This window comes from Lynx canadensis, chromosome X (assembly GCF_007474595.2).
Source record: "Lynx canadensis isolate LIC74 chromosome X, mLynCan4.pri.v2, whole genome shotgun sequence".
Classification (NCBI taxonomy): domain Eukaryota; kingdom Metazoa; phylum Chordata; class Mammalia; order Carnivora; family Felidae; genus Lynx; species Lynx canadensis.
The window spans coordinates 26027774-26171952 of NC_044321.2; the positions used below are offsets into that span (position 1 = coordinate 26027774).

General features: G+C 42.9%; 1 protein-coding gene and 2 pseudogenes across 7 annotated transcripts; 1 reads left to right on the top strand and 2 right to left on the bottom strand.

The window, feature by feature from the left end:
* Nucleotides 1-1188: 1188 nt before the first annotated feature.
* Nucleotides 1189-90279, bottom strand: TAB3 (TGF-beta activated kinase 1 (MAP3K7) binding protein 3). Of its 7 annotated transcripts, XM_030306423.1 has the most exons (12): nucleotides 67869-68055; nucleotides 59686-59796; nucleotides 54163-54239; nucleotides 53791-53919; nucleotides 49130-49230; nucleotides 31382-31573; nucleotides 26183-27644; nucleotides 24928-25088; nucleotides 19990-20083; nucleotides 17096-17179; nucleotides 10144-10245; nucleotides 1189-5387 (listed from the first exon to the last, which is right to left on the bottom strand). In XM_030306423.1, exons 6-12 carry the CDS (start codon nucleotides 31481-31483, stop codon nucleotides 5239-5241), a joined length of 2154 nt encoding a protein of 717 aa, XP_030162283.1. In that variant the 5' UTR covers nucleotides 31484-31573; nucleotides 49130-49230; nucleotides 53791-53919; nucleotides 54163-54239; nucleotides 59686-59796; nucleotides 67869-68055; the 3' UTR covers nucleotides 1189-5238. The 7 variants fall into 7 exon arrangements, 5 of the variants coding, with proteins under 5 accessions (XP_030162283.1, XP_030162282.1, XP_030162281.1 ...); XM_030306422.2 differs by lacking the exons at nucleotides 49130-49230; nucleotides 67869-68055 and adding an exon at nucleotides 89900-90279; XM_030306421.1 differs by lacking the exon at nucleotides 49130-49230.
* On the bottom strand, nucleotides 55801-57517 carry LOC115507902 (annotated as a pseudogene).
* On the top strand, nucleotides 58669-61130 carry LOC115506740 (annotated as a pseudogene).
* Nucleotides 90280-144179: the final 53900 nt, after the last annotated feature.

Below are 144179 nucleotides of genomic sequence, written 5' to 3' on the forward strand. Positions count from 1 at the left end.
TTTTGTCAGACATGATAGGAGTATATGGTGCTTCTGTTAAAAAAAAAAAAAAGTTTATTTACAGGGGTGCCTGGGTGGCTAAGTCAATTAAGCATCCGACTCTTGGCATTCTGCTCGGGTTATGATCTCGGAGTTGGTGGGATGGAGCCCTGGGTCAGGCTCCTCGCTGACAGCGTGCAGCCTGCTTGGGATTTTCTCCGTTCCTTGCTCTCTGACCTGCCCCCAATGTCTTCCTCAAAATCAATAAACTTAAAAAAAATAACGTGTATTTACAGATGAATTGCTACGATGCCTGGGATATGATTCAAAATAATCTGGGGTTAGAGGGATAAGAATACAGATGAAATAAAATTGCTTTTTATAGGGATAATTTTGGAAGCTGGGTAATGAGCAGAATGAAGGATGATGCTACAGTTCTTCTGTATTTGGGTAGGTTTACACATTTTCATATATTGAAAGAACGTAGTAGAAACTTTTTCAGATATGCTTACTGAAAAGATTAGAATTGATCCGTGATTTCTGTGTAGACGTTGGAAGGTTGACTACAGACTCTAGCACGAGGAGGGTCACGTCCTCTGTGACTGCTGACCTCTGAAAAGCTATCGCTGACCGTTGCACAACATGGGGGCATGGATGCCCTGCATGGTTGTAAATCTTGTGGGTAACCTTGGAGGCTCCCAAAACTTAAACTAATAGAGGATTGTTGACTGGAAACCTTACAGATGGTAAGTCATTTACTGCATCTTTTGCATATATATTATATACTATATTGTTAAAGTAAGCTAGACTAAAGGAAAAAACAGGAAAATCATAAGGAAGACAAAACACATGGGCAGTACTATGCTGGACGTAGGACACAAACCCACATGTAAGAGGACCTGTGCAGATCAAACCCCTAACGTTCAAGGGTCCACTGTAGCTATGGAATGATAAGTTTGTTTAATCTGGATCTTGCAAGTAATCTATTGAAGTAGAATGCAAAATGTAAGTTCCTAACATATTCCACTTTATTAAAATAAAGTTGGTTTTTATATACTTCTACCCAATTTCTAAAATTAACGAAATCTAACATTATTACAGGTATTAACGGAGGAATCGGAAGAGGAGGTTTTGCAACAGCCTATTTCAGTCGAGTGTGATACTGTATACTGTAAATCATTTCTAACTACACAGAAAAGAAGCAGAATGTAGTGTTTGCTTTTAGTTTATTAATTTATTTTGCAGGAATCTTTGACTTTCCGAATATGTACTGTTTGGAAGTACGATGCATGCATAGCCTTTTAAAATGCCTTTGTACAATTTCACCTCAAAATAATGATTCACAGCATACACGGAAACCTAAAAGAAACATGGTATTTACAAGATTTAATAGGTTCTTGCTGTTTCAATGAAGAAACTGATCAATTCTTTTACAGTAGGGAACCATGGACATTGGGTCTCATTATAAATAAGAATTCAGAATTGTTCAGTCTCAAAGCAACTTTTCATGGCTTTAGAAACTAACATCGTAGTCATCATCCTATTAATCTCTGAATGCCCAAGCCATGCAAAATTCTACTTGTATTAAATATTTGGGGATGCAAATAATAAAGAAAAAAAAGGCAGGTCTAGTGAATGTGAAAACATCATCAGAATTAACTTTCACACTAAGAAAATTCTGTCAATTCTTTCAAAAAGATACAGTAGTGGTGCAACAGACAGTGCCCAATTTATTGATTTTTTTTTTTTTTATAGTAACATTTCAGTGGTCATGGTTCTTGCTCGACTGATATACCAATATACCCTTTAACTACGAAGGGACATCTTCACATTCCAGGATACATGACTGATGTTTTCCAAGGACAATTTTTTTATGCCTTATATTCTTGCTTTTTTGTTTATACTGTCAAAGACATTACAGTTACCTTTTAAAATACTATAGAAAACTGAGTTGCCACAGAAAGTTGGATATGAACCCTAGATCATCGGGACAAGACGATGACAAAATTGAAGGAAACGATATTTTTTTTAATAATTAAAAAGTACTAAAACTGAGACCAGCTCCTTAAAAATTAAACTGCCTATCACACTTCCCACTTCATTCAGGGAAATAAACAAATGAGCAACACTTTGCCCCCCTCCTTTTCCTCGTCTAAAACTACCTTTCCTACGACGCAGTTCTTCTGTTTAAAACCCCCTGCCTCTTTGCTCTCCCATACAAGGTCATTATCAATGCAAACATTTTACAATGCTTAGGAAGTTTCTGGCTCCTCTATTACCACTTTAAACTCTTAAGACCTACTCCACACGTTAAGGGACAATGTACTTGGAACAAAACAGCACGTGTGCTTTCTAAAAACCCAGTTTACAAAACCATGAAATAGTGTAAAACGTATAGTCAGGTCTATGTGTTACCAGATACATCAAACTAGACACGTTTTAAGAAAAAAGACGTTTCGCCAGCAACCAGCCGCGCCCCGGCCTACGCGAAGAGCGGCGGGCCTAGGCGGACAGGTGCGGCCCGGCGTCCGCCGTCCTGCCGCCCTCCTGCCGCCGGCCGACTGGGCAAGCGCTTCAGTCTGACCGGGACGGCCTTTCCAAAAGGCACCTTGAAAGTTGACCGAGTCCTCCTTCAAAGTGGTCAGAGGCAGGAAGTCTAGAGAGCGGACACAGTTAAAGAGCTCAAACGTGTCCGTGGAAAACAATTTTGCTTCCTTTAAAAACTGAACGCAGCCTAACTTGGCCTACGAAACTCGGGCCCAACCAGAAATGAACACATACGGAACTTCTTGAAAAGCCATCTCTGATGCCTCCTACCCCACCGTCTACACCTATCCCAGAGACTGGTTTCTTCTCCTTTTTCCTGGCAGGGGCAAACAACGATCGACTAGATAGGTCACCAAAGGACTGGAACCATGCATCTACCGTATGACGACAGCTTATTAACCTGGATGTGTGTTCATGCAATAGTTGTAAAGTCACCTACGTGGTTTCAATACGGCATCCGACTGTCTCCAGACATGCTACTTTCATTCTGAACGGACAGGTGCCCAGTTAACTGCTGCCACTTGAGCGTATCTAAGAAAAGAATACTGGTAAACCTCGAGCTAGAACACCAAGCAGGATATAGATTTTCCCCCTAAATTGTTATTTAATACCAAGCAGGGTGGATCGTCACTGAAGAGCTAGGAAACCATACAAAGGCAAAGGCATTGGCATATTACACAAGAGTAGGACTGAGAGACGGCTGCTGGAGACGGACAGACACCAGTGTCACAGAAGCTTTTAAAGAAGGCGATTTTCAGGTCGACGCTTTTAAGCCCATCTGCTTTCTCTCCATTCTTTTCACAGTCTTGCCGCAGTCAAGTGAGGGATGTCTTAGCGGTGTAATCACAGAGCCACGGGTACTTGGCGAGACGAGTGGCTATTTTGGGAATTTTCCACATACGAGACGTTGGCAAAGCGGTAGGTAGAGGGTGAAACGATGATTTTGAGGGAGAATGGCGATGGGTTACGATGCCTTTGGTTTCATTGTGCATTTAGGGACAGCTGGTGTTTCCAAGTCTGCCCGACACCCCTGGTACCTTACAATACAATGACAGCTTCAAGAGTGTGGGTGTGTGTGCGCGTGCACGCGCGTGTGTACAGGGGGGCACGTGGCATGCGAGGGTGGCTACTCCTAAAATCTGAGCCTCAGGTAACATCCTGCGGGATTCAAAGCCCTACTGATCGTATTGCCGTTTACATTCACCCAAATGATGGGAAGATTCCAAAATCCAATTCTAAGCTAGGAAGGAAATTCGATGACGGAGATCTTAAAGAAACGTCCTATGAACAGTCTTCCAGTGGTGCACCCTAGGGGGCCACATGGTTTTCTCTCTCTTCAGTTACTCATACCCTAAAGTTTTGGCTTCACAAATAAGGAGTGCTTTAGTATCACCTGAGCTACCCGAACAAACTCATTATTACCTCTGAATACACCCTGTTAACTTTAAACAGTTCTGAGTTGTCAAGTCCTTTGCGCTCACCTCTCTCTAATCTCATTTCTTCACCAGCCTTCTCCTCCTCCCAAGTAACACAGTATGCAACTTGATGACATCAGCCAACTGTAATTTCCCTCACGCTGGTTTATTAACATGTGCAAATAAATCTGTACTGAACAGCTAATAGTGATTTTTTTTTTTCAGCTAAGTTAGGATTGTGGCACAAAACACTGTGCTGTAAACATCATGAATTCATCACAAAATTGGAAGGAGGAAAAAAAAAAGGCCCTATGGACTGCACACATTTCTTACAGAACCGCAGCTGAGCTCAAGATTTCCAAATGGATTCTGGAATGGATTTACATTTGGCATACATTCACTGTGCTATTGGCAAAGCGCAGTTTTATGAGAAGGTCATTCATAAAATTGTTCTTGGTAAGGACTTGTTATTTTTAAAGCCAATGGCCTAATAAAAGCATGCAGTAACATAAAAATTGTATCTATCGTGGCATAATTAGGTCTTAGTTACCAGTGTTGATTTAGCTTGATGAATTACTGTACAAGCAACAGGGATCTTCTCACCTCTGATTGTACTCTGGAACAAAGGGCATGATGTGCCTCATTCCTGACAGTTACAAATCACATTTTGAACTATCGTTGTGTGTTTGAAATTACCTCTGAAAAAAGCAGCAATTAAAAATACCCTTATTACTTAGCCCCCCCCCCCCAAAAAAAAGTTGTGGGTGCTTTTTCCTGTTCTTCTCTTTACTAGGAAACACCGGGAAGAAGCATGGGGAACCTGGGTTTTCCAGAGAGCTGTGACCAGGTGAGTCTGCTCTGGGAATTCACAGTTTGTCTGATAAACTGTAACAGGTCACACCATGACTGAAAGTTCTAGTTTATAAAGTAAGGGCTACTCAGCAGTAACTTTAACAATTGGGATTCCACAGAAGAGCGCTTGCCCTCTCTGTGTACATTCTTTCAGGAGTGAATCCTTTCCCGGTTTCAAGTATCCCTTTCTCTCTCACTCTGCAATGAGTTAAGAAAGGAAAAAAAAAAAAAAAAGAAAGAAAAAAAAACCCCACCAAAAAAAACCCCACCAAAGAGAACTCCCCATTTTTCCTTTAGTGAGCACAACCAGCTCCAGGGTCCTTCCTCTTCCCCCAGTGGAATCTGCCATGGAAAGGCTGGGCAGATGAACAGCTTCCCAAGGTTTTCTTTTCTTCGAGTGGGGGCTCCAAGTTTCACTCTCGAACTGACGCGGACCCATCGGAGTTCAAGTGTACCGCGGCATCTCGCACTGCTCACAGCGGTTGAGGGCAGGGTGGTTCAGGAAGGTGCAGCTGTCACAATTCCACGGAGCCCCTTCGTAGTCCTCGTCTCGGGGCTGTGTCCGAGGACTCTGCTTGGAGCCGGATGGATGCTCTGAGGGAAGTTAGGATGAAGAGAGAAAACAGACTGAACATTGCCAGGTATAATCCAAGCTGAAACACTACGAGAAGACAAGGGGGGGCAGGGCGCAGTTTGCTACTTGACCTCCTGTGAAAGCCAGCTGGTATACGGAGCAACTAGACACAGGCAGCTCAACGGGTTTATGAGACAAATTCTACTTTGTTCAACATAATTGACCTTTTTGCTTTCAGAAGAAGATAAACAGAAGCCCAGTACATATGACCTTCCTCATTCATGATCCTAACAGCAGTTACGCTACGTGGCAGCCAAATGAACCAAACGAGAAATCTCACAGAACATGGGAGATTCTTACCATCTCCTTCGGTTTGCCCTGACGTCCCCCAGTACTAGCCAAACTGTCATCAACCTCTGCTAGGCTGGCCTCCTCCCATGAGACCTTCAGCCTCACAGTATGCATGCAGAGTTTTAATCAGAATGGTAAAAAGAGAGACTCCACAGGTTTTCATAAAAGCTAAACTCATTCAAAATAAGATTATTTTTGATCCTTAGCTTCTTTCCTACCTCTCTGGCATTATAATTTCCTTCAGATATAGTTTTTCAAAATGGACATATCTGAGGGTGCCTGGGTGGCTCGGTCAGTTAAGCGTGAGACTCTTAATTCGGCTCAGGTCATGAGCTCACGATTCTTGAGTTCAAGCGCCCCCCCCCCCCACCCGGGCTCTGTACTGACAGTGTAGAGCCTGCTTGGGATTCTCTCCCCCCCCCTTCTCTCTGCCCCTCTCCCACTGGTGCGAGTGCTTGCTTTCTAAAAAAAAAAAAGGGGGGGGGGGGAGGGGGCAGTCTATGTGGCCATATAAAATGCTGGCAACCCTTGGTTGGTCCTCAGGATTTTCTTTATAAACACTTGAACCTTAGATTCCTCTTAGGGCCTCACTCCCTCTGGCCTTGTGTTCAAAACGGCTTTTGTCTTCTACAGTTACTTTGGAAATTCTGCTTGTTGAGGAACATCCCTACTGAACGTGGTATCTGGGAGCAGGAGGCTAGAGACCTCTAGACAGAACTGACCCTGGAATCCGGAGCAACTCAGGAGGCTGGGAAAAATCTACCTGTAAAAAACAGTCCAAATCCTCACTGTGAACTGGAAAGGAGGTGAAGATCTAAAGTCAGCAGCCTTCCTAAGCAGGTAACAAACTAAGATGAAAGGCTTTAATCAGCCACCATTTGGGGTTGAGTGTATATTCTTTTGGAAATTAATGACCTGACTTGGTGTTAGCAATGTGCCTTTCCTGACAAATGGCTGCAGTGAACATTCATTCCCCAACCGGTAGAGAGAACGGAGTTTCAGACCCGAACCTTCCAACGGTCATAGTAGGGCTCAGGTTCACCCAAGAAGGAGCTGTTAGCTTGACAAGAGAACAGAAAACCACTGGGTTCGTCAACTACTTGGGGCTTCTCTTGTTGAATACTATAGGAAAAGAAAAAATAACTTTCCCTTTATCTTTCTGAGTTCTTGACGGAGACCCCTCCACCCCAGGTAAAAAAAGACAAGCGAAAAAACAAAGTTCATCAACGTGTGTACCTCACATATCAGGGCAGAGACCTAGGAAAACTAACTCCCCAAAGGGGGCCAAGCGGCCGTTTAAATATCATCTTCAGCTTAAGACCCAGCAAAATGGTAGAGGGAGGGCAGGGGAAGCCTGTTAGAGGAGGTTATCTGACAAGCACGGGAAATAGGGGTCTATTCCCTAGGCGAAAGTCCCGTCCTTTCTCCACTGATAACCATTCTTTTGATTCAGTCATAAGGCTCTCTCTGGTACAGACAAGGAGACTCCTCTAAGTGGAGACTGCCTTTATAAAGGTCACCCTCATGCATGTGTGGAATTTGAGAAACAACAGATGAACAAAGGGGAAGAAAAAGAAAAATAAGATAAAAACAGAGAGGAGGCCAATGGTTAAGAGACTCTTAAATACAGAGAACAAGCTGAGGGTTGCGAGGGGGGGGGGGTGTAAATGGGTGAAGGGCACTAAGGAGGGCACTCTTCGACACGAGCAATGGGTGTTGTATGTAAGAGATGAAACACTAGGCTCTACCGAAGCCAAAACTACACTGTATGTTAACTAACTTGAGAATGAATCAATGAGTGGAATGAATGAATGAATGAACGAACGAGTGAGGGGGAGTGGTAAGTGTACATGTAACTGTTCCTGACAAAAGGGTAACTTCTATTCTGTCGTCAGAGCTTCTCCTGCCTTTGCAGTTTCTTACAATAAATCTTGACGCCAAAAATGGCCTATTTTATGGTGCCATATTCTCCCCTTCAGGACCACCATGACTGAATTTGGAATAAATCACTCTCAACTGACTTACCAAAATAGTTAAAAGGCACCTAATTTAGAATTACTATTGGTAAGACACTGTGCATTTCATCCCAAGGAAGTACTGCTGAAATAGAAGCATCTAAAACCCAAAAGACATTTTAGATGTCTGTTTTCATTTGATTTACAGTTGTGAAATCGTTTCTTGCTATGGCCTGTGTAAGAAGCAAAATCTTTCAAGACTCCTAGAAAATAAAAACTTAAAAAGAGAACTGAAGTAAATAGGCTTTTCCTTTAAGACTCATTGTTTTTAGGGGTGCCTGGCTGGCTCTGTCAGAAGAGCATGTGACTCGATCTCGGGGTCCTGAGTTCAAGCCCCACATTGCACGTAGAGATTAACCCATTTAGAAATGAGCAGGGTTTTTGGGGCGCCTGGGTGGCGCAGTCGGTTAAGCGTCCGACTTCAGCCAGGTCACGATCTCGCGGTCCGTGAGTTCGAGCCCCGCGTCAGGCTCTGGGCTGATGGCTCAGAGCCTGGAGCCTGTTTCCGATTCTGTGTCTCCCTCTCTCTCTGCCCCTCCCCCGTTCATGCTCTGTCTCTCTCTGTCCCAAAAATAAATAAACGTTGAAAAAAAAAAAAAATTAAAAAAAAAAAAAAAAAGGGGCGCCTGGGTGGCGCAGTCGGTTAAGCGTCCGACTTCAGCCAGGTCACGATCTCGCGGTCCGTGAGTTCGAGCCCCGCGTCGGGCTCTGGGCTGATGGCTCAGAGCCTGGAGCCTGTTTCCGATTCTGTGTCTCCCTCTCTCTCTGCCCCTCCCTCATTCATACTCTGTCTCTCTCTGTCCCAAAAATGAAAATAAACATTGAAAAAAAAAAAATTTAAAAAAAAAAGAAATGAGCAGGGTTTTTTTAAAGTTTAATTTGAAGAGGCCAAACTTCCATACAAATAACCATCTTCACAAATCACACAAATCGAAAGTTAAATCAATGTTTATAATATACTCATTAGAATATAGAAAACAAATTGCCTAAAAGGATGCTAGTAAATAACTTCTACCCAAAGACAAAAACTCATTTTTCCCTGATGGGAAATATGCCAATGGTAAAAGAGGATTTTTTTTTTTTTTTTTTTTTTTTTAGTACAATAAAGTACAAGGTACTTTCATGTTTGGTTGGTTCTTAGGCTGGGATTTTTCCCCTACTTCTGTAATAGTCAAGTAAAATACTTGCATCAACTCATATATATATACAATACTTTTAGAACCCTTATTTCAACTGAATCCCAAGGTAAAATTCAAGAAGCAGGAGAAAACTGCAGTGAGGGGTTATAAAAAAGTAATTAAAAAAAGCTTTTTTAAATGTTTATTTATGAGAGAGAGAGAGCACATGCATGTGAGCAACTGGGGGAGGGGCAGAGGATCCAAGGCAAGCTCCACACTGACAGCAGAAACTCACTCCAAAACTGTGACATCATGACCTGAGACAAAGTCAGACAAGTAACCGACAGAGCCGCTCAGGGGCCCTCAAAAAGTTATTTTTAAAAGAATCTTTTTAACCTTTATTTTTGAGAGAGACAGAATGAGAGGTGGGAAGGGGCCGAGACAGAGAGGGAGACACAGAATCCGAAGCAGGCTCCAGGCTCTGAGCGGTCAGCACAGAGCCCGACGTGGGGCTGGAACTCACGAACTGTGAGACCATGACCCGAGTAGAAGTCAGATGCTTAGCCAACTGTGAGCCACCCAGCAGCCCCAAGAAGTCAAGCAATCCGTCCAATGTGGTGGACTACTAGCCACTTAAAAAGCGGCCACTTCGATGCGCTCTTACTGCCAAACGTACGCCAGACGGCAGCACCTGGGTGGCTCAGTCGGTTAAGCATCCGACTCTGGATTTTGGCTCAGGTCACGAAGTCACAGTTTGTAAGTTCAAGCCCCGTGACGGGCTCAGGCTCCAAGCTCCGCAATGACGGTGTGGAGACCTGCTTGGGATCCTCTCTCTCTGCCCCTCCCCCACTCGTGCAGGCTCTCAAAATCAATAAAAAAAACACACCAGATTACAAAGACTGTTTGAGATAACATGAAATATTTCATAATTTATGTGGACTTGCTACTGAAATACTATGTTGTACATACTAAATAATCTAATGTCACTTTTTAACATAGGAAATTTAATATATCTAGCTTGTGTTGTATTTTTATTGGGCAGCGCAGCCTTAGAAACTCATCAGAGAAGATGAGTTTTAATTTTTTTATTAAGAATCTCTACATGCAATGTGGGGGTCACACTGCCAACCCTGAGGTCAAGAGTCACATGCTCCGTGGCCTGAGCCAGCCAGGCACTCGGAGAGAATAATTTTCTAAAAGGAAAAAAAAAGGCCTTTCCTTGTGGTAACTCTACGTGGGTGAACACGTGTGTTTGGACGTTGTGCACAAACTCCGGACACACAGGTACAAACCATCTGCAGCTGCTGCCTGGGTGTCATGGACGTCTGCCTGTACTTTGGAGGTCACGCTAATTCTCCGGGCTTTCCTCTCAATTGTGCAAGGGTCTGATGAGTCTGCATGAAAAGAAGCAAAGCCAGTAGGAAAGGGATTAAAGCCGTTCATGAGAAGAGTGGACAGGCTCCCAAGGATCTGTCATGGGACACGCACACTTGAATAGTTACCCTATGACTTCATGTCAGCGTCCGAGGTCAGGTCAGGGTGCGTGCCCGATTTCATACTGCTTCGACAACCTATGTAGAACCGTGGCTCTTTCGAGCTTTTCCAGCCTCTACAATTACTTGCAGTAAATGTCTCATTTCACCACTTTCCACTTTCCTGGTGTAAACTCGGTGAGAGTAATTAAAGGTCCACGTGAAGGCAAAATTTGGGAGGTGATACTTGAGCCAACAGCCTGATTAAGCAACAGTTCTTAGAAAATCATGGGTTGAAAGCACATGATCTGTAAGGCTAGCCGAAGAATCCATTACAGTAATAACAGTAAGCTACAGTACTTCATAATTAATAAGAAGAGCAGTGATTGAAAAATCAGCACCAACTGAGAGCAGTACGGACTGCAGTCATCCCTCGCTAGAACACTGTTTCTGTGAATGCCCACCTTATTCGGAAGCAGTCCTTTGTGTTATCTGCCCTTAGAAACCAAAGAAGGATCTTGGCATTTTCTGATTAGTTCTGAGCCCAGAGGCAATCCCCTAGTATGATCCACCTTTGGAAATTACTGCCCCTGAATCCTAAGCCTGGTGCCTAGGTCTTTACTCCACTATCAGCGTAAACAAAAGCAGACTAAATGGTCTCCTTAGGCTCCAAAGACTACTATAAACTTCTATTTCTTAAGCTTCTAAAGCACTTTTATAGTGTCATATGCTTACTACTCTCATAGACCCTTAGGACAGCCATGTAAAATACATAAACTAATGAGGATTTGGACTGATCGCCTCTCCGGTGCACAGACTAGACCTGAACAAGGTCAGGTGGCCGCAATAAGCAGGACCAGGGCTCAAATCATGGGATGACAAGGTCAGTGCTCTCACGGCTGTGTTACCAATGAAAGGTTGGGGAGGACTTTCTAAGGCAGCTGAGAAGCTTACATGTACATGGAATTGCTTCGCTACAAAGTTCAGTCCAAAAAGGGTTCTTGGTCTCCTTCTTTTTCCTTAGGTTTCTTTTTCTTCCTTCCCTTCCCGCCCCCCCCCCTCCTCGCCCCCCGAGAGAGACAGACTGTGACCAGGGCAGAGGCAGAGAGAGGGAGACACAGAATCCAAAGGCAGGCTCCAGGCCCCGAGCTGTCAGCACAGAGCCTGATGCTGGGCTCGAAGCCACGAACCGCAAGCTCATGACCTGAGCAGAAGTCGGATGCTTAACAGACTGAGACACCCAAGCGCCCCTCATTCTCTTTTTATTATCATACTTCCTATTCAGATAAACATCCATATTCCACTTGGATTTATACATGTAAGAATGCCAAGACATTTATTTTAGCCAATAAACCAGTTCTGTCAGTTATTTATATTTTATCTTAAGTGGCACTGCAGGAAAATCTACCTTAAAGTACATAATAAATGTTTTTGAGAAGAGGCCAATTTAGTTTTTGAAATGTGAACGCTTAGAAGACAACACACCTGACTTCAGAGAGAAAACCAAACAGCTTTTGATTTCAGCTTAGGTCATGATCTCATGGTTCCTGAGACCGAGCCCTGAGTCAGGCTCCGTGCTATCCATCACATTTCATTACAACTGTCTGCTCTCTCTGCCTCTCCCCCAGGTGTGCGTGTGTGTGCTCTCTCTCTCAAAATGAACACACGGTTCACCTTTTGTTTTTTTTAGTAAGTTTAAAAACTACAAGGTAGGGTACATAACAGGACACTATTATACTAGTGCCATTGTATGTTCTCACCAACAGTATATCTAATGAAAGCTCAATCGGATTTCTCAAGTAGAAATTCATTTCTAGTGAGGATGTTAGTTTTCTAGTCTACTTTGTATTAAAACTGTATGTAGGGGCGCCTGGATTTAAGCGTCCGACTTCGGCTCGGGTCATGATCTCACGGTCCGTGAGTTCGAGCCCCGCGTCGGGCTCTGCTGACAGCTCAGAGTCTGGAACCTGTTTTGGATTCTGTGTCTCCCTCTCTCTCTCTCTCTCTCTCTCTGCCCCTCCCCTATTCGCACTCTGTCCCTCTCTGTCTCAAAAATAAATAAACGTTAACAGAAAAAACAAACGTATGTAGACTAGGATAAGCCACTTGGGGTAAGCGTGAGGGAGCATCAAGCATCTATCCAAATGATCCATATACCTACTGACTATTGGATACATACTTTGAAGTTGACTGCAGTTGGAATTTAATTACAGCTCACTGTGAGGACTACTCAAAGCTGCAAGGAATACAGCCGCCTTAGTAAAGGTACTTAGAGTCACATGAAGCTGGATATTACGGCATCCTAACGATATTCCTAGCTGAGTAGTCCAGCAAAACAGGAGCTTCCCACCTCAAGTATATGCTGTTGGTCTCCAAGGCAGAGGCACAATGACCGGTCTGCAACACCGATATGACCACTGCTAGAACACTCTTCGGGCTCCTGGCAGCTGACCTACCACGTGACGTCAAGACATTTTCCTCATTTCTTTGTGAGTGTTTAAGGTAAAACTGAGTGCAATACACATACCGTAAGCGTGCCATCTGAGTACTTTTGAAAATTGCATATACACCTCAATAATCCGAATCCCTATCAAGACATTACCATTAGCCCATAAAATCCTCCCATGCCTTTTCCCAGGTAATCCCCAACCTCCACTCCCAGACACCAAAGCTGTTCTGTTTTTTAATATAAACTAATTTAGTGTATGAATTGCAGCATGTAAACAGAATCATACAGTATGTATTCTTTTGGATTTGCTTTATTTCTTTCAGCATTATGTCGCTTAGGTTCCTGCACGTCGTGTGTGAAGAGTTGATTTGTGTTGCTGACTGGTATTCCCTCATGTGAATACAGCACAGTCGGTTTATCCACTCACCTGCTGAGGGCCACTTGGGCTGTTCCCAGTGTTTGCTCAATTTGAACACATTCGCTATGAATCTTCTACTACAAGCCACATTGTGGACATGGTTTTAAATTCCGTTGGATAAATTTTTAGAAGTAGAGTTGATGGGCTACAGGGCAGGTGAATCAAGGTGTGCTTTTACAAGAAATGGTCACCCCATCTTTAACTTGTACCAGAAATGTAAGAATTCTGATCGCTCTACATTCTCATTAATGTTTTAGACCTCGTTCTTTGGGAATCTAAGGATTTGAATTTGCATTTTCTTAATGTCTATTCAAGTTGAGCGTTTTCATGTGTTTACTAGGCCATTTATATATGTTTGTGAAGTGTTGACTCAAATGTTTTGATCGTCGTAAAACTGGATTGCCTTTTAAGTTTTTTTTCCCCGTTTATTTTTGAGAAAGAGTATGTGCGCGTGTGCCCGAGCACGTGGGGGAGGAGAGAGACAGAGGATCCCAAGCAGGCTCTATGCTGACAGCAGAGAGCCGGATGCAGGGCTTGAACTCACAAACTGTGAGATCGTGACCTGAGCCAAAATCAGACGCTTAAGCAACTGAGCCACCCAGATAGATGCCCATGGCTTGTCTTGTTATTACTGTGCTATAGAGGTTCTCGATACATTCTAGATACCACTTTTTTTTTTAACCGGGTATGTTTTCAATATTTCGTCCCAGTCCATGGCTTGCCTTTTCACTTTCTTCACAGTGCGTCTTGACAAGCAGAAATGTTCAACTTGAACGAAGGCCAGTGTACCAACTATTCTTGCTGTGTTGCTCAAAATTCTTAGCTAAACCCAAGTTGCAAGTATATGTTAGGTTTTGTTCTGGAATCTCTGTAATTCAGCACTGACACTGACGTTATGTATGACCCATCTTACATTTCTGTGTATAGTAAGAGGTAAGGATCAAAACTGGGTTATTTTTCCATATGGTTAACCAGGTTCTGGAATTAGTTGCTGGAAAGACTTCCCTTTCTCCCTTCACTGCTTTGGTGCTTTTGTCAAAATCTGGCAGTGTAAGTGAGGGTCTCTATCTGGGCTCTCCGTTATTCTCTATCTACTTTTTATCCCTATGCCATTAACATACTACGATGACTGTAGCTTTATATTAAGTCCTGAAATTAGTTAGGGCTAAGACTTCCAATTACATTCTTTTTAGAGATTGTTTTGAGTATTCTATGTCTTAGGCAATAAGGTATGAATTTCAGAATCAGTTTGTTACTTTTGCCCAGTACAGTTAAAATGGGTATAAGTACAAATGACTAGGGGAAGAATAAGTTTCCCACTTGTGATTTAACTGCAGACATGGTGGATTACCCTAATTTCTTCTGGCAATGTTTTGTAGTTTTCAACATCTATCACTGGTGTTGAATTTATTTCTCATTTTTGACTTGTTTGCTGGTACATAAAAATAGGGTTCTTGTAGATTCACCTTCCATCCCAAGACCTTGTTAAAGGCACTTATTAGTTCTAATAGTTGTGTTTTAGTCTCCCTATAGCTGGAATAGGGGCTGACTTTTGTCAGATGCTTTTCCTATATCTAGTAAAAGGAGCATGAACTTTTTCTCCTTTACTGATAGCACATTCCTGAGCTAAAAGAAACTTGGTCATGATCCATTATCCTTTCTATGTATGGTGAAAATTACGAATTTTTTTTTTTTTTTTTTTTTTGCTTTAAATTCTGGAGGGGGTATTGATGTGTAATTCTGGTTTTTTTCTAGGGGTGTGGGGGGTGGTGAGTAGATAATACCTTTATCAGGTTTTGGAACCAAGGCTCTGCTGATGACACCCAAAACAAACAAAAAACTGAGAAACTATCTTTCCTCATCTAATCTTTTCCTTAAATGTTTGACAGAATTCAAGTACCAATGAAACCATCTGGGTATAGAGTTAATGGATTCAAATTCTTTAATAGACAGCTATTAATACAGCCTGTATCATCTTGTCAGTTTAGGTAGATGTGTCCATTTCATATAAAGTTCTGAGTTTACTGGCATAAAGATGTTGATCACATTCCCTTATTATGTTAATGGACAACCATTATTTCTCTTACTATTTTGATAATTTGTGTTCTTTCTATATTTACCTTTCAATCTCCTTGACTTTATTCTTTCCTAAAGGTGGAATTATAGGTAACTCATCATTAATCTTCATGGCTTGAGTGTGTCTTCACAAATGTCCTTCTAAACACTGCTCAAAGAATTTGGCCTTCCCTGGCATGCATGGGTGGCTCAGTGGGTTAAGCATCCGATTTTGGCTTAGGTCATGATCTCACAGTTCGTGGTTTGAGCCCCACATCTGGATCTGTGCTGACAGCTCAGAGCCTGCTTTGATTCTGTGTCTCCCTCTGCCCCTCGTCTGTCTCTTTCTTAAAAATAAATTCACATGAAAAAGTAAATTAAGGAAGGTAGGGGCGCCTGGGTGGCTCAGTCGGTTGAGCATCCAACTTCGGCTCCGCTCATGACATCACGGTTTATGAGTTCCAGCCGCGCGTCGGGCTCTGTGCTGACGGCTGGGAGCCTGCTCCCGATTCTGTGTCCGCCCACCCCGGCTTGTGCTGTCTCTCTTTCAAAAATGAATCAACATACATACCTAATTAATTAAGGAAGGCCAACTTCTTCTTGTTTTTTTTTTTTAAAGAGAGGTAGAGCTTTAATGCCCAGCTCCCGGGAGATAACCACTAAAATCTTGAAATTTCCCCAAGCGATAAGGAGTGTCTCTGTTATTTACCGTGGGCCCTTCAGACCATACCGGAGATGGCTCGTGGTGGACACACTGCTCACCAACTTGGTCGCTATTTCCAGATTAACAACTTGTCAATGCATTCTGTTACACAGGGTGATTATTTGGTAACAGCTCTTAAATCAATTAACTGAAGTCTGTTGGATTACCAATAGGTAAGACTTCTTTAGTAGATACTCAGGCAACACCGAGTTTAAAGAGACCCATATATATCATTGATGACTTTATCCATTTAGATTAAAAATGTAACTCAGTGACTTTCAACTTGAAACTGTATAGAATGTTGTCACAGTGCCAAACCTGATACTTGGTAGTCATCCACTACATACATACATAGAAAGCTATTCAACTAAAATCAAGGTAACGTTATTTAGCACAGAATTTATACATTACCTCCTGAGTAGGAAGTCTAACAAGATTTGTAAATATTCTACTGGTCATTTAAAAAAAGGCATTCTCAGGGTGCCCGGGGGGCTCAGTCAGTTGAGCGACGGATTGTGGGCCAGGTCATGATCTGACAGTTTGTGGGTGCAAGCCCCAGGTCGGGCTCTGCACTAACAGCACAGAGCCTGCTTCGGACTGGCTATCTCCCTCTCTCAAAAGTAAATATGGAAAAAAAAATTAGGGGCGCCTGCTTGGCTCAGTAGCTTGTGATCTGTGGCCTCAAGCCTGTCCGTGTGGAGTCTGCTTCAGCTCCTCTTTCTGCCTCTTCCTCACTCGAGCTCTCTCAAAAAAGAAACATTAAAAAATAAATAAATAAAACACCTCATCCCTAACTTAAGAGGCTTAGATCTACAACTCAAACTTTGCATTCTCAGGTAAGACCTTTCAAGTTCTCATTATTTTAGAAGAAGGATTACAGTTATGACAGAGGTTAAGTCATTTTACAATGTTAGCTATATATTGTTTCACTTAAAAAAATTAAATGGTATATCCCACTTAATTACCAACAATTCCAGGAGTCACGAATTGGTAGTGCCTTTGAGAAATTAAAATATGGGGGACACGTGGCACAGTAGTATCACTATGGTAACTTTTTTTGTGCTGAAAAGTTAATCTCGCTAACGGAAATTTCTTCAGCTAAACATTCTGATACTTATTTCTCTGTTTGTGGCATTTCCCTACTCACCTTTTTTAGATGGCTTGGGTGGTACAACTGGGCCAGGTTCTATGTTGTCATAAAAATTATTCATGGCTTTTGGATCAAAGTTTCCTATAAAGAAAATAAAATCACCATATGCATTTAGGGCTCTTGTTCCTATTTGGCTTTTTTGTTAAAGAATATATAGAAATAAAATATGTAAGAAGGGAAACTTTTCCAGGGTTCAAAACTCCTATCCTCTTTCCACTGAAAATGTTTTCCTGATCACTGTGAGAAAAGACCCAAGCAAACTACCCCATCAGTGTTGATCAACAAACCATCACCTGAAGGGATATTTTTCTAACTGCAAAGCTACTCTCTTGCAGGAGGATTATGTATGTGACACACGTAGGGGAGGTCAATGAGGAAAAAGGATGGCTGAACTATTTTGCGTTACTCTTGATTTTAATGAACAAACCGTGAGAAAGAAGGTATCTTTCATGCCATTCATGGTTTACCTTAACAAGTTACCCATGATAAAGTAAACTGTGGAAGAAGTGAAACAAATTTACAAAGAGGAATCAAGTTACCGTAGCAGCGGCTCACAGTTTTCTTATCTTGAAGAAAAGGAGAATACTGAATGGTGCCTACAGATTTATCCAAGATAATAAGGTGCCAATTTCAGAGCAATAAAGACGACAATCCCTGAGAATTTTGTCTTGCTACAAAATTTTCAACTCTCTCAGGATGTTCACTCCCTGGCCTAGTGTCTATTTCAGCCCCACCTCCTGCCGTGAGTCCTCCAAGGTAGGTTGTGATCCACTGTCAGCTTTGGGTCCCGCTTCGACTTCTGCAAACCTATCACCGTAATCTGCCTGTTCTGCGCAATTCCAATGAAGGTTCAAAACTACTCCTGCTTATGAGGTACAGAGAATGCTGTAGGGTACTGACAATTCAAATATATTGGATGTCTTGATGTCTAGACATTATTTTGCCCCCACGAAAGTTTGCCAACATTAAAGTTTTTCTGGAGTATGGAAGAGTAGCATTCAGTATAAAATGGGTATATTTGGACCCCTTATGAAAGGGGATTTAGAAACACTTCAGCACCAAAAAGAGCTGTGTGTGGCCCAATGAAGACCAAAAACCCAGCTCTCTGCTTCTAAAACCTTAATAGTGCTTTCCCTTGCAGGTTTTATCACAAATGCGTTTTTGCATTTGGAAGACAAATGAAAGCCACAATGCTGTAAGATGCTGCCTATGTATTTCCTCAATTAAGTTACAGCTGATGTTTTAATTTCTAGGTCTCATAAGGCTTACTACAAATGTCCCAACCAACCGTTTGAGTGTTCCTTGTTCTGCTTCAAAAAAACACCCCAGCAAAAAACATGGACGTAGTCTTTCAAAACAGTGACAATACTTAGTACCCACCCCCCACCCCCCAACACAGCAATTCTTCCAGTGCTTAAAGCAAGGAGTCTCTAGGATTACCTTGGGGGGAAAAGTGAAGGGTAGGGGACCAGACTGTGCACCTTTCACATTCAAATTTGCTTCTATTCAGACTGTTCCCTATCTTTTACATCTTGCCTAAACACGGCAACAGGGTACGTTATTATAATACTCTTAAAATATAGTAGAAGCTCTCTTAGCTGCCATAATTAAGAAAAGGAAGTGGTGGTAAAAGTGGAGGGGCTGAATCAGACGTCGTAAGAAAAATGACTTGTCACCTTCCATGTTGGCACAAGACTTTAGTGTGTGTTGACTAAAAAGTTTTCTATGGTCCTTCTTACATAAACTGTACACCTCTAAGGTCCCCCAGGGGAATGGGCCAACTCTTTCTCGTGTAAGGTCCGGGGAATAAACGTGTCAGGCTTGGGGGACCTGTGACAGTCTGGAGGCAGCCCTCACCTGTGCTGCAGAAGCCCAAAAGCAGCCCCAAACACCATGTCAACAACAGAGTGTGACCGTGTGCCACCAGAACCACCAAAAGAGGCGGCAGGCTACTGCGCCGAACGCTGAATCTACAATTTTGTCTTATTTTGAGTAACGGAAGAGAAGCCTCTGAGGTTTTTATGACTTATCCCCTTAACCCTGGGCAGTTCTCACCGGTAACTAGCTCGCAGACCTCCTCCTGCCTTTTTTCTTTTTTTAGTGATCTGCCTTTGGTTTTTTTATAGGAAGAGCAGATCCTCCTGCGTTCATGTGAGCTCAAGAAAGAATAGAGAAATACAGGAAATGGCATATACAGGCGAGGGAAAGGGCACGACTAACTCCCGCGGAGCAGACCGTTCAACTGCTACAAGCAACAGGACAGGCACAGGCCGGTGTGTGGCCTCCCGCTCAGGAGTGCGCAGCGGCTGCGGACTCGGAGCAGGTATCTCGTGGGGGGGAATGAACACCTCCGGCCCGGGGAGCTGGGTACACGAGAGTCAGTTAAGAGAGCTTCTACCGTAATACAATTCTATAAAACAGCCAAACCAGAAAAGAACCTCAAAATCCAGAAAGTATAAAACGTAGCTGGATGTTTTCATGTGATGGATACACAAAAAGGACATGGAATTTCTTTTAAAACTGAGGAATCAGATAGTCGGATACATGATTCCCGATTTTTACAGATACTTTCGATGAGTAACACATCAATCTAGTAAGTTTTATAATTAAGACCCATCAATATAAAATATTCACAGTAAAGGACTAAAACAGGAGAAACGCAGAGTAACAACACGGAACAGTCTAAACGATAAAAACTTAATGATGAAACTGCCCAAGTAAAACTATCTTGGATCCCCCAAAGGTATGGCCATGGAGCAGAGGGATCTCTTTACCAGGATTATAATGGATAAAAACTGTCTCTTAAATCTGTAAAACCAAAATGATGGCTATTTAAGCAGGTTAACACACCACACTATTACTTATGGTTTACCAAATAATCAAGTCTATACCTCTAGATTGAAGGAGGTCAACTTCTTTCAGTGTACAGTCAACATTTATCTGGAGTTGTCTGTTCATGCTTCTCAATCTTGTCATTTCCTCAGGCTAGTAAGAAAGGACCCAAAATAGCAATTGTGGGAAAGTCATTATCAAGCCCAACATTTAAGAACTGCTATTCACGTTAATCGTTCTGACTGGTTATTACCAAGAATATGGCCTTAGTCCAAAAGAGGGCACGCTGAAGAAGTCCTAAACGCTGAAAGGAACAGTCAGGTAAAATGGGGACATCAGTATGGCCACATAAACACAAAACGTGCATTGTAATCACAGAGCATGGTAAGGGAAGCTATGAGGACCAATCTGTAAAACAAGCAATGTCCGCGATTGTAGTCTCGTCCAGGCTTGTAGAAATGACAACAGTACTAAGTTAAATTAATGTGGAGTGTCAGACACTGTTCACCAGAGGTTTCTTACTCGTTCCTCACCCCCATCTTCCAGGGCAAGCATCGCCAGTTTATAAATGAGGAAGGCGATGCCCCAAGAAGACCTAAAACTTTTCCAAGGTTATCAAAGAAAGGAAGTGGTAGAACCAGGATTTAAACACACTTTTTCTCCTACATCAACCAAGTGGGCTCCACTCTGCCTCCAACTTCCTTTCCTTCTTCATTGACTTCCAGCCCAACCTACTCCCCCCTTAGGCGTTTCAGGGGCATACATGAGACAAATGTAAAGAATGCTCTATTCTTCAGTTCAAGTTTTCTGGAAGGCTTGACTTCCTCTGACCTTCTAAGGTTCTTTACATATATACAGGAAAAAAATAATTGAGGTTTTAAATTCCAGAGGCATAGGGACTAAAGCGTTCACCACAGCCCAGATAGTAACTCAGTTACTAATGTGCTTTGAGCTATATACGGTAAAAGATGAATATCTGTTAGGACAGAAGTTGTTAAAAACCTGTATTTTTCTACACACCATGTTAATATGAGAGTCAAGAAAAATGAGCAAAAAGGCTCTCCATTTACAATAATACAAGCTCTCACACTGGAGGTGTTCTCGGAATAACTGGGACTGCCCCTTAAATTCGCGAGTATGAAACCTTTAAAATAAGGGATAGAACACAATATAGTAAGAGCTACAATTCCTTACACCGCTGTGGGAACACGAAAGTCATTCAGAAATATTTATTAACGACTGCCTCTTTCCTATCTGCAAAACACAGGACATTACCACATAAAATGCTTATACCTTGTCTACCAGGCAATATCAAGAGTTTAAAATATACGTGGGCATTTTCACTAAAGATAAAGCCCTTGGATCAGTGCTAGGAGTATGTAAAAAAAAACTCATTCTTTGTAGAATCTTACCCGGAAAGTCAAGTACCTAAACGAGTTGAATCTTCCTATGAAGGTGCAGGAGGAAGGGGGGTGTTTCAGACACAATGGTCCTAAATAGTGAAGCTACATAAGTAAGTATGGAAATACTAGAATACACTTGATAGTCCAGAGGCTACGAGCACATTTCCTTGTAAGAATACCAGCAGCTCTAGTCAACAGGATCATTTCCAAAGACAGGAGAACCACCGGAATTCCCTAAAGAAATAACTTCCCTGTAAGATTCTTAGGTCCTTTTTCATAGCTTCTGATGAAACCAAGGGGTGGGGGAGCTATTTCTGAAAAGTCAGTACCATTTGTAAACAAGTGCACTGTATTTTCGAGGAGGACTTTCAAGATTGGCTGTGTGTAATTTAGAGTCGTTGTAAAAGATCTGACAAAGTCAAAAATTCTCAGCTTTTTTTCAGAAGGTGGCAGAAATACCTTAAGTCAACTGAGCACTTGAAGAAGTTGTTATCACAGAGAGCAAGGCTGACGACCACTGTTGTTTGGTGGCTTGGCCCTCATTATGCATCTGGGGCTGTAAAATGTCAGTTAGTCCAAAAACCCGCTTAGAACAAGATGAAGGAGAGGAAAAACTTGGGTGAGGGGGAACTGGCAGCTCTCTGCTTAATGAAACCTTATTTATCCTTCAAGGTTTAACTTGCATTTTCCCCTCCACCATGAAACTGTCTCATCTTTGAACCCTAACAGCAAAAAGCTAACATTTCTATCGCAAAACTCTCAAAGTACTTAATATCCCTACCATTTAGCTGGCCGACCCTTCCGATTCTCTTTTCTCTCACACAAAAACACAATGCTTTGCAAAGAACAGATTGAGGCCATCTTGCACTTGTGCCCTCCTTAGATCATTTCACTCTTTCTCTAAATTCTACAACTGCAACCTGTAGCTGGTAACCAATGTGCATTTCAGGCTCCCGAGGTACACACGTTTTTTTTTTTTTAATGCACTGCTTGTTAAGAAGTTGATTTGCAAACTTGAAGGTAGAGATAGGAGCTTAGCGCACACACACACACACACAAACCCCGCAAAACGATTCTCTTTTCTGGAATCCCACATGTGAGTGGGACAAAGACAGCCATTTACTGAGCACTTCACTCCATGCCAAACACTTTTACATATATTGTCTCTTTGTCTTGACAATATTAAAATGTAATTCCCTTTGACAGATAGGGAAAATCAAATGCACGGAAGAGCCAGTGGTTGCCAAAACTATTCTGCCTCCAGAGCCTACGTGAACACTCTGTGAACTATGTCCTGGTGCCTCAAGTGAGCCTCCATCAACAACAGGGAATTCTGACTACATGCTTTATTTCTGGATTAATTTCCTCTGTAACATACCCTTATGTTATACATGTTCCTAAAGCTACAGTTTTGCAAAATGGTTCTCATCTGTGTGGTTTTCCAGTGTTGTCCAACTAACACTTATAAGACTATTCACTATTTGCTGGGTACTACATAAATTCTTTACTATGTATTATTTAATCCTAACAAAAATCCCAAGAGATAGGTATTCACAGGTATCACAGATAAGAAAGATCACAGTGAAGAGAGAGCCACTGTCTGAACATCCAGCTAGAACTGTCCCTCGCCCATGCGTTGTTAATAGTCCCTCCTTTTACTCTAGGGCTGGCAGCACACACGGAAGGGGATCACACGCTTAAATTTCTCGTCTCTCAAATACTGTCAGTTACTTAGCAGGAATTATCCAACAGCCATAGGTCAGTAAACACAGGGCCCACGGTTAGGTTAGGGAAAATGCCTTTTATGCTAAGAAAATCTGTTTATGCTCCATAAGTACCTAATGGACTGCAAAGTGCCCAACCACCAGGGTAGATTCTCATGTGGGTTATATTCTTCAATACCTCCCTAGTCACAGAATTCAATGAAGGTTTTGAGTGGAGGAAAAAAATGAAGAATTTATCACCTTTTATTTAAAGACAGCTTTATAATTTTCTAAGCATTTGAAGTAAAATCCTCCCTTCTTACTTATAACACTATTCTTTGAAATTCTTTCTAACACTGACTGAATTCCTTTCAATTACTAAATATACCTGTTTATCAATAATTTCTTTCTGGCAAATTCCACCGGTTTCCCCAGGACCAGCAGAATAATCTTCAAACACCTCAGCCTCAACATCTATGCCCCACCAGACCGATGCACATTAACCTGTTAACACTCCAGAAACCTCACCTTACGAGTGAGACCTGGATGTGCTACCTCCTGAAAGTCTGCGTGTCTTAACTTCACCCCTTTGTTAGCTCAGTGCTCTCTTCCCTTAGCAAATGCCCTCCCTGAGGAGTGGGTCTTTGGCCTTTTCCCCTTCCCTCTATTCACCGTAGGAAAATCAGATGGAAACCAGGGACCTGCTTCCATATAAAAACACATTATGAAACTGCATATAATTTCCGGAGTTCCCAGATTTCCTGAGAAGCCACAATTCTCCATTAAAAACTTGTCTACAAAGGCAGAGCCGCATGCTGTCTGCAAGAGGCCCGACATGCCGGCTACTTCTCTAAACTTGGAAATGCTCAGAAACCTCCCTCAGTTTTGACACGTTGGCAAAAGAAGGAACGGCCCTATGGAAAGAAGCCAAGTTTAAGGTGAAGCCCTGAAGAAGACGCAGGACTTACCCATTTAGAGCTCCAGAAGAGGATACGGGAAGGCAGAAGTGCACAGAGTACACACACAGACGAGGGGCCGGGGGAGTTGTCTCATCACCCGCGAGCGTAAACAGCACTGACCCCACTGGGTTAGAATTATCTGTTGACAGATCTACTCGTCTCGCTGGCGGGTATGCGCTAGGCACCCGGCACAGGACCGCATTCATCAACTAAAAACGGCCTGCTGCACAGATGAATGTTCAAAGGTGAAGTGACAGATCGGATCACAGCAAGCTTGTGTTGTCACAAGATTTTAGGAGGCTGGTTTCAAAACTTTCCAGGTTGCTTAACATTTTTTAGAACTCAGCAGCAGTGCTAAACATGTTAAAAACATACCGTCTGACTCTTTGCGTGAGAGCAGTGACTGTTAGGACTGCGGTCAATACTGCTATCTTAGTTGCTACAATTATTTACACTTAACAACACTTCTCTGCCTGGAAATACTCTATAGTCAACACTTTCCCAGATTCATCTCGACAGCGTTCTAAGTCATTTGAATTAATGTGCTTAAATAAGTAACTTCTAAACCTTGGCAATTTATATGTGTATTACATGCTTCAAAGAAAAAATGGACACGTGAGAACAAATGACAAAATACTTAGTAGGGTGCACTTTCCTACTTTGACAAAAACTTACGGTTAATGAGATGCCATACCTTGATTAGAAATGTCAGTGATTTGAAAATACGGATGAATCTATGGAATTCATACAGGTGAAAAAAAAAAATACAAGCATCGCATTAGTTTGATGAGAGCTACTGAAGGCCACAGTCCCTTGTCCATCGTTTAAAAAGCACAAAGCCCCTGCAGGGAAGAGAACCTGCAAGAGAAACGAGTGACCTGGACAGCCACCATCCCCACCTTCCCATCCACATACCGCCACCGAGGACTTACCGTGGGAATCGCCGTGGTACAGCTGACCCTTCGGAGCCGTCTCTGCATCAGGTCATGCTCCATACCGTTAACTTCGGCCTTCAAGCGCTCGAGCTCCTCTTTCTCGAGTTTCAACTGCTTTGCTAACCTCTCCATCCTTGCTCGCTGATGTAACAGCAAGGCTACAGTGTTACAGACAGAGTCATCGCAGAGAGGAACAGTGAACCAGTGACTGGGAAAGTTCTCCATGCACTGCCAACGCATAAAATACTCCAAAGGAACCCTGTCCTCAACCTGAGCGGGCACTTAGTCTTGTGTCTTGCTAATGCTGTCTTACCTTTCCCAGGTCTGCTTGAATTTGGCTCTCGTACCAAAATGACACCCTCTGTAGGTCCCGCTGGCTCTGCTGTCCTTCGTTTCCCTAAGACTGTGTTTTTAACTATGCCTGCGTGGGTTTTAAACAGGTTCACTACCAGGCATATTTAATTACAATCGTAATTACTATCCGCCTCACATACTGAAAGAATAAATTCTCAGCTAGCTTGAAATCTGAATAGACTTAAAAATCCTGTCGTCTTTTTCTTTAGTCAGGCTATTAACTAATCCAACAACGTTCTTCATCACCAGTCCCACTTGTAAGTAGACAGTGCTTATAAATATTACACGCTCCAGGCCATTCTCTAAAACAGACACAAATTCTTTGACTTCGATCAACTACAGCCCACCCTCTTTTTCCTACTCTGTAGTTTGTTTTCTGACAATATCGATTTCGCTTGTCTGTATTTTTGTCCCAATGCACGTTCTTCCTAAAAAACAGCCTTATAAGGTCACCACTATCATGCCTACGCGTTCATATTTTAAAACCGAGAACTCTGAAAGCAATAACCCTATTCTTGACAGCTATGCTACTGCCCAATATTTAATCAACACTAAACATTTAAATAAAACTAAACAGCTAATACGGGGGCGCCTGGGTGGCTCAGTCGGTTCAGCATCCGACTTCAGCTCAGGTCATGATCTCGCAGTTTGTGAGGTTCACGAGGTCAAACCCCGCATCGGGCTCTGTGCTGACAGCTGGGAGCCTGGAGCCTGCTTTGGATTCTGGGTCTCCCCCTCTCTCTGCCCCTCCCCGACTGGTGCTCTTTCTCTCTCAAAAAATAAATGAAAACATTAAAAAAATTAAACAGCCAAGAAATGTGTTGTTTTTTTTTTTTCAACAGGAGACTGCCACCTCACCACAAAGATGAAATTTCACAGTAGGGCTAAATGAAATTACCTTGTGTATAGGCATAGTCATCTGATCCAGAACTAGAACTCCTCTGGTATTTATGGCTTCCCTTTTCTCCCCCAGAACCAGGTATCACTGAAATGGGCTGAATCGGTTCTGGGGCTGCAGAACGTTCTTCTTGGTCCACTAAATTTAAAAGATTTTCAGTCGTTGCTCGACCTACGGTAATTTTAAAAACTGTAGTTGGGTTTGGTATCATTCGAGGAGATGGTGATGGAACACATGAAGGTCCGGTTGGCTGTGTATACGTAATGTACACAGGATTAACACTAAATGGAGGTTTTGGCTGCCCGGATATGCCTCTTGAAGGGGAACTTGAAGGTGGCGTGGTGGCTGTGTACAGTGAGTGCTGATTCCGTGGAGACGGCTGATTACTGATAGGTGAAGGACTCCTGTTCATGGCTGTCCCAGGTCTCTGAGAGGGTTCAACTGTGATTTCTATCTTCTTCATGGATCCTTTGGGTAAGCTGGACGGTGTGTATGGGAGATAGGCGACCGAATGGCTCCCCTGTTTCTGATAGCTAGGAGGTCCTTGTTGATACGGATGGGGTGGAGTGGTGGAAGGACTAGGTGGCATAAAGACATGGGAACCTGGATGGCCCAACTGGGAAGGTTGCACTTGATGTTGTGGAGAGCTGAAGGGTGAAGGACACTGAGAAGGAGGCGGTGAATGGTAAGCGGGTTGAGGAATCTGCTGCTGTTTGGGAGAATACTGAGAAGGCTGATAGTTCTGTTGATGGGGATAAACGGGTAAAGGACGCTGGCTGTAATGAGGCACCGGGCCCTGGGGGGAGGACTGCCATGGCGTACTCTGAGGAGTTTGTCTCCCTGATGAACTCTGAGATGTCTGTCTAATATAAATAGAACCAGGAGGCCCATAGAGATTGCTTGGAATCTGTGGCAGGATTTGTAAAGCTCTTGGTACAGTCTGTCCGGAAGGGAGGTTCTGGGATACCGTAACAGTGATGGGATTGGTGCTATACCGAGGTATGTGCATGTACGAAGGAGGAGGAGGGGGTGGCGGTGAAGGCCCTTGCATAGCAGAGGGATTCATTCCTGTTTGCATGGAAGACGGCTGTTGAGGTGGCTGTGAAGGAGGAGTAGCTGCACTTCTGTTCTGTTCATTCATAAAAAAGGGATTGTAGTTCGGAGCAGCAGCCACAACAGCCGGAGCCGAGTGTGGTTCCTGAACTAAGCAGATCAGCTGTTTACTCGCCGCATGCTGTGGGTCAATATGTCCATCGCTTGAGCTGTGTACCAGTGTTCGACCACCGTTAAGTTGGGCTCCATCCGCTGGGTGGTAGCTACTAGGAGAATGGATACCCAGGTTAATATGCAAAAGGCGATTTCGATTCATCCGGTTGTCCTCCGGACTATGGTATTCCATATATAAGTATTTGCTACTCTCCTGGGAAAGGGCTCGGCAACAGGCTTCAAGATTGTTGTTGTTCTAGGGGAAAAAGACAGGAACGTTGGCAAAATTAACAAATCTTAATAGCGGAAGTGAAACTTCGCCGGTCACGCAAATACAACTGTCCTAGAGAATGGTACTTTCAGCAGAAAAAGCTTCGCGGTCATCTTTTCTGACCAGGAGATCCCAAACGATTCATCCGGTTCCACAGACCGGAAGCTCACAGGACTATTCCTACCACGACTGCTACAGAAATGTCAAGAACCCGCCAATGAACTTTGTGACTCAACTCCCAGGTTTCTGACTCCAAGTCCAGGGCTCATTTTATGTTTGTTGCATCTCAGCAAACTAAAATGTTGGGCTAATCTTGGACTCACCACAACCGCTCTGAAATACAAGTTAAAGTAATACTCGTCATTAATATTTAAACTGAAAAACATGAAAACAACCATGCTTTAGTTTTCAAAAAGCACTGAAACGACAGAAGGAGAAAAATTATAATAAATTCCTGGAGTCAAAACAATAAAACTCTAAAGCAGTCTTTTTTTAACCAAATTTATCCCTACATCACTTCAGTTATCATTATGAAAGAGTAAGCTAAACAAATCAGTAAAAACAAATACACTTTTTGAACTATGGTTCCACGACTTTGCCCAAGTTAGGGTAAATTTTAACAGGAAACCAGGTCTCAACTGCCTTAATGAAATTCACTCACACTCCCAGAGTCTCAAAATTTTTTACCCACTGAAAGGTTGGTTGCTTGGTAAACCTTCAACATCTCTGGAGGGTTTCAATTTTTTGAGTTAGGCACATACTCACAGATGATAACAGCAAAGTGACATTTTAGACACTCAACAATAATCATTCTAATGAAGGATTCCTTTTTTGATTTAAAATACTATAAGGTAGTTTTCCGTTAAAATACAAAAATCTCAACTATTTTATTAGCCTCAAGCACCGTGTTATTTATTGCCTTCACAATAATAAAGTCTGTCAATTACTGGGACTTTGTAGTTCAGAAATATACACACAGATATGCACATACATATGTGTGTACTACTACCTATTTTAGGAAAAAGCACATTTTATAGAAAAATGAAAGGAAACACTTTTACTTCTGCTAAGAAGCACATAAGGTGAAACCCAAAACAGAACATTGAGTGCTATAATTTTGCCACTGGAATAACTTCTGGGTTCATCTATTTCAACTCATTTGCACATGAGGAAAGAAATGCCCGCGGAGTTACACGGCTTGACAACAAGCACTCGACTAATTCACGGGGAGCCAGTTTGAGATTCTTGGTTTCTTGCCTCCCACGGCTGCTTCCACTGTAACACAGTCATTTCAAGGGAGAGGATGTTGGGCCAAAAGCAAATTGTTCTAAGGCTTCAGAGGAAGTAAACGCAGATTCAGTTAAGCAAACCTTCATAAAATGAATTCTCAGAAATGTAAAGAATTGGGTTTATCAAAACTCCATACACAGCTGGTATCTTTTTCCTTACATAAAGCTTCTGATACTAAAATTCTGAGCCAGAGAAAAAAGTAATTGTTGAAATTTAAGAAGAAAATTATTAAAACTCACAGTCTGGCCTCTTTCTTATCCTGCTTGAAAATCACTCTGATCTGATCAAGGAAGAAAAGCTAGACATTTAGCAAATTGGGACCCAAAGGATTCAAATCGATTGCCAACTAGAAAATGTCACTGACCGATTTCTGAGAGAAAAGAATATGAAAAGTGAAAATAAAGTATCTCTGCAATTGGATTAAAAGGAGAACAAAAACTAGACAGTTTTATATGAAACCTAAAGCAGTCGTGGGTACTTCACGATTTGACATTTGTCTTAATGCTGTTGAAATTTCGTGTTTTCTACAGTGAATTAGGCAGCCTAAGTAAAATAGTATCCTCACAAGAGGATCCAAATGCAAAATGATACAAGGCTGACTTGCTAGCCTGTTCAAATGCGTGTCTACAGGGACAAGGTAAGTCAATTTTCTTATCAAGAAAAAATGTAAACCAAAAATACAGATATTTAAGTATTATTTTTATGAAAGCATTTTTAAAATAAAACCACCAGAATGAAATGTCATATTTAACCTGCTGACTACCTTCAAAGAAAAACATGGATATAAAATATACCAGTCAATATGAAGAATAAATCAAAATTATTTAGTTGGATAAAGACATAAAAATAATTAAGAAAACACATAAAAGGTGTTGAAAAGACTGAGGCAAAAAAGCATATTCCTAAAGTGATTGTAAATTGAGAGGACAGCTCAGAGAGACTTTAAGACTTGTATATTAAATGCAAACTACTGAGTCTTTAAATGTAAACAGAAAAACTTTCCAGAGCCAGTAACTGGTAAGTCTCTCTACCAATAAACTATATTAATCCCAAAGGAACAAAGAAGAGAAAGACTTGGGTCAATGTAAAGTAATAACAAATGATCATTAACTTGAATTTAAAGTCCATTCCTTCAGTTTAGAAAGCGTGATAAAGGCACTAAGCCATGAAAAAATACAGGTGATAATGGGAAAAATTAAATTTGAAAAACAAAGTCAGAGCTGGGGGGAGCTGGTTAGGACAGGTAAGGAAGGTGATTGCTTGGAAACGGTTTTAACTAGAAGCCTCACTCTTGCTTGATTTCATTCCAGTGGGAAGCACCTTTACTCTACCAGAGACCAAAATGGGGCTAAAATAGACAACAGAAAGACAGACTGGGAATGTGTGCTAGAAAAAACAAAGGCAAGCTATAATACAAAAATCACAACCCAAAGGTCTAGACCCAGTAAAAGGGCTATGAAGCACCACTTTTGCCACAATGATTCTGTGAGTCCCTACTGGCAATTAACCTCAACTGTATATAGGCTTAGGTGATATCCTGAGCCATTCACACTGCATTTAGGTAGTGTTGGCATATTACGCAGTAAGGTACGATTTGAACTGACTGCGTGTGACAAAGACCAGTGGGCAGCAGGATAGTATTGTAGACCCAAACGTAAACCAAAAAGGGAAATTCTATAACCCAAAACACACCAAGATCCTGTGGAGGATGATGCAAAATCCAACAGGGAGAGAGTATCAGGCCTGTTTCTCTGTTGTCCCTTGAATGGGAAAACATAGTTTATCCAATATGAAAGATTTATTTTAATATAAGACAACAAAACCAAAGGACTATGGTTAAACTAGAGAAAGTGGCCTTATACTTAAAACTGCATCTTAGTAAGCATTTATTAACGAGAAAAACACTAAGAAAGGGACAGGACTCTCCACAGACCTTTAAATGTTGGCTCAAAGTTAAAATGATAACTCTGAGATTCAAAATTCAAATATAAGAATTTGGGGACTGATGAAACAAACTCCAATATGTAAGAAGGCAAATTGTGAACGGAATCATTTTTCCTTTTGCTACATGCCTTTACTCTTTTCTTAACGGGTTCTTAATGGGGTAGGTTTTGCCTCCCATGAGGCCTTTATCAATGCGTGGAGACATTTTGAGTTGTCACAACTGCAGGAATACTATCATCATCTAGTGGTAGAGACCAAGAATGCTGCTCAACGGCCTACGAAGTACAAGGCAGGGGGGCCCCACAACAAAGACTACCCACCCAAAATGTCGATAGCACCAAGGTTGAGAAATCCTGCTCTGAATGCTTCCCACTGCCCTCCTCCACACACACAAGAAAGGTGAACTGACTTCTAGTCACTACAACACAAAGCCAGCCCTAATAAGGAGAAACGTAGCTTAATATCACTATCGTTGCTGGGTAATCTACCTGTAACATGCATTGAGACACAACACCCTCTGGAATCTCCGGGAAACGCTGTCGGAGGTCATGGAGAACCTGCATATCAAGCTGTGGACTGCCTTGCGCCATGCCAGAACAAATGGTGGTCAAGTATCCGTTAGGAAATTGATGCTAACCGGCCTTCCAATAGTAATGATCTTCCAACACCGCAGTCATTTTCTATTGAAAGAAATCAAAGTTAATCACTGTGCTATACACCTAAAACTCATGTAACATGTGTGTCAACAATACTTCGATAAAAAGGTAAAAGAAATGAAACTATGGTTGCATTTAAGTACATATTTCACTTTACTCAAAAAGAAATGACCAATATGTTAAAATGGAAAGACCCAACATGAGCACATTTGATTCCAAAGTTATAAAATTGAGTTCAACTCAGCCAGACTTTTCTAATGTAATATAGCCAATCACTGGTTTCGAAACAAAAAAAGCCAAACTGCATCCCCAAACTTCAGTTTCATTTTAATGCTTAAAAAAAAAAAACTGCAGCAGCTAGTTTAAACTACAGATTATTAGTTGGCAACCAACTTTTTCTAGCCTTGAGAAATGCTACTTCAATATAATCACTTATGTTTTACCAAGGGCTATTACATCACTCCTCTAAAGCAGAGTAATCATTTCAAATGTCTGAAAACAAGGACTTGATAACACCACAAAGCTTACTTGTCCTGTCTGCCTTACATTCTGCTTGTATTTTGAGGCCAAAAGGTTTGAATTTCAAGTGTGAGTAAAGGAAACCCAATGTCTAAAGGAAGTAACTTAGCAAACAAAAATGAAAATGTAGACTCCTTTGTTTTTAAAGATGATGCTAGTGGCCCAGCATGAGCCAGACCTAACTAGGTAAGCTTTCACCTACTTCTGATGCCACCAGCAGAAAGGCTAAAATGGAAGGATTTGAGATTACAATTTGAGTGTAGAAAATTAACATCTAATCTCACTGGCACTACTCAAATTAAGTACTCATATAAACAAGGCAAGGAGTGAAATAATAATGAAATCATAAATTAACTGGCACAGTCAAGGATCAATAAGCCAGTACACTTTTTAATACAGCTGACCTTTGAGTGACAGAGGGATCAGGGGCACCAACCCGTGTAGTCGAAAATCCACATATAACTTTTGACTCACCAATAACTTAACTACTAATAGCCTCCTACTGACCTTACTGATAATGTACACAGTTGATTAACACATATTTTGCATGTTAAATGATGTATTATATACGGTATTCTTACAAAAGTAAATTCAAGAAAAAAATGTTAAGAGAATCACAAGGAACTGGGGCGCCTGGGTGGCTCAGTCGGTTAAGCGGCTGACTTTGGCTCAGGTCATGATCTCACGGTCCGTGAGTTCAGGCCCCGCGTCGGGCTCTGTGCTGACAGCTCAGAGCCTGGAGCCTGTTTCGGATTCTGTGTCTCCCTCTCTCTGACCCTCCCCCATTCATGCTCTGTCTCTCTCTGTCTCAAAAATAAATAAACATTAAAAAACATTTTTTTAAAAGAAAATCACAAGGAAGAAAAAATACATTTACAGCACTGTACTGTATTTTTAAAAATTTTTCTTTTAATGTTTATTTACTTTTGAGAGACAGAGAGTGAGCGAGAGAGCGGGTAAGCGGCAGAGAGAAGGGGAGACACGGAATCCGAAGCAGGCTCCAGGCTCTGAGCTGTCAGGAGACAGCACGACGCGGGGCCCGAACCCACAAACTGTGAGATCATAACCTGAGCCGAAGTCGGACGCTAAACTGCTTGAGCCACCCAGGCACCCCTGGACTATATTTATTTTTTAAAATCTGCATACAAGGGCACCTGGCTGGCTCAGTTGGTAGAGCATGCAACTCCTGGATGGCGGGGCTTTGAGTTCAAGCCCCATGTTGGGTGTGGAGATTACTTAAAATCTTTAAATAAAAAAATAAATAAAAAATTTTTTAAAATCTGCATATAAGTGGACCCATACAGTTTTAACCTGTGTTGTTCAAGGGTAAACTGTACATATCTCCCATTTTTTTAACGGGAACAATGAAGAATACACCATACAATCTCATAATATTTCTGCTGTGTTCACTCACTACGTAGTCAAATATTTTTAAGTATAAGAAGTAAACACTTGCATTTTCATAAGAGGCATGGAAACCATGATCATATGTATCTAAACCACACACATAAGGGAGGGTCATTCCACACCAAATCTTCTATTTCTTGCAAATAAGCCCCAAAACTTTAAATTATAGCATTACTTGGGGGCAATGTAGACAACTACAATCAAGGTTTTAAAAATTAAAAATGTTTGGATCGGTCCGAGATCCAAAGCACCACAGGCAGACCCTGAACTCATTTCCTCCCGTTGACACACTACATTTACACCTACGTATAGATCAATTCCTCCACAAGAACCGAAGGCTGACTGAACACCTTACGCACAATAAAGGCTAGAGAAACCTCAATCAGAACGGCAAGAGAGACAGATGGCACGCTACCAAGGGCAACTCCACCCCAATGTTACAGGATGCGGTAGTGACATCACTGATAGACTGATGCATAGATTCACCTGCCTGGGGCACAGAAAATAAGCTGCAGTTTAAAAGGTAACTAGACGAGAAGTGAAGAAAAACCACTTATTAACTCCAGAACGTCCACCCAACAGTGGGGTAACTACTGGAACTCTCCCAGAGGTTGGAAATGCTGGTGATCTCCGCTGTTTACCTCCCCTCTCCACCTTGGGAGTCCACCCAAGAGCAAGGTCCGGGTGTTCTCGCTGCCCTGCCACTTTGGCTAGTCCCGGCCCCCAAGCACACACCAGCTCCAGCCATCCAAACAGGGCAGCCCCCGTGGGGCGCACACCGGGGCACGCCAGGCCTTTTTCCGCTACGGCTCCGGTCATCTCACCAAGGGGGCTAAGTGCAAAGCAGCCTGACGCCTCTCCCTCCACACCAGCATCGCCCACAGGGGCAGCCCTGATGCAGAGTGCCCCGGGACCCACAGACCACGCGCACTACCGCTCCAGCCAGCCAGCCAGCCAAAGGGGATGTACCTACACAGGGCCACTCCTTCAAGACCGGCAGAGGGAGCTGTTCCACCTAATTCATAAGAAATAAGCACAGAAAATCCAAGAAAAAAGGGAGCAGAGGAATATACACAAACAAAATTAACACAAAGTTTCAAGAAAATAACTAAATCAAAATGAGATAAGCAATCTACCTGACAGAAATTTCAAAGTAACGATCATAAAGTTGCTCACCAGACTTGAGAGAGTAGATGAACTAAGAACTTCAAGAAAAAGATTTTTAAAAACCTGAAAGACTGAATAACTGAAACAAAAAATACACTACAGGTAATCAACAGGAGATTAGAGGATGCAGAAGAAAAGATCAGCAATCCAGAAAACAGGGTAAGAGAAAACATTCAAAACTGAGGATCAAAAAAAAAAAAAAAAAGGAATTTTCAAAAATGAAAAGGGTTAAGGGACCTCTGTGACAAAATCAAGCATATTAACATTTGCATTATAGGGATTCTCAGAAGGAGCTGAGAGAGAAAGGGGCATAAAACTTACATAAAGAAACAATAGATGAACACTTCTCTAACCCAGGGAAGGAAATAGACATCCGGGTCCAGGAATCAGAGAGCCCCAAACAAGATAAACCCAAAAAGTTCCATACCAAAACACATAATAATTAAAATGTCAAAGATTAGGGGTGCCTGGGTGGCTCAGTCGGTTGAGTGTCTGACTTCAGCTCAGGTCACGATCACGCCGTGAGTTCCAGCCCCACATCCAGGTCTGTGATCACAGCTCAAAGCCTGGAGCCTGCTTCGGATTCCGTGTCTCCCTCTCTCTCTGCTCTTCTCCTGCTCACACTCTCTCTCTCAAAAATAAACACGAAAAACATTTTAAAACATAAAATGTCAAAGATTAAACAGAGAAAAATCGTAAAAGCAACGAGGAAACCAATTATGAACGTACCAATTAGGTACAATGGTGATACCCGTGAGGCTATCAGCTGATTTTTTCAGCAGAAACTTTGCAGATCAAAAGACAGGGACACGATATATTCAAACTGCTGAAAGGAAAAAACTTACAACCAACAGTCTACAATACAAGGTTATCACTCAAAATAAAAGGAGAGACAGAATTTCCCAAACAAGTTAAAGGAGTTTACCACTTTGACCTCTCTTACCACGAGTGAACCAGCCTTACAAGAAATGTTAAAGGGTCTTAGCCAAGACCCAGAGTTAAGAAAATTACGAAAGGAAAAACTTTCAAGGGTAAAGGCAAACATATAGTACATCAACGACTTACAATGCTAGTATGGAGGTTAAAAGCTAACAGGAGTAAAATTATTTGTATCTAAAAAATTAAGGGATTCACAAAATAAAAAGATATAAAATGTACAGAAAAGATAGACAGGAAAGTAAAATGCAGTGCTTTTAGGAAGTATTAGAACTTAAGCAACCATCAACTTCACATAGACTGCTATATACTTAGGATTCCTGTTCTATATGAACCTTTTGGTAACCACAACACAAAAACCCGTAATAGATACACAAAAAAAAACTAAAAAGAAAGGAATCCAAGCATAGTACTAAAGAAAGTTACCAATCACAAGGGAAGAGAGCAAGAGAAAAAAGAAACGAGAACTACAAAAGCAATCAAAAAAATTAACAAAATGACAATAAATACATACCTATCAATAACTACTTTAAATATGAATGGTCTAAATATTCCGATCAAAAGCCACAAGGTGACTGAATCCATTAAAATTGACACCCATCTCTATGCGGCCTATAAGAGACTTAACTTCAGACAAGAAGACACATACAGACTGAAAGTGAAGAGATGGAAAACATTTCATACAGATGAGAGAGAGAAAAAGAAAAAGCTTGGGTAGCAATACTTCTAATACTTCTATTGGACATAACAGACGTTAAAACAAAGACTGCAACAAAAGGAAAAGAAGGACATTATGTAATAATAGAGGGATCAATCCAACAAGAGATTATTACAATTGTAAATATACACCCAACATTAGGGCACCTAAATACACAAAACAAACAAAAAGGGAGAAACTGTGAGTACTACAATAACGGTAGGACATTTTAACATCCCGCTTACATCAATGGATAGATCACTGACACAGAAAATCAATGAAGATACACTGGCTTTGCATGACACATTAGACCAGATGGAGCAAACATATACAGAACATTCTATCCCAAAACAGAAGAATACGTAATTCATCTCAAGTGCACATGGAACATTCTCTAAGACATCACATTTTAGGCCACAAATCAATTCTCAATAAAGTTAAGAAGCCTGAAGTTATATCCAACATATTTTCTTTTCCTTTTTTTAAAAATTTTTTAGTGTTTATTTATTTTTGAGAGAGAGAGAGACAGAGCACAAGCAAGTGAGGGGCAGAGAGACAAGGAGACACAGAATCCCAAGCAGGCTCCGGGCTGTTAGCACAGAGCCCGCCGTGGGGCTCGAACTCATGAACCGTGAGGTCATGATGGGAGCCGAAGTCAGATGCTCAACTGACTAAGCCACCCAGGCGCCCCTCAAACATACTTTCTAATGACAATGATATGGAACTAGAAATCAGTAACAACAGCAACAACAAAAATTAGAGAAACATGACCATACAGAAGCTAAAAAAATATGCTAATAATCAATGCATCAACAAGGACATGAAAGAGGAAATTTAAAAATACCTAGAGACTGATGAAAATGAAAACACAACAGTTCAAAATCCTTGTGACGCAGCAAAAGCACTTCTTCTAAGAGGGAAGTTCATAGTGAAACAGGCCTACCTCAACGAACAAGAAAAATCTCTACACCTAAAGGAACTAGAAAAAATAAGAACAAAGCCCAGAGTTACTAGAAGGTAAACACAGTAAGAAACAGAGCGGAAATAAAGGAAGTAGAGGCTAAAACTCAATAGGAAAGAATCAGTAAAACCAAGAGCTGGTTTTTTGAAAAGAAAAAAACAAAACCGAAAGACATTTAGCCAGACTCATTAAAAAAAAAAAAAAAGGACACAAGTACATAAAATGAGAAATCAAAGAGGAGAAATAACAGACACCACAAAAATACAAAGGCTTGTAAGAAACTACTACCATAAATGATATGCCAAGAAACAGGACATCCCAGAAGAAATGGATAAATTCCCCAAACAAAAAAGCTTCCAAGAATGGATCAGGAAGAATAGAACATTTGAACAGAGTGATTACTAGTAACAAAACTAAATCAATAATCAAAAAACTCTCCCAAAACAAAAGTCCACCACCATATGGCTACACAGGTAAATTCTATCAAACATTTAAAGACTGAATACCTATATGTTAACTACTTGGACTTAAATAAAATTTAAAAAAAAATAGATAATTGAAAACAAAAAACTTAATACCTAACCTCAAAGTATGCAAAAAAAAAAAAAAAGAAGGAAAACTTCCACATTCATTCTATGAAATAAGCATTAATGTGATATCAAAACCAGATGAAGACACTATAATAAAATTACAGGGGCGCCTGGGTGGCTCAGTCAGTGAAGCGTCCAACCTTGGCTCAGGTCATGATCTCACGGTTCTTGAGTTCGAGCCCGGCATTGGGCACTGCCCTGACAGTGCAGAGTCTGCTTGAGCTACTCTCTCTCCTTCTCTCTCTGCCCCTGTCCCGCTCGCTCGCGTTCTCACTCGCTCTGTCTCTCTCTCTCTCTCACACACACACACATACACACACACTAAATAAATAAGCTTGAAAAAAAAGGAAAAGAAGGGGCACCGGGGTGGCTCAGTTGGTTAAGCGTCCTACTTCAGCTCGGGTCATGATCTCGCGGTTCATGAGGTTGAGCCCCACGTTGCACTCTGTGCTGAGAGCTCAAGAGCCTGGAGCCGCTTTGGATTCTGTGTCTCCTTTTCCCTCTCTGCCCCTTCCCAGCTTGTGCTCTCTTTCTCTCTCTCAGAAATAATAAATGAATCAACTGTATTAAAAAAAAAAAATTAGGGGCGCCTGGGTGGCTCAGTCGGTTGAACGTCCGACTTCAGCTCAGGTCACGATCTCACGTTCGTGAGTTCGAGCCCCGCGTCGGGCTCTGGGCTGATGGCTCGGAGCCTGGAGCCTGCTTCCAATTCTGTGTCTCCCTCTCTCTCTGACCCTCCCCCATTCATGCTCTGTCTCTCTCTGTCTCAAAAATAAATAAACATTAAAAAAAAAAAAATTAAGGGGCGCCTGAGTGGCTCAGTTGGTTGAACAACTGACTTTGGCTCAGGTCATGATCTCATGTTTGTGGGTTCGAGCCCTGTGTCGGGCTCTGTGCTGATAACTCAGAGCCGGGGGTCTGCCTCAGATTCTTTGTCTCCCTCTCTCTCTGCCCCTCCTCTGCTCACATTAGGTCTCCCTCTCTCTCTTTATACGAATATAAAAAATTCTTTTAAATTAAAATTTAAAAAAGAAAATTACAGAGCAGTATCCCTGATAAATATAGACACAGAACTCAACAAAATATGCGCAAACCAAATTCTACACATTGAAAAAGTCATTTACCACAATCAACGGGGGTCTATTCCAGGGATGTGAGGATGGTTCAAGATCCAACAACAAATGAACGTGACACACATTAACAGAATGAAAGATAAAAAGTATATGATCATCCTATGGGGCGCCTGGGTGGCTCAGTTGGTTAAGCACCTGACTTCAGCTCAGGTCATCATCTCACAGTCCATGAGTTCAAGCCCCACGTCGGGCTCTGTGCTGACAGCTCAGCCTGGAGCCTGCTTCGGATTCTGTGTCTCCCTCTCTCTGCCCTTCCCCTGATTGCACTCTGTCTCTCTCTCTCAAAAATAAATAAACGTTAAAAAAAAAAAAAAAGTATATGATCATCCTAATAGCTGCAGAAAAAAATAGATGACAAAATTCAATAGACACTCATGATAAAAACTCTCAACAAAGTGGGCTCAGAGGGAGCATAACTCAACATAATAAAGGCCATCTATGAAAAACCCACAGCTAACAGCACACTCGATGGTGAAAAAGTGAGAGTTTTTCCACGAAGATCAAGAACAAGACAAGGATGTCCACTCTCACCACTTATACTCAACACAGACTGGAAGTCGTGGTTGCAGCAATTAGACAGTACAAATAAGAAGCATCCAAAGGGGTAAGGAAGAAATAAAACTGTCACTATTCACAGATGACATGACGCCATATAGAAAAAATGCACACTGGGGCGCCTGGGTGGCTCAGTCGGTTGAGCGTCTGACTTCGGCTCAGGTCATGATCCCGCGGTCCGTGAGTTCGAGCCCCGCGTCGGGCTCTGTGCTGACAGCTCAGAGCCTGGAGCCTGTTTCAGATTCTGTGTCTCCCTCCCTCTCTCTGACCCTCCCCCGTTCATGCTCTGTCTCTCTCTGTCTCAAAAATAAATAAACGTTAAAAAAAAAAATTAAAAAAAAAAACGCACACAGGCCACCAAAAAATTATTAGAATAAATGAATTCAGTCACGTTACAGGATATAAAATATACAGAAATCTGTTGCACTTTAATATACTAATAAAAAACCAGAGAAAGAAAAGCCCATTTACAAGTGCCTCAAAAAAGAAGGAAATACCTAGAAATAAACTTAACCAAGGAGATGAAAGACCTGTAACTCGGAAAACTGTAAGACATTAATGAAATAAAATGAAGATGATGCCAACGAATGGAAAGATAACACCATGCTCATGAAGTTATACAATGAATACTGTTAAAATGTCCACACTACCCCAAGCAATCTACAGGCTCACTGCAAACTCTATCAAAATACCCACAGCAAGGCACCCGGCTGGCTCACTCTTAAGCATCTGACTTTGGCTCAGGTCACGATCTCACAGTTTATGGGAGCTTGTGCCCCACTTCATGTGAGCTCGAGCCCCACTTCGGGTAAAGACAGGAACCGTGCTTCGAGTGAGACCCGCTTCTCTCTCTCTCTCCCCCGCCTCGCGGGATTCTCTCCCTCTCTGCCCTTCTCACTTGTGCTGTCTCTAAAATAACAACAATAAATACACAAATACCCACAACATTTTTCACACAACTAAACAAATAATCCTAAACTTTGTATGGAACCACGAAAGGCTCATGAGAAAGAAGAACAAAGCTGGAGCTATCACAATCGCAGATTTCAAGCTATACTACAAAGGTCTAGTAATCAAAACAGTACGGTACTGGCACAAAAACAGACACAGAGATCAATGAAACAGATTAATCTACAATAAAGGAAGCAAGCATATACCATGGGGAAAAAGTCTCTTCAATAAACAGTGCTAAAAAAACAAAACTGGAGAACTACAAGCATAAGAATGAAACTGGACCACTTTCTTACATCACATACAAAAATAAACTCAAAATAGATTAAAGACCTCAATGTGAGAGCTGAAAGTATAAAACTTCTAAAAGAAAACATAGGCAGTTATGCCTTATACTTTGGCCTTAGCAACACTTTTCTTGATATGTCTCCTTAGACAAGAGAAACAAAAGAGAAAATGAACTATGGGGACCACATCAAAGTAAAAAGACTGTACACAGCAAAATAAACCATCAACAAAACAAAGACAACCCACTGAAGGGGAAAAAATATTTGCCAATGATGTATCTCGTAAGGGGCTAATATCTAAAATATATAAAGAACTCATACAACACCAAAACAAACAAACAAACAAACCCAAACATTCTGATTAAGACACGGGCAGAGGACCCGAATAGGCATTTTTGCAGAGACATATGAATGGCCAACCGACACGTGGAAAGACGCTCAACATCAATGGTCGTCAGGAAAATGCAAATCAAAATCGGAATGAATTATCACCTCACTCTAGTCAAATGTCTAATATCAAAAAGGCAAATAAGTATTGGCAAGGGCGCGGAGAAAAAGAAGCCCTCGTACACTACTGATGAGAATGTAAATTGGTGCGGCCACTCTGGAAAACACTATGGAGATTCCTCAAAAAACTCAAAATATAAATACCATACAATCCAGTGATTCCACTGCTGGGTATTTACCTGAAGAAAATGAAAACTCTGATTTGAAAAGTTATATGCACCCCTATTCTTAGTGCAGCATTATCTACAATAGCCAAGGTACAGAAACAACCCAAGTGTCCACTGACAGCTGAACGCTCAAGAACATGTGGTGTATGTACACAGTGGAATATGACTCAGCCATAAAAAAAATAGTAAAATCTCGTCATTTACAACAACACGGACTGAGAAGGCATTATGCTAAGTGAAATAAACCATTCTGAGAAAGACCTATACCATATGATTTCACTTACATGTGGAATTAAAAAAACCCAAAACAAATGAATAAGCAAGCAAGAAAACAGAAACAGACACCGAAACACAACAGAACAAACTGGTAGCTGCCAGAGGGGGAAGGGGATGGGCAAAACACATGAAGGGGATTAAGAGGTACCAACATCCCGTTATAAAATAACTAAGTCAGGGCAGCTTGGGTGGCTCAGTCGGTTACGCGTCCAACTCTTCTTCATTTTGGCTCAGGTCATGATCTCAGGGTTTCTGGGACTGAGCCCCATGGTGGACTCTGTGATAACAGCGTGGGACCTGCTTGGGATTCTCTCTCCCTCTCTGTCTGCCCCTCCCGTGCTCACGTGCATGTGCTCTCTCATTCTTTCTCTCACAATAAACAAACTTAAAAAATAAATAAAGTAAGTAAGCCACGGGGATAAAAAGTCCAGCATAGGAAATACAGTCGGTAATACTGCAGTAACGTTGTATCACGACAAATGGTAGCTACACTTATCGCAGTAAACACTCCTAATGTATGTAATTGTTCTATCACTGTTGTACACCTGAAACTAATGTGACATGGTAAGTCTTCAGTGAAAGAAAATGTTTTGTTTTGTTTTTTAATTTTTTTTTTTTCAACGTTTATTTATTTTTGGGACAGAGAGAGACAGAGCATGAACGGGGGAGGGGCAGAGAGAGAGGGAGACACAGAATCGGAAACGGGCTCCAGGCTCTGAGCCATCAGCCCAGAGCCTGATGCGGGGCTCGAACTCACGGACCGCGAGATCGTGACCTGGCTGAAGTCGGACGCTTAACCGACTGCGCCACCCAGGCGCCCCAAAGAAAATGTTTTTAAAGAAGTGAATGAATCTTTGAAAAACAAATGAAGAAATACAAATGTTTAAGGCAACTACTCAATTACTTTTGCTCGTTTATAACCAAGTAGATACCCGAAACACAACCATCCTGTAATCTCAAACTTGATGTTAATTACAGGCAGGGTATTTCATTTTGCTTGCAATCTGTCGGCTTCTACTGGACACCTAGCTTGCTCTCTTCTTCCTTCCAAGCCAAGGCTGTCAAAAGTTATGTACGTTCTTTTTGTCTACAAAGTGGCCACAAAGCCCCTATGTATCAGACTCTGCCTAGCCACAGGTAAAAAAAAGAGTTATTAGTTACTGTTTTAATAACTCCCAGCCACCACATGGAAGAGGTCTAATTAACAGGAAGAAATACTGACAAGTTGGGGATTATAATAGGTACCCAGATGGGCTTTCTGTCGACCCTGTACTCTTTTGCTCCCTGCAATTCATTCCTTAGTCTGCTTTTATCTAGCTCTTATCACTGTTCCACTGATATGCCATCATCTCCCTGATGCTAAATCCAGAAGATACACTTTCTGGTCCCTATGCACCCTTGACCTCTGTAGCATCTGACAGTACTGATTGCTGCTTCTTTTTTTTAAGCCTCTGTGACAATATCCTAGCCTGGTTTCTTTCCACCTCTTTTGTCCCATTAAGGTTCCTAGGTTTTTGCCCTAAGCTGCTTCCTCTTTTCATTCTACATTCTTTTTTTTTTTTTTTTTAAGTTTATTTATTTTGGGAGAGAAAGAGAGAGAACACGAGCACAAGCGGGGGGGGGGCAGAGAGAAGGAGAAACAGAATGCCAAACAGGCTCCGTGCCATCAACGCAGAGCCCAAAGAGGGGCTCGAACCCACAAACTGTGAGATCATGAGCTGAGCAGAGACAAAGAGTCACACATTTAACCGACTAAGCCACCCAGACGCCCCTACATCCTTTTAAACAGCGATCACATCTACTAGTAAGCTTTCAATAACATTTAAAGGCTGATCATTTCCAAACTGGGATCTTGAACATCATGCTCTCTCCAAGACTCCAGACGCATACAGCCAAGTGCCTACTCCAGAGCACCATCTGGATACGCCCAAAGATAATTGTCAATATGTTCAAAAAGGAAACCCTCACCACAACCCTTCCTCAAATGCTCTCTGTTCTGTCCATGAACGTCACCACCATGGAGTCAGTTAACGATACTAGAAACCCGACTGCGATCCCTGACTTCCCATTCTTGTACGACCAACTAGAGTGTGAAATGAAGCGGTCAGGCTTTCTACCCCAGTTCTGCAATTTGTTAGTCTCTACGAAATATACTCAACTCGTATGCCTTGGAAACTTCACCTATAAAATGGAAAGAACGGTAGAGCTGTCATCAAATTCCTACGTCAAACATTAATAAGTCAGAAGGCATTTGGGGCGCCTGGGTGGCGCAGTCGGTTAAGCGTCCGACTTCAGCCAGGTCACGATCTCGCGCTCCGTGAGTTCGAGCCCCGCGTCGGGCTCTGGGCTGATGGCTCAGAGCCTGGAGCCTGTTTCCGATTCTGTGTCTCCCTCTCTCTCTGCCCCTCCCCTGTTCATGCTCTGTCTCTTTCTGTCTCGAAAATAAATAAACGTTGGGAAAAAAAAAAAAAAAAGAAGGCATTAGTTACTATTATTCAAGGCATTTCTGAATGTTGTGGTCATCGGCATTACAGCTGCAACTTCCTGCTGTGCCCTCACCTGTGATCTTGCCTTCGTCCCTCCACATCATGGCCAGAATATTGGTTTTACAAGATGCCACACTGAGCATGTCGCCTCCACTCTGCGTCCCAACAGAGCAGAGCCGGGTGTGATCCTGTGCCACCTTCTCTTCAGGCATCAGACTATGATCATCCACCTGCCGTAGATGTTTTCGTATCGTCCTCCCCCTACCACACACACGCACGGTTTCTCGGAGCCACAATGATCCTGTCCATATTGGTACTGATGGTGCTCCTTCTAAGGAGGCTTCTACGGACAACCTCCTCCCGAGTCCTGCTGCCAGGCCTCTCCTCCCCTCCGCTGTGCTAGAGGACCCTCCATTATGCTGCCACAGCAGGTTGGGCTTATCTTCACGGACGCACCAAACACATTATACTGAAGCTGCCTGTGTATCTAAAGGACTCTCATATAAAACTGTAGCTCTACCTGGAACGTGTTGTTATGCCACAGTGGGGAAGTACTCAGAAAATGATGGGAGCTTGTCATAAGGACCTGGGAGCCAGCTTGAAGAGGCACCCATTGGCCAAACCTGTGACAATCGGAGTACCCAAATAATTAAGGACAGTAATGAATTACAGGCCTGTAGAAAAGAGAAACCCATGAGTCGCTATCAGTATTAAATACACACACACATAAGTGGAGAAGGGAGGGCTTTTGTTTACAGTAGAATCCAACTGGTAAACACGCAAGGAGTGGTAAGACCTAAAAAATCATTTTGCAGACAACACACTAGAGACCGCTTTAAGCAAAAATCATCAATGGATGCTACATCTTGGAGGAAATTTGGATGAAGAGTAGGATGCATGAATGATCTTAAAATATCTCCCCAAAGACCTGCTTATTAGTTTCAAGGGGTAAAAATTATGTGGTAGACAAATCAAACAATGTCATGCCTGGGTGGTCAAAATTAACATCAATGAGGGAAAGACAGACAGTGGGCACTTCCAGATGTGACACCCTGAGAAAACAGAGTAATATGGTTTCTATGCTATACTATTTCCGTCGGGAATGCAGAACCTGAAACTAGTTATGAGGAAATGGACAAACACAGAATGACAAATGTTCTATTATTTAAAAAAAAAAAAAAAAAAAAAAAGAGGGGTGGGGACAGGGTGAGGATGTCATCTGAAAAATTTCAATGTCATAAAAGAAAAAGGCAAGACAAGTATCACAGATTAAAGGAGACAGAGTACATGACAACTAGATCTAATAACTGATCCTACACTGGATCCCATATGAGGTGGGGAAAGTGTTAGAAAACAATCTGTTGACAAAATTGAAATGGAGATGACAGATGATGAGTTTTAGGAATTAGGCAATGAAATATTTAGGGGTAAAGGGCATGACAACTTACTCTCAAACGATTCAGGAAGAATCCATACACTATGTATGTGTACACGCATGCATGTACACAAACACACACGCACAGAGAGAGGGAACAAATAAAGCAAACAGAGACGAATGTTAATGATAGGTGAATATGGACAAAGGATATAAAGTCTTCTTTGCTTAATTTTTATTCTTGCAACCGCTGTACTTTTGGAATCATTTCCAAATAAAAAGTCAAAACAAAACAGAACAGACAGAAAGTCTGTAGTTGTATTCAGGGGCTGTGCCTTGTTCGCCCACGCACTCCCACAGCCTGACGGAGTACTTGCTCAAATGTCTGTTAAATAATGAAGAGTCACTCTTACTGTATGTAGCAAACCAATCTACACATAGAGATGACTCTTGCCCCCTACCTCCTGCACACACCCCCAATAAAATACTGGGGCCTCAGGGACCACTGATGTAGAACAATCTGTCAATGCTTAGGAAAAAGGAAAAATAGGTTAAGTCACTCCATCAGTGGGTATTTCTAGCTTTTCACTTTTAAAATATCCCAAATTTGAAATGCTAAGCTATTCCCCCAGATTAACAACCTAGGCTTAATTTAAAATAAACATTTCAAAGTCCTGGGTGTTAATTCAAACCTGTTTGAATTATCTACCATTGTGATCAAGACAAACATAATTTGCCTTTTTCACAGTAAAATAATCTGTAATTTGCACTAGCCACAGGAGTCCTAACTAGATGAGTTAACTCTGCCCAATCACTGAGGCTGTAAGACAGCAGTGTCTAATAAAAATATAATGCAAGTTAAGTGTTCTAGTAGCCATGTGAAGGAAAACAAACAGGTGACATTTTAATAGATCTTATTAAACCAGATACACCAGAAATAGTACCGTTTTTACATATGATCAATATAAAAATCACTGATGAGCTATTTTATTTCTCTCAAACTAAGCCCTTGAACTCCAGTGTGTATTTTATACTAACAGCATATCACAGTTCGGAACGGCCACATTTCAAGGGCTCAGCAGTTACCGCCAGTTACCGGCGGCTACCTTACTAGACAGCACACCTCTAAGGCTTTGCGATTTTCATTCGATTAAAAGACTAACACGGAAGCGCCTGTGGGGCTCAGTCGGCTAAGCATCTGACTTTTGATTTCACCTCAGGTCACGATCCCAGGGTCATGGGATCGAGCCCCGTGTGGGGCTCTGCAATGAGCATGGAAGCTGCTGAAGATTCTCCCCCCACCGCACCCCCACCCCACCCCCAGCCTCTCTCTCCCTCTGCCCCTCCCCCTGCTCATGTTCTCTTTCTAAAATAAATAAATAAAAGGCTACCAGGTACAACTCTTTGATTCTAGATTTCAGTAGCTCCTCTGACGGTAGACAATCAATTAGGGACAGGGCCTGGCAGAGACTAGGTGTTCAATGAGTCTCTGTAAGGTCAAATAGAAAAGAAAAATAGAATTCACTGAATTTAAAGGTAGGAATGACTTTAGTAATCAGATCCGCTTTGATTTACAGAGATAATGACAACTTTCCCACAGGAAATGATACTTCGATACTCGAGGGGCTAACCACATTCAGAACACTTGATGGCTACTTAACTGTCATCGCTAAAGAGCTTTCTTTTGAAGCACCCAAAAGCTTAACTCAAGCTGTCCCAGTGGCTCCAAAAACCAGTTTTGCTCACTTCTCAACCCTAATTTCAAGGGTTTAAAATGTAAGGATAATACAGTTGACTTTTTGTGAAAAAGAAGCCAAGGGTCCCCCAAAACAAAGAGGCTCCGGGTGGGAAGGGCTTGGGTTCGCTCCGCTTCTCGTCTCTGGAGCCGCCGTCGCCCCCCCCCCCGGCTCCGTCCGCCTTTAGAACCTCAGGCGCTACGGAAGCCAAAGTTCCCGTTCATTTCACCGCTACTGCTGTCAGACACCAAAGACGGAACCCGTGTGCCCTAAAAGGCAGATCTGATGATCTGGAGTCTACAAGTAAGAAAACAAACTCAAAGGACGGGCCTATGGCAGAATCACGACTCAAATCCAAGCCTGCCTTCTCCAAAGGCTGTGTCCTCCCCAGGGGCAGGTATCAAGGACACTGCCAGCAGGGTGAGGATGAGCGCCTTTGACCGGAAAACAAAAAACAAGAAACCCCACCAGCTTATCAACCAATTAGGTGGTTATAGGTGTGGGGGGTAGGACTGGGAGGGGAGGAAAGAATCCTGATATAAATAAGCTGTTTGGGACACACGAGAAGCAGAGCTAAAAGGAAAAAACTGGCCCTTTTTTAAAGGTTACAATTACTGTACTCGCCTTGGAAAAAAACACTGAAAGGCATCTTTCAAATCAAAGCCAACAACTTACATACCCACAAAGACGGCTACCACCGGAAAAGATGATTAACAGTAGATCTGCTTTTCACAAAGATGAGCCTAAACTGGTAAAAACGTCTGCGCTTAAAGGGATTATGTACATAATCTGAACAGTGGACAGCACTCTGCCCTATACAAACACTCATTCACAGTTAGTAAGCACTGACTGACACGGATCATCATTAAGCGTTCCACAATATACAGCACTCTCAAACTTAATAATTTCCTGATAATTAGAAAATATTACAAGACTTCTTTAAAAAAAAAAAAACAATTTCCTTTCTGCTCACTGGGAGGCTAAAACAGATAGTTTACCAACAGAAAATATTCTAGCCAGTAAGAGGAGCCTCTTTTCCTAAAAAACAAAGTGAAGCACTACACTACATTTTTGCATTTCGTCCCACAGAACGCAACTAAAATGAAACACTGCCATATAGCATATTATAGATTTCAATATGACGCTCATCAAAACACACCATCTATTCTTGTCCATATATTATCAACATGTGCAACGACCATGCAAAATACATACGGACTTTGTTTCTTAACAACACTTTAATGGGCTGCTACTCTTTATACAATTCGAAAGTGGTGAGTGATGATCTGAAACCAACCAGAGGACTCCGGCAGTATGTGAACTGTACTGGCTAGGCTAGGCTGTGACCTAACTCCTGGGACACCCTTGAAACCCCACCACCACCCACTAAAGCACAGATGGCCACAGCTGTGGACTGTGGAACTGTGTAGGCGGTAACCCTAGATCAAAAAAGAAACACTGGAGGCATAACCCCACGATCGTCCCAGGGTTCCAAAGCCAGATAAACCAAGAGGTTCTGCAACGGGAAGCCTTTCTTGTCTGTCGGCTTTGCCGGGACTCCCAATTTCTGAGGGCAGGGTGGAGGTGGGGTCGGGGGCTGGGCTCTGACGCTATGCTTAGCAGTGGAATCACTCTGAGGTTTCCTTCAGCGGGGAGGCTACCCTGCCCCCTGCATTCAGGAACGTCGGCACCAAGGCGCAGTGGGTTCTGTTCCTCCAAAAGCAGCTACTGGGATTTCTCCCAACAGAATTATTCCTCCCGGCGGGAAAGCTCCCCCAGAGCTCTGCTCTGATGCTGCCGTTTTCCACACTCTAGAAAATGAGCTCTCACCTAGTGCTTTGTGTCCACAGCCTTCTCTGAGATCAGCAAGTACGCAGGGTAGTGCGGTTCCAGGTCTGAGTGTTTACTTCTGCCACATTTTAGCTCACTTCCTAAAATAATTATAGCAGAGGTTACAAACCAATGGTCTGTAGGCCAATCCAGCCCGCTGATCTGCCTGGTCTGACCTCAGAAGTGTTAAAGAAAAAAAGCAAAAAAAAAAAAAAAAGTTGAGTCGTATTTTTTAAAAAAGATGTTTTATTTCTTTAAGTAATCTCTACATTCAACATGGGGCTCAAACCCACAACCCCGAGATCAAGAGTGTCATGTTCCACCGACCGAGCCAGCCAGGTGCCCCAAACACACTTTCACATAGAGAAATTTTACATAACAATCTGGCTATCCAGCTTTCCTCAGAAAAAATGAGAAGCTGGAACAGTATCAAGTGGCTAAAAGTGCAGCATGGAAGAGACACATACTTTCCAGCCTGCCTACTCTGCACGCTCCCTAGGGCGTCCCCAAGTCAGAGGCCCGACTTTGCTGTTACCCGCAATGTGTTCCATAAAAGGTGCAAAGCCAGTACTGTGGAAGTCCAAGCCTACTGTGTCTCAACAGTAGGCTGCTGATACAGTAATGTGGGGCACAAGAATTCTTCATCGTGCAAGCCTATCTGGGGTATCATAAGGTGGTTAGCATCCTGGCCCCTCTTGCGAAATTGCCAGAAACACCCCAGGCTTCTTTAGAAAGGCAAAAGCATCTCAGGCTGACACCTACTGCTAGCATGTTAAGTTTGGTGACATGACAACTTCGGAGGATTGAAGAAAAGTTAGCCTGGTCTTGGGAGGACTCATAAGTAAAGGCATCATTCATTTTTCTGATTAGTCTGGCCCAGCTAATAACCAGTGAACAAAAATACGTATACTAGTATAAGACTTTGGAACTTTCATCCATTTCTTGCTGCTTCGGAGGTTTTGGCTTTAGATGATACTTACTGAGCCCTATGTATGTACCAGGCACTGTGCTAAGTGCTTTGTCTCATTTAATCCCCCTTATCCCACGGGAGAGGCCATGATATCACCCACAAATTTGAAAACGAGGAAATATGAGGTTCAGAGAGGGTAAATAATTTGCCTGTAGTCACATAGTTAATAAGCAGCAAAGCTAGGATACAAACTTAAACATCATTTTCCTTCCACCTCAAGTCAATTAGGACTTAAAATTTCCTTTATTTCCGGGTACGTGGTTAAGACAATGATGTCAAAACTCTGATGATGTCAAAACGCTTTTTTTTTTAGTTTTTTAAAATGTTTTTATTGCTTTTTGAGACAGAGAGAGACAGAGCATAAGCAGGGGAGGGGCAGAGAGAGGGGGAGACACAGAATCTGAAGCAGGCTCCAGGCTCTGAGCTGTCAGCGCAGAGCCCGACGCGGGGCTTGAACTCAAGGAGTGTGAGATCATGACCTCAGCTGAAGTCCGACGCTCAACCGACTGAGCCACCCAGGCGACCCTGATGATGTCAAAACTCTTAAAGACAGTTTGTTTGTTTGTTTATTTATTTTTAACATGTGTTTATTTTTGAGAGACAGAGCGAGACAGAGCATGAGTAGGGGAGGGGCGGGGGGGGGGGGCAGACACAGAATCCAAAGCAGGCTCCAGGCTCTGAGCTGTCAGCACAGAGCCCAACGCAGGGCTCGAACTACAGACTGCAAGATCATGACCGGAGCCGGTCAGCCGCTTAACCAACTGAGCCACCCAGGCGCCCCAAGACAGTTTAAAGTTCAAACCAAAACCTGATTATAAAGTAGAAGAGTTTTTTCAGATGAACATAAGGGAAGGAAGACAAAAATAATATAAAAACAGGGAGGGGGACAAAACAGAAAAGACTCATAAATATGGAGAACAAACTGAGGGTTCCTGGAGGGGTTGTGGGAGGGGGGGATGGGTTAAATGGGTAAGGGGCACGAAGGAATCTCCTCCTGAAATTATTGTTACACTATATGCTAACTAATTTGGATGTAAGTTTTAAAAAATTAAAAATAAAATGAAAAAAATAAAATAGAAGAGTTTTCTGTAGTAGATAAATTCTTTGAGGTAAACAGCAACAAGAAGTGGCCTGAACAGTGAAACATAACAAAGCATCTTTTACTGGTACAGGTAAGGGTTCCAATTTCAGGACTTTTCATGCATGTATGTAAAGGTGTAACCAATTAACAAGGGAGGGACAGGAACATGATAGTTGGTATTTCCCCTACATGAGGCCTTCCAAATAACTTATATGATAATCGTGTCACAGGATTCTGATTATAGGGAAAAACGTTTTGAAATAGTCACATTTTCACTGCATCTATCTCATATTCTATTCTCAAAAAATATATGATGGATCAATATAATATTCATATTAAAAGAATCAAGAGCATTTTCATGTTAAATATAGTCCCCCAGATGCAAAAAGAAGCAGATTCCCTTTTAACTGAACTTAACACCTCCTCGCAAGTGAACATCTGTTTGCCAGCTGTCCCCTATACAGGATCTATCATACATGTCACTCCTGCCTTCCCCCACCAGCCTCCTCAACAAAAATACCAACGAAGGTACTTGGGATCTCCTCCCAATTCTGAGTCTGGTAACCAAAGAGTAGGGTATAATTATTTGTTTTTTTAAGTAAGCTATACGCCCAACATGGGGCCTGAACTCATGATCCCAAAATCAAGAACCGCACTCTCCACCAACTAAGACAGCCAAGTGCCCCAAAGAAGTAGGATATTAAAAACTAAAATGAAATGATGTTACGCAGTGGTATATGAAAAAAGAAATGAGAAAGCCTTGATTCTTATTAGAAATATTTTGTTCGTTTAGGAATACTGAGTTGGTTATAGGAAAAAAAAAACAGTATCTAGGTTAGAAAAATCAGAGATTTCCTTCATAAAATGACTTTAAAAATATCTCAAGAACATTCTGGAAAAGACAAAACTACAGAGTCAGTAAAAAGATCAGTGAATGCCAGAGGTCTGTGGGGAGGAAGGGTTCACAAGCGAAGCAGAGACAATTTTAAGGGTGGTGAAATTATTCTGTATAATACTCTAATGGTAGATACATGACATTTATGCACTTGTCAAAACCCACAGAACCTGATAACACAAAGAGTGAACCTTAAAGCATGCAAATTTTAAAACAGGTCAAGGGATCCCAGGAAGGAACAGAGACCATATGATGTAACCTAATTGTATTACAAATGTATGAAACAATATCACTGCAGGTGGTAGAGGGGGAAGGTGCTGACCTAAATAGCGTTGGAAATGAGTGGCACCTCTAAGAGTAAAGTCAAGGCAAGAGGAACTGTACATAAGCACTGTACTCTAGTTGATAAAGTTGTTTCTTATGGGGGTAGAGGTTAACAAAACTGATATACATCTATACACGTATACTAGGAGAGAACAATTAAGAACATGGATGGTGAACGTGGGGAGCCAGGTCTTACTGTTAGAAGTGGGAGGTCACAGACAAGCAACAGGAGAAGACTAGTATGATCCATGTAGTAATGGATTAAGTTGGAGACATCAGTAGCAACTCATGTTTAGCTTAACAGCTTAATACTAACACAGATATATAAAAACAGACATAAAGAAACGTTTATAGACATGCATAAATATATAGTCTATACATGGGATTTCAGCTAGCAGAGTCCAGAAGCACCAACACCCTGAAAAGGCAATGAGCACATCTAGTACTCAGATCTTTATTTTTTTTTAATGTTTATTTGTTCTTTCAGAGAGAGAGACAGAGAGCACGTGCGAGCTAGCGGGGGAGGGGCAGAGAGGGAGAGACAATCCGAAGCAGCCTCCAGGCTCCGAGCTGTCAGCACAGAGCCCGATGTGGGGCTCGAACTCACACACCATGAGATCATGACCTGAGCTGAAGTCAGTCACTCAACCAACTGAGCCACCCAGGCGCCCCATCAGATCTCGATTTCTAATAGCATTCTCTAATAAAAGGAACCAGGGCTTTGTGGAGAAATGGCTGATTCTAGGACTGGAAGGGAGATACACAGGATAAGCCCGGAGTATGTTATAATGGTAGAAACTTATGAAGTGCTCAAAAGACACAACCCCTCCCCCCCCATCACCGTGGAGGCATGTTAAAGTGACACAGGGACCATCCAAAAGAGTTCATCAATGGCCAAAGCTAGAAAAAGTTAAACAACAAAATAAAGTAGTAATGGATTATGATCCAAAGTATAAAATAATTATCCATGAACCCATACTGATATAAATAAGTGACTAAATGAACAACTAAATGGGGGAGAGGGGACAATCTTCCATGCAGAAGACTTCCCAATAATTTACGTAGAACACCCTCAGGAGATGGACCATAACTTCCCACTCAAGCGGGGACCACACGGTGACTTCGTTCCAAACAACACAGTGCGGGAAAGAATTTAAAAAAAAGAAAGAAAAGTAACACTACAGTGGAGAACCCTGACATAAACCTTAGCCAGGTGACCAAAGTGAACATGAACAGTGACAAATCATGTTGAAGCAGACACTCCTGATGTGCTAAGAATAGAAGAATGGCACTTTACCTCTGTGGTCTTCCTCCCCCAAACCCACAACACCAATCTAAATAATGAGAAGAACAGGAGACAAATCCTGACTAAAAGATATTCTACAAAATACCTGATCGGTTCTCTTCAAAACTGACAAGGTCATCAAAACAGTGAAAGTCTGAGAAACTGTCACAGCAAGGGGAGCCTAAGGAGACATGGTGACCACACGTGATGTGGTGTCCCGGGGGGGGGGGGAACCCTAAAACAGAAAAAACACATTAGATAAAAACCAGAGAAATCTGAATAAACTGTGGAGTTAATAACAATGTTTCAATATTGGTTAATTAACTGTAATAGATGTACCGTTGCTAATGTAATCTATTCATTAATTAGAAGAAACCGGGTGCTGAGTAGACAGGAACTCTGTGGATTACCGTCTCCGTTTTTCTGTAAAATTAAAACTGTACAAAACGAAAAATCTACTTAATTAAACAAAATTTACCTGAAGATGATTTATAAGCTCTGGCACGGCAGTCTTATTCACATCTCCAGCTCGAAAAGCACCTTCTTTTCAGTAGTCTGTAAAGGTGACGAAACGAGGAGATAGTTATCCTTGTGCTGACTTCCCAACTCAGTATGGAAAAACGACAGAACCCCACAGACTTCTGGGGCCTTAAGGTGACAGCAGACGGGATGCCAGACCACACTCTGAAGCCAGGTGGTTCTCTCCCAAGTATCCTCACAGGCTGAATCACTGTCCTTTTTGTCAGGTCACAAATCTCTCCCACATTAATTCTACGTTATTCCAAGAGAGCAGCAGTTCAGGAACACAAGAAAATAATCCACCACTTGTTTTCTTAAGGCTTTTGTAGCACGCCTGGTTGTGACTTACCATCCTGACCCCCCATTCATCACAGAAGATAGGAGGAAGCCCAGACCTCACAAGCTATGTATGAAACTTTAAACTGTATGGTCAAAATAGTAAATACCTTCATAAAATATGTGGACTACAGGGGCGCCTGAGTGGCTCAGTCGGTTGAGCGTCCAACTCTTGATCTCAGCTCAGGTCACGATCTCACAGTTTTTGAGTTTGAGTCCCGGGTCAGGCTCTGAGCTGACAGTGCAGAGCCTGCTTCAAATTCTCTCTCCCTCCCTCCCCACCTTCCTCTGCTCTCTCTCCCTCACCACAAATAAACTTTAAACAATTTTTTTTAATGTGGACTAAAATAGAAACTATTTCTGTTCCCCAAAGGGCAACTTATACAAAGAAGAGTAACCTTACAGGCTTCTTTTGACAGATGAGCATTCTCTCTCCCCATCATTCAGAAACTACAGTAGTCCCCTCTGACACATGGTTTCATTTCCTGTGGTTTCAGTTACCCATGGTCAACTGCAGTCCAGAAGCAGATGATTCACCTTCCAACTTACCATGAGAAGGTCAACAGCAGCCTAACACTATGTCACAACGTCTACGCCTTTCATCTCACCATAGCTCATCACGTAGGCATTTAATCATCTCACATCATCACAAAAATAGGGATGAATACAATCAAATATTTTAAGATGCCACATTCACATAACTTTTATTATGGTACATTGTCATAAATGTTCTCATTTATTATAACTAATCTCTTCCTGTGTCTACTTCATAAACTTTATCATAGATATGTACAGAAAAAACCATAATTTACATAGAGTTCGGTACTATCCATGGTTTCAAGCATCCATTGGGGGACTTGGAACATGCTCCCTGTGGATAAAAGGGGGGCTACTGTATCTTCATCCCAGTAAACCTGATAATCCAACGTTAACTTTACCATTTGGGGGTAAACACTGGGTTCTATAAGAGGTATCATGGATACAAGTCTCTACTTAATCTCCTGACTGAACCTCATTTTATGACCACAGGAGAGCTAAAATAACACACCCTGTTTATACTGTATATTTTTACAACTTAACCATATTCTTCTGGGGCACCTGGGTGGCTCAGTGGGTTAAGTATCCGACTTCAGCTCAGGTCATGATCTCATGGTTCGTGGGTTCGAGCCCCATGTCGGGCTCTGTGCTGACAGCTCAGAGCCTGAAGCCTGCCTCGGATTCTGTGTCTCCCTCTCTCTCTGCCCCTCACCCACTCGTGCTCTGTCTCTCAAAAAAAAAAAAAAAATTAATGTAACCACATTTTTCTTGTTTTTTAATTTCTCAATTCCTTTATCTTAAACATTACCCCAAAAATGAACTTCAAGTAGGAGCAGAAATCCCAGGCATCTACATGAATGCTGCTTCTTCCATATGTAATGGCTTTTTCAAACCTGATAGAACACAAAATCCACCCCACATTCACGTGAACTTTCTCAACCTTAATCACCATAGCTCTCTCCCCTTCCTAAATGCCCAACAAGTTGAGTGTGCATCACCCCTATCTGCACCTGAAATAACGTGTGTTAACTTTTCATCGTCCTCTAGGGTTCAGCACTGTAAACCTTGAGAAGAAAAATCAAACATGCTCTTTTAGTTACAGTGCCTTATGCACACTAAATAGTGTAAATGATTAAATACAGGATTTTAAATTAATTGGAAATCTAATTTGCTCTGGTTGAGGTGTTTTAAATTTTTTGTTTTCGGTTTTTTAAACAAAGAGGTCTTTATTTGTAAAAAGCCAAAGGGCTCCTGGTCGATAGGACAGGCCAGCTTCTCAGGGCTTGGGGGCATTTGGGCAGATGTGCTTGGGGTAGGGGATGCCCTGTGAGCGTCTGTGTCACCCAGGGCTGCCCTGGAGACAGGTGGCACTGACTCAAAGACAGGGTAAGCTGGCGGGGGGCAGGGGGGTTGTTCAGGCTTTAGCAATTCTGGAACAGGATCCTCCTTGGTCAGCAATGGGAGTGCAAGGGTGCCGCCTGCAGTTAGGTCCCCAGGATCTGTCTCTTGGCACAGCCATGGGGGCTGAGCATGCTCTGGGGCCGCTTCAAGTGGTGGGGCAGGAGCCACGGGGAGGCTGGGCTGGTGGGTGCCCCATGGGCTAGACTCAGTGCCCTTTTGCAGGGAGGTCTCCGAATGGAAACTGTGGTTACTGTTTTCATCACTGAGACCCAGCAGGATGAGGGGGCCACCCTAAGGGACTAGCGCCCCTACCCCGCCACTCCAGGGCTCAGAATCTCTCTGTCCCCACCACCTGCCCTCTGTCGCTCCCCCTCCTGGAGATCCACCACTGGCACCCAACTTGAAGATACAAAGGGAAGTGTGGCCTACAGTTGACCCAGCACTCCTCCCATCTCCAGACTTTCTCTACGGTCACCATCACCTTCGTGAGGTCATCCTTGGCCCAGCTCCAGGTCTTAGCCTGCAGGGTCCCACCAGCCATGCTGGTGGGGCTGGAGCAGAGACCGAGGCCACAGCTGGGCCGCCTCCCGTCCCACGGGCTTGGGCTCAGGGCCAGAGCCAGGTGCCACTCTCTCGGCCCGCCGGCCCTCCCTCCAAGGTCTTTAGTCTCAAATAACATTATTTAAAAAGAGAGACAGGACAAGTGACTAGTAACACATGCCAGAGGCAGATCATCTCCACATTTTGTAACTTAAACAGATTACTTAGCACACTTTTTCAAAAGGTAGGTTGTGGCCTATTAGTGAAACGTATAATACATTCATTGGGTGATGGTAAGTATGAAAGAAAAAAAAAGTCACAGAAAATAGCAGAGTGCTTGATACACAGTAATGGTAAATCTGGATTCAAAAGTCTCGTATGAGGTGTAGGTATGTATTATTAGATCATGATTAAAATGTGTTGTGTTGTTTTCCTCCCCCCCACCCCCACTGTGGGTTGTTATGAGAAATACTTAGAACATGGTGAGGTATTCTAGGCTACGTAAAAAAAACAACAAACATTTACTACCTTTCTATTTTACTTTTACCTCAACAGATGACGATTTTCTTAATGTTTTAAAGGTTTATTTTGAGAGCACATGCACACACCAGCGGGGTAGAGCAGAGAGGGAGAGAGAGAAGAGATGGCAGCAACTCGGCGTGGAGTTGAGACACGTGTGCATATGAAAGCTGAAACAACTCTTGATGTTACTAATTTCTGTGTGACTTTGTCTTTCTCAAATGCAGCCTCAATGGGTTCTGTGTGGCTCCCTCACGTACTACTGGAGGGTTCCTGCCTCCTAAAAAGATTTTTAAAAGGTGAGCCCGGGCGGCTCAGTCGGTTACGCATCCGACTCTTGATCTCAGCTCGGGTTCATGGGATTGAGCCCCTTCTTGGCCCTGTGTTGACAGAGGCGAGCCTGCTCGGGATGCATTCTCTTTCTCTTTCTCTCTCCCCCTCCCACCCCCAGCCCCTTCCCTGCAAGAGCACGCACACACTCTCTCTCAAAATCAATAAATAAACATTAAAAAAAAAAGATTAAAAAAAGTAATCAGTTTCCTGGGGCACCTGGGTGGTAAGTCGGTTGAGTGTCCGAATTCGGCTCAGGTCATGATCTAGCCCTTCCCGAGTGTGAGCCCTGAGTCAGGCTCTGTGCTGACAGCTCGAAGCCTGGAACCTATTTCAGATTCTGTGATTCCTTTGCACTTTCTGCCCCTCCCCCACTCGTGCTATCTCTCTCTCTCAAAAATAAACAAACATTAAAAAAAAAAAAAAAAAAAAAAAAGTAACCCGTTCCCTAAACCCAGAAATTCAAGATCACAAACCGTGGGAACTTCATACTGGAAGGGTATGAAAGATGAACAAAAATATCGTTTATAATCATTTCTTTAACAATGTCAAACCTGATGATCCTCCCGAATCCATTGTTCATTCATTTAACAAGATCTGGGCAGTCAGGTTAGAGGTACAAAAGACCGATGCCCTCAAAGAAACACAGTGACAGTTATAGGAGAGGGGTTAAGTCATATAAAGAAACAAGGTAAGACAAGGAAAAAGCTTCATGGAAGAGATGACATTTAAACTAGGTTGCAAAGAATAGGATTTTTTTGAAATAAAAACAATAGAAATATAAAGTTGGAAGGAACTCTAGATGTCGCGTAACCCAGTGGTTCCCAACTGGGGATGCTTTTGCCCCAAAAGGCACATTTGGAAATGTGCGGAGACAATTTAAGTTGTCATCCTGGGGAGGGACGCTTCTGGCATTTTGTAGGCAGAAGCCAAGGATACTGCTCACCATCCTACAGGCCACAGACAGCCCCCGACAACAAATTACCTGGCCTCAAACGTCAATAGTGCCAAAGGTGAGAAACCCTGAATCCAGCCTCAGTATAATGTCCTTGTTTTACAGAAGATGACTGAAAGCTGCAGGGATTTTAAAAACTTGCTAAAAAGCTAAAATCACACAACCGGCCTCACAACATCTTGGCCGGCGTTTAATTCACACACACAGCCACACACGTTATTATACTAGGAAAGAGATGTTTTGTAAGAGTGGCAAAGTTTCTGTCATGTGGAAAAACTAGGTGGAAATCAAAGCTGATATTATTATTCAGTCTTTCTTAAAACAGATCTACCAGTGGCTCAAAGAACTACAAAACCATATAAAAAATTATACCCGTACATGTTCATTATAGGAGATTTATCACCTCCACAACTGTGTGATTGAGCATGGACCGAAAAGAACAATTACCACAAAAGCTAGGCAGGTGGAAGATGGGCATGTGCACACAGCACACTCAATTACTCCGCAGGGCAGGTCTTTGAAACTCCACCGGCTCCAGCCACAGTCACCGAGGGTCTGGGACCTGGGTGGGATTTGCCCCTTTAGTTCAAAACCATATGCTAAGTTACCCTTCCCTTTGCTGATGAGCTTTCTAGTAACAAATTACATGTATAAAGACCTTCTCGGGGGCCTGATTTAGGGCCCAAATCCAAACACATCAAGTTTCCCGGCCATCTTTTATTTTTCCATCCTTGCTCTTCCATGCCCAAAGCGGTGAGAGGGAGGGCATGGGGTAAATACATGTTAACAGCAGTACAGATTAGATTTCGGAATGGTTTTTGGCCCTAGTAACTACCGAAATGAAGATACATATACACTCCTTACCTCTCATTTTTCGATTGCTGAAACTTCAACTAAGATGGCTTGTCCAGTTTGACACACAACAATTCACGGTGAAACGCCTGAGAAAAGGCTGCAGACACTACCCTGAAAAAACTGAAGACCAAAGAGGTTTCAATTATAAAATGTTTAAAGACAGCCTGAGCAAATGATAGTAGATAAATCAAAGGTCACGAAACAGAAAGCAGTGTTTGTACTCCTTTACTGCCTGAAATTTCAGGGAATACGTTTACATTCAATCAATACCAACAGAAAGTTCACCTGACTGCATCAGCCACCCTGCCCCTCTTCCCACTAAGTCACGTCTAGTGCCTAAGGGAGAGCCAGCAACAGCAGGGAGGACAGCCACGGCTCCTCTGAGGTTTCCGTCTTCACAGAAAGCTAGCGAGGCTGGGGGACGCCTGGGGAGCTCAGGCACTTAAGCGGCTGGCTCTTGGTTACAATTCAGGTCATGATCTCACAGTTAATGATTTCGAGCCCTGCATCAGGCCCTGTGCTGACAGCGAGGAGTCTGCTTGGGATTCTCTCTCATTCTCTCTCTCTCTCTCTCTCTCTCTCCTTCTCCCTCTCTCACTCAAAACAAATAACCTTAAATTTAAAAAATTTAAAATTTTTTTAAAAAGCAAGCAACAGGAACTTTACTTGCATCCCCGGCAAACTATCGGGGGTCCCTGCAGCTCCCCATTTATACTAGTCATTAAAATGTAATGAGTTTCAGGCTCTTTAAGAGCCAGAGGTCTTAAAATTTAAATGACTCCATACTGAATCTAATTTACTCTCCGGTAAAGTAAGGGCATTTTTTAAATTTCCAAAGCCTCAAAGGAGCACCACACCCACACTGCAAAGCCCAACAGCAAAGGGGGTATATGGCTTTTTGTCACCTGCTCTATCTTCTCAATAGAATTCAAAATGCTCTGAAGACTGGGAGGCCCTTTCCATAACCCAACTCACAAAATCACACATCATTCAAAAATACAGAAAAAAAAGTATTTGATCATAAGCCTCAGTGAAATAATAAATAGTCTTAGATACAGAGGAAACAATACATACCAATCAATAATTACTTTAAATGTAAATGGACTAAAGCTCCAATAAAAAGATACAGGGTGGGTATCTACTAACAGTATGCTAGACTCACAGGGGCTGAACAAAGTGCCGGGGTACAAGCCCCCACAGAGCCAGTGTAACCTGGCCTTGGACGACCTGACGCCGGCCTACATGAACCTGTTCGGCATTATCTTCAGCACGTGCAGCCTCGTGCCCAAGGTGCAGTGGTACGCCTGGGTCACCGTCTTCTGCCCGTTCATCGGCGTGGCCAACGCCTAGAGCTCTGAGGACAGTGCACGGATGATGAGCAGCCATGCTGTCCCATCTCTGCCACGGTGATGTCCTATCTGCAGAACCCTCAGCCCATGACGCTCTCCCGGTGATGTCAGCAAAGGACTACTCTAGCCACCTTCCCCCAGGCCCGGCCCCCTGGCTGCTCAGCTTGCTACGTCACCTGCTGTCCTGGGTTTCCCTGAATGAGAAAGTCTCAGGGTCCACACCTGCATGGAGGGAACCTGACCCTTTCCCTGGGGTTCCACTTCAGCTGGGCAAAGAATACCCTAGGCCTACCGTTCCTGCCTACCTTCCCCAACCTGCCTGCCAGTGAGGGAGATGCTATCCATGTTTCTTAAGTGCATCCACTTGTGGTTTTTTTGTTGTTGAAAACAGTGAATGATCAAGTTCTGTATTCTGGCAAAAGAAAAAAAAAAGATATAGGGTAACTTGAATAAAAAAAAAAAAACAACAAGACCAGAAGCACCTGAGCGGCTTAGTCAGCTGCACCTCCGACTTCAGCTCAGGCCATGATCTCACATTTCATGAGTTTAAGCTCCACATCAGGCTCTCTGCTGTCAGTGCAGAGCTCCCTTTGGATCCTCTGTCCCCGGCTCTCTCTGCCCCTCCCCCCACTCATTGTCTCTCTCTCTCTCTCTCTCTCTCTCTCTCTCTCTCTCTCTCTCTCCCTCTCTCGCTCTCTCTCTCAAAAATAAATAAAACGTGTTTAAAAAATAAAGCAAAGAACAAGACCATCCACATATGGTCTTACAAGAGACTAACTTCAGAACTAAAGGCACATGCAGAATAAAAGTGAAAGAATGGAAAAGCATCTATCATACAAATAGAAGTGAAAAGAAGAGCCAGGGTAGCAATACCTATACCAGACAAAACAGATTTTAAAACAAAGACTGTAGCAAAAGACAAAGAAAGACACTACATAAAGATAAAGGGAACAATACAAGATGATATAACAATTGTACATATCTATGCACCCAACACAGAAACACCAAAATATGTAAACCAATTATTAACAGACACAAAAGTAGAAACTAACAGTAATACAATAACAGTGGGGGAGTTTAATACCCACATACATCAATGGACAGATCATTCAGACAGAAAATTAAAAGGAGAGTGGCTTTAAATGACACATTAAACCAGATGGACCTAACAGATATACAGAACATTCTATCCAAAAACAATGAAATACACAGTCTTTTCAAGTGCACACAGAACGTTTTCCAGAATAAATCACGTTAGGCCATAAAACAAGTCTTAGTAAATTCAAGAAAAGTGAAAACACATCAACTATCTCTTCTGACCAAAATAATATGAAACCAGAAATCAATTACAAGAAAAAATCTGGAACAAAACACCAGTACATCTCTGCCCCTCACTCAGTTGCACCCTCTCTCAAGAGCAAAAAGATGCAAAAATCCTTAACAAAGTATGAGCAAACCAAGGTCAACATTACACTAAAAAAAAAAAAAAATCATATTCCAGGAATGCAAGGATGGTACAATATTCACAATTTAATGTGATACATCACAGTATCAAGAGAAAGAATAAAAATCTTTATGATCACGTCAAGAGATACAAAAAAAAAAGCATGTGACAGAGTACAACATCCATTCACAATAAAACTCCCAACAAAGTAGGTTTAAAGAGAACATACCTCAACATAATAAAGACTGTATATGAAAAGCCCACAACAGCATAGTGAGTGGTAAAAAAAGTGAGAGCTTTTCCTCTAAGATCAGAAATAAGACAAGGATGTCCATACTGAACACTTTTGCTCAACAGAGAACTGGAAGCCCTAGTCAGAGCAACCAGACAAGGAAAAAAAAAAAAAAAAGGCAACAAATTGGTAGGGAAGAAGTAAAATTCACGATTTGCAGATGACATAGTGCTATATAGAGAAAACCCTAAAGACTCCACCAAAAAAAAATAGAATTGATAAACGAACTTAATAAACTGCAGTCTATAAAGTACACAGAAATCTGTTGCATTTCTGTACACTAATAATAAAGTAGCAGAAAGAGAAATTAAGAAAACAATTCCATTAACAATTGCATCAGAGAGAATAAAATACCTAGGAACAAACCTAACCAAGAAGGTGAAAAAGCTGTACTCTGAACACTCTAAAACACCGATGAAAGAAACTCAAGATGACACAAATGGAAGGATACTTCATGCTCATGGATCATTAGCTCATGGATTATTAGCATTGCTAAAATATCCATACTACCCAAAGGGTTCTCCACATTCAATGCAATCCCTAGGAAAATACCAAGAGCATTTTTCACAAAACTAGAATACTACTAAAATCTATATGGAACCACAAAAGACCTTGAATAGCCAAAACAATCTTGAGAAAGAACAAAGCTGGGGGTATTACAATCCCAGATTTCAAGATATATTATAAAGATGTAGTAATCAAAACAGTATAGTACTGGTACAAAAAGAGACACATAGATCAAAGAAACAGAGAGCACAGAAATAAATCCACACTTAAAAAGCCAATTAATGTATGAGAAAGGAGACAAGGGAGGCTATACGATGGGGAAAGGACAGTCTCTTCAATTAAACAGTACTGGGAAAACTGGACAGCTACATGTAAAACAGTGACACTGGACCTCTTTCTTACACCATACACCAAAATAAATTCAAAAGGGATTAAAGACCAAAGTGTGAGACCTGAAAATACAAAACTCCTAGAAGAAAACATAGGCAGTAATTTCTTTGGCATCAGCCTTAGCAACATGTTTCTAGATATGTCTCTCAGACAAGGGAAACAAAAGCAAAATTAAACTACCGGGACTACACCAAAATGAAAAGCTTTTGCCAAAAAAGAAAAGCAACAACAAAATGAAAAGGCAACCTACTGAATGGAAAAAGTTATCTGCAAATGATATTAACTGATAAGGGGCTAATATCCAAAATACATAAAGAACTAAAACTGAACACCAAAAAAACCATCTGAGGGGCAGGCACCTGGATGGCTCAAACATCCGACTTCGGCTCAGGTCATGATCTCGCAGTTTGTGAGTTCGAGCCCCACAATGGGCTCTGTGCTCACAGCTCAGAGCCTGGAGCCTATTTCGGAATCTGTAACTCCCTCTCCCTCTGCCCCTCCCCCGCTCATGCTCTGTCTCTCAAAAAACAAACAAACGTTATAAAAAAAAACAACAAATAATCCGATTAAAAAATGGGCAGAAGACCTAAATGGACATTTTTCCAAAGATGACATACAAATGGCCAACAGACACATGAAAAGATGCTCAATTATCAGGGAAATGCAAATCAAAATAACAATGAGATACCATTTCACACCTACCAGAAAGGCTATTATCAAAAAGACAAGGGGTGCCTGGGTGGATTAGTCAGTTAAGCATCTGACTCTGGATTTCAGGTCAGTCAGGTCATGACCTCATGGTGGTGAGATCAAGCTCCACATCAGGATCCGGGCTGATGTGGAGCCTGGATAAGATTCTCAGTCTCCCTCTCCCTCTGCCCCTCCCTTGCTAAAGAGCGCAGGTGCTCTCAAAAAAAGAGAGAGAGAGAGAGAGACAGACAGACAGACAGACAGACAAGAAATAACAAAAGCTGGCAAGGATGTGGAGAAAAGGGAAACTTCATGAACTGTTGGTGGAAATGTAAACAGGCATAGCCACTGTGGAAAACGGTATGGAGTCTCCCCCCAAAAATTAAAACTAAAAATAGTATACAATACAGTAATTCCACTACCAGGCACTTACCCAAAGAAAACTGAAAACACTAATCCAAAAAGATATGCACCCTTATGTTTACTGCAGCATGATTTATAATAGCCAAGATATGGAAGCAACCCAAGTGTCCATCCAGAGATGAATGAATGGAGAAGATATGGTATGTATGTATGTATGTATGTATGTATGTATGTATGTTGTGTGTGTGTGGAATACTACTCAAACATAAAAAAAAAAAAAAGGTATCCTACCATTTGAGACAACATGGATGGGGACCTAGAAGGTATTTTACTAAGTGAAATAAGTCCAAGAAAGACAAATACCATAGGATTTCACTTACATATGGAATCTAAAAAGCAAAACAAACAATAAAGCACTCTTAAATAAAGAGAACAAACTGCTGGTTGCCACAAGGGAGGTGGGTGGGGAAATGGGTGAAACAAAGGGGATTAAGATGTGCAATCTTCTAATTGTAAAACAAATAAATCACTGAAATGAAAAGTAATGCAGGGAATAGAACCAGTACTATTGTGATAATGTTCTTTGGTGACAGATGGTGGCTATACTTGCAGTGAGCACAGAGTAACGTACAGAATTGCTCAATCAATGTTATACACCTGAAACTAACATAATGTTATACACTAATTAAACTTCATTTTAAGAAAGGAGAAGAAAACAGTCTTCAGTTCCCCAACAGGCAATATTAACAACTCAAGAACTGACTAGATATTGCAGGTTAACCAAGGAGCCCTAGTGAATGAGGGAAAAACTCTCCCAGAGAAAGATTTCAGCTAATAATGGCAGAAGCGAGCAAATTCGCACAATCACAATTTTGTAACTTATTTTATTTTTAAGTAAACTCTAGCCCCAATGTGGAACTCGAATTCACGACCCCACGATCAAAAGTCTCATGCTCAACCAGCCAGGCAGCCCTCACTTTTGAAAATTTTAATTAAATAATCCTTGCAATGGTAATCGGTAGATGGTAAAAGAATTAGGTAAAAAGTGGGGCTTCACGAAGGGATCAGGAGGTTATCACCTGAGCCCTCTGACAAATCAAACTATACAAAAACACTTGTTAGGGAACTGGGGAAACTTGAACATGGACTAAGTATGGTATGAGCTATTAAGAAATCATTACTGGGGCACCTGGCTGGCTCAGTCGGCTGAGCATCTATCTGACTTGGTGTCAGCTCGGGTCCTGTTCTCACAGATCCTGGGATAGAGCCCCGAGTCAGGCTATGCACTAACAGGCGAGCCAGCTTGGGATTCTCTCTCTTTCTCTCTCTCTGCCCCTCTCCCACTCAGGAGTGCATGCAGGTGCAAGCTCTCTCTTTCAAAATAAGTAGTTAAAAACAGAAAAGACATCCTTATCAGGTGTGTTGTGTATGCTACTGCACTGCAGTAATACAGAACAACGTGTCGTTTTATAGACATATTTAGGAATAAAACAATGTCTCGGATGTGGTATAAATTCTCAGCGAAAGAGACATTTGGAAATGTTCACAAATAAAAAAGTAAAAATAAAAGCACTTAATAGTCACTACAGAGTCCTTTAAGGAGAAAACATCAATGAACTCAAATTAATATTTAAAAGATCATTTTCATTATTTAGTAAAGAGATTGTAGAATAAGAAGCTAGAGATATAAAACTAATGCAAGGGTTCTTAAGGCAGTCCTGAGATAAAACCCTTAAAAAGCCAACACCATTATATTTAAGTATCAATTTAATAACCTGTTAGTAATTATAATTATCAATATTAACATTTATAATTGATTATAATATTAAACATGTTAATTTAAGCACTTATTGAATTATTATATGCAAGGCTCTGCAATAAGCAATGAAGCAAGACTATGGCACCCATGCCCTGTTTTAAAGCTTCCACTTGCGCTGGTAAAAAAATAACATACTCCATACCCCGGTTGAGGTAAAGCAAGTTTACTGAAGAAAAATAAGCAAAGCAGACAAGAGAAAAGATACAGGATTTAAAAAAGAAAAGGAAAGAATGCCAATACTCTGATGAGGATATTCAAGAGATAACAGCACCGGTAGCAGTTCTATCAGCAGTTTAAAGCACGACAGGTTTGTCAGTGGGACAAGAGGGGACACTAATGAATGAACTTCCGAGAAAAGAATCCTCAGGGATTAAAAGTAACTAGTTCTTGAAAGAAAATGGAGTAATACTGAATGTGAGGAGGCCACATCCTCATACCCTGAAATCCGTAGTAACTGAACACCATACTGACTACTCCCAGTAAACAAGGGCATTTGACCTTCACAGACCTACGTAACTGTTCAAAGTTACCGTAACAAGTAACAAGGACACGGTATGTGGAATGTAAGCACCATGTAGAAGCAGAAGCACCGCCATATTTCTGGTGACGCACTGACTGCAAAACGGGTCCAAGGCAGAAAAGCTTTTTGTTCTCCCAAAGATTCAGATGATCAGAGCAAACAAGATTTTGGCTAGGATCTTCATCAAGGGTGATTACAGAAGGAAAAGAAGCCTTACAGAAGATACCCAGTAAGGGAGTTAGAGGGTTTCAGTTTAGCCATATGAATGACAAGGATGGCAAATGTATTGGAAAGAAAAGAGGTATCTTTTTTGCAACTGGGAAAACGGAGGCACGTCTAAAGACAGGGGAAAGAGACTGATGGTACACGTGATGAAAAAGGACTAGTGACAAAGCAAGCTTTCCAAAAGGACAGAGGAGTTGGCCAATTCCAGAGCCAGTGGAATCATGAACTAGAAATGGGGGGGGGGGGGTTACTGAGGATGGGTTATGAAGGAGTAATCTCCCCATTGTCCCAATCTTTAGGACATGAGTCACGAAGTCACTGTATCATTTACTTTACAGGAAGAAGAAAGCAGAACATGACAAAACTGGGACATCAGTGAGTATGCACAGGCAAGTGTTAACTGGTCACAAGAGGTAAAAAATGCCCAAGTGGTCCCAGACAAAGAACATATGCCATTAGCCAGGTGTGAGGCCACAACAAGTCACTTAACTTCCCTTAGGCTTTGTTTCCTATTTTTTTGCTTAAAACTGCCTAACCATCTCACCTCACAAGACTCCTGTGGAAATTACACAAAGAAGGAAAATGGTTCTCACCTGTAAAGAACCACATTCGTTCCCAAGGCTGTCTGAGAGCTCTCACAGGACAGCAAAGAGGAATCTCAGCAGAAATATATCCGTGTTTCCTATTTCAAAAGGACAGATATGTATTATACCTACAAACAGGTCAACTATGACAGATGTAATGATGGTACAAGCACGGCTGGGAAAGCTTTCTTTTACGTGACAGAAAAAATTAGCTGATACTGTGCCACCCAATAGCCATTAAGAGGGATTTCATGTTCCAAGAGTAACTCCAGACACTATTTTTTTTTTTTTAATATTTATTTTGAGGGGCACCTGGGTGGCTCAGTCGGTTAAACGGCCGACTTCGGCTCAGGTCACGATCTCACACCTCAATGGCCCCTGAGTTTGAGCCTCATGTCAGGTTCCGTGCTGACAGCTCGGGGCCCGGAGCCTGCTTCCAATTCTGTGTCTCCCTCTCTCTCTGCCCCTCCTCTGCTCACGCTCTGTCTCTCTCTCAAAGTAAATATATATATTTTTAATGTTTATTTATTTTTCAGAGAGAGAAAGGAAAGACAGAGCGCGAACAGGGGAGGGGCAGAGAGAGAGGGAGACACAGCCTCGGAAGTAGGCTCCAGGCTCTGAGCTGTCAGCTCACCGCCCGACGTGGGGCTCAAACTCACGAACCGTGAGACCGTGACCTGAGCCGAAATCGGACACTCAACCTACCGAGTCACCCAGGCGCCCCCCTCCAGGCACTATTTTTAGCTGAAACTTAAAATACAACAAATCTGTCCATTGTCAGGATCTAGAAACTGCCTAAGGTCGAAGGGACTTAAAATGCTGCTGAGTATTGTTATAATTTTATTTAGATTTATACACACGCATAGACACAGAATATAAACTTTTAACACAAATCTACAAAACTAGCCAAGTGAGTACAATTCCGTAAAACAAAACTTAAAGAGAACTAGCGGCCGAGTCTGAAGCCTTAGAGAAACACGTCCAAAGCATACTCTGCCATGAAGAGCCAACAGGACTTCCTCTCTCAGTTACAGCACATTAGAGGATTTGAACCAACCTGCCTGCTGAAGACCTATAAATAGAGCTGCACAAAATGTAAGAAAGGACTATCTTAAAGGACTGAAGAGCCAACAGGATAGTGCTTTCAGATGGATTAGAGGACCAGAAAATTCAGAGAGGTGACCCCAACAATCCAAAAGAAACCAGAAGCTAAACTGCATCGGACAGCCTGACAGGCTTTAAGGGACAAAAGGAAAATCCTCCCCCCAGCTTCAGGTTAGGAACCTGAAGATCAGCACTTTAGAAGTAAGGGTGAACCAGAAATGAGTCAGTCCATACACTGAATGCACTCTGGCTTTGAGTCATCTGGTTGGCCCAGAAAAATCTTGACAGAGATTACACTAAGTAATCCTGGATTCCCTCAAGCAGATGCCACAAAAATAAATCCTTTCTGGAAGATATCATCCCTGGTCACAAATAATTTGTCAAATAACTCTTCAAATCCAATGCCCAGCATACAATTGAAGACAACAGAGCACTTGAGGAGACAAGAAAGCAGGATCAAAAGCCATAGAAAGAGCAAACAACAAAAAGAGATTCACAGGAACTCCAGATACTGGAATTACCAAACAGAAAAATTTTTTTTTCAAACAAAATTTTAAATTACAATTTAATCTCAGTAATCAACTAAAAAACCATAGTAAGTTGGGGCGCCTGGGTGGCTCAGTTGGTTGAGTTTCCGACCTCGGCTCAGGTCATGATCTCACGGTCTGTGAGTTCAAGCCCCACATCGGGCTCTGCTGACAGCCCGGAACCCAGAGCCTGCTTCAGATTCTGTGTCTCCCTCTCTCTGACCGTCTCCCGTTCATGCTCTGTCTTTCCCTGTGTCAAAAATAAATAAACATTAAAGTTCCTCTTAAAAAAAAAAAAAAAAAAAAAACCATAGTAAGTGACATAATCGATTTTTAAAAGAAGCAAAAAGTTACTGAAAAATACAAAAACTAAAATTATGAATTCAAGAAAGAGGTTCAACAGTCAGTGAGAGAGTAAATCAGACAGTGGAGGCAGTACCTCAAAGGATAGATTGGTGGGAAAAAAGCTCAGAATGAAGAGAGGGTAAGAAACATGAAGATACAGTAGAAGGTCCACCACACAACACAGTTAACTGGAATCCAGAAGAGGTAGTATGGGGCGCAAGCAATATATAGCTAAAATTTTCCAATAATGATGAATAATGTCAAACCACAAACTTAAGATTCTCGATGAATTCCTAGCAGACAATCAACAAAGAAACACTTAAAACTGTCCTGTGGGGTGGGGTGGGGGGAATTACTTTTTTTGTTTTGTTTTTTTTTTTTTAATGTTTATTTTTCAGAGAGAGAGAGAGAGCGCGCGTGCGCATGCGAGCAGCGGAGGGGCAGAACAAGAGAGGGACACAATCCGAAGCAGGCTCCAGGCTCTGAGCTGTCAGTACATAGCCCAACGCAGGGCTCAAACTCATAAGCCGTGAGATCATGACCTGAGCTTAACCAACTGAGCCACCCAGGCACCCCTAGATAGCTTAGTTTGCAACAATATAAATCAAAGCTAATAAAACAATCTCTAAGGAGCAGAAAGAAAAACTGCCAACCTAGTATTCCAGTGCAGAGAAAATATCCACCAAAAATGGAAATGAAGGGGCTCCTAGGTGGCTCAGTCCGTTGTGTTCAACTCTTGATTTCGGCTCCAGTCATGATCTCACAGTGTGTGGGTTCCAGCCCTGCATCAGGCCCTGTGCTGACTGTGCAGAGCCTGGTGGGGATTCTTGATCTTTCTCTCTCTGCACCACCCCGCCCCCCATCAAAACAAATAAACATTAAAGAAATGGAAATGAAGTATATTCTCAAATAAAAACAAAGTTCACTTCCAGCAAACCCCACTCAGAAATCACAAAGCAAAAGAAAACCGATCCAAATTGGAAGCTCAGAGATGCAGAAAAGAATGAAGAACCATGCAAGTGTTAAGGAAATGGGTTTAAAATCTAATGGAACACTGTATAAAATACTGTCTTGTGGAGTTTAAAATGCATATAGAAACTTAACTCCAAACTCATTATGTATATTAAATATGTATGCCTTTTGTAAAAAAAAAAATTTACAGAAAATGAAATTACAGGACAAAGCATGTATGTCAGGAGGTGGTTAAATGGAACTAAGGAGTTTTAATGTTCTTGCTTCAACCAAGAGGAAAGTGAAAGTATCACTTAACACTAGACTTTGATAAATCAAATACACATGCTGTACATGCTGGGGTAATCACAAAAAGAATTAAAATAAATATGTGGTATTTGAACCAATAATGGAAAAACTAATACAAAAATAACGGAAGAGAAAAAGAAATACAGAACAGGTAAACTGGAATGTTCAGAAATGCTGGAAGTAATCTCAAAATAACAGTAATCATATTAAATGTGAATCAATTAAATGTTCAAAAAAAAAAAGAAAAGAAAGATTATCAGACTGGATTTAAAAAAATCCCTACAAATAGAGGTTGTTTTCAAGAGAGTCACCTAAAATATAACACAAAAAGATTAAAAGGAAAAGGAAAGAAAAATACATCATGCAAACATGAGCCACAATAAAGATGCAACAGCTAAATTAGTTTCAGACACCAAACAGACATCAAAGAAAAAGCATCCCTATAGTTAAAAGAGTCACTTCAAAAATGATAAAATGTTGGGGCGCCTGCGGTGGCTCAGTCGGTTAAGCGTCCGACTTCAGCTCAGGTCACGATCTCGCGGTTGGTGAGTTCGAGCCCCGCGTCGGGCTCTGGGCTGATGGCTCAGAGCCTGGGGCCTGTTTCAGATTCTGTGTCTCCCTCTCTCTGACCCTCCCACGTTCATGCTCTGTCTCTCTCTGTCTCAAAAATAAATAAACGTTAAAAAAAAAAAAAGAGAGAGAAGTTATCTAAGGAAAATGTGATAAAGCCAGAAACCAATTACAAAATATGGATACTTAGAAAATTCTCATTATTACTAGAATTTAAGAAATATTTTAAAAAAATATTTACTTATTTTGAGAAAGAGAGAGAACGCGTGTGGGGAAGGAGTAGAGAGAGAAGGAAACAGAATTGCAAGCAGGCTCTGTGCTGACAGCACAGAACCCAACACAGGGCTCGGTCTCACAAACTGTGAAATCATGACCTGAGCTGAAATCAAGGGTCAGATGCTTAACTGACTGAGCCACCCACACGGCCCAAGAAGTACAGTTTTCAATAACTCGCTGATCAAAGAAGAAACTGCAATGGAAATTAGAAAATGATGTGAAATAATGAAAATATTACCTATCAAAAATTATGGGATTCAGGTAAAGCAATACTTGAACATGAAATGATAGTTTTAAATCCCTGTGTTGGAAATGAGGTTGCGAATTAATACCTAACTACCACTGTTAAGCAGTAAGAAAAGCAAAATAAACCCTAAAGAAGTAAAAGGAAATAGTGTACATAAAAGCAGATATTAACAAAATATAGTGTTTTTTGGGGAAAATTACTATTAATTGCTAAACCTCCCCATGCAAATTATTTTTAAAAAGCAGGAAAAGATACACTTACTCAGTAGTAAGAATGAAAAATGCCCGAGAGATGAAAATATACATTTGGACAAAAACTTGTACATGAATGTTCATGACAGCATTATTCATGATGGCCAAAAAGTAAAAACCACCCAAATGTCCATCAACTGATGAATGAATAAAATGATATATCCACCCAGTGTACTATTTTCTCGCAATAAAAATATAAAACTGACACATGCTACAATACAGATGAAACTTAGCATGATGCTCAGTGAAAGAAGCCGGTCACAAAGTAGCACATACTGTATGATTCCATTTATATGAAGATTTCAGAAGAAACAAATCTATAGGGGGCAAAAAAGATTTGTAATTACCTAGGACTGATGAGGAGGGAAGGGGCTGGGGGATAATAGGGAATGAAAGCTAATGTTCTAAAATTGCTTATGATGATGGTGGACAACTGTGTGAATGTATTAAAAACCACTACATTGTACGTTCAAGTCTATTTAAAAAAAATAAAAAATAAAAGGGAGTTTTATCACTAAGCCATCCGTACACATTAAATGATAAAAGAGTATAACCGTAATGCCAATACATTTGGAACTTCAGCTAAAACAAATTTTAATAAATATGAGATTTACCAAATGGTTATAAGAAGAAATAAAGCCATATTAAGCATCTTTTCCCAACTACAATTGTATGAAACTAGAAAACAACTGCAAGAACAAAAACAGCAAATTCACAAATACTGAAGTAATGTGTCAACAAAGAACTCAAAAGAGAGAAAAAAAAATACCATGAGACAGCTATCTACACATTTAATGCAATCCCTACCAAAATTACCACCAGCATTTTTCACAGAGCTAGAACAACCCACCCTAAAATTTGTATGGAATCACAAAAGACCCCAAATTGCCAAAGCAATGTTCAAAAAGCAAAGCAAAGCTAGAGGCATCACAACTCCGGACTTCAAGCTGTATTACAAGGCTGTAGTCATCAAGTCAGTATGGTACTGACACAAAACAGACACATAGATCCACGTAACAGAATAGAAAACCCAGAAATGAACCCCCAATTATACAATTAGTCTTCAACAAAACAAGAACGAATACCCAATGGGAAAAAGACAGTCTCTTCAACAAATGGTGGTGGGAAAAGTGGACAGCAACAGGCAGAAGAATGAAACTAGACCACTTTCTGACACCATACACAAAAATGAATTCAAAATGGATAAAAAACCTAAACATGAGACCTGAAACGACAAAAATCCTAGAAAAGAACACAAGCAGTAACTTCTTTGACATCAGCCACAGTTAACTTCTTTCTAGATATGTCTGAGGAAGGGAAACAAAAGCCAAAGACAACTCAGGTGACTATATCAAAACAAAAACCTCTGCACAGCAAAGAAAACAATAAAACTAAAAGGCAACCTACTGCATGGGAGAAAACATTTGCAAATGATGTACCTGATAAAGGGTTAGTATCCAAAATATAACTTATAAAACTCAACATCTGGAACACCTGGGTGGCTCGGTTGGTTAAATGTCCAACTCTTGGTTTCAGCTCAGGTCATGATCTCACAGTCTGAGGGTTTGAGCCCCATTTCAGGCTCTGCACTGGTGGTGCAGAGCCTGCTTGGGATTCTCTCTCTCTCTGCCCTTCACCCAGATGCATGTGCTCTCTCAAAATAAACTAAAAAAACAAAAACAAAAAAACCCTCAATACTCAAGGGGCAACTGGGTGGCTCAGTCAGTTGACTGTCTGACTCTTAATCTCAGCTCAGGTCATAATCTCACAGGTCCTGGGATGGAGCCCCGTGCTGGGCTCTGAACTGAATGCATAGAGCCTGCTTGGGATTTTCTCTCTCCCCCTCTCTCTGCCCCCACCCCTGCTCATGCTCAGTCTCATACTCTCTCTCAAACATTAAAAAAAAAAAACCCTCAAAAACGAATAATCCAATTAAAAAACAGGCAGAAGACACGAATACACATTTTTCCAAAGTAGACATACAGATGGCAAAAGACACATGAAAAGATGCTCGACATGACTGATCAGAGAAATGCAAATTAAAACTACAATGACGTATCACTTCACACCTGTCAGAATGGCTAAACTCAACAATACAAGAAACAACAGGTGTTGGCAAGAATGAAAAAGAAAGGGGAACCCTCTTGCACTGTTGGTGGGAATGGAAACCCGGACAGCCACCCTGGAAAATAGTATGGAAGTTCCTGGAATATATAATGAAATATTACTCAGCCATAAAAAAAAAAAAAAAAAAAAAAAGAATGAAATCGTGCCATTTGCAACGACATGGGTGGAGCTAGAGAATATTATGCTAAGCTAAATAAATCAGAGAAAGACAAACAGCTTATGATTTCACTCATGTGGAATTTAAGAAACAAATGAGCAAAGGAAAAAAAAAGAAGAGAGAGAGGCAAACCAAGAAACAGACTCTTAATTATAGAGAACAAACTGATGATTACCAGACGGGAGGTGGATGGAAGGATGGGTGAAATTGGTGGTGGGGATTAAGCAGGGCACTTGTGATGAGCATCAGGTGAGGCATGGAAGTGGTGACCTATATTGTACACCTGAAATTAATACTACAGTGTATGTTAACTAGAATTTAAATAAAAACTTTTTAAAAAAGTACCTTGAGTCAAATGAAAATGTAAAATACAATATACCAAGATTTATGCAATGCAGCAAAAGCAGTTCTAACAGAAAAGTTCAAAGCAACAAATACCTATATATATTTTTTAAAAAGAGAAAGGAAAGGAAAGGAAAGGAAAGGAAAGGAAAGGAAAGGAAAGGAAAGGAAAGGAAAGGAAAGGAAAAGAAAAGAAAAGAAAAGAAAAAAGGAAGCTCTCAAACAGCTTAACATATCTCAAGGAACTGGGACAGGGTGGGGGCAAGTCCAGACTCAGGACAATGAAGGATAACAAAGAACAAACCAGAAACACGTGAAATAAAGACAAAAGAAACAACAGTAAAGATCAATAAAACTAAGAGCTGGTTCTGCGGAAAAAAATAGAGAACCGTTAGCTAGACTCAACAACAATAAAAAGAGGGCTCAAATACATAAAAATAGAAATCAAACAATACATTACAACAGATACCACAGAAATACAAAGGACCATAAGAGACTACAATGAACAATTACATGCAAACAACCTGAAAAACCTAGATGAAATGGATAAATTCCTAGAAACATGCAACCTTGTAAGACTGAATCATGAAAGAATAAATAAGTGGAACAATTACTAGGAAGATTGAATTGATAATCAAAAACCTCCCAATGAGCAAAACGCCAGGACAGTGACACTAGTGAATTCTACCATTCAAAGAACACCAATCATTCTCAAACTCTTCCCCCCAAAATAGAACACTTCCAGACTCATTTTATAAGGCCAGCATTATTCTGATACCAAAACTAGACAAGGACACCACAACTGAATAAAACTATAAGCCAGTATCATTGATGAACATAGATGTAAAATCCTCAACAAAATATTAACAAACCAAATTCAACAATACGTGAAAAAGACCATATACCAGAATCAATGGGATTTATTCCAGGCACACAAGAATCCAAATAAACCAACGTTATATATCACATTAAGAAAATAAAGGATAAAAATCATATGATAATCCCAATAGGTGCAAAAAAAAAAAAATTCAACATCCTTTTATGATAAAAACTCTGAACAAAGTGGATATAAAGGGAACACACCTCAATATAACAAAGGACATGTATGACAAGCTCTCAGCTAATATCATACTCCAACGGTAAATAGCTCAAAGCTTCTCCTCTAAGATCAGGAACAACACAAGATGCCCACTCTCACCACTTTGATTCAACATAGTATCAGAAATCTTAGCAGAGCAATTAAGCAAGAAAAAAATAAAAAGCATTCAAATTGTTAAGGAAAAAGTAAAAACTTGTCACTATCTGCAGATGACATGATATTATGTAGAGAAAACCCTAAAGACTCCACCAAAAAATTGTTAGAACTAACGAACGAATTCAGTACTTGCAGAAAACAAAATCAATACACGGAAATCTGTTGCATTTCTATTAACTAATAACAAACTATAAGAGAAATTAAGAAAACAAACCGATTTACAATTACATCAAAAAGAATAAAATATGTAGGAAAAAATTTAAAGAGGTGAAAGACCTGCCTGTACACTGAAAATTATAAGACACTGATGAAAGAAAGGGAAGACACAAATAAACGGGAAGATATTCCACGCTCATAGATCGGAAGAATATTGTGAAAATGTCCATAACCATCCAAAGCAATCTACAGAGTCAATGCAATCCCTATCAAAATACCAATGGCAGTTTTCATACAAATAGAACAATCCTAAAATGTGTAGGACTGACCTCAAAAGGACCCCAAAATGGCCAAAGCAATCTTGAGAAAAAGGAACAAGGCTGAAGGCATCAAACTCCAGGATTTCAAGCTATATTACAAAGCTATAATCATCAAAACAGCATGGTATTGGCATAAAAACAAACACACAGACCAACAGAACAGAATAGACAGCTGAGAAATAAACTGAAGCATATATGGTCAATTAATTTATGACAAGGGAGCCAAGAACACACAGGGAAGGAAGGAGAGTCTCTTTGATAATCTCTTGGCAGGTTGCTTCAGATTCTGTCTCCCTCTCTCTGCCCCTTCCCCACTCACACTCTATCTCTCTCTCTCAAAAATAAACAAATATGAAAAGAAAAATTAAGAAAAGAAAAAAGAATGGGGCACCTGGGTGGCTCAGTCAGTTACGTGTCCAACTTCGGCTCAGGTCATGATCCCACGGTTAGTGAGTTTGAGCCCCACGTCGGGCTCTGCGCTAACAGCTCAGAGCCTGGAGACTGCTTCACATTCTGTGTCTCTGTCTCTCTCTGTCCCTCCCCCGCTCATGCTCGCTCGCTCTCTCTCTCTCTCTCTCTCTCTCAAAAATAAACACTTTTAGGGGCGCCTGGGTGGCACAGTCGGTTAAGCATCCGACTTCAGCCAGGTCACGATCTCACACTCCGTGAGTTCGAGCCCCGCGTCAGGCTCTGGGCTGATGGCTCGGAGCCTGTTTCTGATTCTGTGTCTCCCTCTCTCTCTGACCCTCCCCCATTCATGCTCTGTCTCTCTCTGTCCCAAAAATAAATAAACGTTGAAAAAAAAATTTTTTTTTTAAATAATAAAAAAAATAAACACTTTTAAAAAATTTTTAAAATATAACGTCTGTCAGGAAAACTGGACAGCTACAGGCAAAGAATGAAACTGGATCACTATCTTACCCCATATGCAAAAATGAACTCAAAATCGATTAAAGACTTGAACATATAACACACGAAACCATAAAACTTCTAGAAGAGAACATAGGCAGTAATAAGCTTGACATCAGAGTTGGTGATGATTTTTCTCAATCTGGCTCCAAAAGCAAAGGCAACAAAAAGCAAAGCAAACAAGTGGGACTACACCTAACTAAAAGGCTGCTGCAGAGCAAAGGAAATCATCAACAAAAATGAAAAGACAACCTACTGAAAGGGAGAAAATATTTGGAAATCAGATCTCTGAGAAGAACTCCTACAACTCAACAGTAAAAAAACAAACAACCTAATTTAAAAATGGGCAGAAGTTCTGAATAGTCAGTTTTCTTTTTTTTAATTTTTTTTTTCAACGTTTATTTATTTTTGGGACAGAGCGAGACAGAGCATGAATGGGGGAGGGGCAGAGAGAGAGGGAGACACAGAATCGGAAACAGGCTCCAGGCTCTGAGCCATCAGCCCAGAGCCTGACGCGGGGCTCGAACTCCCGGACCTGGCTGAAGTCGGAGGCTTAACCGACTGCGCCACCCAGGCGCCCCTGAATAGTCAGTTTTCTAAACAAGGCATGCAGATGGCCAAAAGCTACATGAAAAGATGCTCAACATCACTAATGATCAGGGAAATGCAAATCAAAAGCACAGTGAGGAGTACCAAGTTGGCTCAGTTGGTAGAGCACGTGGCTCTTGATCTCAGGGTCATGAGTTTGATACCCACATTGGGCACAGAGGTTACTTCAAAAAAAGAAAAAAGTGGAAAAAAAACCCACAATGAGATAATATCTCACACCTGTCACAATGCCTAATGTTGGGGTGTCTGGGTGGCTCAGTTGGTTAAGCATCCCACTCTTGATTTTGGCTCAGGTGATGATCTTGTGGTTCATGAGATCAAGTCCCATGCCAGGCTCTGGGCACTGACAGCGCAGAGCCTGCTTGGGATTTCTCTCTCTCTCTCTCTCTCTCTCTCTCTCTCTCTCTCTCTCAGCGCAGAGCCTGCTTGGGATTTCTCTCTCTCTCTCTCTCTCTCTCTCTCTCTTTCAAAATAAATACTAAATAGGGGCGCCTGGGTGGCTCAGTCGGTTGGGCATCCGACTTCGACTCAGGTCATGATCTCACGGTTCCTGAGTTCAAGCCCCGTGTCAGGCTCTGCGCTGACAGCTCAGAGCCCGGAGCCTGCTTCAGATTCTATGTCTCCCTCTCTCTGACCCTCCCCCGCTCATGCTCTGTCTCTCTGTCAAAAATAAATAAATGTTAAAAAATTTTTTTTCAAAATAAATACTGAATAAACATTAAAAAATAAAAAAAGAATGGCTAATATCAAAAAAAAAAAAAAACAAGAAATAACAAGTGCTGGCAAGGATGTGGAGAAAATGGAACCCTATCTACTGTTGGTGGGAATGCAAATGGAGCAGCCACTATGGAAAAGAGGTTGGAGGTTTCTCAATAACTTAAAAATAGAACTATCATATGATCCAGCAATTCCACTTCTGGGTATTTACCCAAAAATAGAAAAAACACTAACTCCTGTATTCACTGCAGCATTATTTACAATAGCCAAGAAAGAAAGTAAAATACCATATGATCTCACTTATATGTAAAATCTTAAAAAAAAACCAAAACTCAGTGACACAGAGAACAGATTAGATTAGAGGCTGCCACATACAGCAAGTAGAGGGAGGCAAATGGATGAAGGAGGTTAAAGGTACAAAATTCCAGTTATAAAATAAATGAGTCCTGGGGATGTAATGTACAGCATGGCAACGATAGTTAATAATACAGTACTGTACACGTGAAAGTTACTAAGACTGTAAATCTGAAAAGTCTTCATCAAAAGTGGAGCACCTGGGTGGCTCAGTGAGTTACAATGTCCACTTCAACTCGGGTCATTATCTCATGGTCTGTGGGTTTGAGCCCCGCATCTGGCTCTGTGCTGACAGCTCGGAGCCTGGAGCCTGCTTCAGATTCCGTGTCTCCCTCTCACTCTGCACCTCCCCTGCCTGTGGCCTCAGTCAGTCTCTCTCTCTCAAAAATAAATAAAGAGTTTTGGAAAAAAAAGTCTTCATCAAAAGAAAAAAATTAGAGTAATAACTATGTACGGTGACAGATGTTAGCTAAACTTATTGTGGTGAACATTTTGCAATATATACAAATATGGAATCATTGTGTTGTGGGCCTGGAACTAAACTGGTATGTTATACGGGGCGCCTGGATGGCTCAGTCGGTTAAGCGTCTGACTTTGGCGCAGGTCATGTTCTCAGGGTTCGTGAGTTCAAGCCCCACACTGGGCTCTCAGCTGACAGCTCAGAGCCTGGAGCCTGCTTCGGATTCTAGGTCTCCCTCTCTCTGCACCTCCCCCGCTCATGCAATGTCTCTGTCTCTCTCTCTCTCTCAAAAGTAAACATTAACTTTTTTAAATAGATAAATAACTGGTATGTTATAGGTTATGTTTATACCTCAATTAAAAAAAACAAAAAAACAAAAAAAACCCTGAAGTATACTACTACTACTTTAAAAATTCAATCTGTACTTAAAACCTTTCTGACAAAGCAAACTCTAGGTCTAAATGGCTTCAGGACTCAGTTCTATCATAACTTTAAAGAAGAAATAAAACCAATCTTATCACACGCTCTGAGAAGATACAGTATACAACTATACACAATATATAAATAAGTCCCACATTCATAATGTTGCCCAAGAGTATACTAGGATTCCATTTATATGAAGCACAAAAGTAGGCAAAACTATATGATGTTAAATGTCAGGAAAATGGTGAAGGAAAGTAAAAGGTACAAACTTCTGGTTATTTAAAAAAAAAAAAAAAAAGGTCAGGGAAATGACTGGGGGTGTAGGGTAGTAAGTGATCAGACAGGCACACAGAGGAGCTGCTACATGACTGATAATGTTCACTTTCTTGATCTGGGACAAAAGTGTGCTCGGTAAAAATTCACTGAGCTATTTACCACTGACATATGCTTTCTGCACATTTAGTGAACTTTTAATAAGTTCTTTTTTAAGTATGAAGGAGTACTTATTTTTCAAAATCTGTTAAAGGATGGGGGAGTAAAAAAGTCTGAAGTTCACTGCTTCAGGGCAAAGAAATCAAATAACTAACAAGAACTTCAAAAGCAGGTATCAGACAACATGCTAACTAGCAAAAAGTATTCACAGAGGTGCCAAACCAGCTAGGAACTCTCAAACGTACAGTAAAATTGGTTTGATACTACTCAAATCCAAAAAGGTAAATTGATTTATATCTAGACTTAGTGAGTAGTATTGGTTCATACAGATCTAAGACAAGCCACTTGATATTTTTATTAAGTAAGAAGGTCTTTGAAATGTTAGAAATCAACTAACAGACTCACACCTATAGTCAAATCTCCTAATTTTATAAATGAAAAAAACAAACTCCTTTGAGTCGGGCGATTTGTCCAAGGTCAGAAGCAGCTCTCCCTAAGTAAAAACAAAGTTATTTAAGTTCATCACTCTCCCAATTTCTTTAAGTTCTAGAGGACTGCCACCCAGCAAGAGAATTTGTTTACTGGCAGTGTCCCTGAATAAGGCTATATTCAATTTAAACATTTTCAGCCAAGTGTTACCAACTCAAAATTAATTTCTGTGCCATCCAAGACTTATAGCCAAAAGCTATTTCTGGAGCAGAAAAGATAAGACTTTCTAAAAGTAAAGTTCACGATGTGCAACCAACCGATAACTTTCTGTTTACACTAAATAACTCTGTGTGGCATGCGTCGTCATTTAGAATGACAATGGCACCTATAGCATAAAGTGTCCCTGAAAAAGACCAAAAGAACCAATAATGATAACCTGAAATCCGTACACAGTGAAAAAAAAAAAAAAAGTGCTAAATCTGTGACAATAAATTTTTGTATTAACTTAATATTAATTTTCTTATTAAATCAGTTTTAAAAAATTAACTTCTACAATTCATTCCAGTTAACTTCTATATCCAATATGAAGAAAGTATGCTTTCTATGTAACTTTAACATTTTTAAATTTTTCTTATTTTACAGAGAGAGAGAGAACATGAGCAGGGAGGGGCAGAGAAATAGAGAAAGAAAAAGAGAGAGAGAGAGAGAGAGAGAGAGAAAGAGAGAATTTCAACCAGGATCCTGACATGGGGTTCGATCCTACCACCTTGGGATGATGAGCCAAATTCAAGAGTTGGACGCTGAACCGAATGAACCACCGAGGCACCCCAACTTTATCAGCTGGAAAAGAATGGCTTGTCATTGTGAAGCTAACTCCATCAAAAGTGTACGCATACAACAACCCATTTAGTCCTGTAAAAACATATTTTTAAATTCTATACATGCTTTGGTCTCCACTCTATCTCCATAGCATTCTTTCCACTATCATAGGACCCTCTCTTTTTATTTCAAACTATAAAGTTCAGCACCAAGATGTATCCCTACACTTGCAATCCCCAGGGAAACGCCTGGCCTTCTGAAGATCTGCAGAAAACTTAATACACAACATGGTTTTAGGGCCACAGACACTTATTCACTAAAGAAATGGGAGGTCTTAATGATATAAATACAAACATTAAAAGTGACTTAACAGGGGTGCCTGGGTGGCTCTCTCTATGTCTCTGGAAAAATAAATAAATGTTAAAAAAAAAAAAAAAAAAAGAAAAAGAAAAAAAAATCACTTAACAATTGGGGAGCCTGGGTGGCTCAGTCGGTTGAGCTTCCGGCTTCGGTTCAGGTCGTGATCTCGCAGTTCGTGGGTTCTCTCTCTCAAAAATAAACATTAAAAAAAAAAAATTTCTAATGACTTAACAACTAATGCAACATGGTATCCTGGATTGGATCTTGGCACAGAAGAAGGACATTACTGGAAAAGCTAATGAAATCAAATAAAATTGCACTTTAGTTGATAGAAATGTACCAATGTTAATGTCTTTAGTTTTGACAAATATACCATGGTTCCGTACACCTGGGTGAAGGGTATATGGAAACTCTGTACCGTCTTTGCAACTTTTCCGTAAATCTAAAGTTATTTCAAAATAAAAAGCTTACTGAAAAAGAAAATTTTGACAGCAAAAACTACTAAAAGTTGAGAAATTTTACATCAATTCTAAAACAATCAAAATGTCCAGTCAGTATCTTCACAAGGCCTAAACAGGTGAGATGGGCACATTTATGAAAAAAGACTTTTAAAAAAGTGTTACCTATTTTTCCAATATTACTAAATAAAGCCTGGAAAAGGTTCAAAGAAAAAAAAAGATGCTTACGTTAGGCAGGTATGAAAATGAAAAGCTATGAAACCATTTCTCAGTGGAAAGGGGGAACAATACTATTTAAGTATAGAAGACAGAGGCAGTGGACAGCCAAGCAGAGAGGGGTATTTTAGAGGCTGTAACACAGTAACACTTAATAATAAATATACGTGTAACATTACTTGTGCACTGGCCTACGGGCTAGCTGGTATTTTAAGTGCTTTATATATATTACCACGCCGAACCCTCCCAAGAACCTATAAGGTAGGCAGTACAGTACTAATAAGTACAATCTACAGATGAGAGAAGTTCTGTAAGTGAAGGAACAGAGGTTTGAGCAACCGCTATACTAAACAGCCTTTTGAAGACCCACACCAGGAAAAAAGTTGGGCCTTCTAGAGACTAGGTCCCACTACTCACCCCGTCCTCTGCATCCACTAGAGAAACAAGCCCTCTGCCACGACTTGGGAGTCCTTGCTAGGATCCTGAAGGAATGTGACTCCCCCATCCCATCTTCAAGATTGTATTCATAATCTTACAGTACCTCCTGCACTCAATGCAGACTCTTGTTGAGACACTGTTATACAAAGAAGTTAGTTTGTATACCACTATCAGTCTTCAAATTCAGATACGTGGGACTGGCCTGGGAATCTGAAGGCCTTACGTGACATTATCTCTGTGAGAAAATGGTGATGAATTGCAAAAAAATAGTCCTATAAATGGACCATTTAGAAACTGAGGCTCCCTCCACACAGAATTTGGCCTTATAGATGCCGAGATAATTAAATGAATTTTATTTTTTTTTTTTTTAATTTTTTTTTTTTCAACGTTTATTTATTTTTGGGACAGAGAGAGAGACAGAGCATGAACGGGGGAGGGCCAGAGAGAGAGGGAGACACAGAATGGGAAGCAGGCTCCAGGCTCTGAGCCATCAGCCCAGAGCCTGACGCGGGGCTCGAACTCACAGACCGCGAGATCGTGACCTGGCTGAAGTCGGACGCTTAACCGACTGCGCCACCCAGGCGCCCCATTAAATGAATTTTAATAAAAGACACTGCAGTTACTCACACAATCCAGTTCTGCTCATATACCAAGGCGGCACAGTTTCTTATACTTAACATAATAGGAATGGTGTTACTGAAAGAAATTAGCTCAATATTTTACGCATTTCCTATACTACAGCCAATTTTGGATGTATCCAGCAGTTAATATGCTGCTCTCCCTGCCTCCCTCCATCAGCTTTGCGCTAAAAAGGACTACCCAGGGGCACCTGGGTGGCTCAGTTGGTTGAGCATCCGACTCTTGACTTCAGCTCAAGTCTCATGTGACCCCAGGGACAGGGGATCCAGCGCTGCGTCAGGCTGCACACTGAGCATGGAGCCTGCTTAAGATTCCCTCTCTCTCTGCCTCTGCCCTTCTCCCATACTCACGCGCTCTCTCTCCCACTAAAAGAAACAAGGGACGCCTGGGTGGCTCAGTCTGTTGGACGTCCGGCCTTGGCTCAGGTCATGATCTCATGGTTTGTGAGTTCGAGCCCCGCGTCAGCTCCGTGCTGACAGCTCCGAGCCTGGAGCCCGCTTCCGATTCCGTCTCCCTCTCTCTCTCTGCCCCTCCCCTGCTCACACTGTCTCTCTCTCTCAAAAATAAATGAACATTAAAAAATTTTTTTTAAACTTTATAAATAATTTTTAAAAATTACTACCAAATACACAAATGTTTTCTTTCTCTCTCTCCCTCTCCCTCTCCCTCACTCACACACACACACAGACACACACATCCAGCACAGAAGGGGTCTCATCTCAGAAGTTAGTAATAGCAGTAGCGACAATGATGATGACCGTGTACTACGAAAAACTGACTCTTCTTGAGTCTTTACCATTGCTAGTTATGTTGTAAATATGCACGATACATCCTCTGTCTGGCTCATTTCATCCTCACAAAAACCCTGTGAGGTAAATATTACACTACCCCAATTTCAAAAATGAGGAAACAGGTCAGTGATTAAGCAACTTGCCTAAGATCACAGAGCTAGTGTCAAAAGTAAGATTTGAACATTTGAGCATTTTACCCCAGAGATGTTTTTAACCACTGTGCTCTGGGTATAATTAAATAATTTGGCTGGGGCGCCTGGGTGGCGCAGTCGGTTAAGCGTCCGACTTCAGCCAGGTCACGATCTCGCGCTCCGTGAGTTCGAGCCCCGCGTCGGGCTCTGGGCTGATGGCTCAGAGCCTGGAGCCTGTTTCAGATTCTGTGTCTCCCTCTCTCTCTGCCCCTCCCCCGTTCATGCTCTGTCTCTCTCTGTCCCCAAAAATAAATAAACGTTGAAAAAAAAAATTTTTTAAATAATTTGGCAAACTCTGAAATAAAGGGTGCTTACTCCATTTTTAAAACAAGAGTGATTTGGAGATTTAAAAAAAAAAAGAGAGAGAGAGAGAGAGAGAGAGAGAGAGAGAGAGAGACCTATCTTGCCTTTCAGTAGAAATGCATCTTTCAACCAAGCCAAGACTGAACACATTTATACAGAACAAATTTAAAATGTATTCCGCTTTGCTTTTAACATTTCGAAATCCTTCACTTGTCCGAACACTGCAAACAGTGGTAACGGCATGGAACTCCAACAACAGACTAATAAAACTTTATTTTAAAACCTTCAGGTAAAACAAACACAGTCCCGGTTTACCATTAAGTAAACGGGTCTAAAATAACTGCTACAGTTCAAATACCCTTGAAAAGTTTCAAAACGGCAACAAGAGATAGTGGGAACAAGATACGGCTTTTATGACAAAGCAAAACTCTGTTCTTTCCACAACACTGTAACATCTGCTTTGAGAACAAATATTAACCTGGGATAGACTGAACAACTATATTTCAAAACATGTGCTTGAATTCAAAACTGCTTCATTGACCATCTAAAAAGGCTATCTGTTTATCTCCCAGAAGAGCCACCTGATCTGCACAACACATCTAATGTGGACAGCGAAAAGGTGTGCTCCATACCATCCCACTGAGTAATTAACAAAAAGCACGCAACCCTCAACAACTTCTAGAGCACACACGGATTTCCTAAATCATCTACTTGAATCTCAGAACTTGACTTCCCAGCAAACAAAGGTCTTTGTGGCAGGATTCCAAACCAGTCCACAAAAACTAAAACACCCATAAGGTTACCGAAGTATAATAAAATACCAAACCTGCACGGGCAACGCTTCTCTGGGAAAACTCATTTTGCAATCGCCTTTAGAATAAAACCAACTACTCCTGCCCCACTCAGCCCTCCAGTAGCAACCAATTCTTCACCCCCCGCCCCAGGACCACAGGCCCAGGCTTCCACGATCAAGGCAGAGCAGGAGAAAAGGCAGGGAAGATGGCAGTTGGCAGTGCACGAGGCTTCCGAGTTAGGACAAAAAGGCAGAGCTGCGGCGGGAGGAGATCCTGGGATACGGAAGGGAGGACCTACTCGGGAGAGCAGGATGAAGGGCGGGATGGCAGCAAAAAGGGGCAAGAGAAAAGTGTGAGGGTCAGGGTGGGTGACAGAAGAGGACAAGAGAGCAGGGCCCACTCCTGGAGCAGATGAGCTTTCACAAACTTTCCTTCTTCATGCCTAAGAAAGGGAAGGAAAAGAAAAAGAGAAATGGTGGCAAAGATCTTGACACTGCCCCTCTCACTCTGGCTACTCTCACTCTCCTTTTCAATAAAGGATGGAGGAGGTTCGCTAAGGGGTCTTGTCCAGGTCCTTCTTGATCCCATAGAGCACAGGGATTCGGAGAAGGGGAGTGGACCTAGAGGAGTTTTGTTTTCCTCCTTGTCAGCATCCACTCTGCCAACGACTTCAGGGACAATTAGAACCAAGGGGGCTAAGGGCTCCCAGGTACCAGCAGGAACAACTAGTAGTAAAAAGAGAGGAAGGAACCTAGGGAAATTTGGCACAGGAAGTGGGATGGTGGAGGAGGGCCAAATAAGTCAATAGAATTGCCAACGAATTAAACTATAATCACCGTTCTCAAATATTTAGGATTAATTCATTTTGACAGTTTCCAGTATTTCATCAGGTCCATTTCACTTTTAAATAAACAAGTATTTGTGGCCATAGTAATAGATTGAGGTTTATTATGTGGAAGATATGAAAATATACTTCAAAATACATATGAGATAATTTCCTGGTGCTTTTTTTTTTTTGTACACTGGCACTATAAATCATTTCAGAAAAAGCTTTTTTGTTTACTGAGTGAGCATTCAGTTACTTTATCATTTGTCAATTTTTTCACCCCAATAGCCCAAATATCATGAGTAATTACCTTCACAAATAAGGAAGGATAGTTAACTCTTTCTTGGGAGTATAACTATAATGAAAAACTTGCTCATTCAGACCAAACACTGCCTGGCAGGACTGAAAGTTACTATTTCAAGCAAAGCTCCAAACCCATACACACAGATGCATCCCGAGGAGCACAGGACTTCAGACTCTACCACCAGCCTCTAATGCCCACGTTTCCATCAGACAAGGCTACTTAACCGCAGGTCCCCCCCAAACAAGTTACTTCTTAAAGGATGGCCCCGTAAATCCCAAACTCCATAATCACATTCCCACGACTCCCCACCAGGGATAATTAATTCAAGAGGTAAACCTAACGAAATGACCTGCTGGAGGATGAGTGCCAGACACTTCGCATCCTCCTTCCCCCGTGTTATTTTAGCTGCTCCCCTTCCAGTTGAAATCTCTCCTGAGCAGAGATAATGGCCAGGAGGCAAACTCAGCAGCACATCAAAGATGCAAGAACAGAGACCATCAGAGGACAAAAATGATCATCGGCCATGCACTGGCAAGATGTTCCTGCTGTTTCACCGACATCTCAGATACTGCTTGGGAACCGGGAAGATTTTTCAACCCCTAGCCCTACAGAAGATCACACTGGATCCCAGAATGGCTGCCACATTTTCTGCAAACGACAAAGTGGATCCAAAACCTCTGGACTGGGGCACCTGGGTGGCTCAGTCGGTTAAGCGTCCGACTTTGGCTCAGGTCAGGATCTCACGGTCCGTGAGTTTGAGCCCTGCGTCAGGCTCTGTGCTGACAGCTCAGAGCCTGGAGCCTGCTTCAGATTCTGTGTCTCCCTCTCTCTCTGACCCTCCCCCGTTCATGCTCTGTCTCTCTCCGTCTCAAAAATAAACATTAAAAAAATTTTTTTAAAAACAAAAAAAAACCCAAAACCTCTGGACTAAATTAAAGAGAAGAAAAACAGCGCCTGTTATCAGATACTCCACTTGTTGGAGAAGGTAGGTGGGTGGGTGCGTGTGTGTATATACCTCCAAGCTATGATAAAGCAAATTCAAACCCCTAGAAATAGTTGGTATTTTATTTTAGTAATGTAATTTGAAAAACTATGCAGGACCAGAATAAACGAAATATTTGATCTTTGAAGTATCCTGGCATGCTGAAACTAGAGGCAAAGTTACTGAAAACATCTGAATTTCACATAGGTCACTACCGGCTACTGGGAATCCTTACTAATCAGCAGACTTCTGTTAAAATGTTACCTCTGGCTAAAAAATGAACACGTCTGAAAAGAAGGGAAAAAAAAAACCCCAAAACCTTGAGATTATCTTCAACCAAGAGCACTGAAATCTTTCAAGATTACCGACAGAACTGAAAGGTTTCTTTGTAACAAAAATTTCCATTTCATGAAATTTTTATCACTTAGCACACACACTTCTGCAGGGTATAGTAGAAAAAGCCCACATTCTAAAATCAGACACACATGAATGTGGGCTCTAGGTCTGCAATTTTCCAGCTATATAACCTCCTGAGGAAAATTACTGAAGAATACGAGAGGTTAGTGTGGTTATGTGTACAACAGGCATAACGTTACCTGCACAGGAGAGCTATAGGTAACCCACCAAACCCGGTGCCTGAATATACACAATACCAGCTTCCTTAGCTGCAACACACGCTGCACAGAATATGCCAATGAAAAATATACGTAACTGAGAAGGCTGTGTCAAATCAACATGTGAAAGAAAATTCAGAGTGACAGAACATAGATTATTCTGTTCTGTCCAATATAAAGATGAAACTCATATATTTAATATTTATCTTCACGGAAGTCGTTTCCTTTGATTAAGCCAGTGGTAAGCAAATGGGGCTAGGGGACTAAAGTTGAAAAACTTCCTATGTGACACTGCTTGAAAACGTGTACATGGATTTGCTTGCATTCTTCACGTCATCACAAAATTTACCATGGGTGACGATGCCTTTAATAATACTGTTAAAAGCTAGCCTCTCATCTCAAAAGCCTTTTCTTGATTGACACGTTTGTTTCTTCTTACAAACGTTCTGGTGTACGATTGCAAAACGTTTAGAAGGCAAAGAAAAAAATAAATCCCTTTATTCTTCTAAAATGAGAAAGTGAGGAGAAGAAGCTAACTTTGTCAAATTGTTCTTCTTTCTCATTCATTCTTGTTCTTTCACAAACCAGAACTAAATAGATCGCATGCCAAAATTATTGTCGGATTGACAAACGTCACTGAAGAACACATGGAACTGACAACCCGTCTGGACCAAAGGTGACAAGTATTCTTAAGCAATTTAAATAAATTAAATTTCCGTAAAGACAAAAATGCTTTTTATCAACACTATGAACTTTTGACTTCATATGCAGCCTACTTGATAACCCACCTTATCCCTCATCCCAACGCCCCAAATCCTGTTTCTTACGCCCTTTTTAATGAGCTGGCACACAGGACTAAACTACACAACTCCAACCGGGAATAACTAATCTGTTGTCGGACCTCAGAGGATTGTCGGTGCGATCTTTGTTTTTTAAAACAAAACAAAACAAAAAACGGACACCAGGTTTTCGCCTTACTCCACACCTGCCACCAACTGCAACCCCCCGTTTAGAACAATTACTATTACTACTAACCTTCCCCCACATCTCTCAATAGCCTCAAGAGACTCAACCTTGATGCTGATTAGTCCTCATCGGCAAACGCCTTGCTGGGGCTTGAAGCCCGTCCACCGACGTTCACTCTCCGCAATGTCCAGGGTGCGGCGAGGAAGGACATCATCCCCTCTGCTTGGGGGGCGAAGGCCGAGCAAGGCCCCCGGCCACTCCCTCTCTCCTCGGCCTCCCAGGGCGTCTGGGGCGGGCGCGCCAGGCCCTGCGCAGACCTCCAGCAGCCCCGCAATTCCCGGTGTCCGCCGCAACCCCAGGCCGAGCCGAGCCCCCGGGACGCCCGCATTCGAGCGCACACCTAGCGCCCGGGCGCTGGGTCACCGAGACGACCCAGGGGCCACCCCCGACGCCCCGACTGGGACAGGTGCCGGGCCCTTCTTGGGGACACTCACCCGGCAGCCGCCGCTCCCTGTCTGCTGCTGCCGCTGCCTCGCCTTCTCGCCCGCCGCCTGCTCCCGCGGGGGGGTCCGGGCTGGCGCCGCCTCCCCGCCCGACCCCCCTCGGGTGCGCGCCGTGCGGGGCCCGGTCTGGTGAGAGCCGCCGCCGCCGCCGCCGCCGCCGCCGCCGCCGCCGCCGCCCCCTTTCCTTCCCTCCCTCCTCCCTCCGTGCGTCCCTCCCACCGAGGCCCGCCTCGTATTTCCTGGATCCGGCCTCAGCGAGAGCTTGGCAAGCGAACCGCCGGCTTCAGGACTCTCGTCGGGTGCCGTCGCTCGCCAGGCACAAAGATGGCGCCGCCGGGGACTGCCGAAGGCGATCTCGCGAGACTTCTCCTACAGCGACTGGAGAGCGGGGGCCCACAGGAAAGGTGGTCAATTAGGGCAGCCTCAGCTGCCCTCAGAGCAAACGCTCCTCCAAGGCGAAAATGGGCGGTACCGGTTACAGCGGAAGTTATTGCGGCTGCGCGGAACGGGGAGTGACGCATGCTCAGAACGGCTCCTGAAGTAAGACCCAGTTCTCCGTGTTTTACCTGTTTCCTCCCAGAGGCAAGGGGCGGAGAAAGGGTGGGCGGAGGAACCAGAAATGAAACCCGGGAAAGGGTTGGGCAGGACTGATTGGGAAGTGGGAGGTGTCCCTTAAGACCGGGTCCTCCCTCCAGAGCCTGAACGGCCAATTTGGCGTCCCCAGGAGTCCCAACCCTTTCCTTCTCCCTTCTCTCCCAGTCACCAAGTATTCTTTGGAAAGTCTCAGCTGCCCTTTCATCCTGTTGTCCGATTCCCGTTGTGGTGTTTTTTCTTTCTTTTTTCTTTTTCTTGTTTTATTTGAGAGCTCGCTGTGTGCTCGGAGCAGCGTTCGCTGCTGGAAGCCACAGCCCTCCAGTTTCTCACATTACCAAATAACTTTCTCTTTCATTTTGGCGCTACGTGAGCCTTCCAAATGGCGTACACTTAACTGCTTCTGCTCCTGTTTTATTTTTTCTCTCTCATTCATTTATTCGTTGATTCAAACGTATGTTCAGAGTTTCCTGCGTGCCAGGGACTGAAGACACGGAGACGTGCTCTGACCTCAGGGAGCTATTGGCCTGGGATAGCGATGGATGAGAAAAAAACGATGATGACAGTTCAGCACAGTGAATTCTGTAACAAAAATAGGTACCGAGAGGAGTGACAGGTCCTGGGAGCAGGGTATCATGACATGCATCAAAAGAGAAAATTCTTTGAGGGCAGTCTTACACGCGTGGGATTTAGTCCATTGGATCAGGGTAATGTCAGGGAACAAGCCACCCGATTATTTTAACAGAATTTAATATAAAAAAGTGATAATTAGGTAACTGAAAATGCAAGAGGAGAGCTTAATACACGACGGAGATAGCAACTGTGCTACAGTGGCCCAACAGCCACTCTGCTGAGAGCCAGGGGGACCAACCAAGGGGAGACGTTGGGATTATTACAATTTAAATATTTAGAGAAGGGGCTGCGTGGAGCTGAAATTCAGACCACTGAGGAGGGAAGCGCACCTACCGGTGCTGGTGTCTCTGATGGGGGCTCAAGATGCTGTGTCTGCCCTTGTGGGGAAAACTGCAAACTGGATCCAACCGCTGCTATGGGAAGGAACTGCCGGTGTCCTAAGAGTCCCAATCTCCCTCTGACCTGGGTCTGAGAAAGACACTAGAGTGGAGCTGGACTTGACCCACAGCCAGCAGCAGAGCAACTCTGGTGTTGAGAGTCATTTTAGAAGCTGGATCTGGCCCAAAAGGGAGCCGTTCGCTCCTGTCTCCCTCCCCACGTAGTGGGCACCCTCGTGTTCAAACACGGATAGAAAACTTGCTTTGAGTTCAGGGTTTCGTACCGAACAAAGCTGCCCCTGGGAGAGCCCGCTCACAAAGCCATGAGTGAGAAATAAATGTGCAGTGTGGTATGCCGCTGAGACTTTTGCTTATTACGCGGCAGAAGCAGAGTACTAACGGCAGCTCTGTTCCGCAGAGTGAGCGGAAGTTTCTTTTCTTTTCTTCTTCTTCTTCTTTTTCTTTTGTCTTCTTGCTCCACCATCCCTATAGTGCTGACCTAGCATGTTTGGTCCAGAGTGGCTCAGCACCGCATCACATTCCAGTCATCAGGAAGGGGAAGATCTACCCGTTTCCTTGAAGGGTACAACCCAGAAGTTGGTAACATCATTTATGGTCACAGCCTGTCAGCCCGAACTTATTCACATTAATGTATTTACCCACAAGGGAGACCGAGAAATGTGTTCTTATTTTAAGCAGTCTTATACCTGAGCTAAAAATGCCATGCCTCTAGAAAAAAGGTTGGTGGGTTGCTGGCGGGAGGGGGGGACAGTGGGGAACGATCGGCCCCCTAAAATAGTCAAATCTCAGAACTTGATCTCAAGTTATGTCTTGTCCTCTCTCCCAGTTGGGTCCTGCCCCCAGTGAGGGGCTTAAAGTCAAAGAAGCGAGTATAATCCTCTTTCTGTTCCTTAGGCTTCTACTTCTCCTTCCCCATTTTTCTTTTTTTTTTTTTTTTTTAACTTTTTTTTTTTTTTTTTTTTTTTTTTTTTGGGACAGAGAGAGACAGAGCATGAACGGGGGAGGGGCAGAGAGAGAGGGAGACACAGAATCGGAAACAGGCTCCAGGCTCTGAGCCATCAGCCCAGAGCCTGACGCGGGGCTCGAACCCACGGACCGCGAGATCTTGACCTGGCTGAAGTCGGACGCCCAACCGACTGTGCCACCCAGGCGCCCCTCCTTCCCCATTTTTCTAACTAGGAGTTTCTTCTCCTCCAAGCGTGAAGATAGCAGGAACGGAGACAGCCAATTTCCTGCTTTACAGGTTACAGTCGCAAGATGCTTTTGTCCTCTCCGGACACAGCAGATGGCCAAATTGACTCTATCTCTTGATTGCTTTTGGTTCTTCTTAGGCTCCCACTGGGAAGATTTGATAGTACATCCTAGGGCCCATATGGCGTTCTTCCCTCTGTCAGGCCTCTCTCTCCTCAATCCCTGGTCTCTTACTTTTTGATGTTGCTGAAAGTCCTCTCTTGGTTGTCCGTGTCTTCCGTGTGGCCGGCACCCAAATGCTGGCTCTCTTAGGAGGTGAGTGTGATTCTTCAGCAACCTCCTCACGGCCTGGTTCTTTGATATAAACTCCCTTTATGGGATACCCACGACGTCTCACTGCCAGGATCCCCTCACCCCTCAGCAGGGCCTTTAGCAGGGCACAAGCAGGAGGCTCAAGCTTTTTTGCATTCTGGGGCCATCACGTGATCCAAAGGAACCGTGCATATCCTTGCCACGCTAAGTAACAGCCAGGCCGCCCTGTCACTGCTGCACCCGCAAGCTTCCTGTCTTTAGAACTCTTCCGGCGCAAGGCAGGCAGCAGTGTCTGTGGTGACTCTGGTGTCTAAACTCCAAGGACACGTGGCCAGCTCTCGCTGAAAGTCTCCGCCTCTCCCCTAAATTTCTCAAATAGCTACCGTTCAGCTCTTCCGAGAGGCCCCCCTCCCTTTGGCTTTGCCTTCTCCAGGGGGAGAGAAAATCTACAATAATTCCTGAGAGGTGAGAACTACCGAAAATCTTCCTTCGAGACTTCTCGTATGTCAGCTGGAGGAAGTGTTCGGGTTATAGTTCTAGACCCGGGTTTGCTGCCTCTTGGTGAGCCTCTAGGGAGGGACCTAGAGCTCTCATTACCATACGAGAGAGCTTAGCAGGTATTTTCTTCAGCTGTGTCAGATACCTCTATGTACCGTTGCAGATATTTTTGGCCTCATTTGTGTTAATAATCTATCGCCACATAACACACCTTTCCAAAAAACATAATAGTCTAAACTAATAACCATTTGATTTGCACGTTATACAGTAGGTCAGCAATTCAAGGATTGGTTCTTTTTTTTTTGGTAATCTCTGCACCCAACGTAGGGCTTGAAGTTCCATAGTGTAATGGTGAGCACTCTGGACCCTGAACTTACAACTCCAAGATCAAGAGTCACACACTCCACGGTCTGAACCAGGCAGGCGCCCCAGCGGTCAGCAATTTAGACTGGCCGCAGCTGAGCTGCTCTTCGTCTGGTCTCACCCAGGGTGACTCATGGTGACAAGAGCCTCTCACCAAGTTGCCCGACTCCACAGGGTACAGTCTAAAAGCTAAAAAGTTGCTTGTGCTCGCTCTGGCAGCACATGTACTAAGAGCTAAAAAGGGAGTTGGGCCTGTGATGGGCCATTTCGTCAAACCGTCTGCTTCTGAGTGGTCAAGTATAGGATGAGACCACGGATTCTCAGGGTCAGGCGCAGCTCCTTTGCGGTAACGCGGCCCGTCGGTTTTAAGCAACACTGCATGGGATACCATGTCAATGGATGACCATTTCCTAGACTCTTCAACGGTAGCACTGCTGGGGGAACTGCGGATGGGAAAGGCAAACTCATAACTGGAGTGTGAATCAGTCCTGAAGAGAATGAATTCCTGTCCCGCAGTCACACACACACCCCACGTGGAATCGATCCAAAGTAATTATTTGCCCAAGTGGCCGTCTGGTCTCCTTGAGGATGGTGCCATGCTGTGCCTCAGTGCTGGTTTCTGCAGGTGGGGGGTTGGGCCGGTAGCAGCTAAATGAGCCTTAGTGAGAGGGAGTCCTTGTTGGACCTGAAAGGTGAGCCTGGGTTCCACCGGCAAGATCCCTTGTCATAGAGCAAGCCTATGACGAACCGTGTTGGTGATGGACTGTCTGGACAGCTTGGTGCCAGGCAATCTGGATTTGGGGTACCTGCTGTTTATAGGAATTCTCGGGGACCTTAAGGTCAATGGGATGTCTCAGTCCTCCTGTGAGAGGAAGAGGTCCCATGGGAAGCTAAGCTTGAGTGCAGCCTATCTCTCCGGGAGAAGGGCAGATCTCTGGTTCCAGTTAGCTTTTTGCCTGCAAACCAGCATCATAATTTGTCAGAATCACTTTCAGACGAGTGTGCTCTTTGTACGAAAATATTCTATCGAGATTATGTTAATTTTCACTCCTGTGTGGACGCCCTGATTGGTTTTGGCCTTGCGATTTGGTGATTCTCAATGGGAAAGAGGTTGCTCATGACCTAAATGGCTCCCTGTGTTCTATCTCCTATTTTGCTTCCCGCCTAAACTTCACCTAGCACTTGTCCTGTACTGGCCAGTACCATAAATAACGAGTGTGTCGAGGCGCCTCCTGACCTTGCTGGAAGAAGTAAAGGCAACCGATTCTAATTGCTCCTGTCAGAACCGCAAGGAACAATAGAATTCAGCCTCTTATACCAAGACATTTGAAGAGGAAAAATGAAATTAGGAATTAAGTGCAAAGGAGCGAGAAGGAAAAAGTTACCAGTTGCCCAGCCCCAGCACCTTTTCACCCCTGGTTCCAGGGCAGGACATGCTCATTGTCTCATGTTTCAGCATTCTCTCACTTGGGAGTTGTGATCTGGTGATGGATAATGGGTTAGTGCTCTTTCTGGAACATGACTCATCTATACTCACTAGAACTCTTTTTAGAACAGGCCAGACAAATAGGATTGGTCTCAGGCCATCTCCTGAACTGGACGGACAGAATACACCGATCTCTGCAATGCCAGCTGTTGACCAGGATCAACCCTTTCACATCCATCCCTTTGCTTGCTAGTCCCCATTCCTAACCACCTATGCCCCCATCCAATGGCCAACTCCCTGCTGGCTCATCTCTACCAAGGCTGTCATCTCAGGAGTGGAAACCTGCTTCTCTTAATGTAGCTTGATTCAAATAGGCTCAACGTCTTTTTCTCGTCTAAAGTCAAAGGTTAATTAATACTAGGAATAGGGACCTGGATGGCTCGGTTGGTTAGGCGTCTGACCCTTCATCTCAGCCCAGGTCACGATCTCGTAGTTGGTGGTTTGGAGCCCCGCGTCGGACTCTGTGCTGACAGCGCAAAACCCGTTAGGGGTTCTCTCTCTCCCTGTCTCTCTCTCTGCCCCTCCCCTGCACTCACGCTCAATCTTGCTCTCTCTCTCAAAAATAAATGAAGAAACATTTAAAAGGACATTTAAAAACAATAAAGTGAGAAAAAAAAGATTCCCTCTCTGTCTGCCTCCCCTCAAAAAAATAATGACACTAGGAATAAAAACATTTAAGGGTATAGTTCTTTTGACCAGTACAAAGTAAGCTCTAATTCCTTTTCCAAAAGAGTCCATTTCAAATAGAAAATACACTCGGTATTTACTTCTAAATAAATTCACTGTGACTCTCAACCTATCTTTCCTTGATGCTAGATAATCTCCACCATGCTCTGAGAGAATCCTAATGCACAGGCTGACAGTTGCCCACCTTGCTTCACTCTCAAGTTGAGGGAATCACAGATAGATTTCTTTTAAAAATCTCTGTGGGGGTGCCTGGCTGACTGTCAGTAGAGCATGCAACTCTTGATCTCTGGGGTTGTGAGTTCCAGCTCTGTGTTGGCCATAGAGATTACTTAAAAAAAAAAAAAAGTAGTTTAAAATAAGTAAATAAGGGGCGCCTGGGTGGCTCATTTGGTGGAGCATCTGACTCTGGTTCAACTCACGATCTCACGGTTTGTGAGTTCAAGCCCCACGTCGGGCCCTGTGCTGACAGCTCAGAGCCTGGAACGTGCTTAGATTCTGAGCCTCCTCTCTCTCTCTCTCTCTCTCTCTGTCCCTCCCCCACTCGTTCTCTCTCTCTCTCTCTCTCTCAAAAATAAACATTAAGAAAAAAATGAAATAAAATAAGTAAGTAAATAAATAAAAATCTCTTCTCTGGGGCGCCTGGGTGGCTCAGTCCGTTAAGCGTCCGACTTCGGCTCAGGTCATGATCTCACGGTCCATGAGTTCGAGCCCCGCATCGGGCTCTGTGCTGATGGCTTGGAGCCTGGAGCCTGCTTCGGATTCTGTGTCTCCCTCTCTCTCTGACCCTCCCCCATTCATGCTCTGTCTCTCTCTGTCTCAAAAATAAATAAACGTTAAAAAAAAAATTTTTTTTTTGAATCTCTTCTCTAACGAGCCAGCAAGGTAGATTTGCACAGATACAGTGGGTGGCAGATAACAGTGGTAGGAGAAGACAGGAGCGTTAAATACCATTTTTGGCCACGCAGGCAGAAGAGAATGAGTGAGGAGGGAAATTAGGAAAAGTGCATATAGAGTGACCTAAGATCATAGCAATGGTAGACAGCACTTATAGTGGACACTGTAGTGCTCCACTGAGATCCCCTCTTCAGAGCCATGCGCCTATCCCCAAGTCTCTGGGCCTGTGACATCCGTGACAAGTGACATCCGTGTAGCTCACCGGGAATTGCCTTTGCTTCAGGGATCTGCGGCGCAAAAGTTACGTGCTTTCCCGGTGGGTGGCCCACGGGCCAATGACTGGCTGATGTAGAAATGCAAAGGCCTGGCAACCTTTCATTCATTTGGGACAACTCTGAAAGACCATTCCAGTTTCAGAGCTCCACGTGAGGTAGGCTGAGGTCTTGGTTGCATCGTCGTCGCGGATCAGTGTCTCCCCCGTCCCCTTTTGTTTTGCCTTCCTCACTGGTGTATTTTCTAAGAGAGTTTCTCACTGAACCTCCCGCACTCAGGTATTCATCTCAAGACGTCTCTCGAGAGAAGCCAATCTACGCCGTCTGTACAGTAAACCCATGTGTATTTGACTGAGTTGGTTTTATTGTCAAGCACTTGCAAACCCTTCTAATAATTGTCCCAGACTTCCCGTGGTGAGGGATGGAAGAGACTACTCCCTTTTATTAGTGCGTGTGCCTCTAATGAAGTTCCTCCACCTCCAGCTCGAAGGGTCATCATATGATTCACTTCTGACCAATCAGAGCCTCATAATCCTTTGGCCACCACCTTTCGGGGGTGGCACATGACTTACGCAGAGCAACCCTGATGCCGCTGTGAGGCTTTTGCTGAGGCATCTGGGAAAGACTTTCCTGCTTCTTCTAGAGGATGGAAGGTGGGGAGCTACAACACCCATCTCATGACTACGGACGGAACTCCTGTCCGGAACTACGGAAGGGTAACAACCCAAAAGAAGTGACTTGAGAGGTGAAGAGAGAGACAGAAAGGAAGTAGGTCTGGGGGATATAATTTGAACTCTTGTATCACACAGTACTTAAAACCAGCCCTATCCCCTATGCCATTCAGTTAGACGGATCAATACGTTTTCCTTTCTGCGTAAGCCCGCTGAAGATCAACTTTCCGTTGCTTGCAAGCAAAAGATTCTAAATCGATAGACCACGAAAGAATGAGCATAAGAAATGAATGGGTGGAACACGCAAGACCATCGTTGAGACGGGGAAGGCCAGTTGACTGAAAATACTTATATTCTGTGTTAATAAAATGAATTCTATCTTTTCCGAGTATCTTTGGGTCTCAATATATAAGTGCTCAAGACTAAGTGCTCCATGAGCATCTGTTAAATTACAAGTAACTCTACAAAAGGAAGCAAACCTGGAGAACTCAAGGGGCACAGTGACTTTGGGCAGAGGCAAGATTTAAACCCCTCCTCACCAAAAAAGTTGATGATTTCTGGATTAATATACTTTATAAAATATTGTACCTGAGAATCTTCCTTGCTCTTGGGAAGACTAGAGCCAACCCCTCAATACATATAAAAAATGGCTTCTGTTTTAGTCACTGTTTTCCCCAGATGGTCTTGAGGTCTTTCTGAAGCACAGAATTGCCTTTTCATAGTAAACATGTGGAGGGGAGGAATCATTTTATTCTAACCTTCAAGATTCTTCTAGCTGGCCTAAGAATACACGAGACGGATTAACGGGAGAAAAAAAAAATGTTTAATGATGTGTACATCGAGGACGAATAATAAAATTGAGACCTAAAAAGAATGAACAAGGCAGGCAGTTTTTAATACATTTTTTAAAAAAGTTTTATTTATTTAAGTAATCTTGCACCTCACGTGGGGCTCAAACACAGGACCCTGAGATCAAGAGTCACATGCTCTTCAGACTGAGCCAGCCAGGTGGCCCCAGTTTTATGCTTTTTAAACAAGAAAATAATAACTTTGTGAGGAATTGACAGGACAAAGAAAACTTATGTTTGTGAGGTTCAATTCGTAAGGAATTCTAAACAGATTTTGGGCTGGGGTAGAATATGAGTAAAAGTAACACAGTTCCTGGGATGCCCGGGTGGCTCAGTCGGTTGAGCATCTGACTTTGGCTCAGGTCATGATCTCCTGGTCTGTGAGTTCGAGCCCCACATCAGTCTCTGTGATGACAGCTCAGAGCCTGGAGCCCCCTTCGGATTCTGTGTCTCCCTCTCTCTCTGCCCCTCCCCTGCTCGTGCTCTGTCTCTTTCTGTCTCAAAAATAAATAAACATTAAAAAAAATTTTTTTTTTTTTTGAAAAAGTAACAGAGTTCCTTTAGACAGCCTTCTTGGCTGTGAATTCCCTATCTCTGGTGATAAGGTTGTCTCTTTACCTCCTGGTACAGGGAGGGTTCCTTTCTCACGGGAAATTTATTTTCGGCTTTCTGGCGGCAAAGGTCAGGGTGTTCTTGCACTGGTTGTTTCTTTTTATTTTTTCATTTATTTTTAATTTTTTAAAATTTGCATCCAAATTAGGTAGCATATAGTGCAACAATGATTTCAGGAGTAGATTCCTTCTTGGCCCCTGACCCATTTAGCCCATCCCCCCCTCCCACACCCCCTCCAGGAACCCTCCGTTTGTTCTCCATATTTATGAGTCTCTTCTGTTGTGTCCCCCTCCCTCTTTTTATATTATTTGGGTTTCCCTTCCCTTGTGTTCATCTGTTTTGTCTCTTAAAGTCCTCATATGAGTGAAGTCATAGGATTGTTGTCTTTCTCTGACTGACTCATTTCACTTAGCATAATGCCCTCCAGTTCCATCCACGTGGTTGCAAATGGCAAGATTTCATTCTTTTTGATTGCCGAGTAATACTCCATTGTATATATATACCACATTCATCCACCGATGGACATTTGGGCTCTTTCCATACTTGGGCTATTGTTGCTAGTGCTGCTATAAACATGGGGGTGCATGTGTCCCTTCGAAACACCACACGTGTATCCCATGGATAAATGCCTAGTAGTGTAATTGCTGGGTCGTAGGGCAGTTCTATTTTTAGTTTTTTGAGGAACCTCCATACTGTGTTCCAGAGTGGGTGCACCAGCTTGCATTCCCATGCACTGGTTGCTTCTTAAGTAACTTCAGTTCATCATTTTTTTTCCCAAATATTTCAAAGTAATCTGTGTACCCAACGTGGTCCTCAAACTCAGGACCCTGAGATCAAGAGTCACATGCTCTACCAACTGAGCCAACCAGGCACCCTGACTTTAATTCAAAATAATCAATATGCCAGAGTAGCACGTTTTGGGCCAGACTGCCCTTGGTAGCATAGATGGAGAAGTACAAAGAAAGTTGAAAATGAAAATTGAGGTTAAGAGAATTGCCTGAGGTAATAGGTAACCGGACCAGTCAATACGGGACTTTGATCCTTTCCTTCCCAAATGCGATAAGCTCTCTGCCAGGAACACCAGAAACAGCAAGTGTCATTTGCTCACATCTTAAGAATTTATTCATCGTTCCACATATATTTATCAAGCCAGATTCTGAGGCTACAGAGATGACTAAGACAAAGTCCTTGGCTTCAAGGTCTATTGGAGAAAAATGTCACAGAAACAAATGAGCATAATAGAATGAAACAAATGAAGCTATAATTTATACATTTGATGTTCTAGAAACTATGGTTAAAAGGAAGTGTTTGGCATAGTGGGGAGTGGGAAAAGTTATGGGAAAGACACGATTGTCTGGGGAGAGTGTTCCCAAGGAGGTCTTGTGTAAACTCATCATGAAAAGGAATAAACAGGGCACCTGGGTGGCTCAGTTGGTTAAGCGCCCGACTCTGGATGTTGGCTCCGGTCATGATCTCACAGTTCCTGGGTTCGAGCCCCACAGTTGGGCTCTGCGCTGATAGCACGGAGCCTGCTTGGGATCCTCTCTCCCTCTCTCTCTGCTTCTCCCCCACTTACACTTTCTCAAAATAAATAAATAAACTTTAAGAAATGTAACGATTAAATATATGTTCAGTTATCATAAGTGAAATAATAAATACTCAAAATTAAAGCTTATTATTATTTCAATTTTACCAGGGAAAAATTATGTATAGTCTCTAAAACTTCTCTTTTTGGTATCCTGTTTATTCTCAAATCTCATCCTCCCGATCAGAGAGTAGTGACATCACAGCAATTCTTTTTAAACTTCTGATTCTATAATTTTCTGACCCATCGTCATGAGTCTAGAGATGTGGGGGGTAACAGCTAGGAGATGATAAATCAGGGTGCATGTGACTAGATCCTCCTTATATTTTGATTTATAATAAGAAATACATATTTGGTCTCGGTCCCCATTCCTGGCATAAAGATCTAAAACCCTTGGAATTCCTAAGTGATAAGAGCTATAAAAGTGCCTTTTGTTATTCATAACAAGCTCCTTTCAACCACACCTGAGTCTGTGTATAAAGGTAACTTTTGGAAAACCCCTAAGGATAGGAGCTGGTTGCCAAGGGAACCGACCTTGTGATTAAAGGGTACTTTCAAAAAAAATAAATAAATAAAGGGTACTTTCAACCCCACCCCCAAAACTCTGGGGAGGAGAGAGGGGCTGGAGGTTGAATTAATCATCAATGGCCAAAGTTTTTTTTTTTTTTTTTTTTTTTTTTTTTTTTTAGAGAGAGAATGAACGCAAGTGAGAGAGGGGCAAAGGGAGAGAGGGGGAGAGAGAAAGAACTGGGGCTCCCCTGAAGCGGGGCTTGTGCTACACCCAAAGTGGGGCTTGAACTCACAAACTGTGAGATCATGACCTGAGCCAAAGAAAGCGGGGCTTGTGCTACACCCAAAGTGGGGCTTGAACTCACAAACTGTGAGATCATGACCTGAGCCGAAGAAAGCAGGGCTTCTGCTACACCCAAAGTGGGGCTTGAACTCACAAACTGTGAGATCATGACCTGAGCCGAAGACAGATGCTTAACCAACTGAGCCACCCAGGTGCCTCCAGTGACCAATAATGTCATCAATCATGTCTATTTAATGAACCCTCCCCAAAACCCCAAAAGACAGGCTTAGAGAACCTCCAAGTTGGTGAATCTGTGGAGGTGCCCCATGAGTTGCATTCCAGAGAGGGCATAGAAGCTCCACCCATGCCTCTTCCCCACACCCAGGTTTGGGGTGCCGAGGGGGTGCGGCCAGCCCCTCCCCACACCCAGGGGGAGATTCCAGGAGAAGCTCGAACTTGTCTTCAAGGATGGCGGACTGTGGTGTTGAGGGGGGAGCGGCCCCACCCCCCCCCGGGGGCTCCTCAGCTCTAAAATGGGGGTGACAATAACCAGGTGACGAGTGAGCTCTTTCCTTTTTCAGCAGAAATGTACTGAACACCCAGGTTGGGTGGGAGCCTGTGCGGGATGCTGGACACAGAGGACCCTACACTGCTCTGCCGTCTGGCTGTTCCTGAGTTATAGCCTTTTATAACAACCTGGTAATCCAGTAAGTAAACTGTTTTCCTAAATTCTGTGAGTGACTCTAGCAAATTAATTGAACTGGAGACGGGAGTCATAGGAACCTCTGATCTATAGCTGGTTGGTCAGAAGCGCAGATGACAACGTGGACCTGTGATTGGTGTCTAAAGGCAGGGAGGGTAGTCCCAGGGGACAGAACTCATAACCTATGTACGTCGATGGCGCTTCCAGGCAGATAGTATCATTGATTAGAATTTAGTCATCTGGGGGCACCTGGGTGGCTCACCCGGTTGAGCGTGCAACTTCGGCTCAGGTGAGGATCTCACGGTTCCTGAGTTCGAGCCCCGCGTCGGGCTCTGAGCTGACAGCTCGGAGCCTGGGGCCTGCTTCAGATTCTGTGTCTTCTTCTCTCTGCCCCTCCCCTGCTCACACTCTCTCTCCCTCTCTCCAAGAAAGAAAGGAAGAAAGAAAGAAAGAAAGAAAGAAAGAAAGAAAGAAAGACAGACACATTAAAAAATTAAAAAAAAAAAAGAACTTAATCACATGATTACATCCAACTCCATATGCCCAAGAAACAGGTTAGAATGGATTGTGATGGACAGCTAGCAGACCCAGACCGTACCCCAATAGTGTATGTAAAACGTTTTTGTAAATTTTGCTTATTATGTTAAACATTTTCCATTTTTCTTCATAGCCTTCATTATCGTCGTAGATTAGTTTATTGTTCAAACGTATTTGTTGCCCCCCGTCCTCTGGGTCTTTTTCTACGGGGCCAGTTCCTGGCAGGCCTCCATGTCGGAGCAGTATCTGTCTTGCTGTATTTTTTTCAATGTTTATTTATTTATTTTCGAGGGAAAGAGAGGGCGGGGAGGGACAGAGAGAGACAGGGAGACGGAGAACATGAAGCAGGCTTGGAGCTCTCAGCACGGAGCCCAACGTGGGGCTCGAACCCATGAACCGTGAGATCGTGACCTGAGCTGAAGTGGGGTGTCCCTGCCTCGTTGATATTAAGCTTCGTCATCATGACTTGCTTTGGAGAGTGGGATTTGAGCAGAAATGCCATGTTCCACATTTGAGCTTACGCTTTAAGAGCTATTCTATTAACCCGTCCTTGCTTTTTTTTCTCCTGCCCGGAGACCAACATGAGGCTGGTCCTTCCAACTGGGACCTGGGGTTAAACAGAGCTGCAGCTAGCCTGCCCAGAAGAGGTACCTGAGTGAGAAACCTGCGATAAATTAGACATCTGGGGATCATCTGTTACTGCGGCATAATGTGGCAAAAGCTGACTGATGCAATGATTATAATGGCTGCATATTATTCCATTGTGTTACAGATTCCAATTTTTTAGTCCATTTTCCTCATATTGAACATTTAGGTGGTTTCCAGGGTTCTGCCATTATAAATAACGCTGAAATGGACATCTGTGGGCACATTTTTGTTACTGTTTCTATGAAATTATTTCTTTAGGCTACTTTATTTTATTTTATTTTTTTTTTAATTTTTTTGACATTTATTTATTTTTGACACAGAGAGAGACAGAGCATGAACAGGGGAGGGGCAGAGAGAGAGGGAGACACAGAATCGGAAGCAGGCTCCAGGCTCTGGGCCGTCAGCCCAGAGCCCGACGCGGGGCTCGAACTCACGGACCGCGAGATCGTGACCTGAGCCAAAGTCGGACGCTCAACCGACTGAGCCACCCAGGCGCCCCTCTTTAGGCTACTTTAAAAAAAATCTTTATTTATTTTTGAGAGAGAGACAAAGTGTGAGCAGGGGAGGGGCAGAGAGAGAGGGAGACACAGAACCCGAAGCAGGCTCCAGTCTCTGAGCTGTCAGCACAGAGCCCGACGCGGGGCTTGAACCCACGAACCGTGAGATCATGACCCGAGCCGAAGTCAGACACTCAACCGACTGAGCCACCCAGGCGCCCCTGGGCTACATTTTTAAGGGCAGGAAACTGGGTCAGCATGTATGATCGGTCATCAAGATTGCTCTTATTCCCAAAAGGTGTGTGTCGTCTGTATATTAGGTCAGGTTCCAGCAAAACCCCACAAAGACCCCTCTAGTACTTTTGACAGAAGGAAAATAAAAGAGGAAAGTGACTTTACAAGTAATGGAGAAGCTGAAAAGTCAATGGTAAATGAGCTCAAAGATCGGCAGCAGCAGAAAGATGCAGCCACCCCCGGGGGCTGGACGGCCACGTGGATGGGGTAGTATTGCGAAAGCTCAGAAACCAGGGCCAGCGGAAGGGGAGCTAGAACCACAGCTAGGTATGTCCGGTCAGAACTGTCCAGTAGTAGCTTGAACCTTCAGGGGAGGTTTGGTCTAGCAGTGCTGGGTTCATGGAAGAAATGCTACAAGCAGCAGAGACGGGGAAAAGTCCTTTGAACTCTTGGTTCTCACTCTCCAGTCTTCTGCAGATATTGTCCACCGGGCAAAATGACCCAGAAGTCAGAGAATAAAGGAGTCGGGGAACTTGGGTTTCCTATGATACAGAACAGAGCACGAGCAGGGCGGTAGGGTGTCTGAGAGCAAACTGGACAGTATTGAATGAGTAAACTACTTTGCTAGTCTTGCCAAGTATTGTACGTTGTCATCATTATAAATGTTCTTTTGGCATGGAGACAATGTAGTTTAGTGGTTGAGGTACTGACTCTAATGTCAGACATGCCTGGCTTTGAAATCCTGCTCTAAGCATTTCCTAATTATGTGACCTTGGGTGAGTTGCTTAAACTCTTCAAGTGTGAGTTCTTCGTATATAAAATGTCGTGAAGATCAAATGATCTAACGCACGTAGCACAGTACCTAGCATGAAAGAAGTCCTCAATAAACCCTAGCTGATACAAGTGCTAGGTACAACATGAAATCTGTAGATGAGTTGAATTTTCATCTGTTTGATGTCTATATAGGATAAACGTTTTCTATGTGACTTTCCTTTCCCGTGTGTTATTTCCTCAAGACTCAGTTGACTGTTCATTCTCCTAACTACGGGGTTTAGGTGTCTTTCTTATAAATTCGCGTGACTTCTCAAAAAACTTTTTTTGAATGACTTCTTAACATGGTATAGCTGGGAATTCTTTGTCACATGTTACATTTCATGTTGCTTGAAGCTACAAAAGTTGTCCTTGTTACACAAAGCTGAAAAAGACTCCATTCTGGGTTTCTAGAGCTGGATTATGATATATTAGCATATTAGTATATTAGCATATTAGTAATTTGATAAGTTTGACTATGTATAACAGAGAAGTGACATCTCTTCTGTACAAGTCTAGGCCAGGGCGGTACTTTATAGTATCAGAAAACCAGATTCCTTCTATCTTGTTCTGCCATCTGTAAAGTGCTGCCACCGTCTCCTGACCCCAGATGGCTCTCTACAGCCTCCATCTTCCAACTAAGGGGAAGCAGAACAGGGAAGGACCTGTGTCCTCCCTTTAAGGGCATCACCTGGAAGTTGCCCACATCCCGCTACTCACATCTCATTGGCCAGAGCTTAGTTTCATGACCGCATCTAATGACAAACAAGACTGAGAAATGAAGTTCGTATTTGAGAGGCGACGTACTCAGCTCAAAATTATATTACGATCAGAGGAGGGGGCAAACAGATTTGGGGGGAAACCGGTGGCCTCTGGCATTCTGATTTTCTGGACACACGAACATCTCTGTGTACCCTTCTTCCCACACACAGAACATGCCCATTGCAGACTCACCGGTACAATCCCATTTCTACTAAAGGGGGGCAGATTATGGCACCCTAAAAATATTCCTTTCCGTTATATGGACCATCTTGAGAGCTAGTTAGTTTTAAGAAACCCCAGACACAGGAGAAGCTCTGAATCCCAGTAGAAGTTACTCTTTTGTAAGAGACATTTACATTTATAAAGGAAATCTCCATCTGTAAGCCTCTCTCCCTAGTACCCGGAAGAGGAGGATAACTGAAACCTGAGACTTCAGCTGTAACGACCTTACCCTTGTTTGCTGGGCTTTTCCTCCTCACTTCCCATAAATGGCTCCCCTCTCCCCTAATGCCTTTCTTTTATCTTTGTCTGAAGGTATTTAAGGGGGTGGCTTGGGCCGTTTCAGGGACTTACTCAGTTTTCCTGGGTCTCTCCCAGGTGTACGGGAGATACACAGGTTATTAAACTTCTGTTTGTTTTTCTCCTGTTAATCTCCCTTTTATGATGGGCTGGAGGCGGGTCTCAGCCGAGAATCTAGGAGAGTAGAGAGAGAATTATTTTTCCTTCCCTACACTACATACATTTCGATGTTCAGGATCTCTGAGGAATGTGTGATCCCCTGTGTTAGGTTCAAATGTATCTTCTTGTGATGCTGCGATCTGTAAAAAATAAGACAAGCAGTGTGTCCATCCACAGCATACTGGTGGATCAGGGGCAAGGTAACAAGAACAGAAACAGTGATGCTGGAAAGAGAGAGGTAGAAACCCCCAGCAGTCATCAACTTGAGGGGATTTTTGGAGTGATGGGTGGGGTTCGAAGCCGCAGGCCAAGAAAGAATTCTTGAGATGCCTTTGGTGCAAAAAAAGTTGATTTTTTTTTTTAAAGCACCAGGACGGGACCTGTGGGCTGGAAGGGCTGCCCTGGGACCAGGAGGTGAGACTTACATACTTGGGAGTTGGGAGAGATGAAGTCGAGGGGAAGTTTCCAAAGGGATTTTCTTATGTTAAAGAAGATTCACCAGATACTGGAGGCCTAGCTATTATCAAGCTAAGCTTTTTTTTTTTTTTTTTTTCCCCCTCTAGCAAAGCATTCACATTAAGACGGTAGGAGTTCCTGGAGAAACGTTTTCCTTTGCCTGCCTCAAGTATTTGTCGATGGGCTGCAGGTTATAAGGAAATTTAACTGTCTGCCATTTCCTTCTTGCCTTTGTTCCCCACATCGGGTTCAGGGCAGTTATTGAGTGCGACTGGCTTGGAAATGCAAAAGCTCCTTGTCCTAGCCTTGGGTCAAACTCCTTAGTTAGCTCATCTGATCGCCCTTAACTCTGTTCCCTTAAAGAAAGCCCTTGTCCACTGTCCTCTATGGCCCTCCAGAAGGTTCATTTCCATTGATTATCATGGCCACATTTGCAGTGGGCCTTTCTTGGGGATTGATCAGTTTTCGCTGTCTGTTCTTTGGTGAGCAGTTTGGGGGTCCGAACACTGCTTGAAGGTGAGCAGAATTTGCCACCCCAAAGCATACCGCTTTGGCATAAGGATTATTTGGGGCTGATTATTTTTAAGACACTGCAGACATAGGAGAAGCTCCGAAAACGAAGTAGAAGTTACCCTTTGGTAAGAGACAGTTCCAGGTATAAGGGGAATCTGCATGTGTGAGGGTGTCTCCCTCTTTTACCTGGAGCTGGTGGTGAACTCTAAGTCTCTAGAAACTGTCCTCAATGGAAAAGGCAGGGATTTAAATCTGCATAACAACTACGCCCTTGTTTACCGTGCTTTGCCTGCTGGCCTCCCATCACCGACTCCCCACCCCCAACATAGTTTGTCTTTTGCTGAAACTGGTATTTAAAGGATGGCTGCAGCCATTTCTGGGAGTTAATCCATCTTCCTGGGTCTCTGCCGTGTAGACAGGAGGTATGTATGTCATCAAACTTCTGTTTGTTCTTATCCTATTAATCTGTATTTTATTAGGGGGAGGGGGGGGTCTCGGCCAAGAACCTAAAAGGATAAAGGGAAAATGATTTTTCCTTTCCTGTGCAGGATCTAATCATCACAGGCATTTGCAGACCCTGCGCTTGGTTTCTTTGGCTTTCAGATGCTAACATTTAATAGGCTTCTGGTCTATTTGCTGCTTGTCAATTACATCCAGAAAAAACCCATCCCAGGGGGTCAGCCTCAGGGCAGCAAGAGTCTGTCTTGGCCACGAACTCCTCCAGAGGAAGGAGGCAGGAAGCTGCAGGGTCCAGGAGTTGAAGGGCTCACAGACCCCAGGAACTTGACCGAGATGCGCAACTGCCCAAGGCTCTCTCCTATGCCCTGCACCCCTGGGTGCCCTCCCACAGCCACCCCAGTTCCACACCTGTGCAGCTAGTGGTGGCGGTTTGCCCCCCCGGGGTCTGCCTAGCTCTGACTGGGTCCCTTCCCTCTGGTAGGATTTTCCTACAAGTAGCAAGATGTAGCGGTCGGAAGCTGTTCAACCTTATAAATGTTTCTTACTTATCCCAATGCTATTCTTCTGAGGCCTGTGAGCTGCTTTCCAAGATCTTGCTGACCTTTGTTATTGCTGTGCCTAGCTAAAATTTCTTTTTCCTTAGAAGAAAGAGAACATGGATGTTGGGGGGAGAACTAGCACTCTGCCACAAGTGCCTATTGATTCGGACAGGTTCTTAATTCCACTCCATCAAGTGAGTCAGCAACTTGTAGGAGGCATGGGGCCAGTGAAATAGAAAACTGGCTCCCTCAGATTGCCATATCGTACAGTGTCAGAGGACTCACTCTGGGAAAAAAAAAAAAAAAAAAACAACCCAGACAGCCTCACCCCATGCCCTCACCCCGCAAAGCTGCAGCTAGTTTTGGTCTGATTGATATAAACGCTCAAAGATTATGTTATAACTCGCAATGAGGCTGATTTTCTGGGGCCTGTCAAAAACTTGACTTTGAAAGCCTGGTAAAACAGCTACACAGCGGCTTCAAAAACGAAAGTTGAGAAAACCCAGGTACTGTTCTAATTTTTCGACATGGTTGTCATATTGCTTAAGATACTTCTGAAATTCTTTTATTCTCTTTTAGGTATATTTCATGCGGATCTGTAGCTTGTAATATATTCTAAATGCTTCATGATGTTTCCTCCCTTCTTAAAATGTAAAGTAAACCTTTAAAGAGAATGAAAAATGAATGATTGTCACAAAGAGATTTTTCTTCCTCTTCCCAGAATGTTCATTTTCTTTAGATGTCATTTTCTGGATGTTCATTTCATCTAATAAATCTACTCTAGATTCCTTCATCTCTAACACTAAAGATAGCTTCATTAGTTTGCACTGTCAAAATACAAATTAAATACCAATTTTATCTGGGAATGGAGACGGTGGCCGTTCTAAACAGAAGTTCTGAACCAAGTCAAGAGACTTTGAGAAGTTTGTATCATTATAGTTGTTTATGCTGGTGTGAAATGTAAGGGAGTTGATCTATTTTGTTTCCTGCGATACAGCTGGCACATAGAGCAGCACTTGGTGGGCACTCAATAAATAGCTATTGGGTTTAATAAATTAATGGGTTTTCCTTTTTCATAATGCTAAAGTACACTGGAAAATCTTCAACCAAAGTAGTTGAATAGAGCTGGATCTTTGCGATTCCTTACAAGGAGAAGGCATGGTGGCATTACATAATTCAGACTATTAAAATTCATGAAAGCATTCAGACTGGGTGAGAAGATATTTAACCTCAATTTGATGTCTCTAAATATTCATACCAGGAGAGAGGAAGAGGGGCACAAAGTGTGGGAACACAATTATGTGATACGACAGAGTTTCAGATGTGCCTCTGGTGAAAGATAATGGCCGAGAAGACATTGACCCAAATGATTGGCAACATAGTATTGAACTAAATATTTTCTTTAAAAAAATTTTTTTTAAAAATATTTGTTTATTTTTGAGACACAGAGAGACAGAGCATGAACGGGGGAGGGTCAGAGAGAGAGGGAGACACAGAATCAGAAGCAGGCTCCAGGCTCTGAGCCGTCAGCACAGAGCCCGACGCGGGGCTCGAACTCACGGACCGTGAGATCATGACCTGAGCCGAAGTCGGACGCTTCACCGACTGAGCCACCCAGGTGCCCCGCGAAATACAGATTTTCAAGTGTTCTTCCTAGAGTCTCCTGGTCTCACAACAAAGTTGAGAGTGGTTTTTATTACTGTTCTCATTTTACAAATGTGGAAATTGAGCTTCCAAGATGTAACTTGTCCAAGGTCCCCGGGGCTGATGACTGGTAGAGCCAAGACCTGAAGGTCTTTGACAATCAAGGTCACGGTGGGTTAGAAGGCCTTCTTTTGTTCCTGGCATCCAGCTGCTCTGCAGTTCTCTCTCCGCCCCTCAACCCCCTTCTGCAGCATATCTCTCGTTCTTTTTGTTAAGGATATTGTACCGATGTTGTAATTTCATTATGTGCCCTGAGTTAATAGAGGACTTCTTTCGTCTTCAAGTGTCCGGAAGGATATATAATATTTGCTGGGTCTTCTAGAAGAAAATAATGATAATTGGAAGCCAAGTTCCATTGTTCTCCCCAAGCAACCTGCCACATTATGGATTCCTGGGAGAGCTATTTAGTAGGAACTCTTTTAGGGGCTGAAGATTTGTGCCTCCCTCCCATTCATATATTGAAGCCCTAATGTGATGGTTTTTGGAGACAGGACCTTTGAGAGGAAGTTGGGTTAGGTGAGGTCATGAGAGGGAGGCCCTCATGATGGAATTGGTGGCTTTATCAGGGCGAGAAGTGAGAGCTCTTTTGGGCTCTGTGCATATGCACTGAGGAAAGGCTGTGTGAGGACATAGAATTTGGCCATCTGCAATCAAGAAGAGACCTCACCAGGAACTGAGTTGGCGGGTACCTTGATCTTGGACTTCCCACCAAAATTGGGAGCAAATATATTTCTGCTTTTTAAATCACCCAGCCTATGGTGTTTTTTTAAGGCAGCCCAAGCAGATTAGTATACACTCCGCAGTGCTTTGGTCCCCAAACCTCTGTGTGGACATCTTGGCCCAGGGGATGTAGATTATATCACTAGTGCGGAGTGAGCACTGTTTTTGCCTGGACACACGTGGCTTTTTCCGTGTGTTCTTTCTCCAGAGCCTGAATCTAGGCTTCTAAGGGGATGGAAGTAGTGGTGGGGGGGCTTGTTCCTAGCCAAGAGGGCAGTGATAGAAGAGGTGTGGCCTCTGTCCTCTTTGGTCACTAAAAGAGGCCAAAAATAAGAATCTCGAAAAAGAATCCAGGGGAAGAGAATTCATATACAGAGAATGAATCTCTGTACAAATGGCTTGTTACAGTCCTTTAACTTCCCAGCTAATCATGGAAATTGAGGCCGTTGAGTTCAGACTTTTCTTCTTTTGCCAGAACCTTCTTCCCTCTAAGCACTGTTTAAGGTACATCCAGCAAATTTTAATATGTCCTGTTCCATTTTCATACAGTTCAGAACACTTATCTAATTTTTCTTGATTTCTTCTTTGTCTATGGACTATTCAGAGTTGTGTTATTTGGGAATTTTCCAGAGATCTTTCTGTTTGATTTCTAATTTAATTCCATTGTGGTCCTGTAACACACTTTGCATAATTTGAATCTTTAATTTATTGAGACTTGCTTCATGGCCCACACTGTGATTTATCTTGGTAAATATTCCACATATACTTGACAAGATTGCATACTCTGCTCTCGGTGGAGGGAATATTTTATAAATGTTAATGAGGTCATAGGAGTTGGTAAGTTCACCTCTCCACGTACTTGCTGATTTTCTGTTTACTTGTTCTATTAATTATTGAGAGGGGTATGTACATATATGTATTTTGAGAGACAGTGCGTGCACATGTTTGAGCAGGGGAGAGGGGCAGAGGGAGAGAGAAAGAATCCCGTGAGATCATGACCTGAGCTGAAACCAAGAGTCAGATGCTTAATCGATTGAGCCACCCAGGTGCCCCTCCAGCTTTATTTTGATTAGTGTTGGCATGGTATATAGTTTCCCATGCTTTGACTTTTAACCTATATGCATTTTTAAAATCGAAGTGCATTTCCTGTAGATAGCATATTTGGATCTTGGTTTTCATGCAGTGTGATAATCTCAAAAATTATCTGAAGTTCTATACATACGTAGTTTATGTTTTAAACTGAATGAAAATTGTGTGTGTGTGTTGACACATGTAAATATTTTTTAAATAAAGGTGTCTACGTATATTGGAGAATGTGATTGAAAATCTTTTTACTGATGAGGCAAACAATCCAAAAAGCATAGAAACTTTTACGGCTTTAACGGCAATGCAAACAAATGACCAATCCTCGTTTCATGTGAACAAAAATAGAACAGAGGGAGGGACAGGGCTTAGACACCACACAACTCTGGTTGACTGCCTCCCCTTGGATCATGTATGTGAATGGTGCTCCCTGCAATTGGGTTAAGCTATGGCTTTTGCCAGAGAACCCATTTGGAGGGAAGAATTAGTCACATGTGGAAAAGGCTGAGAGGAGTCTTCCTGAGCGGACACAAGGCCGAGCAAACTGTCTCAATGCACATCATTGCCCATGTAGGTGAGGAAAAATAATTTTACCTCTATCCTTCCACGTTCTTGACTGAGACTGCCCCCCCACCATAATAAAAGATTAACAGAAGAAAAACAATTTCAATGGCATGTATATCTCCTGTATAGACGGGAGAGGCCCAGGAAAACTGAGTAACTCTCCAAAATGGCCCAAGCTACCCCCTTAAATAACCATCTCCAGCTAAAGAAAAAAGAAGATGGGGCTCTTGGGTGGTTCGTTGGTAAAGCATGTGACTCTTGATCTTGGAGTCCTGAGGTCAAGACCCAGGTTGGGGTACAGTTTAATTAAAAAAGGAAAGATGTTAGTCTGGGGAGTCAGTTATGGGGAGGTTACCAGGACAGCACCATAAACAAGGTTATGGTTGTTCTACAGATTTTAAGTCTTTGCCTTCTCCATTGATCTATTTCTAGAGATTTAGAGACATTCTTTTCCTGGTACAGAGAGGGAGACACAGGGACAGATTTCCCTTATAAACGTAAATGTCTTTTACAAAAGAGCAGCTTCTGGGGCACCTGGAGGGCTCAGTCAGTGGACTGTGTGACTCTTGATCTCAGGGTTGTGAGTTCGGGAGCCTCACGTCGGGTGTAGAGAGTGCTTAAAAATCTTTAAAAACAAACCAAAAACGCCCGAAAGGGCAAACGTCTCTGTTTTTAGGGATTCTCTTGTGTCTGAAGTCTCTCAAAAATACTCAGTCCCAAATCATCAATACGCCGAAGAGGCTTCTTTTGGGGTGGCAAATCCTGCACCCCTTCACCCGTGAAGTCCAGAAAGACTGTCCAGTGAAGAGAGGTGTGTATGCCGCACAAAGTACTGGAGGGTGAGGGGACTAGATAGAAAAGATCCCAAAACCTGCATAGGGATCCCTTTGAGGGCTATAGCTGAATACTAAGCTGTGCATGTACAAAGTTGAAGTACACAGTCTGTCCAAAAGTCATGAAGGCAAAAGTTTAACTACTGCCTCTGAAAAGGAGATATTTTATAAAAGCTAATGCTTATAAAACATGCTATTCAAAGAGTTTACGCTTCCTAAACAAGTACATTCAACTGAAGAACGTTGGTAATCACCTATGTTAAAAGGATAGTTTTAGGGTCATCTGGCTGGCTCGCTTGGTAGAACGTGACTCTTGATCTTGGGATCATGGGTCTGAGCCCCACACTGGGTGTACAGATTACCTTTAAAATAAAAGGATGGTTTTAAAGGCTAAATGTGTATGTGGACCGTTTAAAGATCACCTCACTCAGTATCAGGGTTCTTGAATTTATTCTGTAAACTTCCAAAAGTAATCTAAAGCCTGACATTTTCCAAATTGTGGATTGAAGGTGCACATTTCCCTCTGCCCTTGTAGGGAAGTCCTTTTGAACTCATTTGCTCTCTCCAAAGCAATTTTGGAGGGAACCATTAAGTGTTTTTAATCAGAGCTGTGTAGGAGCCCATTTAATCACTATGTAATAGAAGATATTAAAGGGAGGCGCCTGGGTGGCTCAGTCAGTTAAACCTTGATTCTTGGTTTTGGCTCGGGTCACAATCCTGTGGTTCTCCTGGTTTGTGGGATCGAGCTTCGCATCGGGCTCTGTGCTGACAGGGCAGAGCCTGCTTGGGATTCTCTCTCTCCCTCTCTCTCTCTCTCTGCCCTCCCCCCACTCTCTCTTAAAATAAATAAACATTAAAAATTAAAGACATTAAAGGAACAACATTTTGTTTAAGGGACTGAATTGACTGAGGAGTTCATTTAAACTAGGTCTTTCCTTCTCTGGCTTCCCATTTTGGGCACGTTCAGTCGAGACTGAACGAAATATTTGTTTGCTAGCTATCCTGCAGCCCACCCCGACCACCCCACCTCTATCTTTAGCCTTCATACTCTAAATGGAAACTCACATGTTTTGGGTTTTGTCCTTGCAAGTTATAGTTGTCTCTGACAATTCCCTTTCTGTTTGAGAAAAGCCAGAGTGGTGCTGTGTGTTTTCGGTCATAATTCTCTTTGGTATCAAATGTCACAGCTGGGTTGCATGAGGTTTATTTATATTATAATAGCATTTCCTTTAGATCTCAAGGGGCCTCTATCTCTAAAATCACTTGTCTACAGGAACTTCGGGGAGAATAACTTGACCTTTTTAAAAGTAAACTTTCCAACTGAATGGCTCCCTCTGGATCTAGGTTCAGATGGTTCTGTGTGTGTGCGTGTGACTTGAGCTTTTAGGTTAATGTAGCTTGTGACTTTTCAAAGTTACAGAGTGCGTCACCTAGAAAGGTTTTGTCGATTGTGGTGAAGAGTCAACAATAAGCATTGTGGGAGGATAATTTTTGGAGATTTTAATGTACGGTCTTCTCCCCACTCCCCCCCCCATTCCAGAAAGTTAGTCAATTTTTTTTAGTTAGTTTAGTTGATAATTCCTTCCTCCAATTATATTTATAGGCAGAAAGGGTGACCAGCTGTCCCAGTTTGCCCAGGATGTGGGGAGGGGGAATTCCTGGCATGCAGAACTCTCAGTACAAAAACCAGGAAAGTCCCAGGCAAACCGGGATAAGTTGGTCACCCTGGGCAGAAGTCCTATGCGAGGCACACCTCCCAACCTGGAATTTTTTCTAAACCCTGAGTTCACTGAAGGGACGTGTCCCTAGGGCAAAAGGAGAGCAGAATAGCCTATTAATGTAAACTTGTTAAAAAATTTTGATTCCAGCATAGTTAGCATGCACTGTTAGTTTTAATGCGGACGACACAGTGATTAAACTATTGCAGAGGTCACCAAGGGCTCATCATGACAGGTGCACTCTTTAATCCCCACCACCTGTACCACCCATTCTTCTCCCATATTAATTCGTCTATCCTGTTAATGTAAACTTTCTAATTCAAATGCAACATACGTGTCATGTACAAATCCCAAGTACGTAGATCTACAAAATCTCACCAAGTGTGCACCCACACGGAAGTACGTACGTAGTATCCAGATGTAGAAAGAGAATGTTTCCAGAATCCTAGAAGCCCCCTTCTGCATCCTTTCACTAACTACCTCCCTCCTTGTATAACCACGTAAGGGAAGAGGGGGGATAATTTTCCCTCTACCCTTCTGAGCTCCTTCTGAGCTCTTGGCTGAGACCACCTGTAATAAAAGGCAGATTAGCAGGAGAAAAACAGAAGTTTAACAATACGGACGCCTCCCCTATACATGGGAGCGACCCAGAAAAGGGAGTGAAACTCCCTGAAAATGGCCGAAGATGCCACCTTAAATAGCCAGGTCAGCTAAAGACAAAAGAAAGACTTTGGAGGCTGGAGGAGGCCTGATAAGGAAACTACCCAGAAAAACACAGATTGTCGTACAGATTTAAGGCCTTGCCTTTTCCACTGATGAGGTTCTTGCAATCGAAAGTCATCCTACCTTTCCTTGCAAACGGAGATTATCTTTCTAAATGTAAATTTTTCTCACAAAAGAGTAAATTCTACTTTGGTTTTAGAGCTTCTCCAGTGTCTACTTTTTCTCGAAAATACGCCACCTCAAAATAATTCTTGTGCCAGAGAGACATATTTTGGGGTGGCATATTCCACTGTTCTTCAACTATTATCCTTACTGAAAATAATTTAGATTAGTTTTACCTGTTTTTACAATTGATACTAGTTTCCTTCACCGAACAGCAGGTTTATGAGATTCATCCATGCGGCGTGTCACTTTGTTCACTTTTGTCGCTGTGTAATAGCCCATTGGATGGCTATACCGCAATTTACTTACGATTCTACTTGTTTTCAATCCATTCTGCTTAAACAATGTTTTACAGTTTATTTATTTATTTTGGGAGTGAGAGAGCACGGTAGGGGCAGAGAGGGAGGGAGAGAGAATTCCAAGCAGGCTCTGCGTTCTCAGCACAGAGCCTCATGAGGGGCTCGAACTCATGAACCGGGAGATTACCTGAGAAGAGATCAAGAGTCAGACGACGAACTGACTGAGCCACCCAGGCACCTCTATCCATTCTACTTGTGATGGCCATTTGGATTGTTTCCAGTCTGGGGCTATTATAAACACTGTCACTATGAGTACTTTCGATGGCAAGGAGAAAAAGAGGACAGTGGTGTGGCAGAATCTCGGTGCGGGGGCAGGGGTGCAGAAATACCCAAAAGGGTTGGTGAAAGGTGGACATAGACACTAGATAATAGAGGTTCTCACTTCTGCAAATTCTGTGACCCACACAGGGCACAAAAGCAGGGGATCGCTGTACCTTAAGGGAAACTCGGCCTTTGACAACAGAACAATCATGTACAATGAAATGAAGTTTAGTGGCCTCCATGTAGTTAGTCAAACTGCAAGTTTAAGGGTACAGTTCTCCATGACGTGATATGAGGTCAGGAGTGAACAGGTCAAGGCAGAATTCTTGAGACGTTTTCCGTGCAAAAATGGTTTTATTAAAGCACTGGGAGGGGCGCCTGGGTGGCGTAGTCGGTTAAGCGTCCGACTTCAGCCAGGTCACGATCTCGCGGTCCGTGAGTTCGAGCCCCGCGTCGGGCTCTGGGCTGATGGCTCAGAGCCTGGAGCCTGTTTCCGATTCTGTGTCTCCCTCTCTCTCTGCCCCTCCCCTGTTCATGCTCTGTCTCTCTCTGTCCCAAAAATAAATAAACGTTGAAAAAAAAATTAAAAAAAAAAAAAAAAAAAAGCACTGGGAGAGAACCCTGGGGCAGGAAGAGTTGCACCGGGGTTGTGATGAGCAATTGTTTGTATACTTGTAAGTTGGGAGGGGCACAGATACAGGAAGTTTCCAAAGGATTTCCATAGGTTAAAGGAGACTTACAGGCTTCTGGATTTGCCTCTAGCAAAACATTAACCTTAAGGCAGTTGTGAATTCCTTGAGGAATGTCACGCTCTGCCTATCTCAAGTATTTGTCAGTGGGATGCAAGTTGTGAGGAAGTTTAATTTTATCTGCCTTTCTTTCTGAGCCCTTTTTTCTTATCACTCCAGACTGCCACATCTGTCCAAGACTTCCGGCATCTACTTCAAGGAGTTTCTTTCTTTCTTTCTTTCTTTCTTTCTTTCTTTCTTTCTTTCTTTCCTTTTTTTCAGTTTTATTGGGGCATTGTGTGTGCGCGCGCGCATTTTCTTTATCCATCCATTGATGTGCACTTAGGTTGTTTACTTGTCTTGGCTGTCGTAAATAATGCTGCAGTGAATATGGGGGTACAGATAGCTCTTTGACGTAGTGATTTATTCCTTTTAAATTAAAAATGGTTTGTAAGTAGGCTCCATGCCCAACCTGGGGCTTGAACTCAGAACCCTGAGATCAAGAGTTGCAATGCTTTGGGGCGCCTGGGTGGCGCAGTCGGTTAAGCGTCCGACTTCAGCCAGGTCACGATCTCGCGGTCCGGGAGTTCGAGCCCCACGTCGGGCTCTGGGCTGATGGCTCAGAGCCTGGAGCCTGTTTCCGATTCTGTGTCTCCCTCTCTCTCTGTCCCTCCCCCGTTCATGCTCTGTCTCTCTCTGTCCCAAAAATAAATAAACGTTGAAAAAAAAAATTAAAAAAAAAGAGTTGCAATGCTTTACCGACTGAGCCAGCCATTTCTTTTAGATATATACCCAGAAGTGGAATTCCTGGATCGAATATTTTGAGGAACCACATTCAGGTTGGATAATTCCCTGGAAAGACGCACAGAACCCATTAAAACCTATTATACCCACAGTTACATGTATCACGGGAAAAGGATACATTGAAATCAGTCAGAGATGCGTAGGGCACAGGCTGGGAGGGGCCCAAAGTGCTCCAGATCCAAAACTTCCCATTTTCTCAACACGCTTTACCCTTCTGACATAGACGTGCGGCAACGCGCACAGGGCATTGTTGACGCTCTTCCATGTCTGTTGTCCATCCGGGAAGTTCACCCGAGCTTTGTTCCGACTTTTTATTGGGATTTAATTATGGTGGTGTGATGGATTGATCTGTGGTCAAATTCAGTCTCCACCCCACCTCCTATCACGTGGTTAAGTCTTTAAAGTCTTAACCTACCTCCGCCCTGATTCATCTTGTTAGCATAAACTATCCAGTGTGGTCTAAGGAGCTCACTGTGAAAAAGAGACAGTCCTATCACACAAGAATTTTTTTTTTTTTTTAATTGGCGCGGGGCTCCATCTCACGGACCGGAAGATCACGACCTGAGCCGAAATCAAGACTTGGACATTCAACCGAATGAGCCACTCAATTGCCCCTCCCAAGAATTTTCCAAAAGGGCACTGGGGGGAGGACGGTTTACGGCGCCTGCACGGTTATTGTCTACAAAGTTTGGACACTAGTTCACAGATTTTATCGAACAAGGGGACACACAGAAAGCGGCACTGTGGTGAGATCAAAGGGTTCTCATGCACCTAATTGACAGCTGGCTTAACAATTTTTTTTTGTTTTTATTTACGTTTGAGAGAGAGACAGAGGGCAAGCAGGGGAGGGGCGGAGAGAGAGGGAGACAGAGAATCAGAATCAGGCTCCACAGCGCAGAGCCCGACACGGGGTTCCAACTCCTGGACCGCGAGATCATGACCTGAGCCGGAGTCCGAGACTTAACCGACTGAGCCACCCAGGTGCCCCTTGATAGCTAATTTTTAATTACATCTTGTGGCACCACCTGTGCGTTGGGAGTGGGAAATACTATGTTATCTCTAACAGATTCAGGGGAGGCCGAAAGAAGCCTCCCCCTATCGCAGCCTTGGTGGGCATTTTTAAGCTATGTACGTTGATCTCCGAGGGACCCAGAACACATAGCCCCAAGACAGGTCATTGACTGAACAGGAGCAAGATGGAGGGCCAAAGATGGAGTCACTCTTGTCAGCATTCCTACAAAAGGAGAAAGAAAGGAGAATCATTTATTGTTGTGGTACCAAATAGGCTTTTGAAGTCTCTGAGCTGAGATTCATGAGAGAAACGGTTTTTGGATTACAAAACCCTGAGTGGTTCGGGTGTCAAAAGCCAAGGCCCTGAAGGCTTCAGGGTAGACACAGAAAGATCTGGAAAAGACCCGATCAGTCAAAACAACCTAAAGCCATACAAAGGCTTCCCAGGACTAGACTAGAGGAGAGGCAGAGAGAAAAAAAGAAACTTTAGAAATGTGTACCTACCCAGGCAAGGAAAATGAAAAGGCAGAAACGTGTCGAAAGTTGCTCAGACCTGACACTCTCAGTGCCCCATCCACAGCCCTCCCATCTTAATCGTCTCAGTGTGGTCTCTCTGACCCCACTGGCCAGTAACTGCCTCTCTGTGTGTAAAGGGTTTTCGTCCCTGGAACTATTGTGCTTGGTACAGCGGGACAGAAGTGCCAGGGAATCAACTCTCTGAGAACAGTCCTTAGTCAAAATTCTCACAATTGTTATCCCCCGTTGTAAATTCGGTCTCATTATTAATACCCCAGCTGTGTCCCGCCTTGGGTGGGACAATTTCTGGGATATATGTTTTATACCATTTCTCTGAGTTGCCTCCTGGGTTAAGCTGCAGGTGGCCCCTCCAGTAGTCGGCTTAAAAAGGCACCTTACCTGCTTCGCCTTCCTTGCGTCACGCCCCAGCCTCCCAGGGGATTTCTGTACTGTTCAAGTGAATTATTTGCGCTCGAATCCTTGTCTCTCGGCTTGGGATTCTCTCTCTCCACCCCTCCCTTTCGCGCTCTCTCTAAATAAATAAATAAATAAATAAATAAATATTTAAAAAAATAAATAAAGCTGGTGTGGTTTATTAATATCAAATTAGATTCTGGAGAAAAAATTGATACGAGGCATAAAGAGAGTTTGGCCCCACGTCGGGCTCTGCTCTGACAGTGCAGAGCCTGCTTGGGATCGTCTCTTTCTCCCTCTCTCCCTGCCCTTCCCCTGCTGGAGTGCTAGCTCGCTCACTCTCAAAATAAATGAATGAACTTAAGAAAAATAAAACTAAGGGAAAAGGAGAGAATAGTTCCTCCATACCTATTAGATTTCTCTGTGGCTCCTTGCCATAGATTCTCTGATTAATAGCATTACTCAGGGCAGACATACAGGGCAGAGAGCGTCCTCATCTGCTTTGTAGTTTTTTTGCCGTGAGCTCAGTTTCAGCAGGAATCATCTTCCAAGAGAGTCCTCCCTGTGCCCTGGGTTGAGGAAGTCTCTCAGTTGGATGGCTTGACATTTGCCTCTACCCTGGGCTTGTAAAATTCATAGATTCAAGATTAGTTTCAAGTAAATTTCCCAGCAGAGGAAACTCCGACTCTAAAGTAGCGCAAACTTTCACCAGCCTGGGCGGTGATCATGCTTGGGGTTCCAGTTTTTTGCAGGTAGCTCTATTTTCTCCAGTGGCCCGACACGGGCACCCGGCGTGGATATCCTCTGCGTCTACTCTCTGAGGACATGGAAACACCTTCCTAGTGCTCGCCTTTATTTAGACAGCCCAGGTCTGGTTTCCTGATTTGACTTGTTCCTTTAGCCTGGATTCCAGTGTTCTGTTCGGTTCAGACTCTGACTTGTGTCTCCAGGCTCAGTCCTCCAACTTCCTGCTTTCAGTTCTTTCTCACTGCTTTGATTCTAAAATTCCTTGTTCTTGTGACACCTGCAGATTTGCTCTCGACCTCATCTATGGTTTGAAAACATTTTTTTTCCCCATATCTTATCTAGCATTTCTATTTGTTAGGAGTAGAAGGGGCTACAGCATCTTACCGGGCAACAATAGTTACCTTGATGTAAAGCAATGTAAACTCTCAGCATGTCGCCCTGCCCACAACGAAGACAATTTTTTACATTTTACAGATGAGATTAGCTCCTCAAGGTCCATTCTGGAATAGGACCTTGGCTTCACTTTTAGGTATCCCCGGGGCTTCCAAATGCAAAAGGACCCTCAAAGAAGAATTTTAGCCTCTGCTTCAATGACATAGGCTGTGTTGCAAGATTTTACAAATTTCAGAAACAATTTTTTTAGAGAGCTCTCATGGTCAATGTTCCCAGGCTATCCCTTTTACCACAAGTTTCTACAAGAAGAAAACTCTTCTCAAACACCTGGCCCAAGATGGGGGCCTAACTTTGACATGGGGAGAGATAACTAGCCCAAGCTATCTGTCCCAATTCTAGACAAAAACCTCAGGGAGTCACAAGATTATTCCTGTTCCAATATATATCAGCATGCCCATCTTGAAAGGTCATCCAGTATCAGGAAAGACCAAGGACTTTGAAGTCAAACACCATAGTGTCAAAAAGTGATTTACAGGGGCGCCTGGGTGGTTCCGTCGGCTGAGTGTCCGACTTCGGCTCAGGTCATGATCTCACGGTTCGTGGGTTCGAGCCCCGCGTCGGGCTCTGTGCTGACAGCATAGAGCCTGGAGTCTGCTTCGAATTTGTCTCCCTCTCTCTCTCTGCTCCTCTCCTGCTCATGCTCTGTCTCTCTCTCTCCTTCAAAAAATAAATAAGAAAGCATTAAAAAAATTAAAAAAAAAGTGATTTTCAAAAGTTAAAAACATGGTGCTCATTCAAATATAGAATGGGTGTATGTCAAAGGTTGTATTCAATTTGTTAATGAGGGCATCAGTAAGGTGGTAATGCTGGCTCAAAAAGCATTTTGAGGACTGGCATATTTAAAGTCCACTAGGGGGGCGCCTGGGTGGCTCAGTCGGTTAAGTGGCCGACTTCGGCTCAGGTCATGATCTCGCGGCCCGTGAGTTCGAGCCCCGCGTCGGGCTCTGTGCTGACAGCTCAGAGCCTGGAGCCTGTTTCGGATTCTGTGTCTCCCTCTCTCTGACCCTCCCCCGTTCATGCTCTGTCTCTCTCTGTCTCAAAAATAAATAAACGTTAAAAAAAATTAAAAAAAAATAAAGTCCACTAGGAAAGGCAGTTTGAAATAAATTGACTAAGTCAGAGACAAAACTGACTAATGTCCAAAGGGCAATGAAACTAACTTTGGGGCTATATTTTCTATTGGACAGAAGAATTACCATATAACTTCCGAGTCTGAGCCCGTAATAGTAAGTGGCAGTTACACACGGATATATGTTCCCTAGATAATTAAATAATCCTTGGGTACCCTGTCAACATCCCAAGATGGCTTTGAAAAGAAGTGCAACTTTAGAAGCCAAGGCCAGGAGACCCCATAATAGGCCACTTTGGCACGAAGATTATTCTTTTTCTTTTTAAATTAAAAAATTTTTAAATTTACATCCAAGTTAGCATATAGTGCCACATTGATTTCAGAAGTAGATTCCTTAATGCCCCTTATCCATTTAGCGCCCCCCCCAACAACGCCTCCAGTAGCCCTCTGTTGTTCCCAATATTTTCTTATGTTTTGTCCTCCTCCTTGTATTTGTATTATTTTTGCTTCCCTTCCCTTAGGTTCATCTGTTTTGAATCTTAAAGTCCTCCTATGAGTGAAGCCATATGATATTTGTCTCTCTCTGACTAATTTTGTTTAGCATAATACCCTCCAGTTCCATCCACGTAGTTGCAAATGGCAAGATTTTATTCTTTTTGATTGTCAAGTAATACTCCATTGTTTATATATACCACATCTTCTTTATCCATTCATCCATCCGTGGACATTTGGGCTCTTTCCATACTTTGGCTGTTGTTGATAGTGCTGCTATAAACATTGGGGTGCGTGTGCCACTTCGAGAGAGCACATCTGTATCCCTTGGATAAATACCTAGTAGTGCAATTGCTGGGTTGTAAGGTAGTTCTATTTTCAATTTTTTGAGGAACCTCCATGCTGTTTTTCGGAGTGGCCGCACCAGTTTGCATTCCCACCAACAATGCACAAGAGATTCTCTTTCTCCGTATCCTGGCCAACATTTGTTGTTGCCTGAGTTGTTAAATGTTAGCCACTCTGACAGGTGTGAGGTGGTATCTCAATGTGGTTTTGATTTGTATTTCCCTGATGATGAGTGATGTCGAGCATTTTTTCATGCGTCAGTTGGCCATCTGAATGTCTTTGGCGAAGTGTCCACTCGTGTCTTTTGTCCATTTCTTCACTGGATTATTTGTTTTTTGGGTGTTGAGTTTCATAAGTTCTTCACAGATTTTGGATACTAAACCCTTTATCTGATATGTTGCTTGCAAATATCTTCTCCCATTCTGTCGGTTGCCTTTTAGTTTCGCTGATTGTTTCCTTCACTGTGCAGAAGCTTTTTATTTTGATGAGGTCCCAGTAGTTCATTTTTGTGGCAGGAAGATTATTCTGAGGGGTGCCCGGGTGGCCCAGTCGGTTAAGTGTACCGACTTCAGCTCAGGTCATGATCTCACGGTTCGTGGGTTCGAGCCCCGCGTCGGGCTCTGTGCTGACAGTTCGGAGCCTGGAGCCTGCTTCGGATTCTGTGTCTCCCTCTCTCTCTGCCTCTCCCCCGCTCATGCTCTGTCTCTCTCTCTGTCAAAAATAAATAAACATTAAAAAAAATAAAAAAAAAAGATCTGTTTCTCAAATTGGGGATCTTTCCCAGAATAAGGGTTATTATCAGAAATAAACTTTATCTGAGTGACCCATCTGTATGGCAGGGCAGACCTCTAATTCCCAAACATTTGCTCTTCTAATGGCCTGTGAATTGCATTTCTTTTCTGTAAAGTCCTAGACCCCTACCTCCTTCCTCCTTAGTTCAAGATGACATATATACCTTATTTTGCCCGCCTTTCTTGGGAATTTCTATGTCTGTGTGGATTCCCCGTATATACTATTAAATTTGGTTTTCTTTTGTTAATCTGTCTCATGTCAGTTTGATTCTTAGTCCAACTAGAAGGACCCTTGAAGGGGATAGGGATTCTTGCTCCCTGACGCAACTCAACTTTACCCCTTATTTCTTAAGTTTTAAATAATATGCCTTAACAATAGTTAAGACACCTCGCTGCACAGTAGTCTGGCTTTTGAGCAATTACCCAAATTCAGTTTGGGACTCATAGTTTCTTTATCTGTAAAACTGAGATGATAAATGTCTATCTTGCCTGATTATCTAATTTTTTTTCTTCCTCCCCAGCTAATGGAGACCAAGCAGGGATGACCCTGCAGATGATGGAGTTGAGTGTCTTTTATACGCATGACTGCGACAGAAACCAGAGGGTGGCAGGGTAGGGTATGGGTCAGGAAATGGACCAAAGCCTGGATCACTGTATCTGAGGGATGGAAGCCTGGAAGGGAAACCGAGTGAAAATGAGCAACAAATCTAAGGGGGGGGAGTCCAAGTGGAAGAAACCCACAGATAAAACCAGGTACAGGTGTCAGCCCGTGGCGCACGCAAGTTTGGAATTCAAAAAAGAAAGTGGTGGGAGAAAGGGGACAAGAATGAGTCTGAACCTCAGTCGGGGAAGGTGGCAGCTTTTTTCTATTCAGTTTTGCCAATAGCGAGGGATGGCCTATCTTTGGAGACTAGGGTTACTCTTGGACAATAAATAAGGTAGAGGTTAATGATAATTTATGCCACGCACCTTGTTTAGTAGCTAAAAAAGCAGGTGCTTAATAAATGGGACTGATTAGACTTTTTGTCTACTTTTCTGTCAGTGGAGGTTGTAGGCGAGACGGTTCTCATTCAACAGAAACTACAAGAATAAAAGTCTCTATGACTTTCCTGTTTAGTATGGAAGGTATTCAGATTACCGGTGGGAACGAGGAGGATCCTCTGTCGTTGTTGCCTGCTCTGGCAAACAAGATGTACCCCTCGCCCCTTCCTTCAAGAAGGAACTTTCCCTTAGCTGACAGCATCCAAGTGCGGCGCCCTCGCAACCTGCCTCTGCACAGAACCGTGAGGTCGCGCTCTTCTGGGCCAAGCCCTAGCCAGTGACCGAGCATAATGCGGGTCTAAAGGCCTGGCCATTTCTGCTGAGCCTAGGTGTTCGCTAACGGGCAATCTTTGCTCAGACCTCCTTTGGAGACTTCATCAGATCTGCACTAAGGTCTGAAGCTGTCCCTGCTCGATTCTTTCTCCATTTTTTCACACGGGTCAGACCTGCAACCCAGTTTAAAGCCTGTCTCTCTTGATTTTGCTTCCTCTGCCTTCGTTTTTCCCACGTGTTGAACTCCTCCAACGAACGTTTCACTCTTCGCTCATGTCACTCTCTGCCCGGTCCCATTGTTTGCTGCCCAGAGCATTTGCACGGACCCAGCTGGTGAGGACACAGGGAAGGCGGAGGTGTGTGACCGTCACTCCCCACCTACCTGGCAACGAAGTCCCCATCCTGGGTAGCATATAGGACATGGGGACCGTTGTGGCTGGTTGCTAAAATGTACACTGGGGGTGACTTGGGAGAAGGTTCTCCTGGCAGGGAATGCTCAGGCTAGTGCACGGAATGGAAGAGTCTGGAGGTGTGGGGGTGGAGGCTGGGAGAGTGGGCGGAGGTGGCAATGCATAGGAGAACAATGGAATTGTCTGGTTGCTGCTAAGTTCTATAATCCCCTACAGAGAGATCATGAAAAACCCAGCGCAGTCAATAAACCATTGAAAACCAGGTGCCAAGGCCAGAAGTCCTCGTTGGTAATTTACAAAGAGGCTCTTACCTCCTGCAGTGGGAGAGCCACGGAAGCTGAAGGCAAAACTCAAGATTAAATAGTTACATTCATTGGCCTTCAAAGCTGATCGAATGTGGGACTGGTCTGTTATGACAAGGTCAGAGCCCTCTTTGGGGCAACCTGGGACTCTGCTACATAGCATGAGGACATGTAGGCGGATGCCCCTGACTTTGGCTTCCCAGTGTTAAAGGAACTAGATTAGGCCCACGTTGCAGTCGCTCATGCTAAGCCCCGTGAGTGCTCACCAAAACCATACTAAATTTCTATGCTTGGCTTTCCCAGAAAAGGAAGGCCTGGGTCAACCAATCAGCACTTAGGCTGCTCAGCACACTTTAGCTGACCCGGCTCCAAAGACCTCCCTTTGCTCCAGATGAGGAAAGTAACCCTGCTTCAACCAATCAGCAAATGCCCAGCATAACTTCCTTGTCCCTCTTCTGTTGGTCTACAAGACCCTCTTGAATTGTACAACTCTTGGGAGCTCCTTTCTCTTCGCTAGACTGAATGCTGCCCAACTCACAAATTGCTAAATAAAGCCAATTAAGATCTTTAAAATTTATTCAGTTGAATTTTGTTCCTCAACGCGAGGCTCCTTGGAACCCTGAGAGCCTTCAAAGGCGGCCCACTCCTCCCTATTAAGAGCTAGAATGCTCCCCTTCTCCAGTGTCTTCTCCCCGAAGAGACAGCAGCGTGCCCCCCCACCCCCTCCCCCACCAGGATCTGCCCAACTCTATCTCTTTGTTGTCAGGCCAATAACTAGAATCATGTAGCAGCATAACTCAGCTGGGGCAGAGCTGGGCTTGATAAAGGGGGAAAGGGGCCATACCCCAGTGGAACCACAAGACCTGCCCAGCATGTGCCAGCAAGAGCTGTGGGAGAAACAGCGGACTGGGTTTCGAGGTGATTGATCAATGGACCTGAAAACTAGGACTGAACAGGGGAGAGTTACGGACTTGCTGGCACTCTCTTGGGACACCCTGGCAAGGACCCTGGAGGTGGGCCAAAATCTCTGATAGGGCCGTTTCTAGACGCCTGGAGAGAGTGGTAGCCCAAGCTGAGCAAAGCTGAAATGCCTAAATGGTCACAAAAAACAATAGAGCGAGGAATCAAGAGCCTGAGGGAGGTGGGCGGACAGGAATGCATATATTATACGAGACCAGATGACTCACCAGTGGATCGTGCCCCATGGAAAAATCCAGAGGACACGGCATTCACCAAGACCATCATAAATGTGCCAGGGAGCTGGCTATCGGCCTCACTGAGACATTTAGTGGAGGCTTCCACTGTAAGGTTGATTCAGAGACACCGTCAAAAAGTTTGGCTTGTTGATGGGTAAGGGAGGTGATAAAATGGGGCTCAAAAGCAATGGAGGCCAGATGGTGGTGTTTAACCACCAGGAGCTATGGGAGCACAATTATCATGACCAGAAAGGATGGGGTAGCAGCCAAGGGGCTTTAGCTAGGAGAGAAGTGGGAAGATGGTTATAAAACTACAGCTCCCCAGGGGCTAAACTGTAGCTGCCGAGGGGAAAACCAATGGGCGTGCAAGGATGCTGCTTGATATATACAATAGTCCTCCCTTATCTGCAGAGGATACGCTGGCTCCAAACCCCCTGAGACCGTGGACTGTTCTGAACCCTGTATATGCCTTGCCGTTCCCTCTACGCATGTATCTGTGGTCAAATGTAATTTACAAATTAGGCGCACTGAGAGACTAACAGCAACAACTCCTGGTAAACTGGGACAACCGTAACCATGTACGGTAACAAAAGTTAGGTGACTATGGTCTCCGTCCCTCTCGCGGCAAATATCTTACCGTATCGTGCTTAACCTTTCTTGTGATGATGCGAGACGGTAAGAGGTACCTGCCCGCTGAGCTGAGGTGCCGTGAGTGATACAGGCGTTGTGACCTAGCGTTTGGCTACTACTGACTTTCCGAGGAGGGGGTCACCTGCTTCCAGACTGCGAGTTGACCGCTGATAACGGAAACTGCGGAAAGCAAACCCGCGGATACGGGGGTGGGGGGTGGGGGTGGGGGCGGGCAACTGTATAACCCAAAGGAAGCAAAGGTGGAGGCGCAGAAGGCTTAAGACGGTCGCTCCAAGAGTAGTGGAATGTATTGAGTTAAGAGGTGGCCGCGTCTTGAGGTCCCCAGGTGGAAGGAACCCACAACACCAGGCAAATACAACTACGATTCCCCCCGTGTTTTCCCGAAGGAACCAGCTGTTGTTCACCCAGGTAACCGTATCCTTGCGAAGTCGAGCAGCGTTTGCCATCCCAAAATATCGTCTTTTTGGCCTAAGGATTATCTGGGGCTGTTTATTTTTAAGAAACTGCAGACACAGGAAAAGCTCTGAAAACTGCGCGGAAGTTACCCTTTGATAGACGACATTCACGTTTATAAGGGGAATCGGCATGTGGAAGGGTGTCTCCCTCCCTGTACCCGGAAGGAAAGAATAACTAAATTTCTAGAAACTATCAATGGAGAAGGCAAAGACTTAAATTTGCATGGCAACCACACCCTTGATTACTGTGCTTTTCCTGGTAACCTCCCATAACTGACCTGTCCCTTTCCCCCCTTTCCCCGCAACATCTTTTGTCTTTGACTGAAGATGGTGTTCAAAGTGGTGGTTTGGGCCCTATTATAGAGTTACTCACTTTTCCTCGGTATCTCCCGTGTATACAAGACGTATACATGTTAGTAGACGTATTCTTTTTTTTTTAACTTGTTTGATTTTTGATTTTTTTTGAATTTACATCCAAATTAGTTAGCATCTAGTGCAACAATGATTTCAGGAGTAGATTCCTTCTTGGCCCCTGACCCCTTTAGCCCATCCCCCCTCCCACAACCCCTCCAGGAACCCTCAGTTTGTTCTCCATATTTATGAGTCGCTTCTGTTTTGCCCCCTCCCTGTTTTTATATTCTTTTTGTTTCCCTTTCCTTGTGTTCATCTGTTTTGTCTCTTAAAGTCCTCATATGAGTGAAGTCATAGGATTGTTGTCTTTCTCTGACTGACTCATTTCACTTAGCATAATGCCCTCCAGTTCCATCCGCGTAGTTGCAAATGGCAAGATTTCATTCTTTTTCATTGCCGAGTAATACTCCACTGTATGTATATACACACACACACACACACACACACACACACACCACATCTTCTTTATCCATTCATCCATTGATGGACATGTGGGCTCTTTCCATACTTTGGCTATTGTTGCTAGTGCTGCTATAAACATGGGGGTGCACGTGTCCCTTCGAAACAGCACCCCTGTATCCCGTGGATAAATGCCTAGTAGTGCCATTGTTGGGTCGTAGGGTAGTTCTATTTTTAGTTTTTTGAGGAACCTCCATACTGTTTTCCAGAGTGGCTGCACCAGCTTACATTCCCATCTTTTTAATCTCTACACCCAACGTGGGGCTCAAACTCACCGTCACAAGATCAAGAGTTGCATGCTGTACTGACCGAGCCAGCCAGGGGCCTCCCCATTACTAAACTTCTATTTGTTTTTCTTCTGTGAAACTGTGTTTTATTGCAGGGCGGGGGTCTAAGCCAACAACCTAGAAGACTAGAGGGAAAATTATTTTTGCATACCTTCAGTTAGGAAAGGGAAATATGCAGACGTTTTGAAGATGATTGGACATAGACTCCTAGTTGACATTGATATACAGAGACTCAGAACATCATCAGGCCTCTCGTTAGACCTATGGGGGCCAAAGTCTAGCTTACAATGTCTCTACTTTCTTTATGGATGCACCCATTAGTAATTTTCCTAGTCCTTGAATGCATAATCAGGATGGACGTACTTCTGCAGTTGATTTAATCCCCACATTGGTGCTGGTCGGGTGTGAGAGCTATCATCCCAGGGAAGGCCAAATGGATGAAACACCATCCCTCCTCTACCCTATACTCCCTCCCCCTCACCCCAGCAGCCAAGGTAGTAACTCAAAAACAAAATAGTATCCCAGGGGATGGTGATTATTGCTATGCTTAAGGACCTAGAAAGAGCTCATGAATCCTTTAATTTGGTGGTCTGGCCCCTGCAGAAAATGGACGGATCCTGAAAAATGATCGTGGACTGTTGCATGATAGGCCCAGTCACAGTTGCCATGCCAGACGTGGTGTCCATATTAGAGCAGGTTAACATGGTTTCAGGTACATGATAGACAGCCCTTGATTTGGCAAATGTGTTCTTGTCTTTCCCATATACATTTAGCGTTTTGCCACAAGGCTATGTTAACTTCCCCATACCCTGTTACCACAGAGTTCAAAGAGATCTACGCAGTTCCACAGAGTATCACGTTGATTCATTGCATCGGTGACATTATGCCGATTGGGAAGGATGGGAAGAAAGTGACTAGTTAGATGGAGGCCAAGGTAAGATGTGCGCTGTGGAGTGTGGGAGGTAAACCCTATACTTCAGCATATGAGAGAGAAATAAACTTCATTTGCAGTGAAGCTAATGTTTTTTGACTTGCCATCCCTAATAGCCAGTCTTAATAGTGATACAGGATCATTTGCCCCAAATGATGGTGTTTTAGAGTAACTGATCTCAAGAAGTATTTCTGATAACTAGATTACAACTAATTGCCTATTGATATTGCTGCAAACTCACGTCAGCAATCAAAGATAACAAATCTTTCTATTCTCCAGTGGGACTTAAAAAGTGAGAGGGCGTGATTCTAGGTTATCTAAACTAGGTTTTTACAAAGGGTCAAGATACAAAGTGAGGGGAGGGGAGTAGAATGCAGACTTGTATTACACCAGTTAAAATTATTGACTCCGGGGCCCCGGGTGGCTCAGTCGATTAGGGGTCCGACTTCGGCTCAGGTCATGACCTCAAGGTCCGTGGGTTCGAGCCCCGCGTCGGGCTCTGTGCTGATGCCTAGAGTCTGGAGCCTGCTTTGGATTCTGTGTCTCCCTCCTTTTCTGCCCCTCCCCCCCCCCATGCTCTGTCTCACTCTGTCTCAAAAATAAATGAAGGTTAAATGGTTTCAATTATCAGCTTAGCTATCAGGAGGCCATTTGAACAGACCCTGATTCTTACAGTGGTGTTGAGGCAGGGGCCCTTATAAGTATGAATAATCGGGCATCCCTACTGAGATGAGAGAGTTGCCATTCATAACTGACAGTCAATAGGCAAGGAGGAGTCAATGAAATTAAACTGACCCGTAACTTGTTATTCTTAACAGATGATTCCAAAAGTTATGAAAGAGTATATCAGTAGCCATTCATGCCCGTGTAACATATTGTCTGAACAATCTTATACATAAAATTTGTCAAGTAGGAGCAGATCTAGGATTTCAATTGAGTGATAAGCAGACCAATAGGTTTGTAGTTTGGAACTAGAAGATTGCCCGTAAAAATGATCTGATATTACACAAAGAAGTCTTACCCAGGGATGCAATTTAAGAAACCTTAATAAAATTATAGGATGCGGTCCTTGAATTATTAAAGCTGAGTCAAGAAAGTTTTCTGCATGTCAACTGAAATCTGAGCATGCTTCTTTAATCTTATTCACCAGATCTAACATAGGTTCATTGCGTCCTCTAAAGTATGTCCATTACTGCTTCTAGAGGTCTAACCTAGAGTGATCATACAAGGACATACACGTTTTTTTTTTTTTTTTTACTTCAAACAGTTTACAACTTAGTATTTTGCTGAAGCCATTACTTAGGTAATAAGTTTGTAGTAAGGGTTAACTTTAATAAGATCGTCCAAGGTGACTTCTTCTGTATCTCATTTCACCTGGCACCACATTAACTTGGTTAAGGTTTTGTTTTGTTTTGTTGCGTCTTTAAAGTACTTGTCAAACCAGAAACTGGAAGGGTGAGGCTCACATTTACCAAAACCTGGAACATGATTTTAATTTTCAATGGTCTGTGGTTAGAAACGAAAGGAGAATTGTCACTCAGGCACGCAGGGCAATTTCAAGAAACAGCAGGAAATTGCCAATGGAATAAAAAACCTCTTGGTCTGGGTTACTTTTTTTGACCTTTTAATCTCCCCATCCAATTAGACTAATTAGATTTCAGGACAAGTCAAGTCACCAGTTGAAGTAAAAGAAAACTGTATACTTTACAGAGTTCAAAGTACCTATAATACAAAGGATAGCATTGGCCTCAAGGGGGATAGGCAATATTTTTTCAAGATTTGTCACATTTCCTATGACTCAGCAAAATGCAATTTTTAATTGTAGGTAGTCTGTTGAGAAACTCTACATTTAAGCAAACACACCTCTCTTAGGACAACCAGCTCATAGAGAAATAATCCTGGAAGCCCTCTGTCAGTGGGGACGTTTAGGCATTCCAAAGATCCATAAATAAAGATTACTGAAACCGGTAAAGGCTAAAATAGAAAAAAAAATGAAATCTCAGTCACACTTGAACTTTAAATTGGGATATGCTTTCAGAAGGGCTACTTGGCAATATATTTTGGAGCTTTCAAAAGTGCATTTCTTTTATCTAATCATCTCCACTTGAAGGAATTTCTTGTAAGAATATAATCATGTAATTGAACAGAGACAATAAAATATTTATTGTAGTTTAGGTTATGGAAATGAAATATTGGAATCAGACTTGACAATATAAGATTGGTTAAAAATCATGATACAAATGTATAATGAAATATAATAAACCATCAAGATATTCTAAATATATATTCATTAACAAAAATATTCGTGACGCTGTTGAGTGAAAGTAACATGTAATAAAGCAGTATGAAGTCCACAAACTCGATATTGTTTAATGTATATATTTCTTTAATATTTTATTTATTTATTTTTGAGAAAGAGAGACAGAGAGACAGAGAGGCAGGCAGAGGGCAAGGGGAACAGAAACTGAGATCATGACCTGAGCCAAAGTTGGATGCTTAACTGACTGAGCCACCCAGACACCCCTCAATATCGTTTAAGATCTGAGCTTAAGTATTTGCACACTCACCCCCCCCCCACACACGCATAATAAAAGATGTCTGGGAGTTTGTGGTAGAAAATGTTAACGGACTATTGCTAGGTGCTAGAAATACTCTATTATGAAGTATCGCAAGCATACAAAGTTATGGAAAATAAAATAAATACTTTTCTACCTGACACTTGATACATTAACATTTTTCTATATTTGCTTCGGATACATTCTAAGTGATGAAACATTTCAGGAATAGATGAAGCCCTCTGTTTTGACCCCTCAAAGCCATTCCTCTCTCCCTCCGTAAGGTTACCACTATCCCAAATTTGCCGAGATGTTCTCTTTAGCAGAGAGATCTATTAAATACGTATATAAAATATAAATATTATAACTCCACATATGTATCTGCATAAATAATATATATAGTATATGTTATATGAATATAATATGTGGTTTTGTTTGCATCTTAAGAAGTCTCGTTACGTGTTATTATAAAATATGGATCCTGCAACTTCTTTTTTTCTATTGATAGTGTGGTTTTAAGAGTTACACATATTGAGACGTCCGGCCAGCTCAGTCGATAGACCTGGGGTTTTCAAGCTGCAACTCTTGACCTGGGGTTTGTGACTTCAAGACCTGTGTTGGGTGTAGAGCCTACTTTAAAAAAAAAAAAAAAAAAGAGTTACACATTGATATATGTAGCTCTGGGTCATTTGAAAAGTTAATATATTAGCATTTTACTTCCTCATGTACTACAAAGTATTTATTCAACTATTGATGTGCATGTAGATTATTTCTGATTTTATACGATTACAAACAGTGCAATTTTTATGCTAAAAATTCTTTAGCATCTCTTTGCAGCCAATTGTGTATTATTACCTTTACACTATATTCCTATCAGTGGAATTGCTGAGTCTATTTCTGTCCCAGTGTCCCAATCTCATAGTTTATATAGCTTTATAATGAGGAGGGATATCTCATAAGGGAGATCTCCCTTCCCTGATGGTCTCCTTCAAAATGGCTGTGGGGGCACCTGGGTGGCACAGTAGATTGAGTGTCCAACTCTTGATTTCAGCTCACGTTATGACCTCAGGCTCATGGGCTGAGCCCTGCTGGGGCTCTGTGCTGACAGTGTGGAGCCTGCTTGGGATTCTCTCTGCCCCTCCCCTGCTTGCTTGTGCGCATGTGCCCTCTCTCTCTCTCTCTCTCTCTCTCTCTCTGAAAATAAATGAGCTTAATAAGTTTTGGTCCTGTGTACTGCCATGACAATTTTGGAATCAAGCTTTCTACGTTCTGCAAAAGCAAAACAAATGAGAGAAACACAAGCTAAATCAATCAAACTTCCTGTGATAACAGCAATAAACATGTTGGGATTTTTTTTTTTTTTTTTTTTTTGAGAGAGGGCACAAGTGAGAGAGGCAGAGAGAGAGAATCCCAGGAGGGGTGGGGGGGGGGATAGAGAGAGGAAGAGAGGGAGAGAGAAGTAGGGCTCACTTCAAGCGGGGCTCGTGTTACCTGAAGCGGGGCTTGAGTTCACCCGATATGGGATAGGGATATGGGATATGGGACTCGTGCTCACCGGAGGAGGGAGTCAAACTCATGATCACGACCTGAGCCGAAGTCAGATGCTTAATGACTGAGCCATCCAGGTGCCCGGGAATTTATTTGAATTATATGAAACTAATTATTTTGGTTTTTCCCCTTTTTTTGTTAGTTATATTTATTTATTTTATCTTCAAAATCATTTTAATGCTTATTTATTTTTGAGAGAGAGAGAGAGAGAGAGCATAATTTGGAGTGATGTGTCACTTCTGATACCAGGCAGTTAAGAGTTGGTATGTCTTATCCACATGCTCTGTCTTTATCTTCTGATTGGATACAGCAGTTCTAGTAGAAGATCACAGAGATCACAAGGACCTTGAAAATGGAAAGAGAGATTGGATCTTTGGAAGGTCATGTGGAAAGCTTTTGTTATCCCCCCTTTCCCCACCCCCAGCTTTATTGAGACATGATGGACATACAACATTGCATAAATTTAAGGTGTACAACATGTTGATTTAATATGCTTACAGTTTGCAAAATGGTCACCACGATAGGGTTAGCTAACACCTCCATCCCATCACGTAATTACCATTTTGTTTTTGTGGGGAGAACATTCAAGATCTCCTCTCTTAACGGGGCATCTGGATGCTTCAGTCGGTGAAGCATCTGACTCTTGATTTTAACTCCGGTCATGATCTCACTGTGCGTTCGAGCCCTATGGACTCTGTGCTGGTAGCACAGGGCCTGCTTGGAATTCTCTCCCTGCCCCTCCCCTGCTTGTGTGTGCGCTCTCTCTCAAAATAAACGAACTTAAAAATTTTTTTCATGTTTTTTAAGTAATCTCTACATCCAGTGTGGGTCTTGAACCTACAACCCCCAGATCAAGAGTCACATGCTCCATCCGCCGAGCCATCCAGATGCCCCTCCAATTTTTTTTTTTTTTTTAACATTTATTCATTTTTGAGAGTGAGAGAGTTGAGCAGGGGAGGGGGAGAGAGAGAGGGAGACACAGAATCGGAAGCAGGCTCCAGGCTCCGAGCTGCCTGCACAGAGCCTAACGCAGGGCTCGAACTCACGGAGTGCGAGGTCATGACCTGAGCTGAAGTCAGACGCTCAACCGACTCAGCCACCCAGGTGCCCCAACCCCTCCATTTTTTTTTTAATTTTTTTTTTTTTAATGTTTATTTTTGAGGGAGAGAGAAAGCATGAGCAGGGGAGGGCAGAGACAGAGGGAGACACAGAATCTGAAGCAGGCTCCAGGCTCTGAGCTGTCAGCACAGAGACCGACGCGGGGCTCGAACTCAGGGACTGTGAGATCATGACCTGAGCCGAAGTCGGACATTTAACCAACGGAGCCACCCAGGCACCCCCCCCCTCCAATTTTTTAATACAGGAAAATTCTCAAATGTTATTTCTTCAAATATTGCCTTTTTTTTTTTTTTTTGCTACTTCTCTCTCTTCTCTAACCCTCTCAGAAATATATGGAACTTCGTAGTGTATCTTCCATGTCTCTTATTTCTTTATTATTTATCCCTGCTCTTTTTTAGTGTGATAAAATACACATAATATAAAATTACTATTTTAACTACTTTTCAGTGTACCATTCAGTGGCACGAAGTGCATTCCTAACGTTGTGTAACCATCACCACTCCCTATTTCCAGAACTTGTTCATCATCCCAAACAGAAACTCTGTACCGTTAAATAACAACTTCCCATGACTCCCTCCTCACAGCTCCTGGTCGCTTCCGTTCTACTTTCTGTCTCTATGAATTTGCCTGATACTAGATACTTCATGTAAGTCGAATCATACAATAATTGTTTTTCTGGTTCTGGCTTTTTTCACTTAGCCAACTGTTTTCAAGTTTCAAGTATCTGAGTTCCTGTTTTCGTTTCTTAACAGTGTACGCCCGGAAGAGGAATGGTTCAATCATTCTACATTTAACTTTTTGAGGAACTGCTCTACTATTTTTCTTTCCTACCAGTAACACACAAGGGTTCCAATTTCTCCACATTCTCAGCAAAACCTATTTTCAAGGTTTGGTTGGTTCGTTTGTTTGCTTGTGTTTTGATAATAAACAAAGTAAAGTACTAGCTCCTTGTAGTTTTGATTTCCTAATGACTAATGATGTTGACCATCCTTTCCTGTATTTTTTGGCCATCTGTGTATCTTTGGGGACATGTCTATAAAGCCCTTTGCCCATTTTTGAATTGGGTTGTTTATTGTCGTTGTTGAGTTGTAGGAATCGTTATATATTTCTCTTTGATACATTTTGTGTCTCTCAATGTTGCATTCTATGAGAATCCCTTAGTACTCTCTTCCAAGGACCTAGTGCTTTTGTAAAATGGGTTTAGCTTATTTTGTCCTATTGAGTTTCTTTTCCGTACCTTATAATGTTTCCTTTCAGAGAGTGTACTTTTCATTTATTGAAGTTCTGTTTGGTTATTTGTCTTGTCTTTCATTTCTTTCCCCACTAGCCTCATGTTTTCCTTTAAATACTTGAACATAGTTGTAGTAGCTGTTTTATTTATTTTGTTAAAGGTTTCTGTGCTTTTATCTTTTGTTTTAATTTTTTAAGTTTTCTTATAATCTTTTTATTTTTTATTTGTTTTAAGTAGTCTCCATGCCCAACATGGGACTTGAATTCACAATTCTGAGATCAAGCGTCACATGCTTAACTGAGTTGAGCCAGTCAGGTGCCCCATACTAGCTTTTTAGAGTCCTTTCCACTAAACCCATCATCGCTGTCATTTCTGATTCTGTTTCTGGCGACTGCTTTCTTTTCCTGATTATGGATCATATTGTCCTGCTTCTTTGTATCTGTAGTCATTTTTGATCGAATGCTGAACATTGCGGTTTTTACATTGTGGAGTGCTAGGTCTTGCCTTTCTTTAAAAAAGTATTGGGTGTCAAATGTCCATCGACGGATGAATGGATAAAGAAGACGTGGCATGCATATACAATGGAGTATTACTTGGCCATCAAAAAAATGAAATCTTGCCATTTGCAATTACGTGGATGGAACTGGAGGGTATTATGCTAAGTGAAATTAGTCAGTCGGAGAAAGACAAACATCATATGACTTCACTGATGTAGACCTTAAGACACAGAACAGTTGAAGACCAGGGAAAGGAAACACAAATAATATAAAAACAGGGTGGAGGACAAAACATAAGAGACTCTTAAATACAGAGAACAAACGGAGGGTTCGCGGAGGGGGTGTGTGTGTGTGGGGGGGGATGGGCTAAATGGGTCAGGGGCATGAAGGAATCTACTCCTGAAATCATTGTGGCACCATATACTAACTAACTTGGGTGTAAATTAAAGAAACTGTTGGGTAGAACTAACTGGAATTAAAATAAAAACAAATAAAAGTGTTGGTGGGGGCGGGGGGCATCTGGGCAGCTGAGTCAGTTGAGCATCTGACTCTTGATTTCTGCTCAGGTCGTGAGCCCAGAGCCGTGGGATTCAGCCCGACGTTGGGCTTTGTACTGAGTGTGGAGCCTGCTTGGGATTTTCTCTCTCTGATCCTCATGAGGCTTATTTGCAGTTTTACGTGGGTGAATTTCGAATAGCCTTTACTCTAGGACTAGTTTACTCTCTCTGCTAAAGTATGCTCTTCTGAGCTCTGCACTTAAGCCGTGGATATTCCACGGGAAATTTCTTTAGCTGGTCAGCATTTAAACATCTCAGTCCTGTGTGATCTCTGGGAATTATTCAGATTACAGCTCCAATTTCTCCCTTTGCCCGACATCAAGTATTTTTACCCTATCCGCGTGTAACTTAGTGTTCAGCGCCAGATTCAATGGCCCCCCGAAGTTTGATTTTGGAGCGATTCCTCTACACATCCCCCTCTTCCCTGATACTCTGCCCCACAAGTTATGACCGTCTGCGTCTTCCTGAACACTATCTGTCTCTTTAGCAACACCTCCCTGCTATGCTTGGGAATCCGCATCCCAGTCTGGGAATTGCTCACTTCTGTTTTATTAAAAGTTTTTGACATTTGAGTAATCTCTACACCCTCTCTGGGGCTCGAACTCACTCACGACCCCAAGGTCAAGAGTTGCACGCTGTTCCGACTGAGCCAGCCAAGCGTCCCTGTTCATCTTAGGTTCTTATGGCAGTGTACTGCCTGTTTTCCAGTGTCCAAAAATTAGTGTCTCCTGTATTTTGACCAGTTTTGTAGTTGTTTACGGCGGGGGAGGGTATGTTGAGCCCCAGTCATTCCACTATGGCTGGAAGGTTATTCCCCCTGTCTTTGCATCTCTAAAGCCACATTTCTTCATGAAAAGCTTGGATAGAAAGACCAACACTTTTCCGGTAACTCAGATATGGTGTCTACCAGGAGAAAAGCATTGTTAACTATAGCTTTCCTGTATTACGGAGAAACGTAAGTTTGGAGATTGTGAAAGTGATGAGAGATTTGCTTGGAGACTTTGGAACAGTTCCAAGGGTCATTAGGATAAAGAGAGAGTATCTAATATAATAAATGCCATTGATATTCTGCCCCATATCCTTCTGGTTTGCCTGAGTCACTTGAAGCTATGGACATTGCAAACAAGCAACTAGCTTCCCACCGCTAGTGGGAACAGATACATATCTGGGTTTTTTGTCAAGGGCTTTCCCTGGCACAGCAAAACTTGCTCAGCTCTGTGCAGGCTCAACCTGTACAGGATAGTTGGTGGTCCTAGGGACAACTCTCAACCAAGGGGTGGGGAATAGGAGTGCTGGATATATTCGTCAGTATCCTCAATCCCCAATGGGACCACTTTTTTTTTTTTAATTTTTTTTTCAACGTTTATTTATTTTTGGGACAGAGAGAGACAGAGCCAATGGGACCACTTTTTTAAAATGTTTGTTTATTTTGAGAGAGAGAGAGAGAGAGAGAGCAAATGGGGGAAGGGGAGAGAGAGGGAGAGAGGGAGAGTGAGAATCCCAGGCAGGCTCCGTGCTGTCAGCAAATAGTCCAATGAGGGGCCTCATCTCATGAACTGGGAGATCATGACCAAAGCCAAAATCAAGAATCAGACGCTTAACCGACTGCGCCACCCACGTGCTCCGAGGCTGCATATGATTTTTAAAAACCAGTTGGGGGGCGCCTGGGTGGCGCAGTCGGTTAAGCGTCCGACTTCAGCCAGGTCACGATCTCGCGGTCCGTGAGTTCGAGCCCCGCGTCGGGCTCTGGGCTGATGGCTCGGAGCCTGGAGCCTGTTTCCGATTCTGTGTCTCCCTCTCTCTCTGCCCCTCCCCCGTTCATGCTCTGTCTCTCTCTGTCCCAAAAATAAATAAACGTTGTAAAAACCAGTTGGAATCAGGGTAAAATTGTCAATGTAGAAGGACGAAGCATAAAATATCAAGCACTGTAAGTCCAACCACCCTAGGGATAGCCTGATACACGCTCAAGAGTGAGCAAGGTTACACAAAGTTCTGCCAACCGGTAGAATCTCTTACGCTTCCCTGACACTTTTTTTCTGATTTCAAGTTGAATGTCACACATGTTCTTTACTTTAATTCAAGACTATGGGCTGTTGGGGCTGACTGTGGCGTGAATATTAATAGTGTGGTCGATGTTTTTTGGGGAAGTCATCTTATAATTAACTGTGTGTGACATAAGAAGAAAAATGAAGCCTAAGTCTAGTTTTGATACCTAGAAAAAAAATCAGCTGCTATTTAAAAAAAAAATGTTTTAACGTTTATTTATTTTTGAGGGACACACACAGACACACACACACACACACACACACACACACAGTGTGAGCGGGGGAGGGGCAGAGACAGAGGGAGACACAGAATCGGAAGCAGGCTCCAGGCTCTGAGCTGTCAGTGAAGAGCCCGATGTGGGGCTCGAACTCACGAGCCGTGAGATCGTGACCTGAGCCGAAGCCGGACGCCTAACCGACTGAGCCACCCAGGCGCCCCTTTTCTTTATCTAAAAAAAAATTTTTTTTTAATGTTTATTTATTTTTGAGAGAGAGAGAGAAAAATTAGCTGCTGTTATAGGTAGTGCAAATTTCTGCAAAAGGGAGTCATGCCCTAGGAAAATAAGGTGTTTTGTTAAAGGGTAGCATGCCCAAAACTTTGTAAATTCAGATTTTTAGAAGATCAATTGTGACTGCTTTGTTCTTCCTTTTTTTAACCCCATAAGGTTGAATAAATACTGCGTTCAAACTAAGGAGTTATTATTTATTATGCAGACATTAGTTGAAATGTCATCTCATATTTTTATTTTTATTTATTTAAATGTTTATTTATTTATTTTGGGAGAGAGAGGACCAGAGAGAGAGAGGGAGACAGAGCACAGGGCCCAACGTGGGGCTTGAGCGCACGAACTGGGAGATCGTAACCCGAGCCCAAATCAGGAGTTGGCCGCTTAACCGACCGAGCCATCCGGGTGCCCCGAAATGTCGTCTTAACGTTTTTAAAGAGCTTTAGAATTTTCGGAGCAGTTTTTCATTTTACTCTTTTTGTGACTTCCTAAGAACATGTAGATTATAAACATGTTCAAGTAAGTAGAACAGGACGATTATAAACAACAGAGTAAGAATGCAGGATGCTGTGAGAGTAATTCCCGCCCCAGACCGGTTAGAAATCCCATTCGGTTGAGGGAGGAGTGTCATTTGCAGAGAAAATGAGGGGGTTAGAGATAACTGAGTCCGTAAGGGACAGTGGGGCCTGGCTCTCAATCTCTGGGATGGGTCTGGGGTGGGAGGAAGGGATACATGCCTGTGATGGGATGTGAGGGTGAAAGAAAATATGTCACCCATGTCAACTGTGGCCCGGAGACTGCAAACCTTTGAGTAGCCTCTCATTTAGCAAGGCACCAGAGCAGAGGATACTGATGGTGACACAGGTCCCCCGGGCAGATGTACCTGATGTCGGCCTCACAGGGGCCCTGCCCGTTGTGAGGAGAGCGGCTGAGTGTTCCTAACCTCGGAAAGTCTGGGAGCGCACTAGTGGGCCTGAGGAGTCTGGGGTCAAGATGGCGAAGGATAAGGATTATGTTTGGGTCGTCAGAGGCCATGATGAGATTCTGGGCTTTAGCAATGAACGCCGGAACTGAATGACAAAGGCCAGGCGAGCACGATAAATTCCAATTCATTCTGGTAAAAGGCAGGACCTGCGTATTTGGAAACCCTGTTCATATTGAAGCCTGATCTGTAGTGAGTCACCCAGGAAGAACCTAGCTTATTTCTGAGGAGAAAGGGGATGTGAGTGTCCATCTGGAAATGGCTGAATTACCTTGGATTGGGCAAGATGACGCTTTCTACTGCTGACTGCCTTGGGGGCTCCATAGCTAAATTAAATCTAGTTAAGGAGAAAGAAAGGAAGTTTCGTTTAGTTATTTGAAAGTCCTTTGAAAGTGTAACGATTTTAGACAAGATGTATTTGAAACACATTGATTATTTACAGGATTTCTATAGTGATGACTGCAACAGTGAAAAAGTTTCCTATGTAATTAATGAGTTATCTAACTTCCAGCAGGATATTTGCACATTATATTTAGAAGTCACATGTTTCCACACTCACATTTGGGGACTGTGAGTTTCACACGTACTACCTTCGTGCAGTTAGGTCACAGATTTCCCTATCTCACGGAAAAAAAGATTTTCTGCTCTTGGAGGGTTGTAGACGGCATCTGTCTCTCTGTCTGTATTTTCCTCTCCATCGTTACCTCTGTCTCTGTCTCAGTCTCTGTGTCTACTTCTGTCTCTCACTCCTGCCCTTCTTTCTGTCAAGAGTTCTTGGAGTCTCTCAATGAGCTCCATCCCTGGTGTTCCCAATAAATGGGCCAATATAGTTTATTTTTTCTTTTAGCTCATCTGCTTTGGTTCCTGTCGTTTGCAACTGAAATTCTGGACTAATTAAAAGAGTCTCGCCAAGGTGGGGGGGGGCGCGGGCTGGCTCGGTAGAGCGTGCGACTCTTGATCTCGGGGCTGTAAGTCCGAGTCTCAGGTTGGGTGTAGAGATTACCTTAAAATAAAGTGTTAAAAGGAGTCCACTTAAAAAAACAAAAACTTACAAGTCTTTTATGAATGAAACACTACAGTACTTTACATTATGTTCTAGAAGAAGATCTGAATATAAATGGAGAGATAGAGGAAGATTCAGAAAACTAGAAATTATTCACAGGCATAGTGGTCATCAGAGTTCAGCAACATGAGGCGCCTGGGGGGGCTTGGTCGGGTGAGCATCGGACTCTTGGTTTCAGCTCAGGTCATGATCTCCCAGGTTGTGAGACCGAACTCCGAGTCAGGCTCTGCGCTGACACACCCTAAGGTGACCGTCCGATGAGTCATGCCCTTGAATAATCACTTTCCTTTGAGTGTGGGTGGAATCTGTGACTTGCTCCCAGCCAATAGAATAATGAAGCAACCTGCTGTATCGTGAGGGAGCCACATAGCAAAAAACACTAGGAGGTGGGAGCAGCCCGTGACCAACAGCCACCAACAAGGCAGGGACCTCAGCCCTACCGACGCAAAATGCTGAATTTTGCCAACAACCAAGTGATCTTGGACAAGGACCCGGAGACCCAGATGATCATGCAACCCTGGCCAATACCTTGATCGAAGTTTTGTGAGACCCTTAGGACAGGAGCCAGTTACGCCGGCCCAGTCTTCTGACCCAGGGAAATCGTGAGAGGACAAATGTAGGTTGCTTTAAGGTGCTACATTTGTGCTAAGTTGTCACACAGCACTAGAAAGTAACAGGCCAGGGGCACCTGGATGACTCAGTTCGTTGAGTGTCTCATTCTCGGTTTCAGCTCAGGTCGTGATCTCATGGTTTGTGAGTTTGAGCGCAGAGCCTGCTTGGGATTCTCTCTCTCCCTCTCTCTCTGCCTCTCCCCTGCTCACGCTCTGTCTCTCTCTCTCAAAATAAATAAATAAAAACTGAAAAAAAAAAAAAGTAGCAGGCTAACCATATTCCTGCTGGGATTAAAACCCTACAAACTACGTTCCCCAAACTGCCTGCTTGGCTGGCTTTCTGTTGTGTTTTGCTGATGGGAAATCATGGCGGAAATTTTAAAGGCAGCGGACGAGTCCTTTCTCCCACTTTTGGAGGAAGTCTCTGACAAGAGCACCACCGGAGAAAAGAACTGAGAGGAGCCGGAGAAGGCCCTGGGCATTAGTGCGAGTGTGGGATACTGGTTTCCTGCTCAGCCATAGTGCAGTTTCTTTTCCGTGGTTTCTTTC

What these genes read in the sequence shown, in the direction of transcription:
- TAB3 (XM_030306422.2), bottom strand. Translation starts at nt 31,483, where the DNA reads ATGGCGCAAGGCAGTCCACAGCTTGATATGCAGGTTCTCCATGACCTC. An exon ending in TGTCTCAATGCATGTTACAG is followed by an intron (nt 27,645 to 31,381) that starts GTAGATTACCCA and finishes TTTTTCCCCTAG; the next exon opens with AACAACAACAATCTTGAAGC. An exon ending in TGACCTCCTTCAATCTAGAG is followed by an intron (nt 17,180 to 19,989) that starts GTATAGACTTGA and finishes TTTTCTTTATAG; the next exon opens with GAAACTTTGATCCAAAAGCC.